This window comes from Pan paniscus, chromosome 20, assembly GCF_029289425.2.
Source record: "Pan paniscus chromosome 20, NHGRI_mPanPan1-v2.0_pri, whole genome shotgun sequence".
NCBI lineage: Eukaryota > Metazoa > Chordata > Mammalia > Primates > Hominidae > Pan > Pan paniscus.
In genome coordinates this window covers 18,954,677-19,076,798 of record NC_073269.2, presented here as the reverse complement: position 1 = coordinate 19,076,798, position 122,122 = coordinate 18,954,677, and the positions used below count along the sequence as shown (strand labels likewise).

The 122,122-nt window shown below is 52.0% G+C and overlaps 10 protein-coding genes across 17 annotated transcripts; 6 read left to right on the top strand and 4 right to left on the bottom strand.

The window, feature by feature from the left end:
- The first annotated feature begins 7,144 nt into the window (after nucleotides 1–7,144).
- On the top strand, nucleotides 7,145–24,859 carry ASF1B (anti-silencing function 1B histone chaperone). The gene is made up of 4 exons (XM_003814863.7): nucleotides 7,145–8,379; nucleotides 18,178–18,293; nucleotides 22,668–22,844; nucleotides 23,703–24,859. The coding sequence occupies exons 1-4, from the start codon at nucleotides 8,271–8,273 to the stop codon at nucleotides 23,907–23,909; spliced, it is 609 nt and encodes a 202-aa protein (XP_003814911.1). The 5' UTR covers nucleotides 7,145–8,270; the 3' UTR covers nucleotides 23,910–24,859.
- Nucleotides 24,860–26,605: 1,746 nt separating this feature from the next.
- On the top strand, nucleotides 26,606–52,647 carry PRKACA (protein kinase cAMP-activated catalytic subunit alpha). 2 transcript variants are annotated; one of them, XM_034946717.4, is made up of 10 exons: nucleotides 26,606–26,867; nucleotides 36,939–37,000; nucleotides 37,460–37,588; nucleotides 41,424–41,522; nucleotides 43,435–43,517; nucleotides 46,450–46,576; nucleotides 46,666–46,761; nucleotides 46,857–46,979; nucleotides 50,542–50,706; nucleotides 51,097–52,647. In XM_034946717.4, exons 1-10 carry the CDS (start codon nucleotides 26,822–26,824, stop codon nucleotides 51,220–51,222), a joined length of 1,056 nt encoding a protein of 351 aa, XP_034802608.3. In that variant the 5' UTR covers nucleotides 26,606–26,821; the 3' UTR covers nucleotides 51,223–52,647. The 2 variants fall into 2 exon arrangements, with proteins under 2 accessions (XP_034802608.3, XP_054959888.1); XM_055103913.2 differs by lacking the exon at nucleotides 26,606–26,867 and adding an exon at nucleotides 29,947–30,235.
- SMIM46 (small integral membrane protein 46) lies at nucleotides 31,177–36,924 on the top strand. The gene has a single exon (XM_055103914.2). It carries the CDS (start codon nucleotides 31,890–31,892, stop codon nucleotides 32,040–32,042), a length of 153 nt encoding a protein of 50 aa, XP_054959889.1. The 5' UTR covers nucleotides 31,177–31,889; the 3' UTR covers nucleotides 32,043–36,924.
- An 886-nt stretch (nucleotides 52,648–53,533) lies between the features above and the next one.
- Nucleotides 53,534–56,816, top strand: SAMD1 (sterile alpha motif domain containing 1). The gene is made up of 5 exons (XM_034946716.4): nucleotides 53,534–54,871; nucleotides 55,294–55,588; nucleotides 55,680–55,776; nucleotides 55,874–55,985; nucleotides 56,081–56,816. The coding sequence occupies exons 1-5, from the start codon at nucleotides 53,924–53,926 to the stop codon at nucleotides 56,237–56,239; spliced, it is 1,611 nt and encodes a 536-aa protein (XP_034802607.3). The 5' UTR covers nucleotides 53,534–53,923; the 3' UTR covers nucleotides 56,240–56,816.
- A 2,031-nt stretch (nucleotides 56,817–58,847) lies between these two features.
- On the top strand, nucleotides 58,848–63,051 carry C20H19orf67 (chromosome 20 C19orf67 homolog). 2 transcript variants are annotated; one of them, XM_003814859.6, is made up of 6 exons: nucleotides 58,848–59,374; nucleotides 60,798–60,942; nucleotides 61,070–61,170; nucleotides 61,253–61,438; nucleotides 62,069–62,203; nucleotides 62,664–63,051. In XM_003814859.6, the coding sequence occupies exons 1-6, from the start codon at nucleotides 59,040–59,042 to the stop codon at nucleotides 62,836–62,838; spliced, it is 1,077 nt and encodes a 358-aa protein (XP_003814907.1). In that variant the 5' UTR covers nucleotides 58,848–59,039; the 3' UTR covers nucleotides 62,839–63,051. The 2 variants fall into 2 exon arrangements, with proteins under 2 accessions (XP_003814907.1, XP_008965956.1); XM_008967708.5 differs by having other exon boundaries at nucleotides 58,867–59,374; nucleotides 60,801–60,942; nucleotides 62,664–63,049.
- A 6,534-nt stretch (nucleotides 63,052–69,585) lies between these two features.
- On the bottom strand, nucleotides 69,586–72,039 carry MISP3 (MISP family member 3). 4 transcript variants are annotated; one of them, XR_004667836.4, is made up of 3 exons: nucleotides 70,772–72,039; nucleotides 70,185–70,323; nucleotides 69,586–69,942 (listed from the first exon to the last, which is right to left on the bottom strand). XR_004667836.4 is itself a non-coding variant. In XM_057300673.2 (3 exons), exons 1-3 carry the CDS (start codon nucleotides 71,337–71,339, stop codon nucleotides 69,925–69,927), a joined length of 660 nt encoding a protein of 219 aa, XP_057156656.1. In that variant the 5' UTR covers nucleotides 71,340–72,039; the 3' UTR covers nucleotides 69,586–69,924. The 4 variants fall into 4 exon arrangements, 3 of the variants coding, with proteins under 3 accessions (XP_057156656.1, XP_054959887.1, XP_034801069.1); XM_057300673.2 differs by having other exon boundaries at nucleotides 70,185–70,258; XM_055103912.3 differs by having other exon boundaries at nucleotides 69,586–70,323.
- A 928-nt stretch (nucleotides 72,040–72,967) lies between these two features.
- Nucleotides 72,968–74,334, bottom strand: LOC117976923 (elongation factor 1-delta-like). The gene has a single exon (XM_034944691.3). It carries the CDS (start codon nucleotides 74,239–74,241, stop codon nucleotides 73,396–73,398), a length of 846 nt encoding a protein of 281 aa, XP_034800582.1. The 5' UTR covers nucleotides 74,242–74,334; the 3' UTR covers nucleotides 72,968–73,395.
- A 15,134-nt stretch (nucleotides 74,335–89,468) lies between these two features.
- Nucleotides 89,469–94,042, top strand: PALM3 (paralemmin 3). Its single transcript, XM_055103911.2, has 5 exons — nucleotides 89,469–89,758; nucleotides 90,309–90,451; nucleotides 90,600–90,684; nucleotides 91,686–91,731; nucleotides 91,885–94,042. Exons 2-5 carry the CDS (start codon nucleotides 90,336–90,338, stop codon nucleotides 93,801–93,803), a joined length of 2,166 nt encoding a protein of 721 aa, XP_054959886.2. The 5' UTR covers nucleotides 89,469–89,758; nucleotides 90,309–90,335; the 3' UTR covers nucleotides 93,804–94,042.
- A 141-nt stretch (nucleotides 94,043–94,183) lies between these two features.
- On the bottom strand, nucleotides 94,184–115,850 carry IL27RA (interleukin 27 receptor subunit alpha). 3 transcript variants are annotated; one of them, XM_055103907.2, is made up of 14 exons: nucleotides 115,495–115,850; nucleotides 114,964–115,081; nucleotides 107,782–107,939; nucleotides 107,538–107,695; nucleotides 104,812–104,971; nucleotides 104,634–104,707; nucleotides 101,090–101,273; nucleotides 100,809–100,997; nucleotides 98,345–98,446; nucleotides 98,113–98,271; nucleotides 96,537–96,662; nucleotides 95,715–95,808; nucleotides 95,442–95,535; nucleotides 94,184–95,319 (listed from the first exon to the last, which is right to left on the bottom strand). In XM_055103907.2, exons 1-14 carry the CDS (start codon nucleotides 115,592–115,594, stop codon nucleotides 95,125–95,127), a joined length of 1,911 nt encoding a protein of 636 aa, XP_054959882.2. In that variant the 5' UTR covers nucleotides 115,595–115,850; the 3' UTR covers nucleotides 94,184–95,124. The 3 variants fall into 3 exon arrangements, with proteins under 3 accessions (XP_054959882.2, XP_054959883.2, XP_054959884.2); XM_055103908.2 differs by lacking the exon at nucleotides 115,495–115,850 and adding an exon at nucleotides 111,320–111,488 and having other exon boundaries at nucleotides 114,964–115,082; XM_055103909.2 differs by lacking the exons at nucleotides 107,782–107,939; nucleotides 115,495–115,850.
- Nucleotides 115,851–115,917: 67 nt separating this feature from the next.
- RLN3 (relaxin 3) lies at nucleotides 115,918–119,345 on the bottom strand. The gene is made up of 2 exons (XM_055103906.3): nucleotides 119,077–119,345; nucleotides 115,918–116,758 (listed from the first exon to the last, which is right to left on the bottom strand). Exons 1-2 carry the CDS (start codon nucleotides 119,336–119,338, stop codon nucleotides 116,520–116,522), a joined length of 501 nt encoding a protein of 166 aa, XP_054959881.2. The 5' UTR covers nucleotides 119,339–119,345; the 3' UTR covers nucleotides 115,918–116,519.
- Between the last annotated feature and the right edge of the window lie 2,777 nt (nucleotides 119,346–122,122).

Sequence of the window (122,122 nt, the reverse complement as noted above, 5' to 3'; positions counted from 1 at the left end):
ACGTGGTGGTGCACGCCTGTAATCCCAGTTATTCAAGAGGCTGAGGCAGGAGAATTGCTTGAACCCCAAAAGGCAGAGGTTGCAGTGAACCAAGATCACACTCCACTCCAGCCTGGGTGACAGAGCAACACCACGTCTCAAAAAAAAAAAAAAAAAAAAAGAGTAGATAATTTTAACTATATGTGATTTGACCTCATGCTCTGATTTGAAATCGAATCCCGCATACAATGAGAGTCAAATATGACCAGTCCTTCTGTGTCTTTTACTCTCCCCTTCACTACACACAACCTAAACCCACTGTGCCTGACTGGACGCGGTGGCTCACGCCTGTAATCCCAACACTTTGGAGGCCAAGGCGGGCGGATCACCTGAGGTCAGGAATTCAAAACCAGCCTGGCCAACATGGCAAAACCCCGTCTCTACTAAAAAAAAAAAAAAAGAAAAAAAAATTAGCCAGTTGTAGTGGTGGGCGCCTGTAGTCCCAGGTACTCGGGACTGGGAGGCAGAGGTTGCAGTGAGCCGAGGTCACGCCACTGCACTCCAGCCTGGCAACAGAGTGAGACTCTGTCTCAAAAATAAAAATAAACCTGCTGTGCCTGACAACCTCTGACCCTCAGGTAGTTGTTAGTGGCACCCATTCATCTGCATGTGCCTAGGGACAGTACATTTATGCTGAAATGTATCATTTCAAAGCTCTTTCCTACATTTTGTCTCATTTAATTCTCAGAATATATGTTTTGTTTGTTTATTTTTGAGACAGAGTCTCACTCTGTTGCCCAGACTGGAGTGCAGTGGTGCAATCTCAGCTCACTGCAACCTCAGCCTCCCGGGTTCAAGCGATTCTCCTGCCTCAGCCTCCTGAATAGCTGGAATTACAGGCACCCGCCGCCAACCCCGGCAAATTTTTGTATTTTTAGAAGAGACAGGGTTTAGCCATGTTGGCCAGGTTGGTGTCAAACTCCTGACCTCAGGTGACCCGCCCGCCTCGGCCTCCCAAAGTGCTGGGACTACAGGCATGAGAGACTGGTCCAAAAAGCTATTCGGGAGGCTGAGGCAGGAGAATTGCTTGAACCCGGGAGGCGGAGGTTGCAGTGAGCCAAGTTCACACCATTGCACTTCACCCTGGGCGACAAAGCAAGACTTTGTCTCAAATAATAATAATAATAATAATAATAATAATAATAATAATTTTTAAAAACGCTGAACATCAAAACATTATAAAAATTAAAAGACGTCTGGGTGCGGTGGCTCATACATGTAATCCCAGCACTTTGGGAAGCTGAGGCGGGCAGATCACCTAAGGTCAGGAGTTCGATACCAGCCTGGCCAACATGGTGAAACCCCATCTATACTAAAAATACAAAAATTAGCCAGGCGTGGTGGCACACACCTGTAATCCCAGCTACTTGGAAGGCTGAGGCAAGAGAATCGCTTGAACCCAGGAGGCGGCATTGAACCCGGGAGGCGGCGCTTGAACCCGGAGGCCGAGATCGTGCCATTGAACTCTAGCTTGGGCAACAAGAGAGAAACTCTGTCTCAAAAATAAAAATAAAAGATAAGGACACTGAGCAACAGGAACACTAACGAGGGGAGTGAGAACCAGTACCATGATTCCGAAGAGCAGATTAGCAGTATCTTGAAAAGATGAATACTTCCGCAACCCCCCGTCCAGCACTTCAACTCCTAGGTTTATCTCCCAGAGTAACTCCTACATGTGTTCAAGGAGACATAGATACCAACGCATACTGCAGCACTGTTTGTAATGGTAGAAAACTGAAAACACCCTAAATTTCAACCAAGTGAATTGATAAGTAAACACTGTCCAACAAAACTCTCTGTTCTCATGGAAATGTTTCCTCTCTATGTTCTCTATACACCATGGTGGCCACTAGCCACAGGCTCCTGCTGAACATGTGAAATGTGACTAGTGTGTCTGGGGAAGTAGATTATTTGTTTCGTCTAATTTTAATCTAAATAGCCACATGTGGCTAGTGGTTACCTTATCAGCACAGCTGTATAGCAGTGAAAATAAGTGAATTAGAGCTATACACGTTTCCACATAGATAAATCTCAAAAGCATTACACTGGATTAAAAAAAGCAAGTTTCAGAAGGCAGGACCCAGTGCCACCTTAGTGCCAGCTCTGTCAGGATACACCCAGTATGATCCTGCTATCAGAGGTCCCCAAGACCACCCTGAGGTTCAATGACTCACTAAGAGGAGTCACAGGATTTTGCTTGGAAGCGTAGGCATGGCTGTGATTTATGACAGTGAAGAGACACAAGGCACAATCAGCAAAGGGAAAAGATGCAGGAGCTGAAGTCCAGAGGAAACCAGGACAAGCTTCTAAGAGTCCTCTCCTAGTGGAGTCACACAGGACTCCATCAATTCCTACCGCCAAGTATGACAGCACGATGGATAGGCGGTCTACCAGGGAAGCTCATTACTCAGTGACCAGAGTTGTACTTGGGGGTGGTCGTGTACCAAAATGCCAGACTCCAGAAGGAGAGCAGGTGTTCAACATGAACCACATTGTTGGTGGAAACAGTTTAGGCACTCATCATTTGGGGAACGGCAGGAACCCTCCTGAAATCCAAGTTCCTAGATATCAGCCAAGGGCCAATCTTGCAAACAGGTCTTTCTAAGGATAGCAGTCTCAGGCCTGCTAGGTTAACTCTAAATTGCGCAGACACCATTTATATAAAAATATAGAACATGACAAACAATACTATATATTGTTTAAAGATACACGCCGATATGCACAGAAGACTGTAAACACCAAATTCAGGGTTGCGGTTACATTTGAGGAAAAAGGAAGAGGAATGGGTTTGATGTAGGGGTATAAGGCCCTTCAGTTGCATCTCTAATGTTTTAGCTCTTAAGCTGGGTAACAGTATTTTGCTATAGCACTTCTTATACTTTCTCGAGCATGTGTGCACCTGAAGTATTACACAAGAATGAAGACGTATCTGCTTATTACTATATGCTACTAACATTTCAGTCTTTTGTTTGTTTGTTTTTAGACAGGGTCTCACTCTGTTGCCTAGCTAGGCTGGAGTGCAGTGGTGAGATCTTGGTTCACTGCAACCTCTGCCCCCAGGGCTCAAGCAATCCTCTCACCTCAGCCTCCTGAGTAGCTGGGACCACAGGCACATGCCACCACACTCGGCTAATTTTTTTATGTTTTGTACAGACAGGGTTTTGCCCAGGCTGGTCTCGAACTCCTGAGGTCAAGCAATCTACCCGCCTCAGCCTCCCAAAGTGCTGGGATTACAGGCGTGAGCCACTGCACCTGGCTGGTTCATGTTTATTGAGTACTTTTCACATTCCAGGTACTATGCTAAACCCACCCTTTACATAGATTTATTCTTTTTTTTTTTTTTTTGAGACGGAGTCTTCCTTTGTCACCAGACTGGAGTGCAGTGGTGCAATCTAGGCTCACTGCAACCTCCACCTCCCAGGTTCAAGCAATTCCCCTGCCTCAGCCTCCCAAGTAGCTAGGACTACAGGTATGCACCACCACGGCTGGCTAATTTTTTGTATTTTAGTAGAGACAGGTTTTAATCATGTTGACCAGGATGGTCTCGATCTCCTGACCTGGTGATCCGCCCACCTCGGCCTCCCAGAGTGCGTGACCCACTGCGCCCAGCCAGATTTATTCTTTTTAAAAAATTGATTGAGGACTTTCTATGAGCCACGTCCTCTGCTAAGCTCTGGAAGTACAACATTGAGAGGTGTGAGCTAGGCAAGATCTCTTCTCACAACCAGCTTTCAATCTACTGAGGGATGATGAGATAATAAGCACAATTTAAAACCAAAATAAGTAGAAATTCTTTTTTTCTTTTTAAGATGGAATCTCTCTCAGTTGCCCAGGCTTGAGTGCAGTGGTGTGATCTCGGCTCATTGCAGCCTCTGCCTCCCCGGTTCAAGCAATTCTTCTGCCTCCTGAGCAGCTGGGACTACAGGCACGTGCCACCACGCCCAGCTTATTTATTTATTTATTTATTTATTTAGTTAGTTAGTATTTTTTTTTTTAGTAGAAACGGGGTTTTGCCATGTTGGCCAGGCTGGTCTCGAACTCCTGACCTCAAGTGACCGGCCCGCCTTGGCCTCCTAAAGTGCTGGGATTATAGGTGTGAGCCACCATGCCTACCCGAAAATAAGTACAAATTCTGATATGCGTTACTAAGATCATAAAACTGAGTGATGTGATTAAGAAAAAGTTACTTTATTTATTTATTTATTTTTTTTGAGACAGAGTCTTGCTCTGTCACCCAGGCTGGATTGCAGAGGCACGATCTCAGCTCACTGCAACCCCCGCCTCTCAGATTCAAGCGATTCACCTGCCTCAGCCTCCCAAGTAGCTGGGACTACAGGCGCCCGCCACCACGCCCAGCTAATTTTTTGTATTTTTAGTAGAGATGCGGTTTCACCATGTTAGCCAGGATGGTCTCGATCTCCTGACCTCGTGATCCACCCGCCTTGGCCTCCCAAAGTGCTGGGATTACAGGCATGAGCCACCGCGCCCGGCCAAGAAAGTGCTACTTTAAATAGGGTACTTTGGGAAGTCTTCTTTCAGAGGACATTTGAGCTGAACCACAAGCGAAGGGAATGAGACAGCCATGCAATTATCTGGAGGAAGCACATTCCAGGCAGAGGGAATGGCAAGTGCAAAGCCCTGCGGCAGAAATAAGCTGGGTGTGTTGAAAGAAGGGAAATAAAGCCAGCTGGGCTTGAGAGCAGTGACAAGAGGAAGAATGGTAGATGAGGCCTGAGAGGTCAGCTGAGGCCACCACGCAGGGCCGCCTAAGCCATAGGAAAGATCTTAGGTTTCATTCTAAGTAGGATAAGCCTCTGAAGGTTTTAAGCAGAGTAATGACATGATCTGGTTTACAAGTGAAGATCATTCAGCCAGCTGTAAGGAGAATGCATCATAGACAGGGCCACATTCTTCATTAGCGCCACGGAAATAATGCTGGTGGCTCATGAGCTTCTCAGGGGCTACGAAAAGGTCAGGGACAGGGATAAAGGGAAAAAAGTTCCACAATGCAAAGAGAAAACTATAAAGTTGGAATGAATAAATGTTTAATTAAGCATCTAGAAATGTGACATCATGACAACTGCATTAATCATTAAATTTAGTATTCATAAGCAATCGAATTACATTTGGAAATTAGATTTTCTCAAATCACAAATATCCCTAAGTATGCAATGATTGCCAAGAAATCAAGCGAATCATAAATGTGAGTTTCCTTGAAGCCAAATAATTTCAAAAGAATAAAAACAAAGCTTTCGATTTTTTAACAGCTAAAAAGAATTTTTCTTAACTTAATGTGAGATGTAGATACCAAAAATGGGCTAGGCGCTGTAATCCCAGCACTTAAGGACAAGATAGGTGGACTGCTTGAGGCCAGGAGTTTCAAGACCAGCCTGGGCAACAGCGAGACCCTGTCTCTACAAAAAATTTAAAAAGTAAAAGAGGCAGGGCACGGTGGCTCATGCCTGTAATCTCAGCACTTTGGGCGGCCGAGGTGAGTGGATCACCTGAGGTCAGGAGTTTGAGACCAGCCCGGCCAACACAGTGAAACCCCGTCTTTACTAAAAATACAAAAATTAGCCGGGTAAGGTAGCGTGTGCCTGTAGTCCCAGCTACTCGGGAGGCTGAGGTGGGAGAATCGCTTGAAGCTGGAAGCAGGAGGTTGCAGTGAGCTGAGATTGCGCCACTGCATTCCAGCCTGAGTGACAGAGCAAGACTCCCTCTCAAAAAAAAATAAAATAAAATAAAATAAAACAAATTAGGCATGGTGGCACGCACTGGTGATCCCAGCCACTTGGGAGGCTGAGGTGGGAGGATCACTTGAGCCCAAGAGTTCCAGGTTATAGTGAGCCACGATTATGCCACTTGCACTCCAGCCTGGGCAACAGACCGCTATTAAAAAAAAAAAAATCCCACAGGAACTGGATTGTTTAAAAAGAAAAGGAAAAGGAAAACATACTAGCACAGTGAGTGAGTCCTAGTAAGCCCACAGAGGTGACTGGGTAAGAAATACTAGTGCCTTGGCTCAGTGCTGTTCAGGTGTACGGCCTGTGAGTTTGAACGCTGTCCAGAGCACCCTTAGAAAGGCCTCTCTGGGGAGAGGACATTTGAACAGAGACTTGAATGACAAGAAGGCATAAGCCATGCCAAGAGCCTAGGAGAAGAGGTTCTGGGCAGAGGCTTTGCACTGGGAGTGGCTTCTCAGAATTTTAACAAAAAGAGGGTTACTTAGCCTGGTTTGAAGTTGGAGCTGGGTGGTTAACAGGAGACAAAGCATAGAGTTTCAAAGACAATGCTCTCATCCGGAGAAGTGACCTGGTCAAATGTGTTTCTGACCTTCGCTGTCCAGTAATACAGGAGCCACTTGTCACACGGGCTCAGGAGCACTCAACTGTGGCTATCAAGACAGCTAAACTGAACTTTCTTTTTTAAAATTTAATTTTAATTTTTAGAGACAGGGTCTCACTCTGACACTCAGGCTGGAGTGCAGTGGCTGGAGCATCCTGGGCTCAAGAGATCCTCCTGCCTCAGCTTCAGGAGTAGCAGACACTACAGGTATGCACTACCACACCTGGCTTATTCTTTTATTTTTTGTAGATATGAGGTCTTGTTATGTTGCCCAGGCTGATCTTGAACTCCTGGCCTCAAGAAATCCTCCATGACCAGCCTCTAAAATTACAAATAATAAAAAAAAAGATATGGCCGGGCACAGTGGCTCACGCCTGTAATCCCAGCTACTCAGGAGGCTGAGGCAGGAGAATCGCTTGAACCCGGGAGGTAGAGGTTGCAGTGAGCCGAGATCGCGCCATTGCACTCCAGCCTGAGTGACAGCGCGAGATTCCATCTCAAAAAAAAAAAAAAGTGGCTTCCAAAAAATGTTAATTTTACACCTAATTTTGGTGCGCGGCTGGCATTATTTTTCCACTGGGCAGCGCTGATCGCCCGTGGGGGCAGAGACTCTGAGACCTGGAGTCTCCCAGGCCGGGGGCGACGGCCCAGACGGGAGGCGGTGGAGAGAAGTTTCCGGATGTATTATGTGGTCATGAATCATGTCAGGGAATTGCCACGGCCCCCGTTGAATGGGGAGGCGCTGCCTCGGGCGCTGAGTAGCAGAGCCCGGACTCTGAACACTGGTCTGCCCCCGAACTGGAACTCCCATTTTCAGTACCGTCCTCTTGAAACCTCCCAAGAGCCCTCGAGGGGGCGAGAGCGGGATCCAAACCCCTCGGGGGCGAGAGCGGGATCGAACCCCTCGGGGGCGAAAGCGGGATCCGAACCCCTCGGGGGCGAAAGCGGGATCCGAACCCCTCGGGGACGAAAGCGGGATCCGAACCCGGCCGGATTCCCGAGGTCCGAGCGCGCCTCGTGACCGCCACTCCGAACGTTCGCAACGTTCACAACGGACTCCCGGGCCGCTGGACCTCAAGGGTCAGGAGCCACTCAGAAAAGCTCCAGGAAACGCTCACCTGTTGACAGACGCTGAGTCCGCAAACGCTCCTCCTCTCTCTTCACACTCGCCAACACCGCGGTGGCGCTCGACTTCCGCTTCTCTCCAGCGAATCCCCAGCTGAGCCTCCTTCTGCTCCCGCCGCCGTTACCAATCCAGCCAATAAACTCTCAGAAAACCCTCTTTATCTCCGCCCCACTCCCTCCTGCCAATCACTTCGGGTGCGAGCACCGCCCTTCCCGCCTTCTTTAGCGAACGCCGCGCGCCACCGCTCGGCGGTTGGCGGCGCTGCGCGCTACGGGATGCATCTCCCGGAAAAGCGAGGCGAGGGGCGGGCCACGCCGGTGCGGGAACCCTCAGGATTGGCCAGAAGGGGGCCGGCGCTGTGACTCCGTCCATTCCCGCCGTTGACATCCAAGTCGGAGACGCCGGGGATTGGTTCCCAGCGGACACGCTAAGAAGCTTGGAGATAGTTTCGCCCTCCTCACACGCTGCGGAGAGGGAGCTCCGCTGATTGGTCCGGGGAGTCTGGGCGCGCCCCGATCGGCGCTCCAGGACTGGCTGAGGGGGTGCGCGCGCCGCCAGGGAGCGTTGGCGGTGATTGGCCAGAGGGCGGAGGCCGGCTATTTGAAGGCGGCGCGCGGACTAGGTGCGCACTTCAGTTCGCGGAGAGAAGAGGCGGGAGTGGACCTGGTCAGCTCTACCCCACTGACCCCCACCGGACCCAGGCGCGGTCTCCGCCACAGCCACAGCCCCTGCCCCTGCTGCGGCGCGGCGAGGCGAGGCGATGGCCAAGGTGTCGGTGCTGAACGTGGCGGTCCTGGAGAACCCGAGCCCTTTCCACAGCCCCTTCCGGTTCGAGATCAGCTTCGAGTGCAGTGAAGCCCTGGCGGACGGTGAGGCTGGGCCTGTGCGGGGACCCCCACCCCCGGGCCGACCCCGGCCTCCCCAGAGAACCGCTCCCATGGCCAACTTGATCTCCCCCATGAAACCCCTCGTCCCCCTTCCGCCAACCCCGATCTCCCCCAGCCCGCCAGTCAACCGGATCTCCCGGTGGAGACCCCCCGCCACCAGCCAACACGGACCTCCCCGTGACCTCCCCCACTGCCCGCCTTGACCTCCCGGGTGGAGACCCCCCGCCAGCTAACTCGGACCTCCCCGTGACCTCTTCCCCCACTGCCCGCCCCGACCTCCCCATAGAGATTAACCCCCTCCAAGCCCCATTTCCCGCGTGGGGAACCTCATCCATCTTTTTTCTCTGGAGCTCTTCCTAGGTACCCGTTTTCATGGGGAGACCTTCTCGGCCTCCATTTCTTAACCCACGGAGATCTTCAGCCACCGTGGTTTCCCTGTGGCAAGACCCCCGCTTCAACCACCCACCCATTTTTGCCCACTTATTCCCTCTTTCCTGTAGTGAGATACACCTCCCATTTTCCCTCTGGAGACCCCCAATATCCAGCCCCTTCCCATTTTCCCGGGGGGGAAATCCCAGCCATCTCCTATTTTCCCTATGGAGACCTCTCACCCAAGCTCCTTTCTCTCCTTGCCGTGAAGACCCTCCCCTCCAGTAACCTTTTTTTCCTGTGAAAACCCCTCAACCCCTTTTCAGGACCTCTCTCACCCCCATCTTCCCATTCGTGTCCCACCAGTCCCCTCCCCAACCTGCCAATATTTCAATAACCCCACGCCCACCAGTTGCTGCTGCTTTTCTGCCCCAATGCACATACCCTGGAACCTGGTTTCTCTCCTTCGTTGGGGCCCAACCCCCCTATGCTTGAGCTCTCCCTGGGAAAGGATGCTACCGTCTTTGAGGGGAACTTGGTCTCCCCAGCTCCCCTTCCCCACCTTTCTCTGTGGGCTTGGATAAACACACTGAGATCCGAGGGGTGGCATAGCCAGGCAGGCATTAGCTAGTTCTCCAGGTTTGCCCACCCTTTTCCAGCTGAGTTACTGCAGCAATTTTTCTGTTGCTTTTTCTTTCTTCTTCTTCCTCTTCTTTTTTTTTTTTTTTTTTTTGAGACAGTCTCGCTCTGTTGCCCAGGCTGGAGTGCAATGGCACGATCTCGGCCCACTGCAACCTCCACCTCCCGAGTTCAAGCGATTCTTCTGCCTCAGCCTCCCGAGTAGCTGGGACTACAGGCGCCTGTCACCACGCCCAGCTGATTTTAGTATTTTTAGTGGAGGCAGCGTTTCACTATGTTAGCCAGGTTGGTCTCGAACTCCTGACCTCAAGTGATCCACCCGCCTTGGCCTCCCAAAGTGCTGGGATTACAGGCGTGAGCCACCGTGCCCGGTCTTCTTCTTTTTTTTTTAATATAGCTGGATAATCAGTGCCAAGCTCCCATTGCTTTTGATGGTCTGACCTAGTCTGGGGGGTGGGTGGATTGGGCTGAGCTGTGACGGGCTCCAGCTTCAAACAGTCGGCTGGAGCTTGGAGGTCACAGCCTCCTGTACATCTTTTCCAAGGTGCTTCCATAGATGTACTTAATAATCTGTGTGACTTAAAGGTGGGCATGGCTCTCATCTCACAGATGAGAAGACAGGAGCCACAAAACGCAAAAGACCTTTCAAGTCAAGGCCTGTACAAATCCAAAATCTAAGGTCACCTAGGGAGCCTTGGCACCACTAACAGGCAAGTCCTGCTTTCAGGAAGAAGTACTCCATTAGGCCATTTTTCTACTTGGTGGTTGAAAGAGAAAAGGCAGCAGCCGAGGAGGTGGTGATCTGGGGGCCTGTGAAGCCAGGATATGCTAACTAGTGCCTCTCGGGGGCAGGTAGGTGTTTTGCCCTCAAAGCTGGTTGCCTGGACTAGCTTAGAGCTGATAGAGTGAGATGTGGATGTGCTTTGGGTAGGCCAGTGGGTCTGTCTCTCCCCGGTCTCTCTCGCTCCTTTTTAAATTAAGGAGTCTACTTGTGGCTAACTATAGAATATGCCGAGTTAAATCCTTTCTGGAACAAGGCAGCGGGTAAATAAATAAATAAAGTGTAGAATGACGCTGTGGAATAAGATTTAATTTAAAAGCCAGGAGGAGATGGAAGGAAGTAATAGGTTGAGGGATTCCCAGCTCCCCGACGGCAGGAGATCAGGTTTCAATCAGCCTGTTTGTGTTCCTTGCATTTAAAAATGGTTGTGCGGTCATTATCTGGTACTTCTACTCCTAGGAAGCCCCTGCCCTGTGACTTTACTAACTTATTTATAGAATTAGAGCCGGAAGGGCTAAATTCAACCTGCTGGTCCTTTTTTTGTTTTTTTGGAGATGAAGTCTCGCTCTTGTCCCCCAGGCTGGAGTGCAATGGCACGATCTTGGCTCACTGCAACCTCCACCTCCCAGATTCAAGCGATTCTCCTGCCTCAGCCTCCCGAGCAGCTGGGATTACAGGCGCCTGCTATGACGCCTGGCTAATTTTTGTATTTTTAGTAGAGACGGGGTTTCACCATCTTGGCCAGGCTGGTCTTGAACTCCTGACCTCAGGTGATCCGCCCGCCTCAGCCTCCCAAAGTGCTGGGATTACAGGCGTGAGCCACTGCGTCCAGCCTCTGCTGATCATTTTTTAATAGAAATGGAGTGACTTCACCAGAGTCACACAGCCAGTTTGTAGAAGTATTGGCACTGAAGTTTTGAATCTAAATTCTTTATCTTTGCTCCAATCCAGGGAGAGAAAGGAAGGATTCCCTGTTTCAGGGGTGGAGCATAGATAGGAATGACCACAGAATTTATTGCCTAATCAGGACACTCAAAACGCAGTGAAGGGAAGTGCTATTATTATTTATTTATTTATTTATTTATTTATTTTTGAGATGGAGTCTCGCTGTGTCACCCAGGCTGGAGTGCAGTGGCATGATCACGGCTCATTGAAAGCTCCGCCTCCCGGGTTCACGCCATTCTCCTGCCTCAGCCTCCCAAGTAGCTGGGACTACAGGCGCCCGAAACCACGCCCAGCTAACTTTTTGGATTTTTAGTAGAGACGGGGTTTCACTGTGTTACCCAGGATGGTCTCGATTTCCTGACCTCGTGATCCGCCTGCCTCGGCCTGGGATTACAGGCGTGAGCCACCGTGCCCGTCCTATGATTATGTTGATGATGATTATTATTATTAGAAATGGAATCTCACTATGTCACGCAGGCTACAGTGCAGTGGTGCGATCTCAGCTCACTGCAATCTCCACCTCTCGAGTTCAAGCGATTCTCCGGCCTCAGTATCCCAAGTAGTTGGGATTACAAGCTTGAGCCACCATGCCCGGCTAATTTTTGTGTCTTTAGTAGAGACGAGGTTTCACCATGTTGGCCAGGCTGGTCTCAAACCTGATCGCAAGTGATCTGCCCACTTCAGCCTCCCAAAGTGCTGGGATTACACTTTGAATCCTAAGCGCCTGGCCAGAGAATGCTATTGTTAATTGTACCTGGATGATAAAGCTTTTCCTTCGAGTAACTCAAGTGAGAAATCCTGGCTCTTCCAGTCCTAGGGCTCTCTGTGACTGATCTGCCAGCTTGCTTTCTGCCTCCTTCTGGACTCCTCTCCATGAAAAAGGGAGAATCTGCCTCACTCTCAGCAGCGTCAACTGAAAATCTGACAAAACCCCCAACCCAGCTGTGTGAGGTGGCTCATGCCTGTAATTCCAGCACTTTGGGAGGCTAAGGAAGGAGGATCTCTTGAGCCCAGGAATTTGGGCCAGCCTGGGTAACATAGCAAAACCTTGTCTCTACAGAAACATCAAAAAATTAACGGGGCTTGGTGGCACGTGTCTGTGGTCCCAGCTACTCAGGAGGCTGAAGTGGGAGGATTGCATGAGCCCAGGAGGTCAGGGCTGCAGTGAGCCATGATTGCACCACTGCAACCAACCTGGGTGAGAGCAAGACCCCCATCTCAAAAAAAAAAAAAAACCACCCTAACCCCTAAGCCCCAGTTGGGTGACCCCTATTTCTCAGGGGCCCCAAGCCCCCTTTGCACTTTTATCTTCCACATCTGGAAATAGATTCTTCCACGTTTAGCTGAGAAATTCAACAGACACTGGTTGAATAAGTCATAGAAGCCAGATGTTCTGACCCAGAAATAACGAAGTTGTTATGGCAGCAGAGCTCATCTTTGATTATGAACAAAGGCAAAAAGCAAACAAAAGAGGCCGGGCATGGTGGCTCACGCCTGTAATCCCAGCACTTTGGGAGACCAAGGCGGGCAGATTACCTGAGGTCAGAAGTTCGAGACCAGCCTGGCCAACATGGTGAAACCCCGTCTCTACTAAAAATACAAAAAATTAGCTGGGTGTGGTGGCGGGCGCCTGTAGTCCCAGCTACTTGGGAGGCTGAGGCAGGAGAATGGCGTGAACCCAGGAGGCAGAGCTTGCAGCGAGCCGAGATTGCGCCACTGCACCCCAGCCTGGGCAACAAAGCAAGACTCTATCTCAAAAAAAAAAAAAAGAAAAAGCCAGGTGTGGTGGCTCACACATGTAATCCCAGCACTTTGGGAGGCCGAGGCGGATGGATCACAAGGTCAGGAGTTCGAGACCAGCCTAACTGACATGGTGAAACCCCGTCTCTACTAAAAATACAAAAATTAGCCAGGCATGGTGGCGCGCAGCTATAATCCCAGCTACTCAGGAGGCTGAGGCAGAAGAATCGCTCGAACCCGGGAGGCAGAGGTTGCAGTGAGCTGAGATTGTGCCACTGCACTCCAACCTGGGTGACAGAGCGAGCCTCTGTTTCAAAAAAAAAAAAAAAAAAAAATGGCCAGGCACAGTGGCTTACCCCTGTAATCCCAGCATTTTGGGAGACCAAGGCAGGTGGATCATCTGAGGTCAGGAGTTTGAGACCAGCCTGGCCAATGTGGTGAAACCCTGTCTGTACTAAAAATACAAAAGTTAGCCGGGCTTGGTGGCAGGTGCCTGTAGTCCCAGCTACTTGGGAGGCTGAGGCAGGAGAAGCGCTTGAACCCGGGAGATGGAAATTGCAGTGAGCCCAGATTGCGCCATTGCACTCCAGCCTGGGCGACAGAGCAAGACTGTCTCAAAAAAACAACAACAACAAAAAAGCAGGAAGCAGACTTTTTAGCTAGTTCAGCTACAATAATTGTGTACATGTCTTTAGTCTTACCATTTATATATATACACACACACACACACACACACACACAGTGGAGGTATGTCTTGCACAGGGACTAGCTTGTGAAGTTAGCGCAGAGAGATAACATGGGACACAGTTGAGTTGCCTTGACATTGCTCAGAAGGTTAGGTACACACGTCATATGTACAGCTGTGTCCTGTACTCATAGCTATGAGTTCCTGCTGTATTGGTGATTTGTGTCCCATGTATAATTCTAAAGAAAGATTATATTTAGAGATGAAATCATACACGTATGTCTCTACTTATAACACTGCAGCCAGATTTTTTTTTTTTTTTTTTAAAGAGATAGGGTGTCACTATGTTGCCCAGACTGGACTTGAACTCCTGGGCTTAAGCAGTCCTCCCACCTCAGCTTCCTAAGTAGCTGGAACCACAGGTGCACATCACCATGCCTGGGCACTTCAGCAAATTTAAGATGATTCTCGACTGGGCATAGTGGCTCACGCCTGTAATCCCAGCACTTTGGGAGGCTGAGGCAGGCGGATCACGAGGTCAGGAGATCGAGACCATCTTGGCTAACACAGTGAAACCCCGTCTCTACTAAAAATAGAAAAAAAAATTAGCCGGGCGTGGTGGCGGGCGCCTGTAGTCCCAGCTGATTGGGAGGCTGAGGCACAAGAATGGCATGAACCTGGGAGGCAGAGCTTGCGGTGAGCCGAGATCGTGCCACTGCACTCTAGTCTGGGCGACAGAGCGAGACTCCATGTCAAAATAAAATAAAATAAATTAGAATTACAGGTGCACACCACCACGCCCAGCTAATTTTTTATATTTTTAGTAGAGATGGAGTCTCACTCTGTCACCCAGGCTGGAGTGCAGAGGCACGATCTCAGCTCACTGCAACCTCTGCCTCCCAGGTTCAAGCAGTTCTCCTGCCTCAGCCTCCCGAGTAGCTGAGACTACAGGGGCATGCCACCACGCCTGGCTGATTTTTTGTATTTTTTGTATCGCCATGTTGCCCAGGCTGATCTCGAACTTCTGAGCTCAAGCAATCCACCCGCCTCAGCCTCCCAAAGTGCTAGGATTACAGGCATGATCCAATGATCCACCTCACCTGGCCCTATACCTATAACTGTTTTTTTTCTTCCTTTCTTTCCTTCTTTCTTCTTTTTTTTTTTTTTTTTTTTTTTTGACAGAGGCTGGCTCTGTTGCCCAGGCTGGAGTGCAGTGGCATGATCTCGGCTCACTGCAATCTCTGCTGCCTCCCAGGTTCAAGCAGTTCTTATGCCTCAGACTCCTGAGTAGCTGGAATTACAGGTGCACACCATCATGCCCAGCTAAATTTTTATATTTTTAGTAGAGATGGGGTTTCACCATGTTGCCCAGGTTGGTCTCGAACTCGTGAGCTCAGGCAATCTGCCTGCCTTGGCCTCCCAAAGTGCTAGGATTACAGGCGTGAGCTGCCGTGCCCAACCAGCTTCTGTAACTCTTGAGTCAGTATTTCTCTACAGCCCTTAGTTAATTCTCCAGTTTCTTTCCAACCCTGGTTGAAAGAGCCATTTCAGCCCCTGTGCCTGACAGTCAACACAGTACATTTTTTCTTTTTCTTTTTTTTCCTTTGAGATAGGGTCTCTGTCGTCCAGGCTGGAGTGTAGTGGCTCGATCATGGCTCACTGCAGCCCTGAACTCCTAGGCTCAAGCGATCCTCCAACCTTAGCCTCCCACATAGCTGGGACCACCGGCACGCGCCACCACACCCAATTAATTTTGTTGATTTTTAATAGAGTCGAGTCTCCCTATGTTGCAGGGGCCCATTTATTTCGGTGAGTTTCCACATGCTCTTTGTTTAGGTTTTGCCAATTAGTATTGACCTCAGCTGGACAACATCAGGTGCTCGTGGGTACACTTTAGTCTTTTTTGTCTACCTTCCCAGGACATGAATTAAATGCACCCGTACAGGATTCTACCGGCTATGAGAGGAAAGGGCTGAAGGATATACACCAAAATGATACAACTGCTTTAGAAAGGAGAGAGCAGGGCTGGCTGGCTTTTCTGTCTTCCCCCAAAACTTGATTCCAGTTGTGTCACTACTTGTAACAAAAATAAATCAACAGGCTGGACGTGATGGCTCAGACAAATTCCAGCACTTTGGGAGGCCAAGGCGGGAGGATTGCTTGAGACCAGGCTGGGCAACCAAGCAAGACCTCATCTCTAAAAACAATTTAAAAATTCCCTGGGCGTGTGGCACAAGCCTGTGGTCCCAGCTACTTGGGAGGCTAAGGCAGGAGAATCACTTGAGCGCAGGAATTTGTGGCTGTAGTGAGCTATGATCACGCCACTGCACTGCAGCCTGGGTGACGGACCGAGACCCCATCTCCAGTGAAAAAAGTCAACTTCCTCCCTGCAAATAGTAAGAGGCTAGTTCGACCAAACACCTGTGAGTTCAATGGTCACCCGTATCCTACAGACCTGCTATAGGGTTCCTGAGTGAAACCACAAAGGGACAGGCAGCCAGTGCATCAAAGAAGGGCATGGGGCTCAGGTGACAAGCCTCTGTAGTCATGACCTGGCAGCAGCATGCTTCCAAAGTTGGATGCTCTTGTGGGACACTGGACCAAGGAACAGGGCAGCTTCTGAGAGAGTTTGCTTCCTGTGAAAATCACAGCTTGTGAAACTTCCCCCAGCTGCTAGAGCTGAAGGGTTGTGTAATTTCTAAAGAGCCAAAAATAAGTTTCAAGCCTCTTGCCAAGCCTCCCTGTACCAGCATGACCTTGCCCCTGATACACTTGGACCTCCTGCAAGAGGCCATGTTGACCGGAATTTCCTGTGATTGACAGCCAGAGGCTCCATAAGCACTTTCATCTCAATGGAGCATATTCAGGGGAGGGGGCCCTCCTGCTGGATGGGGTGCAAGAGTTAGGGTTTGAGGCTGGGCACGGTGGCTCACACCTGTAATCCCAGCACTTTGGGAGGCGGAGGCGGATGGATGACCTGAGGTCAGGAGTTCGAGACCAACCTGGCCAACATGGTGAAACCCCATCTCTACTAAAAATACAAAACATTAGCCGGCTGTGGTGGCGGGTGCCTATAATTCCAGCTACTCAGGTGGCTGAGGCAGGAGAATCACTTGAACCCGGGAGGCAGAGGTTGCAGTGAGCCGAGATCTCACCATTGCACTCTAGCCTGGACAACAAGAGTGAAACTGTCAAAAAAAAAAAAAAAAGTGTTTGGAGGATCACCCCGGGATGCCACATTTGTTGACTGAGTTGCCCAAATGTCTCTAAGTAGGCATGACTTGGTGCCAGATCTGGAAGACCAGGGTGGCTAGCTCCCTGAGCAGCCTCACCTTCCCCCTCCTGCAGGCTGGCTCTCCTGCCGGATTGGAATCTGCCACCCTGCCCCAGTTGTCGAGGGATCCACTTCGTTGAGTGGCACCGGTCCCTGTGTGTGAAAGAGGATGCTGCTTCCTATCCCAGCACCCAGTGGGCAGGGCCCTGAAATGACCCAACTCCCTGCCGTTCCCTTCTCAGCACATCTGTGTCACGTGGCTCTTAATTCAGCCTCTGCCATACAGTTCACGCTCAGGCCTTGAGAGGCCCAGGTTTCCCCAGAGGTATAGTCAAGGTCACCTGTCATAGCTAGGCTTACAAAATAGAATTCCCTAATGGAGGTAGAGCTTTGTGCCCACCTCAGCATTCAAGACTGCAGTGCCTGGCACTAAGTGTCTGACAGATGGAATAATAGTCTTTTAACATATTAAGGATCTGTCTAAAATTACCACAAGGCTGGGCACAGCAGCCCACACCTGTGATCCCAACATGGTGGGAGTCCGAGGCAGGAGGATCGCTTGAGCCCAGGAGGTTGAGGCTACAGTGAGCCATGAACATCCCGCTGTACACCAGCCTAGGCAACAGAGGGAGACTGTCTCAAAAAATAAGTAAATAAAAATAAAATAGAAGATGTGGCCGGGCGCAGTGGCTCACACCTGTAATCCCACCAGTTTGGAAGGCTGAGGCGGGCAGATCACTTGAAGTCAGGAGTTGGATACCAGCTTGGCCAACATGGTGAAACCCCATCTCTACTAAAAATACAAAAACAGGCCAGGTACAGTGGCTGACACCTGTCATCCCAGCACTTTGGGAGGCCAAGGCGGGTGGATCACCTGAGGTCAGGAGTTCTAAACCAGCCTAATCAACATGGTGAAACCCTGTCTCTACTAAAAATAAAAAAATTAGCCAGCCATGATGGCAGGTGCCTGTAATTCCAGCTACTCAGTAGGCTGAGACAGGAGAATCGCTTGAACCTGGGAGGCAGAGATTTCAGTGAGCCAAGATCACACCATTGTACTCCAACCTGGGTGACAAGAGTGAAACTCCATCTCAAAAAAGGAAAAAAAAAATTAGCTAGGCGTGGCAGCGGGCACCTATAATCCCAGCCACTCGGGAGGCTGAGGTATGAGAATCACTGGAACCTGGGAGGCGGAAGTTGCAGTGAGCTGAGATCGCATCACTGTATTCTAACCTGTGTGACAGAACGAGACTCCATCTCAAAAAAAAAAAAAAAAATACAAGAGCCTATCCCTGCCTTCTTGCTGTTGAGCTATTTCAATTCGTTAACCCTCCTATGTCTTTGCAGACCTGGAGTGGAAGATCATTTATGTTGGCTCGGCTGAGAGTGAGGAATTTGATCAGATCCTAGACTCGGTGCTGGTGGGCCCTGTGCCAGCAGGGAGACACATGTTTGTCTTTCAGGTAAGAAAGATGAGGCCTTAGGCCTTAGCCCTTGATTCCTAGAAACATCCTCTTTTACCTGAAATCCCACAGAGTGCTTCAGGAATCAAAAGTTCAAGTTCAGCTGGGCACGGGCTCACGCCTATAGACCCAGCTACTCCAGGGACTGAGGTGAGAGGATTGCTTGAGCCCAGGAGTCTGAGGCTGCAGTGAGCCACTGCACTCCAGCCTAGGCAACACAGTGAGACCCTGTCTCTAAAAAAGAAAAAAACAAGTATTAAAAAAATAGAGGCCGGGCACAGTTTCTCACACCTGTAATCCCAGCACTTTGGGAGGCCGAGGTGGGAGGATTGCTTGAGGCCAGGAGTTTGAGACCAGCCGGGGCAATATAGTGAGACCGCATCTCTACAAAAAATTTAAAAATCAGCAGAGCATGGTGGTGTGCGCCTGTAGTCTCAGATACTTGGGAGGCTGAAATGGGAGGATCACTTGAGCCTGGGAGATGGAAGCTACAATGAGCCAAGACCACACCACTGCACTCCAGCCTGGGCAACAGTAAGACCCAGTCTCAATCAATCAATTAAAACAATTTAAAAGTTCAGGTTCAAATCCTAGTTCTACTGCCAGGAACTATCTGACCTCTCAGAGGCCGTCAGGCCCTCCCTTCCCCCACCTCTGTGTCAAAGCTGCCACTGATTTACAGGCAATTCCCATTATTCACAAGAGTTACGTTCTATAAAGTTGCCGCAAACATTGAATTAGTGAATACTGAACCATTGCCCCAGGGGAAATACAGGGTTAGATTCTTGGAAGTCACGTTTTCGTCAGCTGGTTAATACGTAAACTTGTATGTGTGTTTCTGCTGAAAAGACACCAGGCCGGCTATGATGGCTCAAACCTGTAATCCCAGCACTTTGGGAGGCTGAGGTGGGTGGATCGCCTGAGGTCAGGAGTTCAAGACCAGCCTGGCCAATGTGATGAAACCCCGTCTCTACTAAAAATACAAAAATCAGCCAGGTGTGGTGGTGCATGCCTGTAATCCCAGCTACTCGGGAGGCTGCGGCGGGAGAATCGCTTGAACCTGGGAGATGGAGATTGCAGTGAGCTGAGATCACACCAGTGCACTCTAGCCTGGGTGATACAGCGATACTCTGTCTCAGAAAAAAAGGAAAGACACCTTATTTAATATATACAGTGGTTCATTTATGTTGAATTCACAGCCAACAGCACTATAACTCTCCTGAATGAAACTTCTCTAATACGCATATTTTCCATAAGGCCTTTCTTGTATCCTACACTGCACTTCAGCACTACCGTTGGGTGCCATCATAGACAGCAAACTCACCAACAAAAAGCACAAAACATGGAAAAAAGCACCAAGTAGGCTGAGGAAAGGACGCTCATTCACAGTGAGAGCTGAGACCAGAAGACAGAGTGTTGCCTTGTTTGACCTCAGGTGGGAACAGGCATGGTAGGTAACTCCAGTTTTTCCCTGCTCTGTGCATGTCTGCAAGTGACTGTGAAAGCAGGCAGGTGTTCATCTTGGGGTTACAAATAAATTTAGCAGGTAGGTGAACTTGCACATATGGAACCCATGAATAATGAGGATGGACTGTAACTCCTAAATGGCTCTCATGCAGCACCCCACCTGGGTTGTCAAATGTAGATTCTGGCCAGGTGTGGTGGCTTCCAGCACTTTGGGAGGCAGAGGCGGGAGGATTGCTTAAGGCCAGGAGTTCCAGACTAGCCTGGGCCACATAGCGAGACCCCCATCTCTACAAAAAATAAAAAAATTAGCCGGGTGTGGTGGCTTGCACCTGTCGTCCCAGCTACTTGGGAGGCTGAAGCAGGAGGCTTGCTTGAGCCTGAGAGTTTGAGGCTACAGCGAGCTATGATTGCACCTCTGCACTACATTCTGGGTGACAGCGAGACCTGTCTCTACAAAAAATTAAAACATTAACCAGGCATAGTGATGCAGGCCTGTAGTGCCAGCTACTAGGGAGGCTGAAGCAGAAGACTCACTTGAGGCCAAGTGCCATGGCTCACACCTGTAATCTCAACACTTTGGGAGGCTGGGGCAGGCAGATCACTTGGGGTCAGGAGTTAAAGACTAGCCTGGCCAACATGGTGAAACCCTGTCTCTACTAAAAAATACAAAAATTAGCTGGATGTGGTGGTGCACATTTGTTATCCTAGCTACTCGGGAGGCTGAGGCACGGATTTGAATCCGGGGGGCGGAAGTTACCGTGAGCTGAGATTGCGCTACTGCACTCGAGCCTGGGCAACAGAGTGAGACCCTGTCTCTAAAAAAAAAAAAAAAATAGGCTCGCTTGAGCCCAGGAGTTCCAGGAGTTTACAGTGATCTGTGATTGCACCACTGCACTCCAGTCTGGATGACAGAGGGAAAAGCCATCTCTTTAAAAAAAGAAGGCCGGTGCAGTGGCTCACGCCTGTAATCCCAGCACTTTGGAAGGCCAAGGTGGGCGGATCACAAGGTCAGGAGATTGAGACCATCTTGGCTAACATGGTGAAGCCCCGTCTCTACTAAAAAATACAAGAAATTAGCCAGGCCTGGTGGCGGGCACCTGTAGTCTCAGCTACTCAGGAGGCTGAGGCAGGAGAATGGCGTGAACCTGGGAGGCGGAGCTTGCAGTGAGCCGAGATCACGCCACTGCACTCCAGCCTGGGTGACAGAGCGAGACTCCATCTCAAAAAAAAAAAAAGAAGAAGAAAAAACCAAATGGAGATTCTGAGTTCTCCAGGTGATTTTTCAGGATCCTCTGCTCGGATACACTCCCTTACCTCCATCACTGCTGTTACCGCCCTAATCCAAGCTACCACATCCTATCTAACCCCTTCAGCCACCACTACTAAATCCACTGACAGGCCCTATCTACTCAACAGTCAGGACTGGCCTCCTGGGTGTGCAACCCAGGCAGCTGCACAGGACCCTACACTTGGTGCAATACTCTGCTGTCACCGTCTGAAACCTAATAGCTTTTCTGGAGGGGCCTGGTGTTTTCATTTTGCATTGGTTTTATTTTGCACCAATTACGTGGCTGGTCTTGTTTGCAGTAGTACACCCTGAATCTGTTCTTTACTGCCTGGTCTAAGCCAAGTCCACTGCCTCTCCAGGATGACTGGTGTAAGCCTTCTGCTCCACTACAGTCTCCTGTCACAGCTCCACACTTTGCCAGAGGCTTCTTTTCAGATCACAAGAGTGATGTGGCACTTAACCTCCTGCTTACTCTCTTGCCCTTTCCCAATCCCTTATCTGGCCCCCGGGTGGCCTGATACCACCTGCCTCACCTGTTCAGCTTCATGCCACTGTCCCCTGGCTCACCACACTCCTCCAGAGTACCACGCACCTCTCCCTGCCACAGTCAACATTTTGTAGTCATTTGTGGGATTGATTCTGTGTTTCCATCAGTTGACAACTCCTGGCTGGGCACAGTGACTCACACCTGTAATCCCAGCCCTTTGGGAGGCTGCGGTGAGAGGATCGCTTGAGCCCAGGAGTTTGAGACCGGCCTGGGCAACATGGAGAAACCCTGTCTCTACAAAAGATAATTGGCTAGACATGTTGGCACACACCGTTGTCCCAGCTATTTGGGAGGCTGAAGCAGGAGGATTGCTTGAGCCCAGGAGTTCAAGGATGCAGTGAGCCATGATGGCGCCATTGCACTCCAGCCTGGGTAACAGAGGGAGGCCAGACCCTGTGTAAAAAAAAAAAAAAGTCCAGGTGCAATGGCTCACACCTGTAATCCCAATACTTTGGGAGGCCGAGGTGGGCAGATCACCTGAAGTCAGGAGTTTAAGACCAGCCTGGCCAACATGGTGAAATCCCATCTCTACTAAAAATACAAAAAAAAAGGCTGGGCGCGGTGGCTCACACCTGTAATCCCAGCACTTTAGGAGTCCAAGACGGGTGGATCACCTGAGGTCAGGAGTTCGAGACCAGCCTGGCCAACATGGCGAAACCCCATCTCTACTAAAAATACAAAAATTAGCCGGGCATGGTGGTGGGCACCTGTAATCCCAGCTACTCGGGAGGCTGAGGCAGGAGAATCGCTTGAACCCGTGAGGCGGAAGTTGCAGTGAGCCGAGATCGCACCATTGCACTTCAGCCTGGGCAACAGAGCAAAACTCCATTAAAAAAAAAATACCAAAAAAAAAAAAAAAAAACCGGGTGTGGTGGTGTGTGCCTGTAGTCCCAGCTGCCTGGGATGCTGAAGCAGAATTGTTTGAACCTGAGAGGCAGAGGTAAAAAAAAGAAAACTGAGGGCAGAGAGCATACTTTTTGCTCAGTAAATACATGATGCTTGGGAATCTTTGTACTAATGACATCGAGGCATGGCTGTGGCACTGCTAAGGCCTAGGATGTGTCTCCCCTAGGCCGACGCCCCCAACCCATCCCTCATCCCAGAGACTGATGCCGTGGGCGTGACTGTGGTCCTCATCACCTGCACCTACCATGGACAGGAGTTCATCCGAGTGGGCTACTACGTCAACAACGAGTACCTCAACCCTGAGCTGCGTGAGAACCCGCCCATGAAGCCAGATTTCTCCCAGGTGGGGCCTGTTTCCACTTCCTGCTTCCCACAAGGCCGTTCTTTATACTTGGGGGGAGTTCAGCCATTCAAATTGAGAGTCAAGGTCACTTCTTAAGGTTTTCAAGTAATATTCAGTTCTTACAGTACTGTGTTAGAAGAGGAGAAAAAGACCTTTGTCTCTCAAAGGCATGTCTTAGAGAATTAAGATTAGATAGGCCAGCCTGGGCAACATAGTGAGACCCTGTCCCTAACCCCCGCAAAAAAAAAAAAAAAAATGAGCCAGACGTGGGTGGTGTGCTCTACTCTGGAGGCTGAGGTGGGAGGATCGCTTGAGCCCAGGAGTTTGAGGCTGCAGTGAGCTCAGATCGTGCCACTGCATTCCAGCCTGACCAACAGAGTGAGACTGTCCCTTAAAAAAAAAAAGTCCTGGGCCAGGCGCAGTGGCTCACGCGTTGTAATCCCAGCACTTTGGGAGGCCGAGGCTGTCGGATCACCTGAGGTCAGGAGTTTGAGACCAGCCTGGCCAACATGGTGAAAGCCCGTCTCTACTAAAAATACGAAAATGAGCCAGGTATGGTGCCTTGCACCTGTAGTCCCAGCTACACAGGAGGCTGAGGCAAGAGAATCGCTTGAACCCGGAAGGCAGAGGTTGCAGTGAGACGAGATCACAGCATTGCACTCCAGCCTGGGCAACAAAAGCAAAACTCCGTCTCAAAAAATAAATAAATAAATAAGGTCCTGGCCACAGGTGTTTTCTGGAGTTCCATATGTAGGTTGCTCTTGCTGGGCTTGAGATGGGTGATTGGGGGTGTCCTGGCTCTATGGGAGCAAGGAGAGGGCGTACCTACAAGGGTTGACGTTCCTCTTCCTGCCCCAGCTCCAGCGGAACATCTTGGCCTCGAACCCCCGGGTGACCCGCTTCCATATCAACTGGGACAACAACATGGACAGGCTGGAGGCCATAGAGACCCAGGACCCCTCCCTGGGCTGCGGCCTCCCACTCAACTGCACTCCTATCAAGGGCCTGGGCCTCCCTGGCTGCATCCCTGGCCTCCTTCCTGAGAACTCCATGGACTGCATCTAACTGCAGGAACCCAGAGTGTCCCAGCACACCGGGAGGGGCAACCAGGCCTCCCAGCGAGTCCTGCAGGGCCCATCTAGAGGACTTTGGGGGCCATCAGCTGCATCCAGGTCTGTCAAACTCAGCCCCTAGGAAAGAACAGGCCTTGGGTCTTCCCTAGTCCTGGCCAGAAGGATGATCTCGCTTTTCCTCTACTGGCCTATAAGAAGCAGTTACTTCAGTTCTAAATTCTGACTTGTGTTCTTTTCGTCTTCATAAATTCTACCTAAGACCACTGTGCCACTGTGCACCCTTGAGTACCATTGATCCAAAGCTTTCCCACAGACCTCCCTGGCCCACCTAGAGGCTTTCTTGGTCAGTGCCTGTCAAGGCTCCACTCCTGCTGAGCCAAAGGCTTTGTCATTCCTTTCTCTTCTTGTACATCTGAGCAGATCCACTCCAGCTTTCTGGTGTCACAGGCGGGAATCTTAGTTAGTAGGTAGACTTAGATCCCATTTCTGTCCTGCTCCCAGGAAGATTCTTAGGTCCTCTTCAATCCAGCAGCCCCTCCCAGAGGTGTGATCAGCAGGATGCTGAGGAACCATGTTGCCTTTCCTGTAAATCACAGCCACCTTCCTGTTATCTCCTAAATGGATCTGGCTTTTCCTGGAGGCTGCCATGGTTGGAAGATGGTATCAGAGGGCCTGCCTGGGCAGTCTGTCTCCGGGCCAGGGTCAGGGACCCTCTGCCTCTGGCAGCCTTAACCTGTCCTCTGCTAGGACCAGGGTGATTTCAAGCCAGGGAAGCAACTGGGACCCTGAAAACTGTCCCTCCCCAGCCCGCTCCCCCTCTCTGTGCCCTGGTCCCCTTGCTGCCATGTGGATGCTGTTGTGATTGCTGTTTGTATATTATCAAAATGTTTTTATATTAAAAATGTTTGGTTGGTCTGAAAATTAAAAGCACTTCGTTTAGAATGTTTGTGCTTTTGTCTCTGGTGGACTGAAGCAACTTTGTCCACTCTCCCCCAGAAGTGGCCTCTTGCCCTGTCCAGTGGGTTGGCTGTCCCACGTCTTCTTCCCAGCTTCCTACTCCAGTCTTAATTGGTTCTACAGTTGTATTCCAGACTGAGGTTCCAGGAGGGGTTTTTCTTTGTCAAAACTTAAACCAGCTGTCCTGCAGATAGATTATAATGAGTGATTTTTCAGACTTTGCCCTTGACCCACAGGAAGAAATTAACATCGTGATCCCAACACACAAACAGCAATGCTTTTATTAAATTTTACTAAACCTTACCATGTATCTATCCATCCAGAGGCGGAGTGGTCAGCCATTTCCCCATAGTTCACAGAAAGGCTCTGACTCTCCCTCCCTGGAACTGTGGTTGATCTGGGAACATGGGGGCAGACAGCAGCTGGAGAAGGTGGAGGCTATTCAAGTCGAAGCAGCAGATTGGCTTGTAGTTAAGCCCAGCTAGCCCTTCCGAGTCGGGGTGACCTGGCTTCTCCCCTCCCCTGACCCTCTCTTAAGTGCTTCTCAATCAGGAGCAGTTCGGCCCGCAAGAGCACATTCACCAATGTCAGGAGACAGCGGTTGCCACAGCCAGCAGGAAGATAGAGGAGGGGCTACTGGCATCCAGTGGGTAGAGGCGGGGGATGTTGCTCAACACCCAGTGGTGCACAAGACACCCCCCAGCAGAAAATGATCCAGCCTCACCGTCAGTAGTGTCGCAGTTGGGAAACCCCGACTGTCCTCTGCTAAGTGTGTACTGAAAGAGGATCCTGAAGGAAGGGGCAGGTTCCCTTCGCATTGCCCAGACAGGAAATACAGACGAGAAACAGGAGCAGGGAATCTGCCTGGCTGTACCCCAGATTCCTCATCTGTGCAATGGGAGTGATGATGGTAGCACCTACGCGATGGGAGTGTGGTGCGAAGGAGCGTTAAGTGGGTGCCAGCTCTTACTACTGGCAGGAGCCCAGGGCTAGGGCCCAGCAAAGGGGTGGACACTGAGCGCCCCTTCCCAGCCACCCCTTGCGCCGGGCCCGGCATCCTCCTGAGTGCGGCTGGGAAAACCCAGGAGGCCCCGCGGCCTGGCCCCCAAGCAGGCCTGGCCACGGCCGCCCAGCGCCAGGCCTTATGAATGACGCCGGCGGCGGCCGGGCGACCTCTGACCCGCGCGCCGGCCGCGACCCTCCCCCGCTGGCAGGTGGACAGCGGCTGCGCCGGGCAGGCCGCGGCGCCAACTCCGGCTGGCCGACAGCCGCTGCCGCACTGAGCGGGGGCGGGGGACTGCGGCGCGCGCGGGGCCGGCCGGGCGCCCGCCGGGGCCGCCTCCTGAGCCTCGGAGCGCTGCGCGGCCGCCAGCCAGCCTCCGCCCCCCCGCCCCACCGGCCCGGGCCCGCAGACTGCGTCTCCGCCCCGCCCTCTCACCCCCGGATTGACACTGAGCGTGCTGCTGGGGGGCTTGGCGGACCGGGCACCTCCGCCAATCGGCGGCCTCGCAGGGCGGACCCCGGGCCCAGTCCAGCGTCTCGGCCAATCGGACGCATCTGCCCGCCCAGCTGCGGCCTCGCGAGCGAGTGAATGGCCGAGAGTCCGCGGTGCGTGTCCCGAGGCTGAGAGCCTATAGTGGCGCGGGAAGGTCGCGGGAGGGCCAATGGGAGGCGGCGCTGAGCCGTCAGTCAGGGCGGCCTAGGCCAATGAGCGGCGGGCTGCGGGGGCGTCACAGACAGCGGCAGAGATCTTGGGCTGAGGTTCCCGGGCGGGCGGGCGCGGAGAGACGCGGGAAGCAGGGGCTGGGCGGGGGTCGCGGCGCCGCAGCTAGCGCAGCCAGCCCGAGGGCCGCCGCCGCCGCCGCCCAGCGCGCTCCGGGGCCGCCGGCCGCAGCCAGCACCCGCCGCGCCGCAGCTCCGGGACCGGCCCCGGCCGCCGCCGCCGCGATGGGCAACGCCGCCGCCGCCAAGAAGGGCAGCGAGCAGGAGAGCGGTGAGTGCCCGGGCCGTGACCCCGATCTTGGCCCTGCGCTGCCAGCCCTGGCCTTGTCCATCATCGCCTGGCCCCTCCCCCTACGGGGCCCCCCATTCCTCTCTGCCTACCCCCCAGCGCCCCTTGCCCCGGCCTGTCCAAGGCTGGGGCCCGCGGGCCCGCAGAGTACCCCCTGTAGGGTTCCCCTTCCCCTAGGGCCGCCCCATGCTGCAAAGACCGTGCTCCCCCCCAGCTGTCACTGCCAACCATGGCACGTATGACCGCTGGGGCCCCACATGGGCCCCTGTCACCAGCCTACCCCCTCCTTTCCTGGCCCCTCTCCCCAGATTCTAATCCCCCCACTTCCTCACTCACCTCTCTCACCTATGGGATCCTCTGCCTGACCCCGACCCAGGTTTCTACCAGTTTGGGAATGCGATGAGGTCTGTCTGCCTCCACCGCGCAGGGACCTTGGCCACTTGCTGACCACACCCCTCCCCCCTCCAGCCCCCGCCATCTTTCTCCTGCCCTTCCCCTCTTCACCTTAGCACAGCCCCCCCTTCCAAACCCATCCTGCCCCCTGAGCATTTCCCAGAGCCACCTCCAGCATTGTTTTTTTCTTCTGTGTCACTTGGCATGGGGGACAGGATCTTTCTGGGTCCCTCTGCCTCTCTCATGCTGTCACTCTGTCATTCTGCTTCTCTGCTTGTGCTCCGTCCTCCAAGCAAGCGTCTGTCCCTGGCTGGGGTAGCAGACTGTTTATGAACGTAGAGAATTGCTTCAGTGCTTCCAAAGCCAAGTTTGAGCTGGTCTTGTTGGGATTCATTGCATCCTCTTTCCTGCGTTGGGGTAAGGGGGTGGTGGCAGAGCCCCCTCTCATTTCCTGTCTTGCAGTGAGCTCTAGGCTCCATGGAGGGCCCCTCAATAAATGGTCGTTTCACAACTGAGGCTCCGTCATTCACCCAGTCCCTGGGGCTTCTTCCACCGCTCCTGGCTTGGGATGAAAAGTGTCTGGGTTTAGCGAGGTTCATTCGGTTCTAATTGAGATGGTCAGAAAGAGCACTGGGGAGGAGGAGGCAGTCAAAGAGAGTAATGGGTGACGTCTAGTGATTTGCTTTGACGTCTAGTGATTCTGATCATTCCCAGGGCTCAGCCAGAGAGAGACCTGTTTCACCCACTTGCCCACACATTAGGTTGGCCTTTTCCAGCCAGCCAGAGAAAGAGATTCTCTATCTGGAAATACCATCAGAAATGGTCTTGAACCCCATTCCCAATTTTTACAGCTCTTAAATTGTTGTCACTCCAGTCTGAAAGCTGGAAGGCAGCTGGGATCCCCTGTCCACTTACCCAGAAATAGTCGGAACTATTGGTCGAAAAGGAAGGCCAGTTTTTGGTCTCAAACCCCAGCATCTGAGTTTCCTGAATGCCCCCTCCCAGAAAGGTATGAAAGCCAGGGAACTTTATTCCCATACGGATTCAAATAGCAGAACTCAGAGTCACAGAGCAATCATGAAGAGGCCTGACATGTCACCAATGGGCGGGGGCTGGGGAGGGAAATGCCTGTAGCTGAGTGCCTGATGACAGAGGAGCAGGTGGGTAGTGTCCAAAAAAGGTCTGGGCATGAGCTTGGAGGGGACTTGGCGGGGGGGGAGGAGTCAGGCCCCCAGCAGGTGAGGCCAGCTGGGAGGTGGAAGGTAGAGGCAGGCAGCTATATATTGCGGTAGCTCAGTTGAAAGTTGGGGAGATGACAGTCCTGGAAAACCTTCAAGGCTATCAGACACATGTGGTGGGGGGTGGAAAGCCACACAAGAAAAAGGATCCCAAGAAAAAGATCAGAGGCTCTGGAAGGAACCACTGATTCTCTCAGAGCACAGGTCAGACACCCAGGAATGAATGATCATGGTAAAATAGAGCTACTATTTATTGGGCATCTAGGCTGTGCCACAGGCTAAATGGCCAGGCGGATAGAGATACCTACTGTGGTGACTTTCATAACGGGCTGTTATCCAAACTTTCCAAAGGAGCCCTCTGGTAGAAATGACATCCATGACATAGATGATGTCACAGAGGCAGGATTCACATCCAGATCCATCTACCAGCAAACTTCTTGGACCCCAGAATTTCCCGACTTTGACATTTTTCAGCAGCCTCCCAGATTTTTACTCTATCATATTTTCTTAATTTAAAATAATAAAAGTTTTACTCACTTGTGTTCAGATGTAAACTTGGAGCTCATTCTAAACAATAATATAAATGAAATCATGGGATTGCCATGCCAGTTATATTTTCTCTGATACGCATTAAATACAGTGTAACTAGATAAATGAAACATCCCGAAAATCATGTCATGTTCTGCCAATGGGACTATGTCACACGTTGAGAAACGCCCGAAGCTGTACTTCCTCCCAGAGGCTCCCAGAGAAGGAAATAAGATGAGGAAGGAAGTCCCTCTTTGCTTTGAGGCGCTCTGATTCTGAGAGGATGGAGTTAGACAAAATTTGCCCTCTTAGAAGGGTGGGGCAGGGGCAGGGGCAGTAGCCAGGCCAGCCTGCAGGGGGCACCTGGATTTCATCTGCCAGACGCCGGCCCGACTGGGGTCAGGAAAATGCCCAGGCCTTGGGAGGCACCAGTTAAGCATCCTGCAATCCCCTGTGGTACCATCTCTGTGCCAGGGCAGGACAGAGTCCGCCTCCTCCCAAGAGGCCAGGGATCCAGAATGAACCCTGGAGTGGAGTTGGGGGAATCTACACCCAAAGATGGCAAAGCCATTGGGAGAGCTGAGAGGGCCAAGAAAAAAGACTAAGGCCCAGGCTCTGGCCAAGTTGGAAGAATGGAGAGGGAGCAGCGGCCCCAGGGGGCAGGCGCCCAGGTCAGACAGCCAAGTGGGGCTCAGGTCGTGGCTGGCACTGGCTGAAGATACCCCTGGGAGCTGGCCCACAGGGGAAGGGGCAGAGCTAGTAAAAGGGAGCCCCCCATCCCCAGGACACAAGCAGATCCTGGCAAAGAGAGAAAAGCACCCCCCAAGAAGACCCTAGATGGGAAGAACTAGTGCCGTGTAACATCCTATGGATGCCTAAGACGGCCAAACACCTTCTGTACCTTGGCAGTTGTATGGGTGCCCAAGAGGTCTTATCAAGGCAGCTCTCCCCTTAGCGCAACCGCGTCTACAGAAACTCGGAGGGCCCTGTCTGTCCCTCCTCCACACCCAGTGGCCTCTGGGTTGGGTTTCTCTTCCTACTCCCACCCCACGGCTCCCTAGCTCCCCCTGCAGGCAGGGTTCTGGGGACAGACAGCCGAACAGACACGGCAGGTCTCATGAGCCTTCCCAGCCACCGTAGTGCCGGTGCCCTGAGAACAGGACTGAGTGATGGCTTCCAACTCCAGCGATGGTGAGGCTGAGTCCTGTTACTATAGCAACTTCCTAGGCACACTCTGCCCCTTAAGTCAGGGAGGGGCTGCAGCGGGGTCTGGGGCACAGGCGAAGAGGAGAAGGATGTGAACCCCTGGCTGGCCCTGGAAACGCCTCCTGTACAGCCCCGGGCTGTGCGGCCTGGGGAAGAGAGAGGGGATCGGTGGCCCAGTTCAGACAAGGGAGGATTGTCCACCCAGCAGGGGGCCAGCTCAGAGAGGGGTGGTGGAGTGGTCCATCCCAGTGTTGGGGTTCAGCTCAGACTGTAGGATGAGCCATCCCAGTGTTGGGGTCCAGCTCAGAATGGGGGTCGTTCCAGCCCAGTGTTGGGGTCCAGCTCAGAGTTGTGTCATTTAGGTAAGCCCAGAGCAGGGAATCCAGGCTCCACTGGAGGAATCAGCCAGCCTTGAGTAGGGGGCCCAGCCCAGGCTGGGCATTCCTGCCCCAGAATTCCCAGGACAGCCAGATTTCAAAAGGGCAGAAGGTCTGAGATTGTTGTCCGGAGGAAGGGGGTTCTGGGGCTGGGCTCCTTCCGAGGGAGACCCCAAGCCCCTTGCCCAAATTGATATTCTGCTGTTGCAATTCCCCATTCCCAGGGCGAGTTTCTAGATTTCTGCTTTCTGCTGTGGTCCTGGCTTTTCAAGGGGTGTCAAGGAGTTTTCTCTATGAGCCCAAATGGAATCTGGACCAGAGTGAGAGCTGGCACCCCCCGTGTGGGAGATGTGGGCAGGGCGGCAGGCTGTACAGGCCAGCAGCTGGCTGGGTACCATCCTCTGCCACTTCCTGTTGCTAGCAGGGGTCCTGGATACCGGGCACACTCAAAGAGGCTGCCACTGACCCTCTGCTTCTTTTGGGATCTGGAAAGAAGGAGGAAGATGGTCAAGGCTGCCTCCCCCTCCCCCACCCCTGGGTTTAGCCGCTCGTTTCCGGTTTGGACTCATGGCCGAGAGTAGAGCCAAGCACAGGGCAAGGTTTGAGAGAGGCCAAGGACATCCCGGGATGCCTTTCCCCTCTCCACCCCCGCATAGGAGCAAAACAAAGAGTCAGATATACCCATTTTCTCTCTCAAGATAGCAGGATTTGGGGGTTCCACATTGAAAGGGAGTTCAGGGGAGGAGGCAGGGTGGCTCTTGTCGCCCCCCGCCCCAAGCCTTTCTCTCCAGCTGTTCTTTCAGCGAATTAAGGGAGCTCTGGGGCCTCTTTAGCCCCTAGGGAGTCTCTGGCTGTTGCCTGATCCTGAACCTTAACTCTTTCCCCTCTGCCCAGTGGGCACTGCTCTGGGCACATCAGGCGCTGTCCTCTGCACAGTCCAGTGTCCACTGAGGAAGGCAGGGCCTGGCGTCCTGGGAGCAGTGAAGTCCGTGGAAAGGGAAGTTAGTTTTATCGCCCCGCCCTGGGGCACGCAGGCCAGCCAGAGGGACACCCTCGGGAGAATCTTCCCATCGCCTCCTGCCAAGGGAGCCCTCTGCAAACCTTGGCTAGCTTGGAGCAGGTACCTTTAAAAGCTTCTGTGGCAACCAGCTCCTCCTCCCTGGTCCCCTGAGGCCATCCCAAGGAAGCTGACTTAGAGGCTCTGCGTTTTCCTGGTTTCTCAGCAAAAGGAAGATTCCAGGGAGAGCCCAAGGGGGCTGGGGATGGATCTGGGATCAGGCAGCAGCCAGGGTGGGGACTTGGAGACCACCTTCCAGCTGTGGCTGCAGCTGCTCCTCTGGGCCCACCTGGCTGTACGTTTCCTGGGCTACCTGCACCACACCTTCCGGGGGCCTAAGCCACAGCCAGCACCCTGAGCCTCCCTGGCCAGGGGGCAGAAGGCCGCCAGATCACCCCATCCCACCCACCCTTTATTCTACCCTTTCCTGGAAGAGACAGGAAGCAGAGGTGAGTGTGGGGCCTCTTGATTGAGGTTACCTGCCCCTCCCCCCCCATCATCCCTCTCTCTGCCTGCTCCTCCTGGCACTGGCCTCCCCCATGCCCCATCCCCAAATCTGACAAGCTAACAGGGCTAGTGGCACCAGAGGGGACAGAGCCTGGGCGCTCTGGTCCTTTGAGAGGCCAGAGAAGGGCCATGCTAACAGCAAGGCACCCTATGGAGCGACTCCGTGGGGCACCAGCGGACAGCCAGGGGCTGGGAGCTCAGCGAGTCGGGGAGGTGCAGGATTCAGCAATTCTTTCCTTTTTGCTAAGAGCAAAGGGAAAACGGACCAGACCTTTTGGATTCCCTTCAAGCCTGGCACCTCTCTGCCTTATTGTGTGGGAGAAGGTAGAATCCCAAGAGGGCACCCTCCACCCTCCCCACCCACTGCTGAATTCTGTGTGGATTATTTGGAGGTTTCCAAGGAAGATGTTTTCTGTCACAAAGGTTCTATGACTGAAGCCAGGCACAGTGGCACACGCCCGTAATCCCAGCACTTTGGGAGACTAAGGTGGGGGAATCCATTGAGGCCAGAAGTTGGAGACCAGCCTGGGCAACATAGCAAGACCCCATCTCAAAACAAAATAAAACACTCAAACAAAGGTTCTGCTAGTGAAAGTGTTGGATTTGGTGTGACCCCCAGGCTCAGGCCCCTGGGCTAGTTGGTGGCCCAGCCAGGCACCCATCTAGGACTCCTGGCCATTCATTGCCTATCCCCTCTCCGCCTGGTCATTTATTGTGGGGCCTTCTTGGCCACGGTCTCTCTCCATCTGCCATCTACCACTTTCTTTTTTTTTTTTGAGACAGAGTTTCACTCTTGTTGTCCAGGCTGGAGTGCAATGGCGCGATCTCAGCCCACTGCAACCTCTGCCTCCCGAGTTCAAGCAATTCTCCTGCCTCAGCCTCCTGAGTAGCTGGGATTACAGGCATGTGCCACCACGCCCAGCTAATTTTGTATTTTTAGTAGAGACAGGGTTTCTCCATGTTGGTCAGGCTGGTCTCAAACTCCCGACCTCAGGTGATCCGCCTGTCTCGGCCTCCCAAAGTGCTGGGATTACAGGCGTGAGCCACTGTACCCGGCCACCATCTACCACTTTCTAGCCCCATGAGGGCTCTTCTCTCTGAATGCCGAGGGAAAGCTCTGGAGACAGGTAGTGGGGGTGGCTCCCCACAAGGCCATGTGGGATTACTGGCAGGCAGACAACCAGCAATGCCAAAGGGCAAGTGTACAGGGCCCCTCGGTGGCAGCAAACCCAGGAACATCAGGGGGTTGAAGGCAGCTCTGTCCACATTGGCCACCCTAGTGCACTGGACTCAGCACTGAAACCAATGGCTGAGTTGGCAGTGAAGTAGTTAATCTCATGGGACGTGGGGGCAGGCAAGTGACCTCAGACCTGATCAGTCTTCTCCTCTGTACAGTGGGAATAACAGCAGCTCCCACCCCACAGGGTGAGAACGAAGCATAGAAAATACTCAGCAAGGGGCTGGTCCCTTGTAGCCCTAGGTGGTGGTTAAAAGGACAAGTCCATAATGCAAGAATCTGTCAGGCTGCGCATTTAAGATTTGAGCACTCAGTGTATCTCCTATATTTGTTTTTGGGGTTTTTTTATTATTACTTTTTTTTTTGAGACAGGGCCTCACTCTGTCACCCAACCTGCAGTGTAATGGCTCAATCACGGCTCACTGCAGCCTCTATGTCCCGGGCTTGAACAATCCTCCCACCTCTGCCTCCTGAGTAGCTGGGACTACAGGTGCATACCACCACACCTGGCTAATGTTTTTATTTTTTGTAGAGGGTTTTGATGTTGTCCAGGCTGGTCTCGAATTCCTGTATTCAAGCAATCCCCCCAACTCGGCCTCCCAGAGTATTACTATTTTTTTGAGAAAGAGTCTCACTCTTGCTCAGGCTGGAGTGTAGTGGTGCGATCATAGCTCACTGCAACCTCAATCTCCTGGGCTTTAAGCAATCTTCCTGCCTCAGCCTCCTGCTTAGCTGAAACTGCGGGCATGGGCCACTATGCTCGGCTAATTTTTTAATTGTTTTATTTTTTGTAGAGATTGGGTCTTGCTATGTTGCCAAGGCTGGTCTCTAATTCCAGGCCTCAAGCGATCCTCCAACCTCGGCGTTCTAAAGCACTGGGATTACAGGCATGAGCTACCGTTCCCGGCTCTCCCTATGTGTGTATATATATATATATATATATATATATATATATATTTTTTTTTTTTTTTTTTTTTTTTTTTTTTTTTTTTGAGACAGCGTCTCACTGTGTCGCCTAGGCTGGAGTGCAGTGGCATGATCTCAGCTCACTGTAACCTCTGCCTCCCAGGTTCAAGAGATTTTCCTGCCCCAGCCTCCCAAATAGCTGGGATTACAGGCATGCGCCACCATGCCCAGCTAATTTTTGTATTTTTAGTAGAGACGGGGTTTCACCATGTTGGCCAGGCTGGTTTCAAACTCCTGACCTCAAGTGATCTGCCTGCCTCGGCCTCCCAAAGTGCTGGGATTATAGACGTGAGCCACCATGCCCGATCTCTCCCCATATTTTATTTTATTTTTTATTTTTATTTTTCTTAGACGAGTCTTGCTCTGTCACCCAGGCTGGAGTGCAGTGGTGCAATCTCGGCTCACTGCAACCTCAGTCTCCCGGGTTCAAGCAATTCTCCTGCCTCAGCCTCCCAGGTAGCTAGGATTACAGGCACACATCACCACCATGCCTGGCTAATTTTTTTGTTTTGTTTTGGAGACAGAGTCTCGCCCTGTTGCCTAGGCTGGAGTGCAATGGCATGATCTCAGCTCACTGCAACCTCTGCCTCCCGGGTCGAAGCGATTCTCCTGCCACCATGCCCAGCTAATTTTTTTGTACTTTTAGTAGAAACGGGGTTTTACCATGTTGACCACGCTGGTCTTGAACTCCTGACCTCAAGTGATCTACCCGCCTTGGCCTCCCAAAGTGCTGGGATTATAGGTGTGACCCACCGTGCCTGGCCTAATTTTTTTATTTTTAGTAGAGATGGGGTTTCGCCATGTTGGCCAGGCTGGTCTCAAACTCCTGGCCTTGTGATCCACCCACCTTGGCCTCCCAGAGTGCTGGGATTACAGACGTCAGCCACCTCACCCAGCCTCTCTCCCCATAATTTATACCTCAATTTATAAAATAATAGGCCGGGCATGGTGGCTCATGCCTGTAATCCGAGCACTTTGGGATGCCAAGGTGGGCAGATCACCTAAGGTCAGGAGTTCGAGACCAGCCTAGCCAACATGGCAAAACCCTGTCTCTACTAAACATACCAAAATTAGCTGGGCGTGGTGGCAGGTGTCTGTAATCCCAGCTACTCAGGAGGCTGAGGCAGGAGAATCATCTGAACCTGGGAGGCGGAGGTTGCAGTGAGCTGAGATTGTGCCACTGCACTCCAGCCTGGGCAACAAAGTGGGATTCCATCTCAAAAAAAAAATAATAATTAAAAAAAATAAATTGGCCGGGCACGGTGGCTCACGCCTGTAATCCCAGCACTTTGGGAGGCCGAGGCGGGTGGATCACGAGGTCAGGAGATCGAGACCATCCTGGCTAACACGGTGAAACCCCGTCTCCACTAAAAAAAATACAAAAAGTTCTCTGGGCGTGGTGGCAGGCGTCTGTAGTCCCAGCTACTCAGGAGGCTGAGGCAGGAGAATGGCGTGAGCCCGGGAGGCGGAGCTTGCAGTGAGCGGAGATTGCGCCACTGCACTCCAGCCTGGGCGACAGAGGGAGACTCTGTCTCAATCAATCAATCAGTCAATAGATAGATAAATAAAAAATAATAATAGCTGACATTTATCTGGCACTATCATCACACGGGGCCACTGTTCAACTCCCTTTGTCAAGATGAACTCATTCATTCCTCAAAACCACCCCACTTTACAGATGAGGAAAACTGAGGCCTAGAGAGGTGAGATCAGTTACCCAAAGTCACAGAGTTCATCAGAGACCAGGCTGGGCTCTGAACTGGATCTTGACCCCAAGTCCTGGCCCTTAGCCACTTTGCTGGGCTGTGTCTCAGCAGAGACGAGAATGACTGTTTTCAAGCCTGTTTCCTGGGTTGTTAAGTGGAGACAATGGATACAAGGCAGGTTGCCGAGTGAGTCAGATGAGACAGTGTAGACAGCAGCCGGCACAGGGTCTGCCGGGGAAGTTTCAACATTAGCCAGGCGGTGATGTTCACCTTGGGATACCATGGGGCCGAGGAGTGGGCATCAGGCGAGACTTCCCTTGAACCAGCTCTGGAGCAATGCCCTTGCAATTGCCATGGAGAGGAACAGGGCCAGCTGGGGGCCAAGGTGACAGCTGAGCCCCCCAAGGGCACCTGCTACCCGAGCCCCCGAGGCCTCCATCCCAGGCCCGGCCTCCCCAGAGAAGGGGCCAGAGGAACAGCCAAATCCCAAGGCTATAAATACCTCGGCTGGCGTCGGCCCTGGCCGTGGAATGTCGGTCAGAACTGGGGCGAGTGGGGGTGGGCTGGCCTGCCTGGGCACCTCCCTCCATTCCCCTGGGAGTGACCCCTGAGACTCTCTGTACCCCACTTTGGATGGAGTGGCAGCTGGATCCCACCTCTCTGTAGCAAGGGAGGCCCAGGCCACGGCCCAGCCAAGGCCCCCAGAGGCACCAGAAAAAGGTCAGGCTCTGGGTTGAAACTGCACCCCACTTTCCATCAAGTATCTCCCCAGAAATCACCTGAACCCACCCCGGTGAGATGGGCGTCTCTGTCTAACTCTCCCCTCTCTCCCTTTCAGTGAAAGAATTCTTAGCCAAAGCCAAAGAAGATTTTCTTAAAAAATGGGAAAGTCCCGCTCAGGTAAGGCTGCCGGGTGCAGAGCCCAGGGAGGGGTGAGCTGGTGACCCCCAGCCCCTGGCTGTGTCCCAGCAACACAGCGAGAATTTCAGAAACCCCGTAGAAGGCTTCAGACCCTCCCCATTTGCTCCCTAGGTGCCCATGGGGGCTCCTGTGTGGAGACACCTGACTGCCCAATGCCAGGCACCCCCATCCCACCACCCCTCCCAACGGCCCGCCCCTGCCCCCAGCACAGCTGCCAGCAGCTTCCAGGCCCCAGGCCAGGGCCGGATCTGGCCCCTGCCACCCGCCTTAAGGAATGTGCCCTCTGCCATCTTGATTTTCCGCCCCCTGTCCTCACCCCGCTGACCCCACGTGCTCCCTGGGGCCCTCTCTGCCGGTGGCAGAGGGGATGCCCCAGACCTTAGCCAAGCAGGCTGCGGGGAGGGCGTGCCCTGAGCCTGCCGACCCCTCTGCCCACAGAACACAGCCCACTTGGATCAGTTTGAACGAATCAAGACCCTCGGCACGGGCTCCTTCGGGCGGGTGATGCTGGTGAAACACAAGGAGACCGGGAACCACTATGCCATGAAGATCCTCGACAAACAGAAGGTGAGGTGGCCCGTCCTCGCTCAGGGCCTGCCTGTCAGGCCTTTGCCTGGACTGTGCCCACTCCTTGGAGTGCCCTATCCACCCGTTCACTCACTTGCTTTTTTTTGATTCAGAGTCTCGCTCTGTCGCTCAGGCTGGAGTACAGTGGCGTGATCTCGGCTCACTGCAACCTCCACCTCCCTAGTTCAAGCGATTCTCCTGCCTCAGCATCCCGAGTAGCTGGGATTACAGGCACCTGCCACAACACCCAGCTAATTTTTGTATTTTTAGTAGAGATGGGTTTTCGCCATGTTGGCCAGGATGGTTTCGAATTCCTGACCTCAGGTGATACACCTGCCTCAGCCTCCCAAAGGGCTGGGATTACAGGCGTGAGCCACCGCGCCTGGCTGCTTGGTTTTTTTGCGGGGGACAGGATCCTGCTCTGTTGCCCAAGCAGGAGAGTGCAGTGACGTGATCATAGCTCACTGTAGCCTCAAACTCCTAAGCTCAAGAGATCCTCCTGAGTAGCTGGGACTACAAGCGCACACTACCATGCCTGGCTAATTTTTTTGTTGTTGTTTGTTTGTTTTTTGTTTTAGACAGGGGGTCTTGCTGTGTTGCCCAGGCTGGTCTTGAACTCCTGGCCTCAAGTGATCTCCTACTTCAGCCTCCCAAAGCACAGGGATTACAGGCATGAGCCACCATGCCAGGCTCACCCACTATTCCCCGAGCCCCCATAATGTGCCAGCCCCAGGGGTCAGAAGGGCCTTGTGCCACCTTCCCAAAGCTCCCTCTCCAGGCCGGCCATGGATTCAAAGCCAGGCAGCGTGACACAGGGTCAGACACCAGCCCAACGGGAGGAGAACAAGAGCACTCTTGGGGGAAGTGGTGTTTATGTGCACTTTCTTCCCGTAAATATTTTTGTGATCCGACTTTATACCAGGCACTGCTATAAAGCAGCAATGTAACTAGCAGAAATGTAACCTGAGCCACAGAAGCAATTTTAAATTTTCTGTTTGCTCCATCATAAACAGTAAAAACAGCCAAGCACGGTGGCGCACGCCTGTAGTCCCAGCTACTAGACAGGCTGAGGTGGGAGGATCACTTGAACCCAGGAGTTCAACTCCAGCCTGGACAACACAGCCAGACCCCATCTCTAAAAAAACACCCAAAGTTTGTAATTAAAAGAGAAAATGAAAGAAACAGGTGTCATTCATGAAATTCATTTTAATGACATGTTTGGGGCTTTTTTTTATTTTTATTTTTTTTGAGACAGAATCTCACTCTTGTCGCCCAGGCTGGAGTGCAGTGGCCTGATCTCAGCTCACTGCAACCTCCACCTCCCAGGTTCAAGTGATTCTCCTGCCTCAGCTTCCCAAGTAGCTGGGATTATAGGTGCCACCACCACGCCCAGCTAACTTTTGTATTTTTAGTAGACTTGGGGTTTCACCATGTTGGTCAGGTTGGTCTCAAACTCCTGACCTCAGGTAATCCGCCCGCCTCGGCCTTCCAAAGTGCTGGGATTACAGATGTGAGCCACCACACCTGGCCTAATGATATGTTTTAATTAAGCCAGTATATCTACAGTATTACCCTTTCCATATATTATCAATGTGAAAATATTAATGAAACATTTTACATTCCTTTTGTTTTTTTCCCAGTCCTCCATGACTTCGGAAATATTTCCTTTTTTTCTGTACTGAAGTATCCTTAATATCCAGTGTCCATTGTATGCTTACAACAGGTCTCAACTCTGATGGTAAATTTTTCCTGGAAAGATAAGAAAAAGCAGGGAAGTTGAAAAAGCAGATTCACATGCCCAAGTTGTTCCAACCATGCCTGAAAGTCACCAGTACCTGCATCAAGAGTTTAATTTTTGTTTTGTTTTGTTTTGTTTTGTTTTTGAGATGGAGTTTCGCTCTTGTTGCCCAGGCTGGAGTGCAATGGCATGATCTCGGCTCACTACAACCTCTGCCTCCAGGTTTCAAGCGATTCTTGTGCTCCAGCCTCCTGAGTAGCTGGAATTACAGGCGCCGGCTACCACACCCAGCTAATTTTTATTTATTTATTTATTTTTGAGATGGAGTCTCGCTCTGTCGCTCAGGCTGGAGTGCAGTGGCACGATCTTGGCTCACTGCAACCTCCGCCTCCCGGGTTCACGCCATTCTTCTGCCTCAGCCTCCTGAGTAGCTGGGACTACAGGCGCCAACCACCACGCCTGGCTAATTTTTTGTATTTTTAGTAGAGATGGGGTTTCACCGTGTTAGCCAGGATGGTCTCGATCTCCTGACTTTGTAATCCGCCCGCCTCGGCCTCCCAAAGTGCTGGGATTACAGGCGTGAGCCACCACACCTGGCCAGTTTTTAAATATTTTTAGTAGAGACAGGGTTTCACCATTTTGGCCTGGCTGGTTGTTTTTTTTGTTTTTTTTTTTGAGACAGAGTCTCGCTCTGCCACCCAGGCTGGACTGCAGTGGTGTGATCTCAGCTCACTGCCAGCTCCACCTCCCGGGTTCATGCCATTCTCCTGCCTCAGCCTCCCGAGTAGCAGGGATTACAGGCGCCCGCCACCACACCCGGCTAATTTTTTGTATTTTTAGTAGAGACGGGGTTTCACCATGTTAGCCAGGATGGTCTCGATCTCCTGACCTCGTGATCCACCTGCCTCGGCCTCTCAAAGTGCTGGGATTACAGGCGTGAGCTACCGTGCCCGGCCTGGTTGTTTTGTTTTTGAGACAGGGTCTTTCTCTGTTGCCCAGGCTGAAGTGCAGTTGGGCTCAAATGATCCTCCCACCTCAGCCTCTGGAGCTGCTGGGACCATAGTCGTGCCATGCCCAGCTAATTGCTTTTGTTGTCCTTGTTGTTGTTTGTAGAGATGGGGTCTCGCTACATTGCCCAGGCTAGTCTCAAACTCCTGGGCTCAAGCGATTTACCTGCCTGGGCCTCCCAAAGTGCTGGGATTACGGGCGTGAGCCACCATGCCCAGCTGGTGTCAGTTTTTTAATTTATATTTTAGATACTTAAAATTTTTGAATTTGGCTCCCCATCCGACCAGCCATATTTCAAGGGCCCAGCATCCCCCTGTGGCTAATGGGGACTGAACTGGGTAGGGCAAGTATAGACTCTGAGGACACAGCTATGTGAGCAAAGCAGTTGACAGCTGACTGAGGGACCAGGCTGGCCACATGTTACACACCAGCCTGACATCAGCCAGCTGTGTGACCTTGGACAAGTCACCTCCCCTCTGTGTCTGGTCTTCCAAACTGGCGTACTCCCAGCATGGGCCTCTAGGGCTTCTATCCTGATTCATTGAGAGACTAGGTGCCAGGTGCCTGCTCATGGCATCTGCTATTAGGGGACAGCTGATGGCTGAGGAGCTGTTAGCCTGAGGTTCAGGTTGCTGTGTGGAGTGTTCTAGACAAGGGTAAGGCAGGTCCTAAACCCCCCACCTCTTGGGTTTCTCCTGCCTGTCTTTTCAATTTCAGTTCAGCTGCCCCTTCCTCCAGAAAGCGCTGTCTGATTCCCCTTTCCCCAGACCACGCCAGGTACTTTACATGGGATTCTTGGGGGCTGCTTCTCCACAACCCCAAGATACCCTCCACCATGGCTCTGACCTCTCTGGGGGTAACCCATGTATTCTTTGCCCTGGACTTAGTGCCGTGCAAGGACAAGCAGCCCCTAGCCTCCCTGATGCTGTGTCCTCAGCATCAGCTAAGGGCCCGACAGGCCACAGGCACACAAATGATTCTGGCTGAAGGAACCGGCCTGGCTCCGGCATCCCTAGTTCCAGGCATCAGGGGAAATGAGGCCCCTCTCACCTCCCCCTCCTTTCTGCCCTCCCCTCCTTCCCTTCCCAGGTGGTGAAACTGAAACAGATCGAACACACCCTGAATGAAAAGCGCATCCTGCAAGCTGTCAACTTTCCGTTCCTCGTCAAACTCGAGTTCTCCTTCAAGGTGGGGTCCCAGTGGCCAAGGGCGGGGGGTCACTGCACTGGGTCCCAGCCTTCTGGCCCCCAGGGCTGGCGTCGGAGCTGAGGACAATCAGTGGCTGCTCTCTTTTGTGGAAAAACAAGATCCCTGGAGGAGGGAGATCAGGGGACGGGAGTCAGGCTGGGACTCTGGTAGACCCAAGTTCAGTTCCTGGTCCAGCCAGTTTGTAGTTCGATACCCTTGGTGAGTCACCCAACCTCAGTAACATCCCTCAAAAGCAGCACCTGGTTTATGGCAAGAGCCTGACCCAGGAGCACAAACTCTGCCCCAGGCAGCCGGGGTTCATTTCCCAGTTCAGTACTTCCTGATGTGTGGCCCCGGGCAAGAGACTTATCTCCCCAAGCCTCAGCTTTCTCATGGTAAAATGGGGATCATACCAGTTCCAGGCTGGTGGGGTTGTCATGACAGTTCCAGGCACGTCTTGAGCGCCCTTTGGGAGCCGTTTTGGGTGCCATCCAAAGCTGTGGTCATGAGAAACAGGAAAGGCCACTCAGGGCCAGCTTCATGGACGTTTGACCCAGAGAAGCACAAGGGCCTGTTCTCCGAGGGACCCCACACGTGGTTTAACGCTTTGCTGCTGCTGCTGTCTTGAGATCCGTAATAATTTTTTTTTGTTGAGACAGAGTCTCACTCTGTTGCTCAGGCTGGAGTGCAGTGGCGCAATCTTGGCTCATTACAACCTCTGCCTCCTGGGTTCAAGCAATTCTCCTGCCTCAGCCTCCTGAGTAGCGGGGATTACAGGTGCCCACCACCATGCCCAGCTTATTTTTGTATTTTTAGTAGAGACAGGATTTTGCCATGTTGCTCAGGCTGTTCTTGAACTCCTGACCTCAAGTGATCTGCCTGCCTTGGCCTCCCAAAGTGCTGGGATTACAGGCATGAGCCACTGTGCCAAGCCTAATTTTTATTTTTTTTATTGAGACAGAGTTTGGCTGTTGTTGCCCAGGCTGGAGTGCAATGATGCGATCTCAGCTCACCACAACCTCTGACTCCTGGGTTCAAGCAATTCTCCTGCCTCAGCCTCCCGAGTAGCTGGGATTACAGGCATGTGCCATCACACCTGGCTAATTTTGTATTTTTTAGTAGAGACAGGGTTTCCCCATGTTGGTCAGGCTGGTCTTGAACTCCTGACCTCAGGTGATCTGCCTGCCTCAACCTCCCAAAGTGCTGGGATTGCAGGTGTGAGCCACCGTGCCTGGCCATTTTGTTTTGTTTTGTTTAAGATAAGGTCTCACCCTGTTGCCCAGGCTGGAGTGCAGTGGTGCAATTACAGCTCACAACCTTTGCCTCCCAGGCTCAAGCAATCCTCCCACCTCAGTCTCCTGAGTAGCTGAGACTACAGGTGCACGCCATGATGCCCAGCTAATTTTTGTATTTTTGCAGAGACGGGGTCTCACTATGTTGCCCAGGCTGGTCTCAAACTCCTAGGCTCAAGTGATCCACCCACCTTGGCCTCCCAAAGTACTGGGATTATACAGGCATGAGCCACCACACCCGACCCTCTGTAATAATTTTTTAACCAGGGGCCACCTTTTTTATTCTGGGCCCCACTAATTCTGCAGCCTATCACGATCCCATTTTACAGATGACAAAACTGTGGCCTCAGAGCCTTACTCAAGCTCCCAGAGCAAGGTACTACAGAGTTCTCTCTCCAGCCAAGGCAGGCTAACCAGGTCCTGACATACCTCTGAGCCAGCCCTCACTTTCACCCATTAACAGCAGGATAAGGGTCGCCCCTGTAGAACATGATTCCTACAGGGAGCCAGGATCGCTGTTGTCATTTAATGTTTGAACACCAGCCGGGGAGGCCCCCAAGGCCTTCAGATCGGGTCCAAGTCTCAGGGGTGGGCCCTTGACCAGCCACTGCTTCCCACAGGACAACTCAAACTTATACATGGTCATGGAGTACGTGCCCGGCGGGGAGATGTTCTCACACCTACGGCGGATCGGAAGGTTCAGGTAAGCGGGCCACCCCCCATCACATCAGGCTGTCAGGGTGTCCACAGGTGGCAGTGCACGACCAAGCCCCCTGGGAATGCAGAGGAGTCCAGCATACTTCAACATGCAGGTGGTTTCCCAGACCCTGTGGGTTTCTGTTTCCCCTCTGCTGAGGAATATGTGATATTTCAACCACCACAAAACAAAACAGAGCAAACATGGCAACTTAGGTGTCCAAACTGAAGTTGGTGCCAGGCACGGTGGTTCTCACCAGTAATCCCAGCACTTTGGGAGGCCAAGGTGGGCAGATCACCTGAGGTCAGGAGTTTGAGACCAGCCTGGCCAACATGGCAAAACCCTGTCTCCACTAAAAATACAAAACTGAACTGGGCGTGGTGGTGGGCACCTGTAATCCCAGCTACTTGGGAGGCTGAGGCAGGAGAATCACTTGAACCCAGGAGACAGAGGTTGCAGTGAGCCAAGATCACACCACTGTACTCCAGCCTGGGTGAGAGAGTGACATGCCGTCTCAAAAAAAAAAAATTGAAGTTGTTGATTTTGTGCATTTTTTGAGCCCCAAAAGGTGGCATGCATCTGTAGTCCCACTAGTCCTGAGGCTGAGGTGAGAAGATCTTTTGAGTTCAAGAATTTGAGACCAGCCTGGGCTGCATAGTGAGGTTTTGTCTCTTTTAAAAAAAAAAATTGGCTGGGCGCAGTGGCTCGTGCCTGTAATCCTAGAACTTTGGGAGGCCGAGGCAGGCGGATCACGAGGTCAGGAGATCGAGACCATCTTGGCTAACATGGTGAAACCCCGTCTCTACTAAAAAAATACAAAAAAATTAGCCGGGTGTGGTGGCGGGCGCCTATAGTCCCAGCTACTCGGGAGGCTGAGGCAGAATGGCGTGAACCCAGGAGGCGGAGTTTGCAGTGAGCCGAGATCGCGCCACTGCACTCCAGCCTGGGTGACAGAGCGAGACTCCGTCTCAAAAAAATAAAATAAAAATTATACTATTATTTTATTTTATATAGGTGGACAGTTTTATATGTGTAGATTTTAATATATATTTTTATACATAAAATAAAACTATATACAGAAATTTGTAAGTTTAAGATACAGGCCGGGTACTGTGGCTCATGCCCTATAATTCCACTTTGGGAGGCCAAGGTGGGCAGATTGCTAGAGCCCAGGAATTTGAGACCAGCCTTACATAGCAAGACCCCATCTCTACAAAAAAATACAAAAAAAAAAAAAAGTCAGGTATGGTGGCACATTCCTGTAGTCCCAGCTCCTGGGGAGGCTGAGGTGGGAAGATCACCTGAGCCTGGGAGGTCAAGACTGCATGAGCCCACCTTCATCCCTAGGATGCAAGGCTGGTTCAACATATGCAAAAAAAAAAAAAGACTGCATGAGCCATGATCACGCTGCTGCACTCCAGACTGGGTTGTAACAGAGACCCTGCTGAAAGAAAAAAAAATTTTTTAACTTATAAATTTGTCTTATTAACTTATAAGTTTACATACGTAGTTTTATTTGATTTTATTTTTTGAGACAGAGTTTCACTCTTGTCGCCCAGGCTGGAGTGCAGTGGCACGATCTCGGCTCCATGCAAACTCTGCCTCCCGGGTTCAAGTGATTCTCTTGTCTCAGCCTCCCAAGTAGCTGGGACTACAGGTGCATGCCCCCTTGCCTGGCTAATTTTTGTATTTTTAGTAGAGATGGGGTTTCACCATGTTGGCCAGGCTGGTCTCGAACTCCTGACCTCAGGTGATCCGCCCCCCCCCCCCCCCCCCCGGCCTCTCAAGATGCTGGGATTACAGGCATGGGCCACCGCGCTGGCCTTGTAGTTGTATTTTAGATAGATAACTATAGATTCACTTTACATACAATAAAATGCACAGTTCTTCAATGTTCCATGCTACAAGTTTTGACAGTTGTATATAGCTACCTAACCTCCACCCAAAACAGTATATGGAACTTTTCTATCACCTAAGAAAATTCCCTTGAATCCCTTTTTTTTTTTTTTTTCTTCCAATAACATACAGAGGTGGAGGCCGGGTGCCGTGGCTCACGCCTGTAATCCCAGCACTTTGGGAGGCCGAGGTGGGTGAATCACAAGGTCAGGAGTTCAAGACCAGCCTGACCAACATGGTGAAACCCCGTCTCTACTAAAAATACAAAAATTAGCCGGGCGTGGTGGTGCACACCTGTAATCCCAGCTACTCAGGAGGCTGAGGCAAGAGAATCACTTGTTTCCAGGAGGCAAAGGTTGCAGTGAGCCGAGATTATGCCATCGCACTCCAGCCTGGGCAAGAGAGCGAGACTGTCTTAAAAAAAATTAATTAATTAAAAAAAAATATATATATATATATATACACACACACACATATCTACATACATACAGAGGTGAGGTCTTGCCTATATTGCCCAGGCTGGTCTCGAACTCCTGGGCTCAAGCGATCTTCCCACCTCGACCCCCCAAAATGCTGGGATTACAGGGGTGAGCCACCGCACCGGGCCGAATCCCTCTCTTGACACGTCACCTCCCCACCAAAGGCAGTTGTCCTTTCTGACTTCAAACACCGTGCCTTTGTTTTGTCTGGGCGTGGACATGATATAAATGGAATCATTCATGTTCTTTTGTGTCTTCTTTTGCTTAACATAATCAGTTTGAAATGCAGCCACATTGTTGAGTGGATGCATGGGCTGTCCTGTTGGCGGTGGTGGTGGTGAGTGGAATTCCATTGTATGACTATAGCTCAGTCTGTGATTCCATTCTCCTGTGGATGGACCCACAGGCTGTTTCCCATGTCAGGCTATCTAAGAATCAGGTGCCTTGCGTTTCTGACGGCTGGACTGGAGGTGTCTTCCTCTAGGGTAGGCTCTGCAGGGCCACCTGCTGGACCATTTTGGGGCATGACCACTGACGTTCACCTCCCCATTTGTCCCCATCAGCGAGCCCCATGCCCGTTTCTACGCGGCCCAGATCGTCCTGACCTTTGAGTATCTGCACTCGCTGGATCTCATCTACAGGGACCTGAAGCCGGAGAATCTGCTCATTGACCAGCAGGGCTACATTCAGGTGCCCACCAGGCCGGGCGAGGGGCAGCCCTGGGGAAGCCGTGGCCTGGACCCTCCCTCCCTGCCAACTGCCTGTTCTTGTGCCCACAGGTGACAGACTTCGGTTTCGCCAAGCGCGTGAAGGGCCGCACTTGGACCTTGTGCGGCACCCCTGAGTACCTGGCCCCTGAGATTATCCTGAGCAAAGTAGGAGTCTCCCCAGCCCTCCCCTTCCCCTGAGGCCGGCTCTGCTCTCCTGCTCTCGCCTCCTCCTCACCCTGTGCCCCCCCATCTTGCTCCAGGGCTACAACAAGGCCGTGGACTGGTGGGCCCTGGGGGTTCTTATCTATGAAATGGCCGCTGGCTACCCGCCCTTCTTCGCAGACCAGCCCATCCAGATCTATGAGAAGATCGTCTCTGGGAAGGTGAGGTCCGGATGTGGGGACACAGCCCTGGAAGAAACAGACCGTTCCCTGCTCACCCATCCTACTCCCTGGGGAGCCCTGCTTGTTGTCAGAATAATCTAGAAGTTCCTTAAGTCAGGCCAGGTGGTGAAGCTGGGCGCGCCGGCCACACTGAGGCCAACACCTCAAGCCCCCTTGCTGTCCAGCCCCAACCCCGCGGTTCCAGAATCCCATGGGCTTCCAAAATCCCGAGCCTCACGGGAACTTCTTGGCCACAGAACACAAACCGCCCTGCCAGACGACCCTCCTTGTCGCTCCTCATCCCAGTTAGTGTGAGTTTTCGCAAATTCCAAGGCAGAAAAACGAATGTATTTGGTTCCTGTTCCCAGGTGCTGTCCATAGCCTCACCCAGGATTGCCCTCACTTAGCATTTATAGCCCATGCTTCCTCTCCCAAACCCAGACTTGCCTAACTCTGAGGGTTCAGATGAGGGGTGGTGAAGCCATCTCAGCTCACATCTATGACAGGTGCAAAGTGCCCACCATCCACCAGGTCCCAGAATCCCCATCAGTCACACCCTGAGATAGTGGCACCCTCTGTAGGAGAGGTGAGGAAACACGCTGGGAAAAGGGATGTGTCTTGGCCAAGATCACACTTTGGTGAGTAGGTAATCACCGTAGGCAATCATCGTAGGCACTGATGGCCGGAGAGAGGTTGGGGACCCCACCTCTGCCCTCAGCTCAACCACCTTGCTGGGAAGACCCGACCATCCCCCGACTTGGTCCAGCATCTCCTACACAGGAGCTTTTGGTTGGCCCGGAGTCACGACACTGTGGTGGGAGCACCCTCAGGCTCAGCCTGGGCCCCAGTCCCAGCTCTGCCACCGACTGGCTTTGAAACTTTGGGGCTGGGTACAATGGCTCACACCTGTAATGCCAGCACCTTGGGAAGTGGAGGCTTGAGGCCAGGAGTTCCAGACCAGCCTGGGCAACATAGCTAGACCCCATCTCTAAAAAAAAAAAAAAAAGAAAAAAAAAAACTGGCCGGGCGCGGTGGCTTACACCTGTAATCCCAGCACTGTGGGAAGCCAAGGCGGGCAGATCACCTGAGGTCAGGAGTTCGAGACCAGCCTGACTAACGTGGTGAAACTCCGTCTCTACTAAAAACACACACACAAAAAATTAGCTGGATGTAGTGGTGGGCACCTGTAATCCCAGCTACTTGGGAGGCTGAGGCAGGAGAATCACTTGAACCCAGGAGGCGGAGGTTGCAGTGAGCCAAGATCACACCATTGTACTCCAGCCTGGGCAACAGGGCAGGACTCTGTCTCAAAAAAAAAAAAAAAAAAAAAAAACTAAAAATTAGCTGGGCGTGATGGTGCACCCCTGTATTCCCAGCTCATCGGGAGGCTGAGGCAGGAGGATCGCTTGAGCCCAGAAGTGAGCTGTGAGCTGTGATTGCATCACTGCAGTCTAGCCTGGGTCACAGAGCCAGACCCTGTCTTTTAAAAAAATTCAGGCGTGGGGTGCCCCAGCTGGACACATAGCATCACTAAAAGAGAAAGATGAAGGCCAGGCGCGGTGGCTCACACCTGTAATCCCAGCATTTTGGGAGGCCGAGGCAGGTGGATCACGAGGTCAGGAGTTCAAGACCAGCCTGGCTAACATGGTGAAACCCTGTCTCTACTAAAAATACAAAAATTAGCTGGGCGTGGTGGCGGGTGCCTGTAATCCCAGCTACTCGGGAGGCTGAGGCAGAGAACTGCTTGAACCCGGGAGACAGAGGTTGTAGTGAGCCGAGATTGCGCCACTGCACTTCAGCCTGGGTGACAGAGCAAGACTGTCTCAAAAAAAGGGAAAGATGAGGCATCTGCCACCGGACCAAAAGAAACTGCCAAGAAAATGGCCCAGAGTTGGCCGGGTGTGGTGGCTCACGCCTGTAATCCCGGCGCTTTGGGAGGCCGAGGAGGGCGGATCACGAGGTCAGGAGTTTAAGACCAGCCTGACCAACATGGTGAAACCCCGTCTCTACTAAAAATACAAAAATTAGCCGGATATGGTGGCACACACCTGTAATCCCAGCTACTCAGGAGTCTGAGGCAGGAGAATCACTTGAAACAGGGAGGCAGAGGTTGCAGTGAGCTGAGATTGTGCCACTGCACTCCAGCCTGGGCAACAGAGCAAGACTCCATCTCACCAAAAAAAAAAAAAAAAAAAGAAAAAAAAATGTCCCAGAGTGGGAAAAAAAAGAAAGAAAAAAACACAGAAGATCCCACAGGAGAAGATGCACATGACTCCCTTCTTTGTAGCATTTTCTAGTTCCCCCGCACCGTCAGTGGTATTATCTCCCTCGTGCAGCCCTGGGATATCTGCCCCACATCTGAGAGGCATGCGCAGGCCCAGAGAGGTTAAGGGCCATGGCCAAGGTCACACAGCGTGTAAGAGGCACAGCAGGAACAAGAAGTCGTTTTCTTGCAACTATAACTCCAGTGATGACTTGCATACAAGGCGTGGGCTCAGAGCGTTTGGGGAAAACTTTCAAGAAGAGTTGAGCTGGGCTTTAAAGAATGGAAGAGCCTTAGCTATGCAGAAAGACAGGAGAGAAAAAGTTTGTCATAAGCAAGAATATTTCAGAAGTCTCCAGACCCCAGCAGAGATGCCTTAAGCAGCAGCAGCAGCAGCTGAGAATACAAGTTCTAGAGTCCAGTAGACCTGAGGTGGAATTGCCCCATCACACACCTCAATGTGACCTAGGAAGAGCTGTTTAACCCAAGCCTCAGTTTCCCCTTCTCTGAAATGGAAATCATCATAGCACTTGCCTTAGAGCAATGGTTCTTAAAAGGGACCCCTTTCCAGCAGCACCATTGCTGGGGAATTTGTTAGAAATGCAGATTCTTGGGCCAGGCACGGTGGCTCACACCTGTAATCCCAACACTGGGAGGCCAAGGCAGGTGGATCACCTAAGGTCAAGAGTTCAAGACCAGCCTGACCAATATGGTGAAACCCCGTCTCTACTAAAAATACAAAAATTAGCCAGGTGTCTTGGCATGAGCCTGTAATCCCAGCTACTCAGGAGGCTGAGACAGGAGAATTCCTTGAACCCAGGAGGCGGAGGTTGCAGTGAGCCCAGATCGCACCACTGCACTCCAGCCTGGGCTACAGAGTGAGGCTTTTTTTTTTTTTTTTTTTTTCAAAAAAAGAAATGCAGATTCTTGCTGGGTGCGGTGGCTCACACCTATAATCCTAGCACTTTGGGAGGCCAAAGCAGGAGGATCGCTTGAGCCTAGAAGTTCAAGACCAGCCTGGGCAACGTAGTGAGACCCTGTCTCTACAAAAACTTCTTAAAATAACTAACTCTTGAATTTTTAAAGTTTTTAAAGAAATGCAGATTCTCAGGCCACATTATCAGACTTCCTAAATTGGAAACTGTAGGGTAGGCTCAAGGAGCTGTTTTACAGGACGCTGGCAGGCACTGTGCTTTGGAGGCCCACACCCAGTAGGACCGTTGGATGGAGAAAGAAGCATTATGGGCTTCCCAAGTTCCAGACCAGCTTCCCACCCTGTCCTTGTACCCCTTCCTCCAGGTGCGGTTCCCTTCCCACTTCAGCTCTGACTTGAAGGACCTGCTGCGGAACCTCCTGCAGGTAGATCTCACCAAGCGCTTTGGGAACCTCAAGAATGGGGTCAACGATATCAAGAACCACAAGTGGTTTGCCACAACTGACTGGATTGCCATCTACCAGAGGAAGGTGGGCCTCCCCTCCTTAAGCCTGCTGAGGGTTTGGGAGCAGGCCAAGAGTCAGGGAGGACAGCCAATAGAGAAATAGAGAAGAGAACACAGGTTCAGGAGCAACCTAGAGTAGAGAGCTTAGAGCAGTGGGGTCTAGAAATGGGATTCTGGGGTCATTTGGCCATTCCATGACTTTGTGCAACAGATGCCTCTCTCTGGGAAGTAATTTCCCCTTTGATGAGTTGCTACATTAAGAGTTTCGGGCTCTTAAGAGGAATCCATAACCTAATGGTAAGCACAGGCCTGAGTCAGAGTAAATATCTCTTGAATGTTAGGCCATTCGCATTTATTGTTGTAATAATGATTATGTTGAATGCTGAGGTTTGGGTGATTCTTGATCCCTCTCCAGGTGGAAGCTCCCTTCATACCAAAGTTTAAAGGCCCTGGGGATACGAGTAACTTTGACGACTATGAGGAAGAAGAAATCCGGGTCTCCATCAATGAGAAGTGTGGCAAGGAGTTTTCTGAGTTTTAGGGGCGTGCCTGTGCCCCCATGGGTTTTCTTTTTTCTTTTTTCTTTTTTTTGGTCGGGGGGGTGGGAGGGTTGGATTGAACAGCCAGAGGGCCCCAGAGTTCCTTGCATCTAATTTCACCCCCACCCCACCCTCCAGGGTTAGGGGGAGCAGGAAGCCCAGATAATCAGAGGGACAGAAACACCAGCTGCTCCCCCTCATCCCCTTCACCCTCCTGCCCCCTCTCCCACTTTTCCCTTCCTCCTTCCCCACAGCCCCCCAGCCCCTCAGCCCTCCCAGCCCACTTCTGCCTGTTTTAAACGAGTTTCTCAACTCCAGTCAGACCAGGTCTTGCTGGTGTATCCAGGGACAGGGTATGGAAAGAGGGGCTCACGCTTAACTCCAGCCCCCACCCACACCCCCATCCCACCCAACCACAGGCCCCACTTGCTAAGGGCAAATGAACGAAGCGCCAACCTTCCTTTCGGAGTAATCCTGCCTGGGAAGGAGAGATTTTTAGTGACATGTTCAGTGGGTTGCTTGCTAGAATTTTTTTAAAAAAACAACAATTTAAAATCTTATTTAAGTTCCACCAGTGCCTCCCTCCCTCCTTCCTCTACTCCCACCCCTCCCATGTCCCCCCATTCCTCAAATCCATTTTAAAGAGAAGCAGACTGACTTTGGAAAGGGAGGCGCTGGGGTTTGAACCTCCCCGCTGCTAATCTCCCCTGGGCCCCTCCCCGGGGAATCCTCTCTGCCAATCCTGCGAGGGTCTAGGCCCCTTTAGGAAGCCTCCGCTCTCTTCTTCCCCAACAGACCTGTCTTCACCCTTGGGCTTTGAAAGCCAGACAAAGCAGCTGCCCCTCTCCCTGCCAAAGAGGAGTCATCCCCCAAAAAGACAGAGGGGGAGCCCCAAGCCCAAGTCTTTCCTCCCAGCAGCGTTTTCCCCCAACTCCTTAATTTTATTCTCCGCTAGATTTTAACGTCCAGCCTTCCCTCAGCTGAGTGGGGAGGGCATCCCTGCAAAAGGGAACAGAAGAGGCCAAGTCCCCCCAAGCCACGGCCCGGGGTTCAAGGCTAGAGCTGCTGGGGAGGGGCTGCCTGTTTTACTCACCCACCAGCTTCCGCCTCCCCCATCCTGGGCGCCCCTCCTCCAGCTTAGCTGTCAGCTGTCCATCACCTCTCCCCCACTTTCTCATTTGTGCTTTTTTCTCTCGTAATAGAAAAGTGGGGAGCCGCTGGGGAGCCACCCCATTCATCCCCGTATTTCCCCCTCTCATAACTTCTCCCCATCCCAGGAGGAGTTCTCAGGCCTGGGGTGGGGCCCCGGGTGGGTGCGGGGGCGATTCAACCTGTGTGCTGCGAAGGACGAGACTTCCTCTTGAACAGTGTGCTGTTGTAAACATATTTGAAAACTATTACCAATAAAGTTTTGTTTAAAAAAAAAAGTGTCGCTGGTGTTCTCGACTTCGATCACCCACCCACACACCCCCAGGGGGTTGGAAAGGGAATTTCGGACCCCAGCGTGCAGGCCGATCAGGTCCTGGCTTGAAGTCCTTGTAACCAGGGTTTAGCTGAAATTCCGGCACTCCTTCGGCCCCGCAGGAGAAACGAGCGTCAAACTGCCCTTTGACCCCAGATTCGGGGTCCCCAAATCTGCGGCGCGCCCCCTCGGCGTCCAGCCCGGGACCGAGAGGGCGCTCTAGGGAGGCGCTGGGGCTGGCGCGCCAGGAGGCCGAGCGGCGGCGGGGGCGGCCCTGGCAGGGGGAGTAGAAGGGGGAGAGGGTGCGCGCCCCCCTTCCCGCATCCTCAGCGCCGGGCCAGGCGCGCCTGAGGGACGCGGGGGCGGCGGCAGCAGGAGGGTCCCCGCAGCACCCTGCGAGCGCGGCAGCCCCGGCCCGCGGGCGGCGAGTTCCCGGTAAGTGCGGTCCCGAGAGCGGAGCGCGCTGGAGAGGCGTGGAGAGGGGGGCTGGGCGCCGGGGACGTCTGGGTCCCGCGCCCAATGGCTGGAGGGCGGCCGAGCGCCGCCCGCCCGCCCTGCCCGCCCCCTCTCCCCTCCCCCCGGCACTCCCCTCCCCCTCCCCCGCCCGTCGCTTTCCCCCGCCCCCGCCCCGGCGCCAACTCCGCGGCGCCTCCTTAAAAAGCGCGCGGGAGTTGTAAGGGGGGGCCGGAGCGAGCCGGAGTGAGCGAGAGCGCAGGGTAAAGGGGGCGGGCGGGGGGCCCGGGCTCCACCTTAAAAGCGGGCGCGTGGGGGTGGGAGGGAGGAAGGCGGGCGGCGGGGAGGAGGGAGGGAGGGAAGGAAGGGGGGCCGGAGTGTCCCGGGCGCAGGGCGCGCGTGCGGCGGCGGCGGCGGCGGCGGGGAGGGGCCGGCCGCGCCGCGCTCCCCTCCTCCCCCTCGCATCCCCGGCCCCGCGCGCGCCCAGCAGAAGCGGGTCTGTGTGTGCGTGCGTGCGAGTGAGTGAGTGTGTGCATATTTTTTTCTCTCTTTTCTTTCTCTCTCACTGTTTTTTCCTCTCTCTCTCTCTCTCGCTCCCTCTCTCTCTCTCTCTTTTTTTTTTTTTTTGCAAAGAAACAGCAGCGCCGCCGCCGCTCCGCCGAGGCGCTGCGCCCCCCGGGGGGGGAGGCGGAGGAGGCGGGCAGCGGCGGAGGGAGGGGAGCCGGGGAGGGGGGCGCCGCGCTGGGAGGGAGGCAGCGCGCACGGTGCAGCCGGGCCGGGCGGGAGGCATGGCGGGGCCCCCGGCCCTACCCCCGCCGGAGACGGCGGCGGCCGCCACCACGGCGGCCGCCGCCTCGTCGTCCGCCGCTTCCCCGCACTACCAAGAGTGGATCCTGGACACCATCGACTCGCTGCGCTCGCGCAAGGCGCGGCCGGACCTGGAGCGCATCTGCCGGATGGTGCGGCGGCGGCACGGCCCGGAGCCGGAGCGCACGCGCGCCGAGCTCGAGAAACTGATCCAGCAGCGCGCCGTGCTCCGGGTCAGCTACAAGGGGAGCATCTCGTACCGCAACGCGGCGCGCGTCCAGCCGCCCCGGCGCGGAGCCACCCCGCCGGCCCCGCCGCGCGCCCCCCGCGGGGCCCCCGCCGCCGCCGCCGCGCCGCCGCCCACGCCCGCCCCGCCGCCACCGCCCGCGCCCGTCGCCGCCGCCGCCCCGGCCCGGGCGCCCCGCGCGGCCGCCGCCGCCGCCACAGCGCCCCCCTCGCCTGGCCCCGCGCAGCCGGGCCCCCGCGCGCAGCGGGCCGCGCCCCTGGCCGCGCCGCCGCCCGCGCCAGCCGCTCCCCCGGCGGTGGCGCCCCCGGCCGGCCCGCGCCGCGCCCCCCCGCCCGCCGTCGCCGCCCGGGAGCCGCCGCTGCCGCCGCCGCCACAGCCGCCGGCGCCGCCACAGCAGCAGCAGCCGCCGCCGCCGCAGCCACAGCCGCCGCCGGAGGGGGGCGCGGTGCGGGCCGGCGGCGCGGCGCGGCCCGTGAGCCTGCGGGAAGTCGTGCGCTACCTCGGGGGCAGCGGCGGCGCCGGCGGTCGCCTAACCCGCGGCCGCGTGCAGGGGCTGCTGGAGGAGGAGGCGGCGGCGCGAGGCCGTCTGGAGCGCACCCGTCTCGGAGCGCTTGCGCTGCCCCGCGGGGACAGGCCCGGACGGGCGCCGCCGGCCGCCAGCGCCCGCCCGTCTCGCAGCAAGGTGAGCGCGCCGGGGAGCGGGGGCGCCGCGCGGTGGGCAGGTGCGGGCGAAGTTGGTGGCGGGGGCGCGAGTCCTGGGAGGAACTGGGTGGCGGGTGGCTGGGGCTTTGCGCGCGTTTCCTGCGGGCTCGGTGCGTGGTGACCTTGGCAAGTGATTGAATCTCCCGGAGCCTCAGTTTCCTCCGCTGTAAACGCGGCTTAATAACAGTAGCGACCCCTTGGGGTTGTTGAGCGAGTTTAGTAAGATTTGGTTGTCGAGGGCTTTAGTTAACACAGAGCCTGGCACCGAGTGAATGCGTAAAAGTTAGTCCGTATTGTTCTTAAAGGTGGAATCGGTTCCTCCTCCCCACCGCCCGGACGCCACAGTCAGGGTCTGGGATTAGAACAGCTACTAATCTTGCATGCTTCTCTCCTCGGCTCCAGAGAGGTGGAGAAGAGCGAGTGCTTGAGAAAGAAGAGGAAGAAGATGATGATGAAGATGAAGATGATGAAGATGATGTGTCAGAGGGCTCTGAAGTGCCCGAGAGTGACCGTCCTGCAGGTGCCCAGCACCACCAGCTTAACGGCGAGCGGGGACCTCAGAGTGCCAAGGAGAGGGTCAAGGAGTGGACCCCCTGCGGACCGCACCAGGGCCAGGATGAAGGGCGGGGGCCAGCCCCGGGCAGCGGCACCCGCCAGGTGTTCTCCATGGCAGCCATGAACAAGGAGGGGGGAACAGGTAAGGATCCTTCTGGGTGGGGAAAAGTGCTAGGTGGAGAGGAACTCAGCCCGAAGACAAAGCCAAAGGCAGGTGTTTTTTTCCTTCCCAGCTTCTGTTGCCACCGGGCCAGACTCCCCGTCCCCCGTGCCTTTGCCCCCAGGCAAACCAGCCCTACCTGGGGCCGACGGGACCCCCTTTGGCTGTCCGTAAGTTGGGGTATTGGAGACATGGGGGTGCTGCTCAGGTGTGTGGTACAGCCAGAGAGACATCCGTGTTCACTGGTGTCTGTCTGTTTTGATGCAGTCCCGGGCGCAAAGAGAAGCCATCTGATCCCGTGGAGTGGACCGTGATGGATGTCGTCGAATATTTTACTGAGGCTGGATTCCCGGAGCAGGCGACAGCTTTCCAAGAGCAGGTGAGTTTCCAGCCCAGGACTACACACTGACAGACACAGAGGGTCTCCCTGGGATGTGCCCTGATCCCGGCTCTCTCTGTTCCTGTCCCACCCAGGAAATTGATGGCAAATCTTTGCTGCTCATGCAGCGCACAGATGTGCTCACCGGCCTGTCCATCCGCCTCGGGCCAGCCCTGAAAATCTACGAGCACCACATCAAGGTGCTTCAGCAAGGCCACTTTGAGGATGATGACCCCGATGGCTTCTTAGGCTGAGCGCCCAGCCTCACCCCTGCCCCAGCCCATTCCGGCCCCCATCTCACCCAAGATCCCCCAGAGTCCAGGAGCTGGACGGGGACACCCTCAGCCCTCATAACAGATTCCAGGGAGAGGGCACCCTCTTGTCCTTATCTTTGCCCCTTGTGTCTGTCTCACACACATCTGCCCCTCAGCACGTCGGTGTGGGGAGGGGATTGCTCCTTAAACCCCAGGTGGCTGACCCTCCCCACCCAGTCCAGGACATTTTAGGAAAAAAAAAATGAAATGTGGGGGGCTTCTCATCTCCCCAAGATCCTCTTCTGTTCAGCCAGATGTTTCCTGTATAAATGTTTGGATCTGCCTGTTTATTTTGGTGGGTGGTCTTTCCTCCCTCCCCTACCACCCATGCCCCCCTTCTCAGTCTGCCCCTGGCCTCCAGCCCCTAGGGGACTAGCTGGGTTGGGGTTCCTCGGGCCTTTCCTCTCCTCCCTCTTTTCTTTCTGTTGATTGTCGCTCCAGCTGGCTGTATTGCTTTTTAATATTGCACCGAAGGTTTTTTAAATAAAATTTTAAAAAAAGGAAAAGGGAAAAAAAAGCCACGGAGTCCATTTTATGAATGGGGCGGGGAGAGGGCACTAAAGAGCCTCCTAAGAGAGCCTCAGGTTAGGACAGAATTGTTTGGGGAGGGAGAAAAACAGAAACAATGAATTATAGCTGCCTCACAGCCACGTATAACAATAATTGCTCCAGGAAGGTGGGAATATTTGCTTTTTTTTTTCTGTAATCTCACCGTGTCCGTGTCCAGAACAGAGCTAGGCACACAGCAGGTGCTCAATTTTTGTTTTTCTTTTAGACAGGTTTCATTCTTTCACCCAGGCTGGAGTGCAGTGGTGCTATCATAGCTCATTGTAGTCTCAAACTCCTGGGCTGAAGTGATCCTCCCACCTCAGCCTCCTGAGTAGCTGGGACTACAGGTGCACTCTGCCATGCCGGGCTAACTTTTAAAAATTTTTGTCTGGGCACAGTGGCTCATGCCTGTAATCCCAGCACTTTGGGAGGCCGAGGTGGGTGGATCACGAGGTCAGGAGTTCAAGATCAGCCTGGCCAAGATGATGAAACCCTGTCTCTACTAAAAATATAAAAAAAAATTAGCTGGGTGTGGTGGTGGGTGCCTGTAGTCCTAGCTACTCAGGAGGCTGAGGCAGAGGATTGCTTACACCTGGGAGGCGGAGGGTGCAGTGAGCCAAGATCGTGCCACTGCACTCCAGCCTGGGTGACACAGCGAGACTCTGTCTCAAAAAAAAAATTTTTTTTTTTTGTGGAGATGAGGGTATGCACTTTGTTGGCCAGGTTGGCCTCGAACTCCCAGCCAAGCAATTCTCCTGCCTAGGATTACAAGCGTGAGCCACCATGCCTGGCCTCAAATATTGTTGAATGGCTAGCAGTTAAGTCCTTGGGTTTATAAGCATTTTCTCAACTGTCTTCCCAAGTCCCCATGAGACAAAAAACTCATAAAATCCCACCTTACAGAAGAGGCAGCTGGCCCAGCACAGAGATGCTGTCTGCCGCAGGTCACACAGGGTGGCATCTGACACCTGTCTGAGTTCTTCAGAGTCTTTAAATATAATTAGCGTATTTGACATAATGTACATTAAAAACTATAAACCTGTCAGCCTTTGTCTACTGCAAAGAATCCACTACAAATATTGGGGCAGGGATCTGTTCTAGGACCATAGTAGTGTCTCCAGACCTCATGGTCCTCTTCATTAAAACAACAGAAAATTCCTTCTGGGCCATCAGATGAGATCATGAGATAGAAGATTTCCAAGTGAAGATTTTGTTTGTTTCAAGACAGAGTCTTGCTCTGTCACTCAGGCTAGAGTGTACTGGTGCAATCCATAACTGTGGTGACAGCCTCGAACTCTTGGGTACAAGTGATTCTCATGCCTCAGACAACACCCAACTAACATTTTGGTTTTTGTATAGACAGGGTCTTGCTATGTGGCTTAGGCTGGTCTTGAACTCCTGGCCTCAAGCAGTCCTCCCACTTCAGCCTCCTAAAGTGTCAGGATTACAGACATGAGCCACCAAGTCCAGCCTGAAGATTTTTTAAAAATTATTGTTAGTAGTAGTCGCCAGAGTTACTACATCCAAAGTCCCTACTAAGTTCTAAGTAGTCCCTACTAAGTTTTAAGGCAGTTTCTCAACTCATTAGGGTTGTTTTTTGTTTTTTGTTTTTAAAGAAAAAAAGAGGCTGGGCACCTTAGGAGACCGAGACGGGAGGATCGCTTGAGTCCTGGAGTTTGAGACCAACCTGGGCAACATGGGCCCCCATCTCTAAAAATTTTAAATTAAAAAAATGTTTTAACAACAAAAAGCGTTCTGGGAGTAAGGGGCTGGGGCCTGGGCGGCCTCATTCCATATACCTGTGTCGGGTTGAGGAGTTGGAGACACGTTTAGAGACCCCTCCACTCTAGGAATCCACCTCGAGAGATAAAGGTCCCGGCCCTAGCCACACCCCCAGGACACGGCCAGAGGCCACCTCCCTAGGCGGGTCGCTCCCCACCGCCAGGTTCCTGGAGCGCGTGCGGCGCGTGTGCAGGGGTAGGGGGCCGCGGGCGCGCGGACTGGAGCGGCGCGCCCCTCCCGCGTGTTGAAATTCAAAAGAGGCGAACGGCCCCCGGCGCGGCGGCGCGGCTCCGGTGGAGAGGTCAAGGCAGGGGCCAGTCGGAGGCTCCCGGGGCGGGGTCGAACCCGCGGCCAACCTGAGCAGCAGCGGAAGCTTAAAGAGCTCAGGTTCCCGCCCCCCGGCCCTACCATGGCTACAGAGCAGTGGTTCGAGGGGTCGCTGCCCCTGGACCCTGGAGAAACACCGCCTCCAGACGCCTTGGAACCTGGGACGCCGCCCTGCGGAGACCCCTCCTGGTCGACGCCCCCTGGCAGGCCTGGGAACCCATCTGAGCCGGATCCTGAAGATTCCGAGGGGCAGCTGGCTGAGGCCCCGGCCTCCACGCCTTCCCCCAAACCTCTGGTCCCCCGGCCTGGGCCAGCACCTCCCCGCCTATCCCTGGACACTTTGTTCAGCCCCATCACCCAACAGCTGCGCTACCTACTGAAGAAGGCAGATGATTTCCAGAGCTACTTGCTCTACAGGTGATGCTGGACAGGGTCCCAGGTCCCCATGGGTAAGGAGACTTGGAGGGGAGGCGACAGGATGGGTGACACACACCAGGGTCGCAAAATTACAAGCGCTAGGAGCCAGAGGGAGACAGTGGAAGAAGCTAGCATATTAGAATCCAGTTTAAGAGAATGAGGAAGACTGTAGAATTGCGGGTAGGGGATGGCTGCTATTACTGTCGTGGCAGTGTGGGCCTGGGGTTGTCAAGTCTCTAGGACTTTTTCTCCCAGTTTTTAAGTGCTGTCTTACATTTTGAGCCCTGTGCTGGCTAAACAAGACCCACCTGAGCCAAACTTGGCCTGCAGGACATCAGTTTGAGACTCCAAAGGATAATGTGATTCCCAGACCAGGTTTCCCTGTGACTCTCAATTTCAGTGTCCATTGGAATTTCCTAGGAGGCTGGGTTGGGTTTTGTTTGTGTGTTTGTTTTTGAGATGGAGTCTCACTCTGTTGCCCAGGCTGGAGTGCAGTGGTGCAATCTCAGCTCACTGCAACCTCCGCCTCCCGGATTGAAGCAATCCTCTGCCTCAGCCTCCCGAGTAGCTGGGATTACAGGCGCCCACCAACATGTGTTGCCCGGCTAATTTTTTTCTTTTTTTAGTAGAGACAGAGTTTCACCATCTTGGCCAGACTGGTCTTGAGCTCCTGACCTCATGATCCACCCGCCTTGGCCTCCCAAAGTGCTGGGATTACAGACGTGAGCCACCGCGCCTACCCGAGGCTGGGTTTTTTTGTTTTGTTTTGTTGTTATGTGTTTTTTTGAAATGGAGTCTTGCTCTGTCACCTAGGCTGGAGTGCAGTGGGGCGAACTCAGCTACTGCAACCTCCACCTCCCAGGTTCGAGGGATTCTCATGAGGCTGTTTTTTTTTTTTTTTTTTTTTTAATGAGACAGGGTCTTGCTCTGTCACCCAAGCTGGAGTGCAGTGGGGCAGTCATAGCTCACTGCACCCTCGAACTCCTGGTCTCAAGCAATCTTCCCACCTCCACCTCCTGAGTAACTGGGACTACAGGTGCCACCATGCCCAGCTAATTATTTTTGTGTAGAGATGGGTTCTTGCTATGTTGCCTAGGCTTGTCTGGAACTCCTGGCCTCAAGCAATCCTCCAGCCTCAGCCTCCCAAAACTCTAGGATTGCAGGCGTGAGCCACTGCGCCCAGACCCTGCAGGAAGCTCTGGGTCCTAAGTGTTGTGAGACTCAGGTGTCAGCACTTTAACAAGTGTTCCAAATGGGTTTGATGCAGGTAAACCAGAAAGATGTTCAGAAAAGACCTGAAACTGGGGGCTTTTCTAATGGGTCAAAGCCAGGGATACAGGTTGGGGTTGAGTAGAATGGGGAAAACTGCGGGGTGGGGAGGGGTTGTGAGGGATTCCAGGCAAAGGCCCCCTTCTTCCTTCAGCAGAGACCAAGTACAGAAGGAGCAGCTGGCCAAGGCCATGCCCACCTTCTTACAGATGTGTGAGCCCTACTTCCTGTACCTGGAGGCAGCCGCGAGAAGCATACCCCCCATCTATGGACCCCTGCAGGAGCTGGTCCGAAAGGGGGTGTGTGGAGGTTTCTTAGACCCCATGCCCCTTTCTTCTCGCAGCTCTGAGCCTGTGGGGATGGTGGAGGGGGAGGCCCACTCCTCTCAGGCCAGCTGATCTCACTGTACCCCCCTCTTGTATGCAGCTGTTAGAGATCTCCCAACAGCTGACCCTGCGCCTGGAACAGCTGGTCCTCATGTACGCTTCCTTTGGGTTCGTGGACCTGGAGGAGATGAACCCCCTTAGGTAAAATGGTAGGAGACTCAGATGGGGGGATGAAGGAGTCCAAGGCCCAGCCTCACCCCTCCATTCTCTCATGTCTCGCCAGCATCTCCTGTTTCTTTTGCGGGAGGTTCTCCATCAGCCTGTCCCATGAGGTCTCCATCTTCAGATACTGTGCCCCAACCGCCTACACTGCCAGCCGCTTCCCCCGCTACCTCTATAAGAAGATGCGCTGGCACCTGGAAGCCACCCCAGAGGCCCCTGGTCGGGGACAAGATTCCCTTGTGGATTAGTAAGTCCTCTTACCCAAATCAAAGTCCTCCCCTTTCTATGATGAATGCCAATATGACCCTCCAAACCGTCACCAGCAAAGTGAAAAGTGAGCCAGGGCCCGAGGCAGTGGCTCACACCTGTAATCCCAACACTTTGGGAGGCCGAGGCAGGAGGATCACTTGAGCCCAAGAGTTTGAGATCAGCCTGGGCAAGATGGCAAGACCCTGTCTCAACAACAAAGAAATTCGCCAGGCGTGATGGCTGGCACCTGTAGTCCCAGCTACTTGGGAGGCTTAGGCAGGAGGATCACTTGATCCCAGGAATTCAAGGCTACGGTGAGCTGTGATTGTGCCACTGCACTCCACCCTGAGTGGAAGCAATAATCTGTCTCTTTAAAAAAAAAGTGAACCAGGAAACTAAAGGCTTTTGAAAGGCTACCTCTATTTTCTTAAAACCCACCCTCCCACCAAAATAAAAGTTCTCATCTTAAAAGTAGGCTGGCAGGGAGAAAAGGCCTTGGAGTCACATTCCTACCTGAGAACTGCAGGGCAACTTCTGATGAGTTCCCACCTCACCTCCAAAATTAAAGCCCTCAACAGAAGTAGCTAGGAAACTGATCACTTCTAATTACAGCTCCCTCCCCTCCTAGCTACTTTCTGTGCTATCGAGATACTTGGGAAGACACAGGCCAGAGTCCAGCCAATTCGTGCCCACAGATCCAGAAGCTGTGGTCCATCGGCCGATGGGTGCCCCTAGGACCAGCCGAGGATGACCTTTATTCATGGTAGGAGCTAGGGCAATAGCAACGTGGGCCTGGGAGCTGGAGGGGGAGGCAGAACCCCACCAAAGACAATCCACCTTCCCAAACACTTTGCTTCCCTTAGTAGTGATAGCATTTTATTGTGCCCTGAAAAGCACTTCATGCAGACCCCAGTAACAACCCATGGAGATCTATGCTATTGGCCCCATTTAACAAAGAAAACAGGGTGCTCAGAGAAGTTGTTACCTGCCCAAGGACACACAGCTAGCAGAGCGAATGGACAGGTCAGGACCAGTTATTCAGCCTCTAGGAGCCATTACTAAGTCTCTGATCAACAAGGAAACAAGTTTCCCCCGGGGGTTTTTCCCACCCGCAGCTGAAACAAAGCCTCTTTCACCTGAGCCTCTCACTCAAAGGGAGGGACTCCCGAGGGGCAGGGGGCACTCAAGTCCAGGCCTGCCTATCCCTGGCCCCCCCACCCCAGGATTTTGTGCCCGCAGCCGCTTGGGGACTACCAGCAGCTGCTGACCATCGGCTTCGAGGAGCCCACGCCCACGCTGGCCACCGACCTACTGGTGCAGATCCTCACGGGCCAGGCAGGCCAGGCCCGGCCTCCGAGCGCAGCCGGGCCTGCGGGGTGGGCAGCGCAGGGGTCTTGAACCTGGGGAAGAGGGTAGGAGCTGGAACTTGACAGTTCCAAACTCCAGAAGAGGGGGCAGGAGAGGGGCTCACTCGTTCTCGCAGTGCAGCCCGGCCTCGCCTTCCAAAGGGCCAGGCCGAGCTGACCTGTCTGCACCGAGTCCGGCTTGGCCGTGGGGCCCTGAATGTGGACACGTCAGTTTTGTGTTAAATAAAAGAAAGAAAGAGGTCACAGGCTCAGCGTCCGCTGCGAATGCCGCGCCCCTCCCCCGGGGGGATTGCCCCACCCACTCGCGTGGCCTTCTGGGAAATGTAGTCTTTTGAAAGAAACCTGGAATTCACCAATAGGCGGACGAGAGTTTGGCGCATGCGCATAGGCGCACATGAAGCAAAAAGGGAAGTGGTGCCCGTCAACACCGGAACCCAGAAAACTGCAAGTTTAGGGTAGCGGGGAAATTCAACGTCCACTGGAGGAAGAGACTTAAGGCTACGCCCACTCCCATATTTTGACCCGGAAGTTATTTATTTTAGCGTAAAGGACTACTTTTCCCGACGCGCCCCAGGAAAGTGCCCTCGATCAGTTTCCTAAGGGCCCGAGTTAGACTTTTTTTTTCTCTTCCAGCTTTTGGGACTTGGGGGCCGGACAGGTCGTCGTCTTTCTTGGGGTATCCGGGGTGCGGACAAGGTGGGAGAGCCCTACGGTATCCAAGCTTAGGATCTCTCAGCCTCTCTCTAATCTCGGACTGGAGAGGAGACCCTGACTGAGAGAAATGAACTCACCTGCTCAAAGCTCCTGCGAGCGAGTGGCGGACCTTGGACCTGAACCGGGTACTTGTGATCGCAACCCGGTACTTGTGGCCCGTTGCAAGGGGGAAGGGTGTCCTCCTGAGCCAGGTGTCACTCAGCTGCGGGTTATACCCCTTTAATCCAAGAGGGACCCTTTTGGTTCTCCTCCCCTCCCCTCCCCCCGCCCCCGGCAGCATTTTCATAGAGGAGACACCCAGAGCCCTGCCCTTATTTATGATTTTGAGCAAAGCACCTACCTTCCAGTCCCTGGCACATAGTATTAGCCTCCGTTTCCAGATGATAAAAAAGGACGTTAGAGGTGAAATGAATCAATATTGAATGCCAACACTAGTTTCGCTCTTGTCGCCCAGGCTGGAGTACAATGGCATGATCTCGGCTCACTGCAACCTCCGCTTCCCAGGCTCAAGTGATTTTCTTGCCTCAGCCCCCCGAGTAGCTGGGATTACAGGCTGATGCCACCAGGCCCAGCTAGTTTTTGTATTTCTAGTAGAGACGGGGTTTCGCCATGTTGGCCAGGCTGGTCTCCAACTCCTGACTCAGGTGATCCGCTCGCCTCTGCCTCCCAAAGTGCTGGGATTACAGGCGTGAGCCACCGCGCCCGGCCACTATTGCTCTTCCATGGGTATTTCTGGTGACAATTTCTGACTGCATCAAGGATGTTTTTTAGTCCACAGCTGTGGTCTGAATGACATCAAGGAAATCCTGATGCTCCCTGATACCGCTTTGAGGGAGTCCCTGTGAGTTTTCCTGTGGCTCTAAGATGTTTTTCGGGGGGAGGGAAGGGTCTTGCTCTGTCACCCAGGCTGGAGTGCAATGGCGCAATCCTGGAACCTCCAACTCCTGCAAACTCTAACTCCTGGGTTCAAGTGATCCTCCCACTTCGGCCTCCTAAGCAGCTGGGAGTACAGGCAGCGACGATGCCCCGATTTTATTATTATTATTATTATTATTATTATTATTATTATATTATTGTAGAGAAGGGGGGGTTCTTCCTATGTTGACCAGGCTGGTCTTGAACTCCTGGCTTAAGCTATCCTCCCGCTTCGGCCTCCCAAAGTGCCGGGATTACAGGCATGAGCCACCCTGCCCGGCCTTTAAGATTCTTTAGACTCGTGGGGTCCAATGGAAATATCAAGTGAGCTGCAAACGCAAATCACGTATGTAGTTTCAAATTTTCTAGTAACCACATAAAAAAATTAAGAGGTTAGGGCCAGGCGCTCATGCCTATAATCCCAGCACTTTGGGAAGCTGAGGCAGGCGGATCACGAGGTCAGGAGATTGAGACCATCCTGGCTAACACGGTGAAACCCCGTCTCTTCTAAAAATACAAAAAATTAGCCGGGCGTGGTGGCGGGCGCCTGTAGTCCCAGCCATTCGGGATGCTGAGGCAGGAGAATGGCATGAACCCGGGAGGTGGAGCTTGCAGTGAGCCGAGATCGCACCACTGCATTCCAGCCTGGGTGACACAGCGAGACTCCGTCTCAAAAAAAAAAATAAAATAAAAAATTAAGAGGTTAGATTCACTTTCGTGATATTTTATTTAACCTGTTATACCCAAAATATTATTTCAATGTATAATCCATGTAAAAAAATTACTGAGGTATTTTCCTTTTTTGTACTGTCTTAGAAATCTTGGCCGGACATGGTGGCTCATGCCCATAATCCCAGCACTTTGGGAGGCCGAGACAGGTGGGTCACTTGAGGTCACGAGTTCGAGACCAGCCTGGCCAACATGGCAAAATCCTGTCTCTACTAAAAATGCAAAAAAAAACAAAAAAAAAAGGTGGGTGTGGTGGTGGGCGCCTGTGATCCCAGCTATTCAAGAGGCTGAGCCAGGAGACTCGCTTAAATCTGGGAGATGGAGGTTGCAGTGAGCCAAGATCGCACCACTACACTCCAGCCTGCGCGACAGAGCGAGACTCCATCTGAAAAAAAAAAAAAAAAAAGCCAGATGCAGTGGCTCACACCTGTAATCCCAGCACTTTGGGAGGCCGAGGCAGGCGGATCATGAGGTCAGGAGTTTGAGACCAGCCTGGCCAACATGGCGAAACCCCATCTCTACTAAAACTACAAAAATTAGCTGGGCATGGTGGCAGGTGCTGGTAATCCCAGCTACTCTGGAGGCTGAGGCAGGAGAACCGCTTGAGCCCAGGAGATGGAGGTTGCAGTGAGCCGAGATCGTGCCATTGCACTCCAGCCTGGGCAACAAGAGCAAGACTCCATCTCAAAAAAAAAAAAAAAAAAAGGAAAAGAAATCTAGCATTTCACATTTACAACATATCTCAATTCAGACTAGCCACAAGCAGCTCTAGACGGTCTCCTTTAAGTCAAATCCACTGTCTCTTAAGACAGGGTTTCGGGTGGGTGGTGACAGTACAGTACTGGAAGGGGAAGGAAACAAGCTTTGTTTCCTGGGTCCTGTTGCTGAGCAGCTTTCTACACCCTTGATTCTCAAACTTCCTAGTGTGCATCAGAATCACATGGAGAGTTTGATCATTAAGTCTGGGATGAGACCCAAGAAAGTGCTTTTTTTTTCTCTCTCTCTTTTTTTCTTTTTGGTAGAGACTTTGTCTTGCTATATTGCCCACACTGGTCTTGAACTCCCAGACTCAAGCAATTATCCCACCTCAGCCTCCCAAAGTGCTGTGATTATAGGCATGAGCCACCACACCTGGCCCCTGGAAGGCGCATGTCTAGCAATTCCCCAAGCATTGCGGATACTGCTGGTCCTGGTGCCACTACATTGAGAACTGCTGGTTTATATTTACTTCATGGTTCTCATACTCAGCTGTATATTGTAATCACCTGGGAGCTTCAAAAAATACTGATGTCAAGCCCTTCCCCCATTCTGAGTTACTTGACATATGGGGGCCTCAGTTGAGTTTAATATTCAGAAAAGTTAGAGAATCCCTCATCTATACTTAAGTAGTCCTGTCCACTCTTTTTTTTTGGAGATGGAGTCTCGCTCTGTCACCCAGGCTGGAGTACAGTGGTGCAATCTCAGGGCTCACTGCAACCTCTGCCTCCTGGGTTCAAGTGATTCTCCTGCCTCAGTCTCTTGAGTAGCTTGGACTACAGGCATGCACCACCATGCCTGGCTAATTTCTTGATTTTTAGTAGAGATGGGGTTTCTCCATGTTGGCCAGGCTGATCTCGAACTCCTGACCTCAGGTGATCCACTCGCCTTAGCCTCCCAAAGTGCTGGGATTACAGGCATGAGCCACTGCACCAGGCCTAATTTTTGTATTTTTAGTGGAGATGGGTTTTCACCATGTTGGCCAGGCTGGTCTCAAACTCCTGACCTCAGGTGATCCACCCACCTTGGCCTCCCAAAGTGCTGGGATTACAGGCATGAGCCACCATGCCCGGCCCCTGTCCACTCATGACATACTTAGTTCTTGGCTCCCCTGCTGGAAATTAAGACCAGCCTCTAGGTGTCTCCATTTTCCACCTTCCCAGGCTCTCTCCGCCTTTCTCTACATAGCTCCCACAGTCACAGTGAAGTATGCTTAGGATGGGGTCAGCTGATGAGCCCTTCATGGGCTGAGCTGCTCTTGGGTGCAGCCTTGTATCAGCGTGACCTCTCTGTATTTTATGCATATGGATTTCACTAGACATTTGATGCCCCTATACAAGAGACAGAGTTGGACAGAGCCAAGAATTTGTTTTTGTTTAAGACAGAGTTTCGCTCTGTCACCCAGGCTGGAGTGCAGTGACACGATCTCAAGAGCCAAGAGTTGAAACAGCGATTCTAAAATGTTCCTGGGTTGGGTGTGGTGGTTCACACCTGTAGTCCCAGCTACTCAGGAGGCTGAGGCAGGAGGATCAGTTGAGCCCAGGAGATCAAGGTTACAGTGAGCTGTGATCATGCCACTGCACTGCAGCCTGCGTGACAGAACAAGACTTGTCTCCAAAATTGAAAACATTTTTAAATTTAAACTTCCTGGGTCTCCCCTTTTCTGGTCTTAGTGAATTTTTTTTTTTTCCTTAGGTTACAGATCTCACTCTCACCCAGGCTGGAGTGCAGTGGTTCAATCATAGCTCACTGTAGCCTCAACCTCCCAGGCTCAGGCGATCTCCTGCTAAGCTTCCAGAGTAGCTGGGACCACAGGCACATGCCACCACACCCGGTTAATTTTTTGTAGAGATGGGGTGGGGCAGTGTCTCGCTATGTTGCCCAAGCTGGTCTTGAACTCCTGGGATCAAGCAATCCTCCTGCCTTGGCCTCCCAAAGTGCTAGAATTACAGGCATGAGTCACCGCGTCTGGTCCTCAGTGCACTTTTTTTTTTTTTTTTTTTTTTTTATGGAGTCTTTTTCTGTCACCCAGGCTAGAGTGCAGTGGCGCAATCTCGGCTCATTGCAACCTCAACCTCCCGGGTTCACGCCATTCTCCTGCCTCAGCCTCCTGAGTAGCTGGGACTACAGGCACCCACCACCATGCCCGGCTAATTTTTTTTTTTTTTTGTATTTTTAGTAGAGATGGGGTTTCACCATATTAGCCAGGATGGTCTTGATCTACTGACCTCGTGATCCACCTGCTTTGGCCTCCCAAAGTGCTGGGATTACAGGCGTGAGCCACCGCGCCAGGCCCTCAGTGCACTTCTAAGACACTGTAAAACTAGTCCCAGAATGTTAACTGTGCAGATACAGTTTTAGAGACAATTTAGGGTGTTCACCCACCCTCTTGAGCCCCCATCCAGGGGAGAGAAATTAACCAGAGCTTGCAAATTGACAGCCACAGGCCCTATTGCAAACAGGTGTTGCTTGCCACCTTCCTTCCTTCCTCTCCTCCCACACAACTTGTTTTCTAGGCAGGGCGCCTAGAAAAAACTGGGAGGCTGAGGCCAGCAGATCACTTGAGGCCAGGAGTTCAAGACCAGCCTGGACAACATGGTGAAAACCCATCTCTACTAAAAATACAATAAATTAGCCGGTGTGGTGATGTGCACCTGTAATTCCAGCTACTCGGGAGGCTTAGGCAGGAGAATTGCTTGAGCCCAGGAGGCGAAGGTTGTAGTGAGCTGAGATCGCACCACTGCACTCCAGCCTGGGTGACAGAGCAAAACTGTCTCAAAAAAAAAAAAAAAAAAAAGTTTTTCCTAAATAGTCACAATCATAAAAATGCAGATTTATCTCTTAAAAGCCAGGTTTCAGTTGCCTTTTTTATTTTTTTGAGGCAGAGTCTCACTGTGTCACCCAGGCTGGAGTGCAGTGGCCCGTTCTTGGCTCACTGCAATCTCCGCCTCCTGGATTCAAGTGATTCTCATGCCTCAGCCTCCTGAGTAGCTGGATTACAGACATGCACCACCACGCCCGGCTAATATTTTGTATTTCTAGTAGAGACGGGGTTTCACCGTGTTGGCCAGGCTCGTCTCGAATTCCCGGCCTCAACTGATCCACCCACCTCGGCCTCCCAAAGTGCTGGGATTACAGGCGTGAGCCACCGCGCCCGGCCACGGATGCTTTTGGAAAGCAGAAACTCTTGACCCAACACCACGAATGAGCACGTCTCATAGTGAGGACCCATGAGGTCAAGAAAAACGGTGATCATTAGGAACTAATAATGTTGAGAAGCCTGAACCCTCACCACCTCTTTTTTTTAGTAGCTATTGTTTACGTTCCCAGGGTAGGAACAGCCTCTTATCACCACTGTCTAGCCAGTGCCCAGCGCAGGGCATACCGTTGGCACCAATAAATGTTGACGAGGAAGCCTGGAAACGAGAGGGTGTGAACTCGGTAAGCGCGCCACATTTTGCGCCCGGGCCGCCAGGGGGCGGTAGGACCTGGGCCAGGCCGTGTCTGGCCGTGCCGGGGGAGGCGGGCAGCCCCAGAGCAGGGCGGTAAGGGCGCATTCCCGCATTCCGGCCCGCACCTCTTGGGGTTTTCTCGGGCCTCCCTCGGCCCGCCGTGCTCCCGCCCCACCCCAGACGAAGAGGACCCAGAAAAAAACAGGCTGCAGTGCCCTGAAAGAAGAGGCTTTATTGGGGGTGGGGGGAGTGGGGCAATCGAGGCGGTAACTCCGGCCCTCTTAACAGTCAAGGGAGAGGGTAGTTCAGTTTGCAATTAGGCAGAGAAGGGCTGGGCAGTTTCACTGGCGGAGTTGTGGGTGGTGGTCAGTTTCCCAATGGGGGACTGTAAGTTTTATAGAGGGGGCTGGTCAATTTCACAAAGGCAAGTCGATTTCATCTTCCCCAATGCAGAGAGCCGACCCTTCTCCAGGCCTAATGCTAGACGCCCCCCGCCCTGTTCCTCTGACGCGTACGTTACTTCCGGCCGGGGGTCCCAGCCTTTTCAAACCTCAAGGTTTGCGCTCCTCCTGGGGACAGAGGGCCAGAAGGAAGGCCGGCCTCAGGGACCTGCGCACTGCATCCAGGCTCGGGGTGGCGGTTTGGGCCTCAAGACCACCGTCTCCTCTTCACCCCGGGGATGCGTCCCAGACTGAGTTCTGACCAGAGTGGCCCTCCAGGGAGGATGCACTTTTCCCCACCAAGCGTCCTGGCACCGGAGGGGTGGGGGGACCGACAAGCTCTAGAGGCACACGGGTAAGGGGGCTCCCACCTGCTCCAGGCCGTTCTCCGAGACCTTTCTGCGGGGGGGCCAGATCACCGCCAACTTTCCGTCGCCCCTGCTCGCTGCGGGGGAAGGGGCGCTCAGCTCACCAGCTGGCGGCAGCCAGGATGAAAGGCCGGCCGCACCCCTTAAACACACACAGGCGTTCACCCTCCGCCTCCCCATGAAAGCCTCCATTCAACTCCAGGCACCCAGGAACCCGAGGGAGGAGGGAGGTGAACCCAGAATGGAGAAGCAGGAGCCCGAAAATTCAGAGGGAGGACCCAGGAGTGCCAGAACCCAGTCAGGGTTCCCTGGAACCCGACAAAAAGGAAGACATCTGGAATGCCCCCACCCCCGCGCAGCCTGGGTGGTGTGGATCAGAGAGTCCATCACTCCCGGTGGAGGGGTGGATCACAGCGAGTAATGGAGCTCCAGAAGGGGTAGGCAAGAGACAAAGTTGAGAGGGGGTCTGGGAGCTTGGAGGGAGAGACCCCGAGAATCGGAGGGCCACAGGAGGGGCCACTGAAGTTGGGCAATCGGTGGGGGCGGCTGGAACCCTGGGGGTCCCCGGCGTTGCTACGCCCGCGGCTTACCGGTGAGGCTCGGCGTAGGCTCCTTGAACTCCGCGGTGCCATAGACGCTGCGCCGCTGGCGCTGCAGTTCCTGCTCGCGCTCGCGCACGGCGCGCACCTCCTGCTCCAGCAGTGACGGAGTGAAAGGCGGCGGGGCGCTGCCCAGCACCGGGCACCCGCCCTGCACGGCCGAGCGCGGCCGTCCCCCAGGCTCTGGCAGCCTCTGCGGGCCCGCGCCGTCCCCCGCCCCCGCCGAGGAGCCGCTCCCCGCCGCGGCCTCGAAGAAGCGCTTGAGTTCGCCCAGCGGCTGCGGCGGCGACCGGGCGCGCGGCTCGGGGACCGCGGGGCGCGCCAGCGCCGCCTGCCGGTGGGCCTCCCGCTCGATGTCCCGCTGCATCTGCGCGCCCGCCCGCGCCCGCTCCAGGGCGCGCGGGAGCGCGGGGCCAGGACCCGGCAGGTTGAGCACCGGCCGCACGCGCAGCTCGACGAGTTCACGGCCTGCGCGGCCCGGGCTCAGGCCCCGGCTCCGGCGCAGGCTCTCCTCGCGTTCGCAGCTGCGGCGGATTTCGCGCTCGATGGGCGTCTCCATGAACCGCTCCTCCCGGGGACGCTGGGGAGCCTCGGGGCACGGCGGAAAACGCAGGTGGGGGGCTTCCGAGCCTGACCTGGAGGAGGAGGTCTTAGGGCCTGGAGGGGGATGCTGCCCCTGGAACTCCGCCCTTTGCGCTTCGGACGGCCCAGGGTCGTCTCTGCCTGGCTCAGGACTCTCAAAGCCCGCAGCTGTGGACAGCCCGGGGCTCTCTGCGTCCTGCTCGACTGATGGCTCGAGGACTTCGCTCTCTTGCTCCAGGATCTCCACGTCCTTTGCGGAGGGCTTGGGGACCTCGGTGTTCAGCTCCGCAGCAGCTCTGGGGCTTCGCTGTCTGGCCCTGGGGACTCCTGGCCCTCCTCTTCAGATGACCCCAGGGTTTCGTTCTCCGGCCGGTGGGGGCCTTCGTGTCCAGGGTTGGAAGCAGTTCGGAAGCCTCAGTTCCCAACCGGGGTTTTGATTCCCAGAGCGAGGACAGAGGGCACTGTGAGGCACCTGTGGCGGCAGTGGCGGCCCGTGGGTTCCAAGGCGTCGCCCGCACCGGCCGCTTCTCTGACCCGCCTCTGGCCTCCAGGAACGGCCCCCGGGGGCAGGGCCGGGCACCGCCCCCGGCACCTGCCAGGAGGACTCCCGCCCCGCCCTGGCCCCGCCCTCGGGACAAGGGGCGCCTCGGTGGGGCACTCAGTTTCATCAGCTAGCGCGCCCAGTCACCTCAGGGCACGGGACTTCTTGGAAGAGGGCTTCCCTAGACCCGGCCCCGCTCTCTGGGGGGCCATTCTGGGTGCTGGGTTCTACTGAGCGCACCCTGGCACTTTTTCAGAGCCATGTCCCCGTCATCGTCCGGGAGACTGGGCCCAGCAGCGCGTCGGACTGGGGTTCTGAACCACTAGCCGCTTGGTGAGGTGTCCCCCGAAGCCGTCTTTTCGGGACCCGGGCAGCCCCGCTTGGTCGTGCCAGCCGGCAGGCAGCGACTCCTCAGGCCTCTGGGCCCTCCCTCCGATCCAGCCTTGCAGCGCACAGCTCCGGCCCGAGGGGGCGCCAGGAGCCGCCTTACTGGCCGCTGGGGTCTCCCTACCAATGCTTGGGCTCAGCGAGGTTCCCAGCCGCGCACCACTGCCCCCACGCCAAGCCGAGAAGCGGCTTCCCCTCTCCTCCCGGAAAAATCCGGGAGGTGTCCGCTGCCAAGGGCACTCCCGGATTGAGGGAGGAGGGAGAGACGGACACAGTGTGCCGTGGGCGCAGCTTAGCGGTTGCAGTTGAAAGGCGGTCACCTTGGGCCCGGGCGCCTGGGGAGGCCCAGACAGGAAACAGGAGGCGTCCAGGGTAGGGGGAAAGAGCAGCTGGGGCCGGATCATGCGGTTCAAGGGCAGGATCGATGCCCTTGCGCGGGCCACCCTCCCCTAGGGACGTTTTCCACTTTCCCCCTAATGGAAGCAGACTCTTCCCAGAACCTGCCCCCAACCCCACCATTCTGGGGTGCCCAGAAGGAAAAATACAGTTACCGGCCGGGCACGGAGGCTCATGCCCGTGATGCCAGCACTTTGGGAGGCCTAGGTGGGAGGATCACCTGAGGTCAGGAGTTCGAAACCAGCCTGGCCAGCATGGCCAAACCCCGTCTCTACTAAAAATACAAAAAAAAAATTAGCCAGGCCTGGTGGTGGGCGCCTGTAATCCCAGCTACTCAGGAAGCTGAGGTGGGAGAATCACTTGAACCTGGGAGGTGGAGGTTACAGTGAGCCAAGATCACGCCACTGCACTCTAGCCTAGGCAGCAAGAGCAAAACTCTGTCTCAAAATAAATAAATAAATAAATAAGCTGTATACTTCTGGGAAAAAGTTTTCTCTATAGCACCTTCCCCACTGCATCATCTCCTGGTCCTTCCTCCAGCCATGCCAACTGGGCTGGGTTCTTGGCCCCCTTTCACGGGAACATTTTTTTCTTTTTCTTTTTCTTTTCTTTCTTTCTTTTTTCTTTCTTTTTTTTTTTTTTTTTGCCGGTCTCAGTCTTTAATCGTGGCAGGGCCTTACGCACGCGCGCACATACACACACTCAGGCTTCAGATCTTGTTGAAAGCTGCGATATCGACACTCTGCACGTGCTCCTCAAATTTAGTGATCTCCTCCTCCAGCAAGTCTGTCCCCACCTTGTCGTCCTCCACCACACACTGAATCTGTAGCTTCCGGATACCGTAGCCCACGGGCACCAGCTTGGAGGTCCCCCAGACCAGCCCGTCCAGCTCGATAGAGCGCACACAGGCCTCCAGCTGGGCCATGTCCGTCTCATCGTCCCAAAGCTTGACATCCAGCAGGATGGAGGACTTGGCCACTAGTGCAGGCTTCTTGGCCTTCTTCTCCGCGTACTGCCGTAGCCGCTCCTCCCGCAACTGTGCCGCCTCCTTGTCCTCCTCCTCATTGTCGCTGCCAAACAGGTCAATGTCATCATCCTCGACATCCTCTGCTGGTGTGGCTGGCTTCTTGGCCGGGGACTCCACTTGGCGCATGGGAGACACGTGCTGGGTCTGCGGGGCCGTGGCCCGGTGGCCAGGCGAGCTCTTCTCCAGCACGTTCAGCTGGGCCTCCAGCTTGGAGATGGCCTGCTGCAGCTCCTGTACCACGCCACGCAGGCTCTGGTTCTCCACTTCCAGACTGGCGATCCGGACAACGAGCTCGCTGTGGTCTCCGCTGGGGCCACTGGAGGCCCCGGGGCCTGAGCTTCCAGCCAGGGATTTCTGGATGTTCTCTCTGGCTCTCACAATGTCATGGAGGATCACGCTGGCACCGTTCTCCTGGCGGGAGGCACCTGCCACAGGCCCGTTCATCTGCTGGTAGAATCTCCTTTCTGCGTCGTCATATTTGAACTTGTCAAACCAGATCTTCTCATGTGCTAGGAAGTTTGTAGCCATTTTTCTGACGCCAGCCAAGGACGCGGCGACCAAGGAGGAGGAATCGGCGGACGCGGGAAGATTGATGAAAGGGCTCTTTTTCTTTTTTGAGACGAAGTCTCACTCGGTTGCCCAGGCTGGAGTGCAGTGGTGTGATCTTGGCTCACTGCAACCTCCGCCTCCCGGGTTCAAGCGATTCTCCTGCTTCAGCCTCTGGAGTAGCTGATATTACAGGCGTGTGCCACCACGCCCAGCTAATTTTTTTGTAGTTTTAGTAGAGACAGGGTTTCACCATGTTGGCCAGGCTGGTCTCGAACTCCTGACCTCATGATCTGCCCGCCTCAGCCTCCCAAAGTGCTGGGATTACAGGTATGAGCCACCGCGCCCGGCTTCTGGGAGCTTTTTCTGACAAGAGCACCTATGATGTCCGTTTGGCAGATTCAATCACTGACTTCATTCCCTGTCCTCCTCTTCATTAGCTCCTTGGTCTTTGGGTACACCACCCCCTCCTGATTTCCTTCTACTTCACAAGCACCCCTTCTCAGACTTCTGTTTCACCTTCCTTCCCCTCTGGCTTCCTTGGGGTCACCTGATGAAAGAGAGGAGAGTGAAGCCAAGGTGTTTATCCCAGCCAGGCACGGTGGCTCACACCTGTAATTTTAACACTTTGGGAGGCCGAGGCAGGAGGATTGCTTGAAACCAGCCTGGGTAATATAGGGAGACCCTGTCTCTGCAGAAAGGAAGAAAGAAAGAAGGAAAGAAGGAAAGAGAGAAAGAAAGGGAGGGAGGAAGGGAGGGAAAGAAGGAAGGAAGGAAGGAAAGAAGACATTTTTTTAAATTAGCTGGGTATGGTGGTTTGTGTCTGTAGGCCCAGGTACTTGGGAGGCTGAGGTGGGAGGATCATTTGAGCCTAGGAGTTTGAGGCTGCAGTAAGCTATAATAATGCCAATACACTCCAGTCTGGGTGATAGAGAAAGACCCTGTCTCTAAATAAATAAATAAATAAAATAACACTAAAAAAAAGATGTTTAGCTGGGCACAGTGGTTCACACCTGTAATCCCAACACTTTGGGAGGCTGAGGCGGGCAGATGGCTTGAGCCCCAGGAGTTCAAGACCAGCCTGGGTAACGTAGTGAGACCCTATCTCTACAAAAAATGCAAAAATTAGCAGCATGTTGGTGGTGTGTGCCTACAGTCCCAGCTACTCAGGAGGCTGAGGTGGGAGGATCACCTGAGCCCAGGGAGATCAAGGCTGCAGTGAGCTGTGATCACACCACTGCACTCTAGCCTGAACAACAGAGTAAGACTCTGTCTCAAAAAAAAAAAAAAAAAAAAAAAAAGTTGGCCACGCGCAGTGGCTCATGCCTGTAATCCCAGTGCTTTGAGAGGCCGAGGCAGGTGGATCACCTGAGGTCAGGAGTTCGAGACTAGCCTGGCCAATATGGCGAAAACCCATTTCTACTAAGAATACTAAAAATTACCCAGGTGTGGTGGCAGGCACCTGTAATCCCAGCTACTTGGGAGGCTGAGGCAGGAGAAATGCTTGAACCTGGGAGATGGAGGTTGTAGTGAGCCAAGATTGCACCATTGCACTCCAGCCTGGGCGACAGAGTGAGACTCTGTCTCAAAAAAAAAAGAAAAAGTTTATCCCATGTCCCCTCCCTCCAAGCCCCATTGGTGACATCCCTCTGCTACAGGCAGTAGCTCTACACAGCTCTCTCCAGGGCAAAGAGGTGGTCACAGCTGCCAGGCGTTGCTAACCCAGGGTGTCTATACTGTGCCTTGATGGTTTCCCCTCCAGCTTTATAAACTCGGTTCTATTAAGTTCTCATCAACCACCGTGTTCAAGTGCACAATCTTTTTTTTTTTTTTTTTGAGATGGAGTTTCGCTTTTGTTGCCCAGGCTGGAGTGCAATGGTGCGTTCTCGGTTCACTGCAACCTTTGCCTCTTGGGGTTCAAGCGATTCTCCTGCCTCAGCCTCCCAAGTACCTGGGATTACAGGCATGTGCCAGCACGCCCACCTAATTTTTTGTATTTTTAGTAGAGACGGGGTCTTACCATGGCCAGGCTGGTCTTGAACTTGTTACCTCAGGTGATCCGCCTGCCTCAGCCTCCCAGAGTGCTGGGATTACAGGCATGAGCCACCGCGCCCAGACTTTTTTTTTTTTTTTTTTTTTTTGAGAAGGAGTCTTGTTCTGTTGCCCAGGCTGGAGGGCAGTGGCACAATCTTGGGTCACTGCAACCTCCACCTCCTGGGTTCAAGCAATTCTCTGCCTCAGCCTCCCGAGTAGCTGGGATTACAGGCACCCACCACCATGCCCAGCTAATTTTGTATTTTTAGTAGAGACAGGGTTTCACCATCTTGGCCAGGCTGGTCTTGAACTCCTAACCTCATGATCCACTCGCCTCAGCCTCCCAAAATGCTAGGATTACAGATGTGAGCCACTGCCCCCAGCCTCAAGTGCACAATCTTTCCTATTGGGACTCAGGCTCTGACAAATTTCAATCTCATGTTTTAAACATCTAGGCTGGGCTGGGCACAGTGGCTCAAGCCTGTAATCCCAGCACTTTGGGAGGCGGAGGTGGTGGATCACTTGAGGTCAGGAGTTCGAGACCAGCCTGGCCAACGTGGTAGAACCCCGTCTCTACTAAAAACACAAAAAAATTTAGGTGGGCGTGATGGTGTGGGCCTGCTACTCAGGAGGCTGAGGCAGGAGAATCCTTTCAACCTGTGAGGCAGAGGTTGCAGTGAGCTGAGATCGTGCCACTGAACTCCAGCCTGGGTGACAGAGTGAGACTCAGTCTCAAAAAAAAAATCTACGCTGGGTGCGGTGGCTCACGCCTGTAATCCCAGTGCTTTGGGAGGCTGTGGCAGGAGGATCACTTGAGGCAAGGAGTTTGAGACCAACCTGGGCAACGTGGCAAGTGGTGAGACTCCACTTCTAATATATATATATAATATATTATATAATATATAATATATATTATATATATAAAATATTATATAATATATAATATATATTATATATATAAAATATTATATATTGTATATACTATATATTAATATATTTATGTATTATATATTATATATAATTATATATTATATAATATAAAAATATATTTATATATGATATATATTATATATAATTATATATTATATAATATATTATATATTATATTATATAATATATTATATATTATATAATATATATTATATAATATATAATATATAATATATTATATATAAATATATATTATATAATATATAATATATAATATATTATATATAAATATATATTATATAATATATATTTATATATAATATATTATATATTATATATTATATAATATATATTTATATATAATATATTATATATTATATATTATATAATATATATTATATTATATATAAATATATATTATATAATATATAATATATTATATAATATATAATATATTATATATAAATATATATTATATAATATATAATGTATTATATATAAATATATATTATATAATATATAAATATATAATATATAAATATATATAATATATAATATATAATATAATCTATAAATATATTATATAAAAATATATAATATAATCTATAAATATATTATATAAAAATATACAATATAATCTATAAATATATTATATAAAAATATATAATATAATCTATAAATATATTATATAAAAATATATAATATATCTATAAATATATTATATAAAAATATATAATATAATCTATACATATATTATATAAAAATATATAATATAATCTATACATATATTATATAAAAATATATACTATAATATATACATATATTATATAAAAATATATAATATAGATATACATATATTATATAAAAATATATAATATAATATCTAAATATATTATATAAAAATATATAATATAATATATACATATATTATATAAAAATATATAATATAATATCTAAATATATTATATAAAAATATATAATATAATATCTAAATATATTATATAAAAATATATAATATAATATCTAAATATATTATATAAAAATATATAATATAATATCTAAATATATTATATAAAAATATATAATATAATATCTAAATATATTATATAAAAATATATAATATAATATCTAAATATATTATATAAAAATATATAATATAATATCTAAATATATTATATAAAAATATATAATATAATATCTAAATATATTATATAAAAATATATAAATATATTATATAAAAATATATAATATAATATATGAATATATAATATAATATATAAATATATTATATATAACATATAAATATATTATATATATAACATATAAATATATTATATATAACATATAAATATATTATATATAATATAACATATAAATATATTATATATATAATATAACATATAAATATATTATATATATAATATAACATATAAATATATTATATATATAATATAACATATAAATATATTATATATAATATAACATATAAATATATTATATATATAATATAACATATAAATATATTATATATATAATATAACATATAAATATATTATATATATAATATAACATATAAATATATTATATATATAATATAACATATAAATATATTATATATAATATAACATATAAATATATTATATATATAATATAACATATAAATATATTATATATAAATATATATTATATAATATATAAATATATTATATATAAATATAGTATATAATATATAAATATATGATATATAAATATATTATATGATATATAAATATATGATATATAAATATATTATATGATATAGAAATATATGATATATAAATATATTATATGATATAGAAATATATTATATATAAATATATATTATATAATATATGAATATATTATATATAAATATATTATATAAAATATATATTATATAATATATAAATATATTATATATAAATATATTATATAAAAATATATATTATATAATATAAATATATTATATATAAATATATATTATATGATATATAAATATATATAATATCATATATAAATGTAATATATAAATATATATTATATAATATATAAATATATATTATATGATATATAAATATATATAATATCATATATAAATGTAATATATAAATATATATTATATAATATATAAATATAATATAATATAGAAATATATATTATATAATATATAAATATAATATAATATAGAAATATATATTATATAATATATAAATATAATATAATGTGTAAATATATATTATATAATATATGAATATAATATAATATATAAATATATATTATATAATATATACATATAATATAATATATAAATATATATTATATAATTTATAAATATAATATAATATATAAATATATATTATATAATATATAAATATAATATAGTATATTGTATATAATTATATAATCTATAATATATTATATAATTATATAATATATTAATATATAAATATAAATATAATATATAATATATAACATATAATACATTAATATATTATATATAATATATTTATCATATTATTAATTTTTATATTTATTAATAATATATTATTAATAAATTATTATTACTAAATTAATAATGTATTTATATTTATTATTATATTAGATATTTATTATTATATATTATTAATGTATTATATAATATATTTATGGACATTATTATAATATATAAATAAATATATTATTATATATAATATGTAATACATTATATATAATATATTTATATATAATATATTAATATATATTATATAATATATATTTATATATTATATATTATAATATATAATATATATATTATATATTAATATATTTTATATATATATATATAATCTTTATGCTGATGTCTCCCAAATTTATATCTCTAACTCTGACTACTCCGCTAGGCTTTGGACTCATATCTAGCAGTCTCTGGTCTAATAGACATTTCAGACTGAACACTTCCAAAACCACATTCTTGGTTCTTCCAACCCTACTCTTCCTCACCGTGTGTCAATTTCACCCATTCAGTTTTTCGTGCCAAAAAGTACCCCAGGAGTCAGCCTTAATTTCTTTCTTTAGCCACCCTCCAATTCATCAGCAAACTCTCTTGACTCCACCTCCAAACAGATTTTGGATTCATCCACTTCTCTCCATCCTTGTTCCTTCCAGCCACCTCCTGCCTCTCAAAGGTTCCCATCAAGCCACGCACAGTGGCTTGCTCATAATCCTAGCTACCCTGGAGGCTCAGGCGGGAGGATGGCTTGAGCCTAGGAGTTCAAGAACAGCCTGGACAACATAGTAAGACACCATCTCTAAAACAATAATAATAATACAAATAAAACAAAGGCTCCCACCAAATTTAGAATAAAAATACGAATTCTCTACCTTGCCCCAGCAGGCCCTGCCCACTTCTCAGGTCATATCTTCTCACACTGTCACCTTGTGTCACTTCATTTCAGCTTCGTACTTCCCTTAACCCCTCCCCCAACTGCATTCCCACCTCAGGGTCTTTGCACTGCTGTTTTCTCTGCTTGAAATGACAGTCACATGGCTGGTTCCTCTATTCAGGTCTCACCTCAAATGTCACTTCTTCAGGGAAGTGGTCTCTGATAACCCAGCCTACAAGAGCACTCCTTCTTTAGCCCCATTCCAGGTATTCTCAATAACTCACCCCCAATTGCAGTTGCCACCAATTGCTTTTATTTTTATTTTATTTTTTTTTTTTTTTTTTTTTTTTTTGACAAAAAGTCTCACTCTGCCAACCAGGCTGGAGTTCAGTGGCGCGATCTTGGCTTACTGCAATCTCTGCCTCCAGGATTCAAGCAATTCTTCTGCCACAGCCTCCCGAGTAGCTGGAATTACTTGTGCGCACCACCGCGGCTGGCTTATTTTTCTATTTTTAGTGGAGACGGGGTTTCACCACGTTGGCCAGGCTGGTCTTGAACTCCTGACCTCATGATCCACCCACCTCGGCCTCCCGATGTTCTGGGATTACAGGCATGAGCCACCGCGCCCAGCCTTCTTCTTCTTTTTTTGAGAGGGAGTCTCGCTTTGTCACCCAGGCTAGAGTGCAGTGGCACGATCTCGGCTCACTGCAAGCTCTGCCTCCCGGGTTCATGCCATTCTCCTGCCTCAGCCTCCCATGTAGCTGGGACTACAGGTGCCCGCCACCACGCCTGGATAATTTCTTTTTTTTTTTTGTATTTTTTAGTAGAGACAGGGTTTCACCATGTTAGCCAGGATGGTCTCGATCTCCTGACCTCATGATCTGCCTGCCTCGGCCTCCCAAAGTGCTGGGATTACAGGCGTGAGCCACCGTGCCTGGCCCCAGCCTTCTTTTTATTATTTTTTTTTTGAGAAGGAGTCTTGCTCTGTTGCCCAGGCTGGAGTGCTGTAGCACCATCTCGGCTCACTGCAACCTCTGCCTCTCAGGTTCAAGCAATTCTCCTGTCTCAGCCTCCTGAGTAGCTGGGATTACAGGTGCATGGCCGGCTAATTTTTTGTATTTTTAGTAGAGTCGGGGGTTTCGCCATGTTGGCTAGGCTGGTCTCGAACTCCTGACCTAAGGTGATTTGCCTGCTCGGGCTTCCAAAGTGCTGGGATTACAGGCATGAGCCACCAGACCCGGCACCAATTGCTTTTATATTTCTTTCTATTTGTGTGTTATCTGTCTCTCTCCCCATACGAGAAAGTGAGCTGCATAATAGCATTTTCTGTTTGTCTAGTTCATCTCTATACCCAATGCCCCCATGCCTAGAATAATGCCTTATTATTATTATTATTTGAGATAGGGTCTTGCTCTGTCACCTAGGCTGGAGTGCAGTGGCGTGATTACAACTCACTGCAGCCTCAACCTCCTGGGCTTAAGCAATCCTCCTGCCTCCGCCTCCCGAGTAGTTGGAATTACAGGCATGAGCCACCATGCCTGGCTCCAACATCTAAATATTTAACAGTTATAAAATCAATCTACAAACAATTAAATAGGCTGGACGTGGTGGCTCACGTCTGTAATCCCAGCACTTTGGGGGGTGGATCACTTGAGGTCAGGAGTTCAAGACCAGCTTGGCCATATGGTGAAACCCGCCTCTACTAAAAACACAAAAATTAGCCAGGCATGGTGGCGCATGCCTGTAATCCCAGCTACTCAGGAGTCTGAAGCAGGAGAATCACTTGAACCTGGGGGGCAGAGGTTGCAGTGAGCCAAGATCGCACCACTGCACTCCAGTCCAGCCTGGGTGACACAGTGAGACTGTCTCAAATAAATAAATAAATAATAAATAGAATATTTTATTTCCTCCAAAAGGTGGAAATAACTCAAATGTCTATCAATGGATAAATGGATCAGCAAAATATAGTATACTCATATGATGAAATATTATTCAGCCATAAAAAAGGAATTAAGGGGGCTGGGCACGGTGGCTCATGCCTGTAATCCCAGCACTTTGGGAGGCCGAGGCGGGTGGATCACGAGGTCAGGAGATTGAGACCATCCTGGCTAACGCAGTGAAACCCCGTCTCTACTAAAAATACAAAAATTAGCCAGGTGTGTTGGCGGGCGCCTGTAGTCCCAGCTACTTGGGAGGCTGAGGCAGGAGAATGGTGTGAACCCGGGAGGCGGAGCTTGCAGTGAGCCTAGATTGCACCACTGCACTCCAGCCTGGGCAACAGAGCAAGACTCCGTCTCAAAAAAAAAAAAAAAAAAGAATTAAGGAACGATAAATACACGCTACATGGATGAAATTTTAAAACGTGATGCTGAGTGAAAGAAGCCAAACACAAAAGACCACATAGTGTGTGAGTCTTTTGTTTGTTTGTTTGTTTGTTTGTTGAGACCGAGTTTCGCTCTTGTTGCCCAGGCTGGAGTTCAATGGCGTGATCTTGGCTCATCGCAACCTCCGCCTCCCGGGTTCAAGTGATTCTCCTGCCTCAGCCTCCCAAGTAGCTGAGATTACAGGTATGCACCACCATGCCTGGCTAATTTTGTATTTTTAGTAGAGATAGGGTTTCTCCATGTTGGTCAGGCTGGTCTTGAACTCCTGACCTCAGGTAATCCGCCCACCTCAGCCTCCCAAAATGCTGGGATTACAGGCATGAGCCACCGCGCCCGGCCTGTGAGTCCATTTTTATTGAACTATCCAGAATAGTCCGGGCACGGTGGCTGACACCTGTAATCCCAGCAGTTTGGGAGGCCAAGGAGGATGGATCACCTGAGGTCAGGAGTTCAAGACCAGCCTGGCCAACATGGTGAAACCCTGTCTCTACAAGAATACAAAAATTAGCTGGGCGTGATGGTGGGTGCCTGTAATCCCAGCTACTTGGGAGGCTGAGGCAGGAAAATTGCTTGAACCCAGCAGGTGGAGGTTGCAGTGAGCCAAGATTGTGCCCATCGCACTCTAGCCTGGGCGATAGAGTGAGGCTCCGTCTAAAAAAACAAACAAACAAAAAAGAAAAACAAAAAAGTCCAGAATAGGCAAATCCATAGAGATGGACACAGATTGGTGGTTGCCAGGGACGGGAGGCAGGGGAATGAGTAGTGACCGCTTCCTTTTGGGTTGATGAAAATATTCTGAACCAGACAGTGGTGAGGATTGCATAATATTGTGAACATACTAAATGCCACTAATGGTAAATTTTGTTATGTGTATTTTACCACGATCAAAAAGTAATTTTTATTTTTCAGACGGAGTCTTACTCCGTCACCCAGGCTGGAGTGCAGTGGCATGATCTCAGCTCCCTGCAATCTCCGCCTCCTGGGTACAAGCAATTCTCCTGCCTCAACCTCCCGAGTAGCTAGGACTACAGGTGTGCCACCACACCTGGCTAATTTGTATCTTTAGCAGAGGCAGGCTTTCACCATGTTGGCCAGGCTGGTCTCAAACTCCTGACCTCGTGATCCGCCCACCTCGGCCTCCCAAAGTGCTGGGATTACAGGCGTGAGCCACCGTGCCTGGCTCAAAAAGTAATTTTTTTTTTTTAGACAGAGTTTTGCTCTTGTTGCCCAGGCTGGAGTGCAATGGTGCGATCTTGGCTAACTGCAACCTCTGCCACCTGGGTTCAAGTGATTCTTCTGCCTCAGCCTCCCAAGTAGCTGAGGTTACAGGCATGCACCACCATGCCCGGCTAAGTTTTTTTTTGTATTTAGCAGAGACGGGGTTTCACCATGTTGGTCAGACCAGTCTCGAACTCCGCCCTCAGGTGATCCACCCACCTGGGCCTCCCAAAGTGCTAGGATTACACATATGCACCACTGTGCCTGTTCTTAAAAAATAATTTTAAAAAATGTTATCTGCCAGGTGTGGTGGCTCATGCCTGTAATCCCAGCACTTTGAGAAGCTGAGGAGGGAGGATTGTTTGAGCCCCGGAGTCTGAAACTGCAGTGAGCTATGATCGCACTACTACATTTTATCCTGGGCAACAGAGTGAGACCCCCATCTCTAAAAAAATAAAACAGTCTCCAGCCTGTGTGCTATGCAATGGTGCTCTCCTGTGGGTGAGTCTTGGCAGGCAGTCAGACTCAAGATGATTGGGGTGCCAAGTAGAAATGCCATTCTCTGGTGGCAGGGGGAGTCACCGACTCAGTACTCTCACCCCCACGCTTGACCACGCGTGTGTGAAAGTGTGTTTTCCGGGAGGCAGCTGAGTGCAACAAAGAGGCCAGAGGCTGGTGAATAATTTATCAGGACAGCTGATAGTACCTCACCAGAACTGCCCTCCAGCCCCCAGCCCCCCTCTCTGGTGTGCCTCCCGCCGCCCTGGCCCAAACCCGCTGGACCAGCTCTCCCGGTGCCTGCCCGCAGCGCCCCCCCACTCCAGGCAGCCAAGTCACAGCCTCCGGGGCACCTTCAGGCAAGCGGGTGGTGGGTCCAGAACTCGGAGACCAGAAAGTGAACTTCTGGGCAGAGATGGCCCTGCAGAGCCAGGTGTGGTCTCTGGCCACACCCATGTAAGTGTCTGGGGGGTCAGGGGGGCTGGTGGGCAGGGCCTTGGGAGGGGCTCATGGGGGATGCTGGCCTTGTCTGGGAGCCGAGAGCTCCAGTGGTCTCTCCTAAGGGGACCCGGGGAGTGGAGGGGGTGGCCAGCCAACCCCATAGGCTCATCAGTGTCACCCTTCCTTAAAGAGTCATGGGGTGGGAGAGAGATATAGGCTCCCCCTGCCCCTTCCTCTTCGGGGATTTTCCGCTGCCAGGGCTGAGAACCCAAAGTCCAGCCAGGGGGTGGGGCTATTGCTGTGGTGCAGGGAGTGGGGAAGGTCAGGGTCACTGGGTTCCACGTTTTGCCTCTAGAGTCACCCCCTCAGTGTCCAAGGTGGGAGAAAAGGCTTGAGATCCAACAGAAGTTAAAAGCTCCCAGCCTGAGAAAGACAATGGCAACATTGCAAGGTTGACCTTCTTCATGAAATGGCCACCAACTCTTGCGGGTGGCCAGAAGCCCAGGCCGCCTACGTTGTTCTTCCAGAGTTAGTTAGAGATAAGCAAGATGGAATGGGGTGTGTGAAGTCTTTTCATAGCTGAGGGGTGAGAGTTTTTTAAGGTTAAAAGGGTAGAGGGGGCTTCAGAGGTTTGGAAAGAGTTTTGGAAAAGGGGCTTCCCCCCACACTAGGGACCCCAATTCGGTTCCTCACCCTTCTAGGTCCTCCATTGCATTATTCACCAACTACAAACCTGGTTGCTTAGCAATGGGAACCCGATCCCCCCCAGCAAGGAAGAGGCAGGGAGATTACATCTTGGGGGTGGTACAGGAGACCACGGGACTTCAGCCCTCCCCCAGGGGCAAACCTATAAGCACAGAATCTGGGCTTCCTTTGGGATATCTTGCAAAGCATGACTTCGTGGCCGGGCACGGTGGCTCACGCCTGTAATCCCAGCACTTTGGGAGGCCGAGGCGGGCAGATCACTTGAGGTCAGGAGTTCGAGACCAGCCTGGCCAGTATGGTGAAACCCCATCTGTACTAAAAATACAAAAATTAGCCAGGCTTGGTGGTGCATGCCTGTAATCTCAGCTACTCAGGAGGCTGAGGCAGGAGAATCACTTGAACCCAGGAAGCGGGGGTTGCAGTGAGCTGAGATTGAGCCATTGCACTCCAGCCTGGGTGACAGAGCGAGACTCCGACTCAAAAAAAAAAAGAGCATGACTTCAATTCCTTGCCCCAAACAGCATTCAGGGTCTCCAGGCTGCTCTCTTAGCTACCTTGATGGGGATTCCTAGACCTGCACCCCCGCCCCCCTCGCCAGCTGTGTTCTCAGTATTTTGGATCTGATAGCTTCAAGTTCTGATCTTGGCTCCATGACCTTGGACACTGCTGCCACTTCTCAGAACCTCAGTTTTCCCATCCATAAAATGGACACATTCATATAGCTTACCTCCTGGAGTCGTTGGGAGGATTCAGTGAATTACATTGCACCTGGCACGTGTTACGGGCTAGCTAATGGTTGGCTGATTTTGTTCTTAGCTGGAATGTCAACTCAGCAAAGAGTTGACTCCACTGTGTCATGATAGAGGCAGGGAGGGGGAGGAAGAGGTGGCTGTGGGAGCCTAGCGGAAACCCCGTAGGGCACTTAGAACACTATATGCTATATATAGTATATATATATCATATATATAGCACTATAAGTGCTAATAGCCTTCACGTTGTGGCCACAGAAGATCTGGAAGGTCCTAGCTGGAGTTCAGGCAATGAGGCTTACCCAGGAGGGTGACTGTTCAAATTAATAAATGTTTGAGGGCTTGATCAGCGCCCGTCCATGCCGGTGGAGATGACAGGCAGAGAGACATCGCTTTCTAGATACTGGCCTGTGACACGTGGTCAACATAGCAACATAGTCAGGGGTGCCCAATGCATGTCTGTGTTGATAAGGTTGGTGTGACACTGACTGTCCCTAATCATCTTGCAGTATGACAGTCACCCTCCAGCTTCCACGGGAGCCTAAGTGGGTCCAGAGGCCACTCTGGAGGCTGAGAAGTAGAGATATTTTGAGGAAGACAATGACAGGGGAATCTCGAGTTAAACCTTAAATGGCAAGTCCCCCTCCTCCCAGCTCAGAGTCCAGTCCTAGGCAGAGTGACCCAGTGATCCTTGTCCCCAGGGAGGGGGGTTAGCAGGTGGAGGAGGCAGCTCTGGGGTTACCATGGCAACAGTGGGAGGGCCACTGACTCGCTTGCCCCCCCCAGCGCTTGAGAAATTCTGGGTAGGAGCTGAGGTCCAGAGAGGGTGTGGGACTGGGAAGAGAAAGAGGCACATAGCCTGTTAGGGGCCTGGTGGCATTTGAGAGTTTCTGCAGGTCGGACTGGAGATGGTTATTATAATTAATCATACATATTATTCATCATGGAATTATATAAATTATGATTATTCATAAACAATGGGACTATTTTTGTAGCACTGTACCCTAAGCTTTTCCCTGCATGAATAGCTCCTTGCAAGCGTCCTCTGAGATCGGAGGTGGCAAGGACAGGGTGGTCAAGCTATTCCTGCCCATCTTACAGATGAGGAAACTGAGGCTGAGAGAGACAAAGCCAGATTTAGGGAGGGCTTTAGCCTCACCAGTCGTGGTCACTGCTCAGTTCCCCTCCCAAGACCCTCGCCCCCCGCCCAGACTCTTCCCAGGTGCAAAGGGGAAACAGAGGCAAAGTGCTGGGCTCGGGGCAATTTCCATACTGCTCAGGGATCTTGGCCAAGAGGGGGGCGTTCAAGATGGGAGCCCCTCGAAGCCCCTGCCCTCTCCCAACAGGCCCATGGCGGAGAGCTCCCTCTACCGGCAGCGGCTAGAAGTCATCGCTGTAAGTGACGCCCTCCCCGCGCCCTGGGCACCCCCAAACTTTCCACCATGCTCCCTTCTCGTCTCTCCGTCATCTCTGCGGAGAGCGCCCTCAGCTCCAGCCCCGCCCAGGGCTCCCCACACCAATTCTCCAGCCCCCTCTGCCCCCCAGTTCCTGTCTGGTCACTACCACCCTCAGAATGGGGAGCTGTGGCCCCCACACTTCCAGAGCCTGCATCGTCTATGCCTCATTCCTGAACCCCAGCCTCCCAAAAACCCCATGCCTGAGCCGCATCTCTCGGACCGCCTTTTATCAGATCGCTATCTCTCAAATCTCCCTACCTCGGAGCCCCCATCCTGACAGTCCTTCCTTGGGAACTTTCATCCCTGACTTCCTCGTCTCTCTGGACTCCCCCATCTCTGGGTCTCTACCACTCTGATCCTATCTCTGTCCTGCATCCTTCCCTCCTCCATCTCCCTGAACCCCAACTTTCCGCACCCACTTACATACCCCATCTATCCATACCTCCACCTCTGTACCCCATATTTCTGACCCCTATCTCTGTATCCCATCTCCCTGATCCCCACCTCTACACCTCAGTATCTCTGGACCCCGTGGCTGCACTCCCATCTCACTACTCACTAGCATCCTCCTTTTGATCCCCATCTCTGCACCCCATCTCTCCGGACCCCCATGGCTGCACCCCCATTTTGGATCCCCATCTCACTAGCACCCTCCTTTTTATTCCCCATCTATGGAACCCCATCTCCCTGCACCCCATCTCTCTATACCCCACTTCTGTACCCTATCTCTCCGCACTCAACTTCTATACCCCACCTATCTGCACCCCACTTCTGTACCCCATCTCACTGTACCCCACTTCTGTACCCCATCTCTCTGCACCCCCACCTCTGCACCCCATCTCTCTAGATTCCATGTCTACACTCCATTACTCTGGGCTCCCATGGCTGCATCCCCATTTCGGAACCCCATCTCACTAGCACCCTCCCCTCCTTTTTTCTTTTTTTGAGACGGAGTCTCGCTCTGTCGCCCAGGCTGGAGTGCAGTGGCGCGATCTCCGCTCACTGCAACCTCCGCCTCCCGGGTTCAAGAGATTCTCCCGCCTCAGCCTCCCCGGTAGCTGGGATTACAGGCGCCTGCCAACACGCCCAGCTAATTTTTGTATTTTTAGTAGAGCCGGGTTTTCCCCATGTTGGCCAGGGTAGGCTAGAACTCCTGACCTCAAGCGATCTGTCCGCCTCGGTCTCCCAAAGTCCTGGGATTACAGGCGTGAGCCACCGCGTCCGGCCGCACCCTCCCTTTGATCCCCGTTTCTCTTAACCTCGTATCTCGGAGCTCCCCAGCTCTGCCCCTCCCCCTGATAGCTGTCCCAAGGCCCCACCCCCTACACCCCCCATCCACAGACCCCCATTGGGCGCGGGCGAGGCCTCCGCAGCATCCCGGGCGCGGCCGGCCCCGCCCCCGCCCCGCCCCCCCCACTCCGCCAGCCGCTGAGTCAGCGCCTCCGCAGCCCCCTCCCCGCCCTGGGTGCAGACCCGCGCTGGGCCACCCCCGCCGGGCTCGCTGCCTCGGGAGCCCCGGGAGCTCCGGGGAGCCCCGCGGAGGAGGGAGGGGAAAGGGAGGGAAGAGGAGGTGGTGGAGGCCGCGCCCGGCCGGCGGGCAGCTCCGGGTCCTCTGTGCGCAGGAGAAGCGGCGGCTGCAGGAGGAGATCCGCGCCGCGCGCCGGGAGCTGGAGGAGGAGAAACTCCGCGTGGAGCGTCTCAAGGTTGGGGGCGGGCGGGGGCGCCTGCCTAGCCTGGGGAATGAAGTGGGGGGTGTCTGTGCAAGTCGGTTTGGGGGACGATAGGAGCCTCTGTCCGATTTTGGGGGGGGAGCGGGCAGTTGGGGGCGTTGGTTCCAGCTTGGCCGGGGCGGGGTATGTCTTTCCCAGCCTGGGAGGGACGAAGTGGGGTGGTCATGGGGACATTTGTTCCATTTGGGGAAAAGTCTGGGACAGTGATGCTGTTTGTCCCAATTTGGGGGAGATGGAGAGGAGCCGAAGTCTAGCTTTGGGGTAGGGAGGGGACAGTAGGGAGGGACATTGATTTCACTTTGGAAGTGCCCGTTTCATTTTGGAAGGGTTTGGAACAAGGGATGTCTGCCCACTTGCAGCGTTGGGGGGCACTGTGGCCATGTATCCCAGCCTGATGTATGTCGCATCTAACTGGTTGTGAGGTGGTGATAAGATACCTGCCCAGCCTGCAGAGGTCGGGAGGGGACTTTACATGGACCAGGGTAGTCTGTATGCCCAGCCCCAACTCCCTTCCCCTGCCCAGAGGAAGTCTCTCCGGGAACGTTGGCTAATGGATGGGGCAGCTGCAGTGCCAGAGCCATCCGAAGACCCCACCTCGAAGGACCCCCAGTCACCCGAGGGCCAGGCTCAGGCCCGAATCCGGAACCTGGAAGACAGTTTGTTCACGTGAGTGGAGACCTGCTAGCTCTGCCCGAACCCTGCCCCAGCTGGGTGAGATCGAGACCCTGGGCACATTCCAAGGAGGTGGTAGCTTGAGCCTAGGAGCCCAAGGAGCCTGGGGGCCCAGCTCCTAGCAGCCCTCTCTCTTCTTCAGACTCCAGTCCCAGCTGCAACTGTTGCAAAGTGCTTCCACAGGTGCCCAGCACAAGCCCTCAGGCAGGCCCAGCTGGCGCAGACAGGTGAGGGGGGAATCAGGGGAGTGGGATGGGAGGGCATGGCCAGCAGGCCTCAAAGCAGGACATGGAATCAGGAATGCAGCTTTCTCCAAGGGCAGCCTGGCCACTAGGTCTGCATTCAGATCCGCTTCCCGCTTTTACTTTGCTCTGTGGTCTTGGCAAGTCAATTTCCTTTCCCAAGCCTTAGTTTTCCCATCTCTAAAATGGGAATAACAACAGTATAGGCCAGGCATGGTGGCTCACGCCTGTAATCCCAGAACTTTGGGAGGCCGAGGTGGGCGGATCACTTAAGGTTAGGAATTGGAGACCAGCCTGGCCAACATGGTGAAACCCCATCTCTACTAAAAATAAAAAAATTAGCTCAGTATGGTGGTGTGTCCCTGTAGTCCCAGCTACTGGGGAGGTTGAGGCAGGAGAATCACTTGAACCCTGGAGACAGAGGTTGCAGTGAGCTGAGATCACACCACTGCACTCCAGCCTGGGCAACAGAGTGAGACTCTGTCTCAAACAAAAATTAGCTGGGCATGCTGGCAGGTGCCTGTAGTCCCAGCTACTAGGGAGGCTGAGACAGGGAAATCGCTTGAAACCAGGAGGCGAACGTTGCAGTGAGCCGAGATTACGCCACTGCACTCCAGCCTGGGCGACACAGCAAGACTCCATCTCAAAAAAAATTAATTTGTATTTATGTTGATTGGAATGTAAGTGCCAAAAACAAAAGGCTTAAGTGTCCCTTGTGCATGGTAACCAGTAACTGACAAAGTAGGCCCCTAATACAGATTGGCTATGGGAATGCAGTATTGTTTAAGCACCTACTGTGTGCAAGGCCCTGGAACATAGGGCAATAAGATAGATGAGGAAGGCAGAGGTACAATGTGGAGTTTGATCCTGAAGGTAATAGAGAGCCACTGAGGGTATTTGGGGGTGGTGGGGTGGGAGCCTAGCACGCAGGGAGGCTGGAGGTGGGGATGAGGGCCAGCCTGACCTTGTCTCCACCATCTCTGCAGGGTCACCGTCCTCTCTCCCAGTCCATTGTCGAGGCAGGTTCTGTAGGTAAGTGTGGGAGCCCCTAGGTCTGGGGGTCAGGTCACCCCAGAGCCTGGGTGTGAGAGGGTGACTCAAGGGGAGTGTGGATGGCAGTCCTTTTGTTCCATCTTAACCCTGTCTTGCCTTTTGTCCTCTCCCCTCCACCTCTGACTCCCCCAGGCCAGACTGATCTGAACAAGAGAGCCTCCCTGCCGGCTGGACTAGTGGGCACGCCTCCAGAGTCCCCCTCTGAGCCCAGGGAGGATGTCTTGGGGTTTCTGCCAGGCCCGAGACAGGTCCCCGGGGCAGCAGGAGACTCCTCAGAAGCCAATGGCCCATGCCCCAGCCCCATCCCCACTCCAGAGCAGGGGCTAAGTCAGAGGGCAGTGCCATCCGAAGGGCGGGTGGGTGAGGCCAAAGGAGGGGGCGTGGTGAGTGTGGTGTGGGAAGGGCTGAGGGCCACAGAGGACTGTGCCACAGGGGCCACGGGCCCCGAGCTGGAGGCTAAGGTGGAGGAAGTGGTGCTGGAAGCCATCGGAGACAGGAAGGGAGCTGGTAGCCTGGAGCTCCCGGCCTGGGTGAAGGAGGACAGGGGCATCGTGGAGGTGGTCTGGGAGGGGGTGGGTGGCAGCGATGCAGAGGCCATGGGGGAGATAGGCAGGGTCCCTGAGGTCGTGCAGACTAGCTCGCCTAGTCTCCAGGAGAGATTAGAGGCAGCAGCTTCCATAGAAGGGGAAGATGTGCCCCAGGGCAGCCCTGAGGGTGATGGGCAGGGAGGCTCTGGAGGAGAGGAGGGATCCTTCATTTGGGTGGAGAGAGTGACCCTCAGTGAAGAGTGGGAGGAGCTGCTGGTGGAGGGGTTGGAAGGGCCCGAGGTGGCAGGGAGGGAGAGAGGAGATGAAAGCCCGCTGGGGGCCGAGGGGGCCAAGACGGGAGGAGGCGAGGAGACCTGGGAGGCAGAGAAGAGAAAAGCGGAAGAATCCATGGGAATAGGAAGTGAGGAAAAGCCAGGGACAGGGAGGGATGAAGCGGAGATGTCACCAGTGGTAGAGAGGAAAGGAGGAGAGAAGAAGTTGGAGCTGGAGAGCAGAGGAAGTGCAGAAAAGCTGGGAACAGAGAGGGAAGGAGGTGAGGAACCACTGGGCATAGAGAGAAAAGTTGAGGGACATTTGAGGGCAGAGAAGGAAGGAGATGAGGAAAAGCGAGGGGCAGAGGAGGAGGAGGTAGAAGAACCATTGGGAGTAGAGAAGAAAGGAGGTGAGGAAGAGCCAGAGGCAACCAAAGAACCACTGGAGGCAGAGAGAAAGAGAGGGGAGGAGACACTGGAGGCAGAGAGAAAGGGAGGGGAGGAGACACTGGAGGCAGAGAGAAAGGGAGGGGAGGAGACACTGGAGGCAGACAGAAGGGGAGGGGAGGAGACACTGGAGACAGAGAGAAAGGGAGGGGAGGAGACACTGGAGGCAGAGAGAAAGGGAGGGGAGGAGACACTGGAGGCAGAGAGAAAGGGAGGGGAGGAGACACTGGAGGCAGAGAGAAAGGGAGGGGAGGAGACACTGGAGGCAGAGAGAAAGGGAGGGGAGGAGACACTGGAGGCAGACAGAAGGGGAGGGGAGGAGACACTGGAGGCAGAGAAAAGGGGAGGTGAGGAATCATTGGAGACAGAGAAGACCCAAGGGACGGAGGGAGATCTGAATCTAGAACAAGGATCCAGGGAAGGAAGTGAATCCCAGGCAGAGGAGATGAATGAGGCAGGGCCTCCCCTTGAGGCTAACACGGAGACAAGGCCAGAGAAGGAAGGACCCCAGCCCCAGGAGAAGCCAGTAGGAGCCCTGGAGGAGGAAGGAGTGAAGCCCCAAACCGCTGCTGAGGGCCAAGGCCCCTTGGGGGATGCCACACCCCTTCTGGCAGAGACCCCAGCCCCAGAGCAGCCCGCCGAATGCCAGCCACTGCTTCAGGGGGAGGGGCCCAGCGCCAACCCCAGTGCCCACCCTGTGCCCACCTATGCGCCTGCCCGGCAGCCTGAGCCATCTGCCCCCACCGAGGGTGAAGAGGCAAGTGGCCCTAAGCAAAAGACGTGCCAGTGTTGTGCGGTCATGTGAACCCATGCCCCTCCACCCCATGTCCAGCTCCTCTCACAGCTACCTCGGCCTCTTGGCACCCAGAAGAGGGTCCCAGGCACAGACAGGGCACCACAGGACTGGCCATGGCACCTGGGAGCCAGCTAGCCTGCATGTCCACCTACACCTGGGCTTCCAGACCCCTTGCCCACTGCCTGTAACCCTGGCCTCCTTCTGCGATGAAGCCTTTATACTTGAAAATAAAATGTGAAAGCACTCAAGACGGCTTGAATGTGTGTGTAGTCAGCACAGAATCACAGCGTCATCTCCTGGTGGGAAATTTGAGGCTTAACCCTGCTACAGTCAGATTATGAATCAGTGAGAGTATAGATTGAGCTGCTGTAACAAAAAGACCTCAAAGCTACAGTAGCTATAAAAATATAAAAGTTTATTTTTCTTAGTGGTTCTATCCATGCAGTCATTCAGGGATTCAGGTTCCTTTTCATTTCTTGCTCCACCTTCCCCTTGGGTATGACCAAAGCTGGATCATAGGCATGTGTTATGTTCCAGCTCATAGGCAAGGAAAGGATGTGGGGGAGCCCCCACCCAGACCCCGTGTTGGCATATGTCACTTCTGACCACATTCTGTTGTCAAGAACTCAGTCCATGCTGCACCTGGATGCAAGGGAGCTGAGATGGTGCCCAAATGCAGTTTTTTCTTCTTCTTCTTCTTCTTTTTTTTTTTTTTTTGCTTTTTATTAGTTTGTTTATTTTTGAGATAAGGTCTCATTCTGTTACCCAGCCTGGAGTGCAGTGGTGCAATCAGAGGTCCCTGCAGCTTCGAACTCCTGGGCTCAACCGATCCTCCCACTTCAGCCTCCCAAGTGGCTCGGACTACAGGTGTGTGCCATCATGCCCAGCTAATTGTTTTTGTTTTTGATGTTTTATTTTTGTAGTGAGGGGTCTTGCTATATTGCCCAGGCTGGTCTCAAACTCCTAGCTCTAAGTGATCCTTCCACCTTGGCCTGCCAAAGTGCTGGGATTACAGGCGTGAGCCACTGTGCTGGGGTCCAAATTCAGTTCTGTTACAGCGGAACAGATTTTGGCAGGCAGCTGCCACTCTCAATTTCATGTATTTTCCTTTGCTCCACCTTCCATCCGTGTCTTCCCCATGGGGGCCAAGCCCTTCTCTATAGGGGTCCTTCAATCCCAGCTCTGCCTGGCTGGGTGTCCTCAGGCAAGTGACTCAGCCTCTCTGAGTCCTCAGTGTCTTCATCCATCAAGAGGGCTAATCCAGGACTGGGGTGCAACCTGCATGAGCATCCCTCTGGCCTGGCTGGCAGCCCCCAGCCAGACGTGTGGTTCAGGCCAGAACCTGTGGCCTGGGGGGCCCCAGAAGGCCCAGCTCCTCAGGTGTGGGCAGGAAGTGCTTCTCATACCCAGAGTCAAGCGGGGCGGTGGCCTGGGGGTGCTGGGAGGACTCCATAACCGGCGGCGGCTCCATCTCCTCCACTTCCAGGATGGGCAAGTCCCCAAGGGGCTGGGCCTCAGGTACTTGCTGGGAAGAGATGAGCCTGTAATCCTGCCCCGGCCTCCCCGACCCACACCTCACCCCCTCCCCACTGCCCCAGGACTCCCCAGTCCCCCAGAGGGCTCCGACTAGCCGGCCCTTTGACTCACCTCCATGTGGGGCTGGCCTGAACTGCTGTTGGCAGGATCAGGAACTTTCTCCCAGACCCAGCGGGGCAGCACTTTGTGCCTTAGGTGGTAGCACCTGTTAAGACAGGAGGAGTCAGGGCAGCAGATCCAGATGGCCAGATGCCCCAGCCCAGGGTGCAGGGTTCATGAATGTGACTGCGCCCTGAGGCCTCCCTTCAAGCCCCCTGGAAGCTCAGCGAAATGCCCAGCTGCCTTCCCCACGTGGGTAGAGATGCATGTATCCGACAGCCTCACCTTCCAGAGGTGGCCAGGCTCAGGCCACACCCCAACAGGAACAAGCCCCACAAGAATAGGATGCCCGGCAGAACTTTCCACCTCAGGGTGTTATCTGGTAGGGTAGGAAAGAGATCATTCTTAATTTTTTATTTTATTTTATTTTATTTTTTATTTTTATTTTTGAGACAGAGTCTTGCCCTGTCACCCAGGCTGGAGTGCAGTGGTGCGACCTCAGCTCACTGCAACCTCTGCCTCCTGGGTTCAAGCAATTCTCTCTCAGCCTCCCAAGTAGCTGGGATTATAGCCGCACACCACCACACCCAGCTAATTTTTGTATTTTTAGTAGAGACGGGGTTTCACCACATTGGCCAGGCTGGTCTCGAACTCCTGACCTCAACTGATCCACCCGCCTCGGCCTCCCAAAGTGCTGAGATTACAGGCGTGAGCCACTGTGCCGGGCAATTCTTAATTTTTTAAAGACAGGGTCTTGCTTTGTTGCCCAGGCTGGAGTGCAGTGGTGTAATCCGTGTACTGCAGCCTCCAACTCCTGGGCTCAAGCGATCCTCGAGCCTCAGCTTCTCCAGGAGCTGGGACCGCAGGCGCATGCTACCACATCCAGCTAATTGTTTTATTTTTTGTAGAGAAGGGGGTCTCACTATGTTGCCCAGGCTGGTCTCGAACTCCTGGGCTCAAGTGATCCACCTGCCTCAGCCTCCCAGAGTGTTAGGATTACAGGGGTGAGCCACCGCACCCAGCTTCCAAGTAATGACTCCAGATGCTACCTCTCCCCCCTGTGGAGTACATCCCCTCCCTGTGGCAATCCCATCCCAACCCCCCTACCTGGTAGATGAAGCCGGAGGATGGGACCAGGAGGGCCCTGTCCAGCGATGGTAGATGCTGTCACCCACAGCTCACAGGGACCCCAAGGAAGATCAGGCAGGGTGACACTCTGTGTGTTGCCACTCACTGGAGAACACAACCAAAGATGTTGGGGAGGTGGTCAAGCCTACCACAGGGCCTTTGCATGTGCTCTTCCTGCTGTCTGCAACACTCTCTCCCAGGTATCCACATGGCTCCCTCCTCATCTCTTTTAGGTCTTTGCTCAAAGGTCACCTCTTCCGTGAGGCTTTCCTTGACCCCGCTCTATTTGAAATTGCACCCCCTTCACCACCCACCTTCCTTGATTCTCTTTTTTTTTTTTTTTTTTTGACATGGAGTCTCGCTCTGTAACACTCTGTTGCCCAGGATGGAGTGCAGTCATGTGATCTCAGCTCACTGCAACCTCTGCCTCCTGGGTTCAAGCAATTCTACTGTCTTAGCCTCCTGAGTAGCTGGGACTACAGGTGCCCGCCACCACATCTGGCTAATTTTTATATTTTTAGTAGAGACTGGGTTTCTCCATATTGGTCAGACTGGTCTCAAACTCCTGACCTCAGGTGATCTGCCCACCTCGGCCTCCCAAAGTGCTGGGATTATAGGTGTGAGCCACCTTGCCCAGCCCCTTGCTTCATTCTCTACTCAGCACTTATCACCATCTCATACACTGCTTAGATATTATTTAGTTTGTCTTTGCATGATCTTGGCTCACTGCAACCTCCACCTCCCGGATTCAAGCAATTCTAGTGCCTCAGCCACCTTCTGAGTAGCTGAACTACAGGCTGTGCCACCATGCCTGGCTAATTTTTGTATTTTTAGTAGAGATGAGGTTTCACCATGTTGGCCAGGCTGGTCTCGAACTCCTGACCTCAAGTGATCTGCCTGCCTTGGCCTCCCAAAGTGCTGGGATTACAGGCGTGACCCACCATGCCGGGCCTTCTATATATATTTTTAAAATTATATATAGGCCGGGCGCAGTGGCTCACACCTATAATCCCCGCACTTTGGGAGGCTGAGGTGGGTGGATCACGAGGTCAGGAGTTCGAGATCAGTCTGACCAACATGGTGAAACTGTCTCTACTAAAAATACAAAAATTAGCCGGGCATGGTGGCATGCGCCTGTAATCCCAGCTACTCAGGAGGCTGAGGCAGGAGAATTGCTTGAACCTGGGAGGCGGAGGTTGCAGTGAGCTGAGATCGCGCCATTGCACTCCAGCCTGGTGACAAAGCGAGACTCTGTCTCAAAAAAAAAAAAAAAAAAAAAATGGAACCATACCACGGAATTTTAACATCCTTTTATCTTTTTCACTAATAAAATATGACAAGCATCTTTCAATGTCAATAAATATAGATTGGCATCCTCAAGGATTGGCATCCTTGGCCGAATGAAAGCTCGTTACATTGATAGCCAAGAGGGAATTGAGGACACCATGTATGGTCCCTGGGCCAAAGAGGCCCACGTGGGGACAAGGGGTGGGGCTGACTGATGGGTGGGTCTTGTGGGGGCTGGGAGGACAGGTCGGCAGGCAGGGAAGCTCACCATTCATGCAGATGGAGGGGCTGGTTCCACTCTGTGCACACAAGGTGTAGTGGGTGAGGTGGCCTCGAAGCTGGTGCCTTGGGACCTCTCCCCACGCTATGGCGGGGGTCCCTGGAGGGGCATCTTGGAGTCGCCAAAGCGTTGGCCCCACTAGGGGTGCTGGGGAGGAAGGCAGTAGGTCAAGGTCGGCCTGGGTTACAGAAGCCCCCCCATCCTCCAGCCCCACTCTTACCTAATTCCTCCCTGAACCCCCAGACGGAGGGTGCAGAGGCCAAGCCTGAAGCAGAGACTGCGGTCACAGTGATTCGATAGGGGACCCCGACAGTGAAATTCCCTGAGTGACAAAGAAATAAAGACCAGTTAGAGTTGGCTCTCCTTCCCATGCTCATTTCCTAGGTGTCTTCACTGGGGTCCCCAGAAGGACACCCTGAGATAAGGATCTGACTGTAAGTCATTTATCTAGGAGGTAATCCCAGAAAACCCCAATAGGGCAGTAGGGGAGTGAAATGGGGAAGGAACAGGTTCTCACTGTGGACAACTGAGACGCAGTCCCATGGGGGACCTCTAGGGGCCAGCAGAGAGCAGGCATCGCAGAGTCAGCCCAGCTCAGGGGGACGGAGCTGGGGTATTTATCCACCAAGCCTCATTAGTCATGCTGAGGGCTGTTCCTGAGGGCTCTTAACTTCTCAATATTTCCATCTTGCTTCTCTGGCAGGCAAAATGCCTCAGTGACCAGAAAAAGCCCTTAGGCCAGGAAACAAGTGTGGGCAGCTGGGAGAGAGGCCTAAAAGCTCTGAGGTGTTCAAACAGATACGAACAGGCAACTGACAGCACCTACCATGGTAGCTGAGGGTGCTGCACTCTCTCCTCTAAACCCTATCACATCCACATAGCCTTCCCCAACTGGGAATTTTCCATAATTGGGCCTTCGCTTCTTTGGTTCATATATCCTTGTGGGTCTTGGGACTGTGTCCTAAATTTCCCACCCAACATCTTTGCAGTTCTTCCAAGTTCATTAATTAATTAATTTATTTATTTATAAAGATTTCTTGCCAGGTACGGTGGCTCATGCCTGTCATCCCAGCACTTTGGGAGGCCAAGGCAGGTGGATTGCCTGAGCTCAGTTCAAGAACAGCCTGGGCAACATGGAGAAACCCCACCTCTACAAAAAATACAAAAACTGGCTGGGCTTGGTGGCGCATGCCTGTAATACCAGCTCCTCAGGGCGCTGAGGTGGGAGGATTGCTTGAGCCATGGAGGTCAACGCTGCAGTGAGCTGAGATCATGCCACTGCACTCCAGCCTGGCTGACAGAGTGAGACTCATCTCTTAAAAAAAAAAAAAAAATGCCGGGTGCAGTGGCTCATGCCTGAAATCCCAGCACTTTGGGAGGCTGAGGAGGGCAGATCACAAGGTCAAGAGATCGAGACCATCCTGGCTAATATGGTGAAACTCCGTTCCTACTAAAAATACAAAAAAAAAAAAAAAATTAGCCGGGCGTGGTGGCGGGCGCCTGTAGTCCCAGTTGCTTGGGAGGCTGAGGCAGGAGAATGGCGTGAACCCAGGAGGCGGAGCTTGCAGTGAGCCGATATTGCACCACTGCACTCCAGCCTGAGCGACAGAGCAAGACTCCAAAAAAAAAAGGGCCAGGCATGGTGGCTCACCCCTGTCATCCCATCATTTTGGGAGGCCAATGCGAGTGGATCTCTTGAGGTCAGGAGTTTGATACCAGCCTAGCCAACATGGTGAAACCCCATCTCTACTAAAAATAAAAAAATTAGCTGGGCATGGCGGTGGGGGCCTGTGATCCCAGTTACTCCCCAGAGGCTGAGGCACGAGAATCGCTTGAACCCGGGAGGTGAAGGCTGCAGTGAGCTGAGATCACACCATTGCACTCCAGCCTGGGTGACAGAGCCAGCCTCCATCTCAAAAAAAAAAAAAAGAAAAGAAAAGAAAAGTTAGGCTGGGCACAGTGGCTCATGCCTGTAATCCCAGCACTTTGGGAGGCCAAGGCAGGCAGATCACTTGAGGTCAGGAGTTGGAAACCAGCCAAACCAACATGGTGAAACCCCGTCTCTACTTAAAAAAAAAAAAAAAAAAAAAAATTAACCGGTTGTGGTGGTATGCTCCCGTAGTCCCAGCTACTTGGGAAGCTGAGTCACGAGAATCACTTGATCCCAGGAGATGGAGGTTGCAGTGAGCTGAGATGGCACCATTGCACTCTAGCCTGGGCCACAGAGTGGAATCTTGCCTCCAAAAAGCAAAAAAAAAAAAAAGTCTTGTGTGAATTCACGCTATTTATTTATTTATTTATTTATTGAGACTGAGTCTCACTCTGTCACCCAGGCTAGAGTGCAGTGGCGCAATCTCGGCGCACTGCAACCTCCACCTCCCAGGTTCAAGCGATTCTCCTGCCTCAGCCTCCCGAGTAGCTGGGACTACAGGTGTGTGCCACCACGCCCCACTAATTTTTGTATTTTTAGTAGAGACGGGGTTTCACTATGTTGGCCAGGCTGCTGTCCAACTCCTGACCTCAGGTGATCCGCCCCTTTCGGCCTCCCAAAGTGCTGGGATTACAGGCATGAGCCACCAAGCCCGGCCATCACGCTACTTTAATCATAGCACTCGCTCTTACAAGTCCACCCATCCGTCTGCTCTAACAGCGGGGATGGAGACCCAGGTGTCCCAGGGCCTCACCTGGTAACAGAGCACTGAGGTTCCCAGGGGGAAGCCGGAGCCAGTTGAGTTTCTCCAGGGGGTCCCCATCTCGAGCCCAGTCCACTACATGCTCCAGTGGCTCCCCAGGCCCCGGTCGCCAGGTCACCAGTAGCTCCGTGCTCCCAGCGATGCTGCTGACTGCCACGCTACGGGGGGCAGAGGCTGAATCTGGAGGGTGGAGAGAAGTCTCAGCTGCCCACTCAGGAAGTCACTTCCCACCCCTCCAGGGTGCCGAGCTGAGGAAGGTCACAGTCTCTTACCCAAGCAGACCAAAGAGAGGTTGGTGAGAGGCTCCCAGCTTGTGGCGTTGACAGCGGACACCCTGGCCCACTCCGCCCCACTGGGAATTAGGGAGCAGCAGCAGGTAATTCCTTCTGGACTCAGCTCACGACCTCCAACCCAGAACCAGACTTTGTAGCTCACCTGCACACAGGGCCCTGGGGCCTGAGAGATGAAGGGAAAAAGGGTTAATGTCTCCCATTAATCACGCACATATATGTGTCTCCCTGAGGTCACCTGATAAACCACCGGTCAGTGAAGCATTTTTTGTTTGTTTGTTTGTTTGTTTTTTGAGATGGAGTCTTCATTCTGTTGCCCAGACTGGAGTGAAGTGGTGTGATCTCGGCTCACTGCAAACTTCACCTCCCGGGTTCAAGCGATGTTCCTGCCTCAGCCTCCTGAGTAGCTGGGATTACAGGCGCCCGCCATCACGCCCGGCTAATTTTTGTATTTTTAGTAGAGACGGGGTTTCACCATGTTGGCCAGGCTGGTCTCAAACTCCTGACCTCAAGTGATCTGCCTGCCTCGGCCTCCCAAAGTGCTGGGATTACAGGCGTGAGTCAGCAAACCTGGCCAGGTGCAAAATTTAAAAGGGAGTGGGGGATACCAAAAACCCAATAAGTGAGATAAATAATATTTTAATGCAGTATTGTAATAAATGAAAATTAATGCCTAAAAACCCATGACAAACAAAATATCAAGTTTTTTTTTTTTTTTGAGACAGTCTCGCTCTGTCGCCCAGGCTGGAGTGCAGTGGCGCCATCTTGGCTCACTGCAAGCTCTGCCTCCCGGGTTCACGCCATTCTCCTGCCTCAGCCTCCCCAGTACCTGGGACTACAGGCGCCCGCCACCACGTCCAGCTAATTTTTTGTATTTTTAGTAGAGACGGGGTTTCACATGTTAGCCAGGATGGTCTTGATCTCCTGACCTTGTCTCTTAAAAAAAAAATCTGCCCGTCTCGGCCTCCCAAAGCGCTGGGATTACAGGCGTGAGCCACCACGCCCAGCCATCTTTTTTTTTTTTTTTTCTTTTTGACATAAGTTCTCACTATCGTACAGGCTGAAGTGCGGTGGTGCAATCATAGCTCACTGCAGCCTCAACATCCTAGGCTCAAGTGATCCTCCCACCTCAGCCTCCCCAGTAGCTGGGACTATAGACGCATGCCACCACACCCCGCTAATTTTTTTTTTTTTTTTTTGAGACAGAGTCTCATTCTGTCACCCAGGCTGGAGTGCAGTGGCGCAATCTGAGCTCACTGCAACCTCCCCAGGTTCAGGAGATTCTCCTGCCTCAGCCTCCTAAGTAGCTGGGATTACAGGTGCCTGCTACCACGCCCGGCTAATTTTTGTATTTTTAGTAGAGATGGGGTTTCACCATCTTGGCCAGGCTTGTCTTGAACTCCTGACCTTATGATCCACCCGCCTCGGCCTCCCAAAGTGTTGGGATTACAGGCGTGAGCCACTGCACCCGGCCCCTGGTAATGTTGTATTCTCTGTATAGATGGGTAGCTTGCTATGTTGCCCAGGCTGGTCTCGAACTCCTGGCCTCAAGTGGTCCTCCTGCCTCAGACTCCCAAAGTGCTGGGATTACAGGTATGAGTCACCCACTCGGTCCAAAATATCAAGATTTTAAAGTAAAAACAGGATTTGATCCTGCACCTGTGCGACCCTACCCTGCTCACCTCCCTAATCCTGGTCTTGGTTCCAATCAAACTGTATTTCTGAAAACAGGCAGTTGGTCCTTGAACTCTAGTTTGCTGATTTAATTTTTTAAAATATCGGCCAGGCACAGTGGCTCACACCTGTAATCCCAGCACTTTGGGAGGCCGAGGTGGGCAGATCACCTGAGTTCAGGAGTTCGAGACCAGCCTGGCCAACATGGTGAAACCTCGTCTCTACTAAAAATACAAAAATTAGCCAGGTGTGGTGGTGGGCGCCTATAATCACAGCTACTCAGGAGGCTGAGGCAGGAGAATCGCTTGAACCCAGGAGGCGGAGGTTGCAGTGAGCCAAGATCGCCCCATTGCACTCCAGCCTGGGCAACAAGAGCGACACTCCATCTCAAATACATAAATAAATAAAAGATATTGGATTGTGTGGTCTAAGAAGGTAGAAGACCACACCTGTCATCGTGTTCCTTTGCTTATTTACTGAGAGCAAGGGTCAAGCAATGCCACCTGGCACATAGCAGGTGCTTCACAGATTTGAATCAGTGAGGATAATTGCACCTTGTCAGCCATTTTATAATACCTATTTTTTTTTTGGTGAGACAGAGTCTTGCTCTTGTTGCCCAGGCTGGAGTGCAGTGGCTCGAGCTCAGCTCACTGCAACCTCCACCTCCCAGGTTCAAGCGATTCTCCTGTCTCAGCCTCCTAAGTAGCTGGGATTACAGGTGCCTGCCACCAGGCCCAGCTAATTTTTGTATTTTTAGTACAGATGGGGTTTCACCATGTTGGCCAGGCTGGTCTCGAACTCCTGACCTCAAGTGATCTGCCCACCTGAGCCTCTCAAAGTGCTGGGATTACAGGCATGAGCCACCATGCCCGGCCTATTAATACCCTTTTGATACTAGCATTTAAACTCTTAGCACAGGCCAGGCGCGGTGGCTCACGCCTGTAATTCCAGCACTTTGGGAGGCCGAGGTGGGTGGATCAAGAGGTCAGGAGTTCAAGGCCATCCTGGCCAAGATGGTGAAACCCCCATCTCTACTAAAAATACAAAAATTAGCCGGGCATGGTGGGGGGGCACCCGTAATCCCAGCTACTTGGGAGGCTGAGGCAGAGAATGGCTTGAACCTGGGAGGTGGAGGTTGCAGTGAGCTGAGATGAGATCACGCTGCTGCACTCCAGCCTGGGCAACAGAGCGAGACTCCATCTCAAAATAAATAAATGAATAAATAAACTCTTAGCACACTGTGTTATATTTTCTGGAGCTGAGCTCCAGTCTCGCTGTCAGGTTTTTGCATCTGCTGCCCCTGCCCGGAATATCTGCACCCATCCTTATGGCTCAGACCTCTCGGAAGCAGCTGACATTGGTGGAGACTTGCTCCATGCCCCACGCTGTGCTGACCACTTTAGCAACCCATCCTTGAATCTTCGAAGCAACCTCAAGGGGGCAGCATGGTAAACTCTGTCTTGTTTATGTCATTGGGTTTTGTTTGTTTGTTTTTTGTTTTGGAGACAGAGTTTCACTCTTGTTGCCCAGGCTGGAGTGCAGTGGTGTGATCTCGGCTCACTGCAACCTTCACCTCCTGGGTTCAAGCGATTCTTCTGCCTCAGCCTCCAGAGTAGCTGGGATTACAGGCGCCCACCACCACTCCCCGTGAAGTTTTGTATTTTTAGTAGAGATGGGGTTTCACCATGTTGGCCAGGCTGGTCTCCAACTGCTGACCTCAAGTGATCCACCCTCCTCGGCCTCCCACAGTGCTGGGATTACAAGCGTGAGCCACTGCATCCGGCCTTATGTCATTGTTATTTAGGGGTTTCCTAACACGTGCAGAGAAATGTAACTGGTGCCTGAAGCTCACCTTCCATAGAAGCAAAGGTTCCTCTCCTCCAGGTGTCCCACAGAGGTTCCCTGATACCCACACATCTTTTGGAGCTGGCAAGGATGAGGAAACGGGGGAACAAATGAGTGGGACATGATTGGACAGACTTCTGGGGGTGGGAGGGGCGTGGATTGAGGGCAAGCCCAGATATCCTCACCAGAAGGCGGTGTCTGGAAGGACAAAATGGGGCTCCACTCGCCCCACAAATCCTCTTCTTTCTCCATCCGGCAGCGGCCATACACTTTGTAGCCAGTGGCTAGCTCCAAATCTTGGATCTCGACAGGGGCCAGGGGTATGGTCTTCAGCTCCGGTTCCAGCTGGGGGAGAGACAGGCGAGCGTGATGGGCCCAGGGCCTGAGTCAAGGATATTTGAACTTATCTTTTTTTTTTTTTTTTTTTTTTGCCTTTGTTTTTCGTTTTGAGACAGTCTCGTTCTGTGGCCCAGGCTAGAGTGCAGTGGTGTGATCTTGGCTCACTGCAACCTCTCCCTCCTGGGTTCAAGCAATTCTCCTGCCTCAGCCTCCTGAGTAGCTGGGATTACAGGCACCCACCACCACACCTGGTTAATTTTTTTTTTTTTTTTTGAGGCGGAGTCTTGCTCTGTCGCCAGGCTGGAGTGCAGTGGCACGATCTCAGCTCACTTCAACCTCTGCCTCCTGGGTTCAAGCGATTCCCCTGCCTCAGCCTCCCAAGTAGCTGGGATTACAGGCACCCACCACCATGCCCAGCTAATTTTTTGTATTTTAGTAGAGACAGAGTTTCACCATGTTGGCCAAGATGGTCTCGATCTCCTGACCTCGTGATCCGCCCGCCTCGGCCTCCCACAGTGCTGGGATTACAGGTGTGAGCCACTGAGCCCAGCCAATTTTTGTATTTTTAGTAGAGACGGGGTTTCACCATCTTGGCCAGGCTGGTCTTGAACTCCTGACCTCAGGTGATCTGCCCACCTCGGCCTCCCAGAGTGCTGGGATTAGAGCTACTGCGCCTAGCTGGTACTTGAACTTATCTGTCAGCAGAGTGAGCAACCATTTGTATTTGCCCAGGACCAAGGGGGTTTCCAGAACGTGGGCCTGTCAAAAAAATTGCCACAGTCCCGAGCAGACACAGAAAAGGTGGCCACTCTATGTGCTAGGTATAGCAGGAAGTGGTAACTTCTATTATTATCTCGTTTTACAGACGAGGGAACTGAGGCCCAGAGAGGGAAAGTGACTAGCCCAAGGTCACAGAGCTGGTGTGCTGGAGCTGAGCACTGAGGTAGTCAGATTCCAAAGTCTGCATCTCAGCCGGGTGAGGTGGCTCACGCCTGTAATCCCAACACTTTAGGAGGTGGAGGCGGGTGGATCACCTGAGGTCAGGAGTTCGAGACCAGCCTGGCCAAATAGCGAAACCCCATCTCTATTTTAAAAAATACAAAAACTTAGCTGGGCATGGTGGCACATGCCTGTAATCCCACCTACTTGGGGGGCTGAGGTGGGAGAATCGCTTGAACCTGAGAGGTGGAGGTTGCAGTGAGTTGAGATGGCACCACTGCACTCCAGCCTGGGCAACACAGCGAGACTCCGTCTCAAAAAAAAAAGGGGGCCGGGTACAGTGGCTCACGCCTGTAATTCCAGCACTTTGGGAGGCCCAGGTGGGTGGATCACCTGAGGTCAGGAGTTCAAGACCAGCCTGACCAACATGGAGAAACCCCGTCTCTACTGAAAATACAAAATGAGCCGGGCATGATGGCACATGCCTGTAATTCCAGCTACTCGGGAGGCTGAGGCAGGAGAATCGCTTGAACCCAGATGGTGGAGGTTACAGTGAGCCGAGATCATGCCATTGCACTCCAGCCTGGGCAATTAAGAGCAAAACGCCGTCTCAAAAAAAAAAAAAAAAAAAAATTCTGCATCTCAGTGTTGCTCTGAATTGCATGAATAATCACAATTCTCAACTCTTCTTCTTTTTTTTTTTTTTTTGAGACGGAGTCTTGCTCTGTTGCCAGGCTGGAGTGTGGAGAGCAGTGGCACGATCTCAGCTCACTGCAACCTCCACCTCCTGGGTTCAAGTGATTCTCTCCTGCCTTAGCCTCTGAAGTAGCTGGGACTACAGGCACCCACCAGCACGCCCAGCTACTTTTTTGTATTTTTAGTAGAGATGGGGTTTCACCATGTTGGCCAGCCTGGTCCCGAACTCCTGACCTCAGGTGATCCACTCTCCTTGGCCTCCCACAGTGCTGGGATTACAGGTGTGAGCCACTGCACCTGGTCAGATTATTTTTTAACTTCTTAGAGACGAGTCTTGCTATCCTGCCCAGGCTGGTCTCAAACTCTTGACCTCAAACAATCCTCCTGCCTCAGCCTCCCAAGGTGCTGGGATTTTAGAAATGAGCCACTGTGACCGGGTGATAGATTATTTTGGCAGGAGAAAAAAAATTTTTTTTTTTTTTTTGAGACTGAGTCTCTCACTCTGTAGCTCAGGCTGGAGCGCAGTGGCCCAATCTCAGCTCACTGCAACCTCTGCTCTCGGGTTCCAGTGATTCCCCTGCTTCAGCTTTCAGTAGCTGTCGATTACAGGCGCCCACCACCATGCCTAGGTAATTTTTGTATTTTTAGTGGAGATGGGATTTCGCCATGTTGGCCAGGCTGGTCTCGAACTCTTGACCTCAAGTGATCCATCCCCCTCAGCCTCCCAAAGTGCTGGGATTACAGGCGTGAACCACCGCGCCCGGCCATGGGAGGAGAATTTGTAGCTGAACAAGAGGCACATGCAGGCATTTTGTGTGGGATGCATACAGGCTCAGGGGCAGGCACAGAATGAGTCCTGGGCTGGGTCTCAGATTAGGAGATGTTGCCTCAGTCCCTGCCCGGAATAGGGTGGGGAGAAAAGGACCCCAGCACTCACCAGGGTCCAGGCCGCCTCCTGACATCTTCGGTAGTGGAACTGGCAGATCAGAACTTTATGAGACGGCCACGTAGGTGGGGCCCAATGGACAGTGGCCTCCAGGGGGTCATCCTCGGAAAAGTCCACGTCAGGGCCCAGCCGGGGGGCGTTTGGCTTCACTGGGGAAGGGAAACTAGGGTGTAGTGAGCCACGTCCTCCAAGAGCACCCACCCCGCATAGAGCGCCCACCCTCCTGCCACGTTACTTTGGGTTTCTAGGTTCACGAAGACGGGGGGCCAGAGAGGCTGGCCTGCCTTAGTGCCCCAGACAAGGAGTTTGTCAGACATGGTGAGCTGTTCCCGAGGAATGGCCACCCAGCTCCGTCCGGCTGCCACTGCCACAGTCTGGATTTTGTTGGAACGGCTGTGAGGAGAGAGGCGGGGATGAGATGTACACTCGGCTAGAGCCAGGGCCACTGATAACCACCCTTGTGCCAACAGAGTGGCTGCAGCCTGCTCTGCTTGGGTTCAAATCCCACCTCTGCTGCTTCAGAGCTGTGTGACCTTGAGTAAGTGACTTAACTTCTCTGTGCATCAGTTTCCTCATCTACAAAATGAGGGTAATAAAAGTAACTGCTCTTTTTCTTTTTTTTTTTTTTTAAGACAGTCACCTAGGTTGGAGTATAATGTCGTGATCTTGGCTTACTGCAACCTCTGCCTCCTGGGTTCAAGTGATCCTCCCACCTCATCCTCCCAAGTAGCTAGAATTATAGGCGTGTGCCACCACACCTGGCCAATTTTTTTGTATTTTTAGTAGCGATGGGGTTTCACCATGTTGGCTAGGCTGGTCTCGAACTCCTGACCTCAAGTGATGCACACACCTCGGCCTCCCAAATTGCTAAGATTACAGGCATGAGCCACCATACCTGGTCGTAACTGCTCTTTTCTCTCTCTCTTTTTCTTTCTTTCCTTCCCTTCCTCTCCCTCTCCCTTCTTTCCTCCCTCCCTCCCTTCCTTCCTTTCTCTCTCTTTTTTTTTTTTTGAGACAGATTTTTGCTCTTGTTGCCCAGCTTGGAGTGCAATGGTGCGATCTTGGCTCACCGCAACCTCTGCCTCCCAGGTTCAAGCGATTCTCCTGCCTCAGCCTCCCTAGTGGATGGAATTACAGGCATGCGCCACCACTCCCGGCTAATTTTGTACTTTTAGTAGAGACAGGGTTTCTCCATGTTGGTCAGGCTGGTCTCGAACTCCCGACCTCAGGTGATCCGCCTGTCTCAGCCTCCCAAAGTACTGGAATTACAGGCGTGAGCCACTGCGCCCGGCCCTTTCCTTTCTCTCTCTTTTTTTTTTTTTTTTAGAGACACGCCCTCACTCTGTAACTGGAGCAGTGCGATCATAGATCACTGCAACCTTGAACTCCTAGGCTCAAGCAATCCTCCTGCCTCAGCCTCCAGAGTAGCTGGGATAACAGGTGTGCATCACAACGTTCAGCTAATTTTTAAATTTTTTGTAGAAATGGGGTCTTGCTATGTTGCCCAGGCTGGTCTCCTCTAACTCTTGGCCTCAAGCAGTCACATACTGAGACCCCCATCTCTACAAAAAATGTTTTAAAAATTAGCCAGGGGTAGTGGCGCGCACTTGTGGTTCCAACTACTTGAGAGGCTGGGGTGGGAGGATCGATTGAGCCCAGGAGGTTGAGTTGCAGTCATGCCACTGCACTCTAGCCTGGGTGACAGGGTAAGACCCTGTCTCAAAAACAGCAACAAAAGCACCATATATAGAAAGAGAGAGACAGGCCAGGTGCAGTGGCTCATGCCTGTAATCCTAGCACTTTGGGAGCCCAAGGCAGGTGGATCACGAAGTCAAGAGATCGAGACCATCCTGGCCAACACGGTGAAACCCCCGTCTCTACTAAAAATACAAAAATTAGCTGGACGTGGTGGCACGTGCCTGTAATCCCAGCTACTCGGGAGGCTGAGGCAGGAGAATCGCTTGAACCAGGGAGTTGGAGGTTGCAGTGAGCCGAGATCGCACCACTGCACTCCAGCCTGGCAACAGAGCAAGACTCCATCTCAAAAAAAAAAAAAAAGAGAGAGAGAGAGAGCGAGAGGGTCTCACTCTGTTGGCCAGACTGGTCTCGAACTCCTGGCCTCAAGCAATCCCCCGCACCATCCCCCTTGGCCTCCCAGTGTTGGGATTACAGGTGCAGGGACATCACGCCCAGCCTGAGGAGACATTTGAATAAAGGCCTGAAGGAGATGAGGACAGAACCATGCAGTAGCTAGAAGAACAGCATTCCAGGAAGAGGAAACACAGGGTGCAAAGACCTGGAGGCCAAACTGTGCCTGGTGTGTTTGACAAATAGTAAGAAGGGGCCAGGCGTGGTGGCTCACGCCTGTAATCCCAGCACTTTGGGAGGCCGAGGCAGGCGGATCACTTGAAGCCAGGAGTTGGAGACCAGCCTGGACAACATCGTGAAACCCCGTCTCTACTAAAAATACAAAAATTAGCCGTGTGTCCTGGCAGACGCCTGTAGTCCCAGCTACTTGGGAGGCAGGAGAATCACTGGAACCCGTGAGATGGAGGTTGCAGTGAGCTGAGATTGCGCCACTGCTCTCCAGCCTGGGCAACAGAGTGAGACTCTGCCTCAAAAAAAAAAAAAAAAAAAAGTAAAAATAAATATATAAATAAGGAAATGAAATCAGTTTGTCCAACGGACGTGTCTTCCCAATGCAGCACTGTTCACAACAGCCAATATATGGAATGTGTCCATCACCAGATGTATGGATCAAGAATATGTGGGGCTGGGCACGGTGGCTCATGCCTGTAATCCCAGCACTTTGGGAGGCCAAGGCAGGCAGAGTTCGGGTCAGGAGTTCGAGACCAGCCTGACGAACATGGCGAAACCCCGTCTCTATTAAAAATACAAAAATTAGCCGGGTGTGATGGCGCATGCCTGTCATCCCAGCTACTCAGGAGGCTAAAGCAGGAGAATCGCTTGAACCCTGGAGGCAGAGGTTGCAGTGAGCTGAGATCATGCCATTGCACTCCAGCCTGAGCGACAGAGCGAGACTTTGTCTCAAAAAAAAAAAAAAATGTGGTATACATACACGATGGAATACTATTCAACCTTAAAAAAGAAGAAAATACACTGTGCGTGGTGGCTCACGCCTGTAATCCCAGCACTTTGGGAGGCCGAGGTGGGTGGATCACTTGAGATCAAGAGTTTGAGATCAGCCTGGCCAACATGGTGAAACTCAGCTCTACTAAAAATACAAAAATTAGCCAGATGTGGAGATGCGCACCTATAATCTCAGCTACTCGGGAGGCTGAGGCAGGAGAATTGCTTGGACCAGGGAGGCAGAGGTTGCAGTGAGCTGAGATCGCGCCACTGCACTCCAGCCTGGGTGACAGAGCCAGATTCTGTCTCAAAAAAAAAAAAAAAAAAAAAAGGAAATCCTGTCATTTGTAACAACGTGGATGGAAATGGAGAACATTATGTTGCGTGAAAGAAGACACGGAAAGACAAACACCACATGTTTTCACTGATACGTGGAATCTAAAACATCTAACTCCTCCTAGAGGCAGAGTAAACTGGTGACTACAGAGGCTAGGGGGAGAAGATGGCCAAAGAGTACAAAATCTCAGGCTGGGCATAGTAGCACCTGTAATTCCATTATTTTGGGAGGGCAAGATGGGAGGATCGCTTGAGCTCAGGAGTTCGAGACTACCCTAGGCAACAGAGCAAGACTCTGTCTCTACCAAAAAAATTATTTATTTATTTACTTTTAAAATTATTCTTACTTTTTTCCCTCCTCTTCCTCTTCTTCTTCTTCTTATTCTTTCTTTCTTTTTTTTTTTTTAATAGAGACGGGTCTCACTATGTTGCCCAGACTGGTCTCCAACTCCTGGGCTCAAGCCATCCTCCTGCCTCGGCCTCCCAAAGTGCTGGGATTACAGACGTGAGCTACCACTACAAAAAATTTTTAAAAATTAGCTGGTCATGGTGACACATTCCTGTAATTCCAACTACTGGGAAGGCCGAGGAGGGAAAATGGCTGGAGCCCAGGAGTTTGAGGTTGCAGTGAGCTATGATCGCACCACTGCACTCTAGCCTGGGTGACAGAGCAAGACCTCTTCTCAAAATAAATAAAATCAATACATAAATCAATAAAACTAAAATAAAAATAGAAAAGATGCAGCTTCTCTGACTCCTCCTCCCTGTACCAATTAAAACTAGGCCCCCCGCCAGGCTCAGTGGCTTCGCCTGTAATCCCAGCACTTTGGGAGGCCCAGGTGGGTGGATCACCTGAGGTCGGGAGTTCGAGACCAGCCAGACCAACATGGAGAAACCCCATCTCTACTAAAAATACAAAATTAGCCATGCGTGGTGGCGTGTGCCTGTAATCCCAACTACTCGGGAGGCTGAGGCAGGAGAATTGCTGGAACCCGGGAGGCGGAGGTTGCAGTGAGCCGAGATCGCGCCATTGCACTCCAGCCTGGGCAACAAGAGCGAAACTCCATCTCAAATAAAAAAAAACTAGGCCCCCTTCTGGAGGTGAATGGTAACCGGGATAGCACCATGGGAATGTACTTAATGCCACTGAACTGGACACTTAAAAATGGTTAAGATCGTAGATTTTGGCCAGGCACAGTGACTCACGCCTGTAGTCCCAGCACTTTGGGAGGACGAGGGAGGTGGATCTCTTGAGGCCAGGAGTTCGAAAGCAGTCTGGGCAACATGGTAAAACCCTGTGTCTACTAAAAATATATATTTAAAAAATGAGCTGGGCATGGTGTTGCATGCCTGTAGTCCCAGCTACTTGGGAGGCTGAGGTGGGAGGATCACCTGAGCCTGAGAAGTCGCTGCAGTGAGCTGACTGCCCCACTGCACTCCAGCCTGGGCGACAGGAGTAAGACCCTGTTTCCAAAACAAATTTTTAAAAATATCGTAAGTTTTATGTTGTATGAATTTTTTTTTTTTTTTTTTTGAGACGGAGTCTCGCTCTGTCGCCCAGGCTGGAGTGCAGTGGCGCGATCTCGGCTCACTGCAAGCTCTGCCTCCTGGGTTCACGCCACTCTCCTGCCTCAGCCTCCCGAGTAGCTGGGACTACAGGCGCCAGCCACCACGCCCAGCTAATTTTTTTGTATTTTTAGTAGAGACGGGGTTTCACCGTGTTAGCCAGGATGGTCTTGATCTCCTGACCTCATGATCCACCCGCCTCGGCCTCCCAAAGTGCTAGGATTACAGGCTTGAGCCACCGCGCCCGGCCTTTTTTTTTTTTAGACAGAGTCTTGCTCTGTCACCCAGGCTGGAGTACAGTGGCACGATCTTGGCTCACTCCAACCTCTGCCTCCCGAGTTCCAGCGATTCTCCTGCCTCAGACTCCCGAATAGCTGGGGCTACAGGCATGTGCCACCACGCCTGGCTAATTTTTGTATTTTTAGTAGAGGCAGAGTTTCACCATGTTGGCCAGGCTGGTCTCCAACTCCTGACCTCAGGTGATCTGCCTGTCTCGGCCTCCCAAAGTGCTGGGATTACAGGCGTGAGCCACCGTGCAGGGCCTGTTGTGTGTATTTTAACCATTAATATTAAAAAGAAAAAAAAATCCAGGACCTCTGTCTCCCATTCTTATCTTTCATTGACTCTTTTCCTCTTCCCTCACTTAGCCCAATTTGAAATTATGAGTTTCCAGGTATGATTCATCATGAAGAAACACATGGAGTCCTTGGACTGTGGGCAGGGCTTTCTGTCTACCTCTTTCACTGCAGCATCCCCAGCACCACACTGAATAATCTTTTAACATGCTCAGAGAGGTTAAGTGACTTGCCTAATGTCACACAGCAATAAAAACCAGGTTCACATTATGAAGCAACTTTCTCCTTGCCAAGCACCTAACTCTTTGAATCCTCAGACTTAACCTTCGGAGGCAGGTTCTGTTATTATTTCCCTTTTTTATTTTTTATTTTTATTTTTATGTTTTTGAGATGGAGTCTCGCTCTGTCGGCCAGGCTGGAGTGCAGTGGTGCAATCTCAGCTCACTGCAACCTCCGCTTCCTGGGTTCAAGCAATTCTCCTGCCTCAGCCTCCTGAGTAACTGGGATTACAGGTATGCACCACCACATCGGCTAATCTTTGTATTTTTAGTGGAGACAGGGTTTCACCATGTTGGTCAGGCTGGTCTTGAACTCCTGACCTCGTGATCTGCCCGCCTCGGCCTCCCAAAGTGCTGAGATTATAGGCGTGAGCCACCACGCCAGCTATTTTTTATTTTTTTTTAATTTTTTTGAGACAGAGTCTCACTCTGTCACCCAGGCTGGAGTGCAGTGGCACGATCTTAGCTCACCGCAACCTCTGCCTTCTGGGTTCAAGTCATCCTCCCACCTCAGCCTCCTGAGTAGCTGGAATTACTACAGCTGGTCTTGAACTCCTGACCTCAAGTAATCTGCCCACCTCGGCCTCTCAAAGTGCTGGGATTATAGGTGTGAACCACTGCGCCTGGCCTATTTCCCTTTATTTATATTATATTTTATATTTTTAAGAGACAGGCTCTCGGCCAGGCACGGTGGCTCACGCCTGTAATCCCAGAACTTTGGGAGGCTGAGGCGGGTGGATCACCTGAGGTCAGGAGTTCAAGACCAGCCTGGCCAACATGGTGAAACCTCCCCCCTCTACTAAAAATACAAAAATTAGCCAGGCATGGTGGCACATGCCTGTAATCCCAGCTACTCTGGAGGCTGAGGCAGGAGAATCGCTTGAACCCAGGAGGTGGAGGTTGCAGTGAGCCGAGACCACACCATTGCATTCCAGCCTGGGCAACAAGAGTGAAACTCCGTTTCAAAAAAAAAAAAAAAAGTGACGGGCTCTCTAAAACTCTGAACTCCTCCTGGGCTCAAGCGATCCTCCCGCCTCGGCCTCCCAAAATGCTGGGATGACAGGTGCAAACCACCTCTCCTGGCCCTATGATTGCTATTTAATAGAGAAATGAAAAGGAGACTCAAAGAGGGAAAGTGACTTGCCCAGGGTGACACAGCAAAGAAACGAGGGAAGCTAGAATTGAAGGAGTGGAGGAGTATTGGGGGAGGGGGGCAGACTCCTGGGACTTTCTTTTCTTTTCTTTTCTTTTCTTTTTGAGACCGAGTCTCCCTCTGTCCCCCAGGCTGGAGTGCAGTGGCGAGATCTGGGCTTACTGCAACCTCCGCCTCCCGGGTTCAAGCGATTCTCCTGTCTCAGCCTCCTGAGTATCAGGGACTACAGGCGCGCGTCACCACCCCTGGGTAATTTTTTTTTTTTTTTTTTTTTTTTTTTTTTTTTTTGTATTTTTAGTATAGACAGGGTTTCACCATGTTGGCCAGGCTTGACTCCTGGAACCTTTCAACCAAAGCAGCCTGGGGCCTGAGCGGCCACCTCCAAAGCCTGTTTCCCCACGTCACCTCCCTGTACTCACTACTTTTGGCTCTGGAGGTGTAACTCGGAGGGGGCTCCCAGGTCCCCAAGAGGCTCCCACGAGCAGTTCAAGTCGCCCAAGGGTCCAACTCCGTAGCACTGCAGTGGCCCGGCGCTGCCTGGAGAGGGAGTCAGAGGGTCTCAGGAAAGGGGGTCGAATCCCCCCCTTCCGCCTGCACACCCCAGAACTTGGACTTCTGACAATTGCAAGGTGGGGGGGCTTAGGGAAATGAGCAGCAGGAAGGGAGGCGCTAGGCACCCCTGCCCGGGCTCCGTGCAAACCCCCCCTTTCCCTGTGCTCGCCACATCCTGTTAACCACCCAGAGAGCTCCCCCACCCCGCCCCGGGGCTCCGGTTCGACCTCGCTGCCGCCCATTCCCCAGTGTCGCCGGGTCCCTGCCCCGGGAGGAGCCGAGTGGCGCCTGCACCTCTACCGTTCGCTCTGCATACGCGTGGCTTATCCTGGAGCACTGGCGCCTTCGCGGGGAGCGCAGCGGCAGCGCCCGGGACACGAGCTCCCTCCAGTACTCACCCTGGGGACGCGTCCGCTGGAAAAGCACCCACAACAGAGTCAGCAGCGCCAGCTTGGGCAGCGGCCACGGCCAGAAAGGGGCGCCCCTGCCTCCCCGCATGGCGTCCCTCGGGAGCCCCGAGTCGGGCCCAGCCTTGCCGGGTCCGCGCGGCCGCGCTGCTCCTCTTCCAGCTCTGGGTACAGCGCCCGAGGCGGCAACGGGAAGCCGAGCCACCCCTGCAGGCCGCCTCCGCACCTTTTGCTCCGGGTCCCCGCCCCTTCCCCGCGACGGAAAGTCCCCGGCTGGGGCTGCTTGAGGGGGAGTGGGGAGGCGGCCTGGGCGTCTGGGGGTGGGGGCCTCCGAGGGGTGGTACCGCGTACCGCGCATCCCTGAAACCTGTCCTACGCCCAACAACCATACACACACACACACACACTCTCTGTCAAAGTCTTGGAATTTTTATTATTGGAGTTTGGGAAGATTCGAATGTGCCCAGAGCTCTCCTAGGGGGGCCACCTGCCACCTTCTCTGGGGTCCACAGCCTTGGAACTCTGGCAGGGGAGTTGGAGGGAGAGGGGATGGAAAGCAGAGCAAAGGAAGCGTGCGTGCAAAGGCTGGACTGAGACAGAGGCTTGATTTTAGCTGGTCAGGGGACAATGGCCACAGTTTGGACTGGGAAGGGGGCAAGGGTCTCTGTGTGGCCAGCCTAGGTAGAGTAGGGACCCAGTTGTGGCAGTGGAGTGTGTAGGCCAGGCAAACGCATGGTTAGGGCTGGGGAGAGGTCAGGGGTCAGGATGGGGGGGTCCCCACTTGACCAGGCAGGGGCACAGCTTGCTCAGGGGCCAGGGTCATGATAGGCTGGTCAAAGGGCAGGGTTGGATAGGTGGTGTCGGGAGACTGTGCCTGAGCCCACAGTGCCTCTGTGACTTGTAATGAATGAATGAATGTGTGAGGCTCGAAAGACAGGTGCCCAGCCAGATACTAGTTGAGTGGATGGCAGGACTGGGGCATTGGTCCTGGTGCCCACGGCTGCCCAGCCCTCAAACTAGCAAAGGCTACTGATTTCACTTTTGCTACACCCCCACTTGCAGCAGCTGCTGGAAAGGCCAGCCAGGACATCTCGGCTGCCCCGAAGAGCCCCAGGGGTTCCTTGCCAGCTGGGTCGCCCCCTGTAAAAGGCCTGGGGTGACTTGGTCAGGGCCAGCCACTCGCTGGACCCCATGGCCTCATCCAGCTCGCCTGCCAGACTGTCTCCGTCAGCATCTGCATCCGGGAAGGTATCTCCTGCAAAAGATGAACAGAGTTAGTGCTCAGGGCTCAGCTGCCGCTGCACCCACAGTCATGGCTCCTGGCCAGTCTAGCTCTGATCTTGTGACAACAGTCATAGACATAGTTCAGAGTTTTTATTCCACCCAGTCCTGGGTTCAAATTCTGGCTCTGCCAGAGTAGGTGGGATTACAGGTGTCTGCCACCAGGCCTGGCTGATTTTTGTATTGTTAGTAGAGATGGGGTTCACCATGTTGTTCAGGCTGGTCTCAAATTCCTGACCTCAAGTGATGTGCCCACCTCAGCCACCCAAAGTGCTGGGATTACAGGCGTGAGCCACCGCACCCAGCCCTGTCATTTATTTCCCCTTACTCTTTATTAATTGAGGACCTGGTACATTTGGGAGCTGGGCTGACTGAGCATGAATCCAGCCTCTCCAATCGTGAGCAAGCAAATTTACTTCTTGGAGCCTCAATGTTCTTTTCTGCAAAGTGGAAAAAAATAATTACTCCAACCTTCTCAAGTTTTATAAGGAGTTAATATTCATTTAAAAAAAAAAACTTAGAACAATGTCTGGAACATGATGAGCACTCAAAAATGACTATTGAGTCCGGGCACGGTGTCTCACACCTGTAATCCCAGCACTTCCAGGGGCACATGCTGGAGGATCACCAGAACCAGGAGTTCAAGAACAGCCTGGACAACACAGCACTACCCTGTCTCTACAAATAATAAAAAGTTAGACATGTTGGCACAAGCCTGTAGTCCCAGCTACTCAGGAGGCTGAGGCAGGAGAATTGCTTGAGCCCAAGAGGTTGAAGCTGCAGTGAGCTGTGATCACACCACTGCACTCCAGTCTGGGCAACAGAGCAAGACCCTGTCTCAAAAATACTACTACTACTACTACTAATAATAATAATTTATTGATCACTTACTTTGTGTCAAACAACGTTTTAAGTGCTTTAGCAGGTTAACTTCTTTATTCTTCTCAGTGATAACCAGTTGAGGTGGGTGCAGTTATCACCCGTATTTTCCAGAGGAGACCACTGAGGCAGAACTCAGTAAAGAATTTGCATGGCTGGGCGCGGTGGCTCATGCCTGTAATCCCAGCACTTTGGGAGGCTGAGGTGGGTGGATCACCTGAGGTCAGGAGTTGGAGACCAGCCTGGCCAACATGGTGAAACTGTCTCTACTAAAAATAAAAAGATTAGCGAGGTATGGTGGCACACATCTGTAATCCCAGCTACTTGGGAGGCTGGAGGCACGAGAATCGCTTGAACCCAGGTGATGGAGGTTACAGTGAGCCAAGATTGCACCACTGCACTCCAGCCTGGGCAACAGAATGAGATTCTGTCTCAAAAAAAAAAAAAATAGTAGCACACGAACACACAACTATTACATTGTAGAGCTACTATCTGAATCCAAGTGGTGTGTCTTCTGTGTCCACGCTCATACCTATCCTCCTTCTCACCATCATGAATATCTATTTGCCAGGTCCCTGCCCCTCATGAAGCTAGGTCTTCTGTTCCCTCTGACTCTCCTGATGGATCCCAGATTGTGCCGCTGCCCTGCTGAGACTCTGCCCTAATCTGTTTTGATTTAATCATACCACTTAATCCTGCAAGATTCAGGAACTGTGTCTCCCATTTGAAGATAAAGACACTCAGAGACTCTAATCTCAGCACTTAGGGAGGCCGAGGTGGGAGGATCACTTGAGCCCAGGAGTTCGAGACCAGCCTAGGCAACATAGTGAGACCCCTGTTTCTACAAAAAAAAAATTTAAAACTAGCCAGGCATGGTGTCAGGTGCCTGTGGTCTCAACTACTCTGGAGGCGGAGGCGGGAGAATCACTTGAGCCTGGGAGGTCGAGGCTGCAATGAGCAGTGATTGGGCCACTGCATTCAAGCCTGGGCAATGGAGTGAGACCACATCTCCAAAAAAAAGACACTCAGAGACGGGAGAAAAACCAACTTGCTGGGGAGAGGTCATGCATTAGGTGACAAATCCAGCCATGTGTATACCACACCCTTCACATTACCTGCTGGAAAGGGTTGGAAAACACTTCGGTGTTGTCTTTGCAAATGGCACGCTCCCCGCCCCCACCTGTCCTCAGACTTCCAGCCCCCATGGATGGCTTGCAACACCCCATCCCAGCTCTGCAGCTCTGCTAACTCCTGAGCCCTTGTTTCAAGGCTGGGCAGGTGTCCCTGGCTGAATGTGGCAGGACAGGGACCCTCCTCCTCCAGCAACCTCCTCTTATCTCTGTCCTTAGCTCCTGGGATCCATCCAGCCAGCCACCTGTTCCCCTTCTACATCCACTCTCTCCCCAGCCTCACCCATAGCCTCGTGGGCCAGGATGTCTGATCGTCTCCACCGGGAGCCCCCGCAGGTGAAGATGACTGCTCGGATGAATTCTCGGCCGCAAAGCCTGACCCCGTAAGGCGCTGCCCGGGCCTCGGCTCCCGGCCACAGCTCCCCGGTCAGCACCCATACCGCCAGGAGCAGCAGCAGCTTGTACCTGGCCATGCTGGACGGAGACGCTTTGAACGTGAGAGTGGGCCAGTGTCTCTGCTGCCTCTTGGCCCCCCATTTATACATCGTGGCTCCCCCACACTCTGCCTGAAGAAAGCTGAGTGCCTCCCTTATCTTCTCCAGCAGAGGGGAGACAGGCACGGCCCCCCCAACCCGACCTTTCTCATGTCCCCAGCAAAGTGATAACCTTTCGCTAGGGACAGGGTGACGTGGCCCAGCTTATTGTCAACATCATTGACAGAGAGGCGAGAAGGTCTCCAACCTGCAGAGACCAGAAACGCATAATCCCAAAAGGCGGGGCAAGGTGACACAACCAGATCCCCACAACGTTAGGGTCCTGGACCTCTTCGAAGATCATAATAGCAGTGAACACCCAGTGCAGTATGTGCTACGGGGCCAGGCACACTACTGTAAGCATTTTATTGTTTATTTGTTTGTTTGTTTGTTTAGATGGAGTCTCGCTCTGTCACCCAGGCTAGAGGTACAGTCCCAATGGCACAATCTTGGCTTACTGCAACCTCCGCCTCCCAGATTCAAGAAATTCTCCCGCCTCAGCCTCCCAAGTAGTTGGGATTACAGGCGCCCACCACCACACCTGGCTAATTTTTGTATTTTCAGTAGAGACGGGGTTTCACCACGTTGGCCAGGCTGGTCTCGAACTCCTGGCCTCAGGTGATCCGCCTGTCTCAGCCTCCCAAAGTGCTGGGATTACAGATATGAGCCACAGCCCTCGGCTGCTCAAAGCATTTTATATCTCTGTAATGTATTTGATTCTCCCAACAACCCAGGGTAATGGTTCTCAAATGTGAGTGAGCTTCAGAATCTTTGGGTGGGCTTGTTAAAACAGAAATCAGGCCAGGCGCAGTGGCTTACACCTGTAATCCCAGCACTTTGGGAGGCCATGGCAGGCGGATTACCTGAGGTCCGGAGTTCGAGACCAGCCTGGCCAACATGGTGAAACCCCGCCTCTACTAAAAATACAAAAAATTAGCCGGGTGTGGTGGCTCATGTCTGTAGCCCCAGCTCCTTGGGAGGCTGAGGCAGGAGAATTGCTTGAACCTGAGAGGTGGAGGTTGCAGTGAGCTGAGATGGCACCGCTGCACTTCAGCCTGGGCAACAGAGTGAGACTCTGTCTCAAAAACAAACAAAGAAAACACATATCTTTGTGTCCTACCTGCAGAGCTCCTGACTCAACAGGTATGGAACATATCTAAGAATCTGCATTTCCAACCAGTTCCCAGGTGACATTGATCCTGCTGGTTCAGAAACCAGACTTTTTTTTTTTTCTTTTTTTCAGAGACAGGGTCTGGCTATGTTGCCCAGGCTGGATTGTAGTGGTGGCAACATAGCTCACTGCAGCCTTGAATTCCCGGGTTCAAATGATCCTCCCACCTCAGCCTCCTAAGTAGCTGGGACTACAGGTGTGTACCACCATGCTCAGCTAATTTTTGTATTTTTTGTAGAGATGAGACCTCACAATGTTGCCCGGGCTGGTCTCAAACTCTTGGACTCAAGGGACCCAAATGCCTCAGACTCTCGAAGTGCTGGGATTGGCTGGACACAGTGGTTCACACCTGTAATCCCAGCACTTTGGGAGGTCGAGGCGGGTGGATCACCTGAGGTCAGGAGTTTGAGACCAGCCTGGCCAACATGATGAAACCCTGTCTCTACTAAAAATATAAAAATTAGCCGGGCATGGTGGCGGGTGCCTGTAATCCCAGCTACTGAGAAGACTGAGGCAGGAGAATCGCTTGAACCCAGGAGGCAGAGGTTGCAGTGAGCCAAGATTGTGTCATTGCACTCCAGCCTGGAGCACCACGCCCAGCCCAGAAACCATACTTTCTTTCTTTCTTTTTTTTTTTTTTTTGAGATGGAGTCTCGCACTGTCGCCCAGGCTGGAGTGCAGTGGCATGATCTCGGCTCACTGCAAGCTCCCCACTTCCCAGGTTCACGCCATTCTCCTGCCTCAGCCTCCCGAGTAGCTGGGACTACAGGCGCCCGCCACCACACCCGGCTAATTTTTTGTATTTTTAGTAGAGACGGGGTTTCACTGTGTTAGCCAGGATGGTCTCGATCTCCTGACCTCGTGATCCGCCCGCCTCGACCTCCCAAAGTGCTGGGATTACAGGCGTGAGACACCGCGCCCGGCGGAAACCACACTTTTAAGAGCATGGGGTTATGAATTCAGGACTAAGATAATTCTCATATTACAAATGAGGAAACGGAGACACAGAAGGGTGTCCTGAGGCAGCAGATCCTAATGTTTTTGACGCCAGAAACCGGTTTCGTGGAAGACAATTTTTCCATGGATGGAGTGTCAAGTGGATGGTTTCGGGATGATTCAAGCGTATCACTTTTTTTTTTTTTTTTTTTGAGACGGAGTCTTGCTGTGTCACCAGGCTGGAGTGCAATGGCGCAATCTTGGCTCACTGCAACTTCTGCCTCCCAGGTTCAAGCGATTCTCCTGCCTCAGCTTCCGAGTAGCTGGGACTACAGGCATATGCCACCACGCCCAGCTAATTTTTGTATTTTTAGTAGAGACGAGGTTTCACCATGTTGTCCAGGTTGGTCCCGATCTCTTGACCTCGTGATCCGTCCACCTCGGCCTCCCAAAGTGCTGGGACTACAGGCATGAGCCACCGCGCCTGGCCAAGCGCATCACATTTATTGTGCACTTTATTTCTATTATTATTATACTGTAATTGTATATTGAAATAATCATACAACTCACCATAATGTAAAATTAGTGGCAGTGGCCAGGCACAGTGGCTCATGCCTGTAATCCTAGAACTTTGGGCAGCTGAGGCGGGCGAGTCACTTGAGGTCAGGAGTTCGAGACCAGCCTGGCCG

Bases quoted from the DNA above. Each gene is read 5' to 3' on its own strand.
- PALM3 (XM_055103911.2), top strand. From the start codon at position 90,336: ATGGATGGGGCAGCTGCAGTGCCAGAGCCATCCGAAGACCCCACCTCG. The intron at 90,452-90,599 runs GTGAGTGGAGAC...TCTCTTCTTCAG, and splicing joins CTGGAAGACAGTTTGTTCAC to ACTCCAGTCCCAGCTGCAAC. The intron at 90,685-91,685 runs GTGAGGGGGGAA...CCATCTCTGCAG, and splicing joins GGCCCAGCTGGCGCAGACAG to GGTCACCGTCCTCTCTCCCA.
- ASF1B (XM_003814863.7), top strand. From the start codon at position 8,271: ATGGCCAAGGTGTCGGTGCTGAACGTGGCGGTCCTGGAGAACCCGAGC. The intron at 8,380-18,177 runs GTGAGGCTGGGC...ATGTCTTTGCAG, and splicing joins CAGTGAAGCCCTGGCGGACG to ACCTGGAGTGGAAGATCATT. The intron at 18,294-22,667 runs GTAAGAAAGATG...TGTCTCCCCTAG, and splicing joins GACACATGTTTGTCTTTCAG to GCCGACGCCCCCAACCCATC.
- LOC117976923 (XM_034944691.3), bottom strand. From the start codon at position 74,241: ATGGCTACAAACTTCCTAGCACATGAGAAGATCTGGTTTGACAAGTTC.
- RLN3 (XM_055103906.3), bottom strand. From the start codon at position 119,338: ATGTATAAATGGGGGGCCAAGAGGCAGCAGAGACACTGGCCCACTCTC. The intron at 116,759-119,076 runs GTGAGGCTGGGG...CATCTTTTGCAG, and splicing joins CCTGGCCCACGAGGCTATGG to GAGATACCTTCCCGGATGCA.
- PRKACA (XM_034946717.4), top strand. From the start codon at position 26,822: ATGGGCAACGCCGCCGCCGCCAAGAAGGGCAGCGAGCAGGAGAGCG. The intron at 37,001-37,459 runs GTAAGGCTGCCG...CTCTGCCCACAG, and splicing joins AATGGGAAAGTCCCGCTCAG to AACACAGCCCACTTGGATCA. The intron at 50,707-51,096 runs GTGGGCCTCCCC...ATCCCTCTCCAG, and splicing joins TTGCCATCTACCAGAGGAAG to GTGGAAGCTCCCTTCATACC.
- MISP3 (XM_034945178.4), bottom strand. From the start codon at position 71,339: ATGGAGACGCCCATCGAGCGCGAAATCCGCCGCAGCTGCGAACGCGAG. The intron at 70,259-70,771 runs GTAAGCCGCGGG...CTTCCCCCGCAG, and splicing joins GCCTACGCCGAGCCTCACCG to CGAGCAGGGGCGACGGAAAG.
- SAMD1 (XM_034946716.4), top strand. From the start codon at position 53,924: ATGGCGGGGCCCCCGGCCCTACCCCCGCCGGAGACGGCGGCGGCCGCC. The intron at 54,872-55,293 runs GTGAGCGCGCCG...CCTCGGCTCCAG, and splicing joins CCCGCCCGTCTCGCAGCAAG to AGAGGTGGAGAAGAGCGAGT. The intron at 55,589-55,679 runs GTAAGGATCCTT...TTTCCTTCCCAG, and splicing joins GAACAAGGAGGGGGGAACAG to CTTCTGTTGCCACCGGGCCA.
- C20H19orf67 (XM_003814859.6), top strand. From the start codon at position 59,040: ATGGCTACAGAGCAGTGGTTCGAGGGGTCGCTGCCCCTGGACCCTGGA. The intron at 61,171-61,252 runs GTAAAATGGTAG...ATGTCTCGCCAG, and splicing joins GAGGAGATGAACCCCCTTAG to CATCTCCTGTTTCTTTTGCG. The intron at 61,439-62,068 runs GTAAGTCCTCTT...CTCCCCTCCTAG, and splicing joins CAAGATTCCCTTGTGGATTA to CTACTTTCTGTGCTATCGAG.
- SMIM46 (XM_055103914.2), top strand. From the start codon at position 31,890: ATGGATCTGGGATCAGGCAGCAGCCAGGGTGGGGACTTGGAGACCACC.
- IL27RA (XM_055103907.2), bottom strand. From the start codon at position 115,594: ATGCGGGGAGGCAGGGGCGCCCCTTTCTGGCCGTGGCCGCTGCCCAAG. The intron at 101,274-104,633 runs GTGAGCTTCAGG...TTCATCTCTCAG, and splicing joins AACCTTTGCTTCTATGGAAG to GCCCCAGGGCCCTGTGTGCA. The intron at 96,663-98,112 runs GTGAGCTTCCCT...TGTGTTCTCCAG, and splicing joins CCCCTCCATCTGCATGAATG to TGAGTGGCAACACACAGAGT.